At 45.6% G+C, this 135,332-nt stretch overlaps 4 protein-coding genes across 6 annotated transcripts; all 4 read left to right on the forward strand.

Moving 5' to 3' along the window:
• Positions 1-7,637: 7,637 nt before the first annotated feature.
• On the forward strand, positions 7,638-16,094 carry CFAP97D2 (CFAP97 domain containing 2). Its single transcript, XM_012765533.3, has 4 exons — positions 7,638-7,774; positions 9,803-9,883; positions 11,175-11,293; positions 15,533-16,094. Exons 1-4 carry the CDS (start codon positions 7,685-7,687, stop codon positions 15,543-15,545), a joined length of 303 nt encoding a protein of 100 aa, XP_012620987.2. The 5' UTR covers positions 7,638-7,684; the 3' UTR covers positions 15,546-16,094.
• Positions 16,095-33,075: 16,981 nt separating this feature from the next.
• CDC16 (cell division cycle 16) lies at positions 33,076-63,097 on the forward strand. The gene is made up of 18 exons (XM_076009621.1): positions 33,076-33,314; positions 34,861-34,915; positions 35,013-35,110; positions 36,042-36,080; positions 36,404-36,544; positions 38,001-38,160; positions 39,818-39,909; positions 40,396-40,529; positions 41,432-41,511; positions 42,085-42,134; positions 42,480-42,553; positions 44,114-44,239; positions 51,783-51,935; positions 53,453-53,516; positions 56,654-56,715; positions 57,635-57,770; positions 59,636-59,726; positions 62,592-63,097. Exons 1-18 carry the CDS (start codon positions 33,267-33,269, stop codon positions 62,849-62,851), a joined length of 1,863 nt encoding a protein of 620 aa, XP_075865736.1. The 5' UTR covers positions 33,076-33,266; the 3' UTR covers positions 62,852-63,097.
• A 2,746-nt stretch (positions 63,098-65,843) lies between these two features.
• On the forward strand, positions 65,844-84,275 carry UPF3A (UPF3A regulator of nonsense mediated mRNA decay). 2 transcript variants are annotated; one of them, XM_076009623.1, is made up of 10 exons: positions 65,844-66,283; positions 66,589-66,695; positions 68,336-68,442; positions 71,068-71,166; positions 71,271-71,381; positions 73,423-73,478; positions 73,569-73,727; positions 78,671-78,822; positions 80,381-80,629; positions 83,301-84,275. In XM_076009623.1, the coding sequence occupies exons 1-10, from the start codon at positions 66,080-66,082 to the stop codon at positions 83,449-83,451; spliced, it is 1,395 nt and encodes a 464-aa protein (XP_075865738.1). In that variant the 5' UTR covers positions 65,844-66,079; the 3' UTR covers positions 83,452-84,275. The 2 variants fall into 2 exon arrangements, with proteins under 2 accessions (XP_075865738.1, XP_075865737.1); XM_076009622.1 differs by having other exon boundaries at positions 65,845-66,283; positions 80,381-80,675.
• Positions 84,276-87,002: 2,727 nt separating this feature from the next.
• CHAMP1 (chromosome alignment maintaining phosphoprotein 1) lies at positions 87,003-111,114 on the forward strand. 2 transcript variants are annotated; one of them, XM_076009624.1, is made up of 5 exons: positions 87,003-87,165; positions 92,173-92,295; positions 106,701-106,740; positions 107,674-107,734; positions 108,010-111,114. In XM_076009624.1, exon 5 carries the CDS (start codon positions 108,035-108,037, stop codon positions 111,041-111,043), a length of 3,009 nt encoding a protein of 1,002 aa, XP_075865739.1. In that variant the 5' UTR covers positions 87,003-87,165; positions 92,173-92,295; positions 106,701-106,740; positions 107,674-107,734; positions 108,010-108,034; the 3' UTR covers positions 111,044-111,114. The 2 variants fall into 2 exon arrangements, with proteins under 2 accessions (XP_075865739.1, XP_012620981.1); XM_012765527.3 differs by lacking the exons at positions 106,701-106,740; positions 107,674-107,734; positions 108,010-111,114 and adding an exon at positions 96,436-99,968.
• Positions 111,115-135,332: the final 24,218 nt, after the last annotated feature.

Genomic DNA, 135,332 nt, shown 5'->3' on the forward strand with positions numbered 1-135,332 from the left:
AATTAGCCGGGCATGGTGGCGCATGCCTGTAGTCCCAGCTACTCGGGAGGCTGAGGCAGGAGGATCGCTTGAGCCCAGGAGTGTGAGGTTGCTATGAGCAAGGCTGACGCCACGGCACTCATTCTAGCCTGGGCAGCAAAGCGAGACTCTGGAGCAAAAAAAAAAATATAATAATGCAAGAGGGTTTGGGCCTGGGTGGGGTGGCTTGTCGCACGGAGACCAAATTTTGACACAAGGAGGGTTGCCAAAGAAGGCACTTTTAATACAACAGACGTCTCATCTCGAATCCAGCTCTCCTCGCTAACGAAGATGCCGGGCTCTCACAGGGCTGTGCCTGGGCTGCTCGTGTGCAGCTGACAGAGGCGGCCGTGGGCGGTGGGAGTCTCTGCCCAGGGCCCTCAGAATCCCAGCTCTTTGGTCTTGCAGAGAACCCACCATTTCTGGGAAACAGCTCAAAAGGTCACGTAGGGGCCGGGCGAGGTGGCTCACACCTGTAATCCTAGAACTCTGAGAGGCCAAGGTGGGCGGATTGCTCGAGGTCAGGAGTTCGAAACCAGCCTGAGTAAGAGTGAGACCCCCGTCTCTACTATAAATAGAAAGAAATTAATTGGCCAACTAATATATATAGAAAAAATTAGCCGGGCATGGTGGTGCATGCCTGTAGTCCCAGCTACTCGGGAGGCTTAGGCAGGAGGATCACTTGAGCCCAGGAGTTTGAGGTTGCTGTGAGCTAGGCTGACGCCATGACACTGTAGCCCGGGCAATAGAGTGAGTAAAGGTCAAGTAGTTAGTGAAGGGAGGAGATTATTAAAGCAACACACAGGGGTCATTGAAATCTGTTCTTGGGCGGTGACAGCTGCCCAGCCACAGACATGTGGGAGCCGAGGGGCTGCTCTGACTCAGGGTTGGAGGGCCCTGCTGAGACTCTGTCTTGGGAAGGGGGGCGGTTTACAGCGTTCGCTGAATTGTCCAACTCGGTGCTTGGCAGAAGGGCCAGGGGGGAGGCGGCGGGCTGTAAATGGTGTGATCCGGGCCCAATTTGCGCATCAGATAGATTCTCTTAAATTAACCACACAGATATGATGAAACGTGTTTAAGGTTACTTCCTTCCCGCCAGTAGCAATGAACTTTCCCAGGGTGTCTTCTAGGCTCTGGTCCTCACCTGCAGGAGGGTCTGTGCCTGCCCTACTGGGCTTGTCATCCCTGGCTGCAGCTAGGCCCTGGTCCTCACCTGCAGGAGGGTTTGTGCCTGCCTTACTGGGCTTGTCATCCCCGGCTGCAGCTAGGCTCTGGTCCTCACCTGCAGGAGGGGTCTGTGCCTGCCCTACTGGGCTTGTCATCCCCGGCTGCGGCTAGGCTCTGGTCCTCACCTGCAGGAGGGTGGTCTGTGCCTGCCCTACTGGGCTTGTCATCCCCGGCTGCAGCTAGGCTCTGGTCCTCACCTGCAGGAGGGGTTTGTGCCTACCCTACTGGGCTTGTTATCCCCGGCTGCGGCTAGGCCCTGGTCTTCACCTGCAGGAAGGGTTTGTGCCTGCCCTACTGGGCTTGTCATCCCCAGCTGTGGCTAGGCTCTGGTCCTCACCTGCAGGAGGGTCTGTGCCTGCCTTACTGGGCTTGTCATCCCCGGCTGTGGCTAGGCTCTGGTCCTCACCTGCAGGAGGGTCTGTGCCTGCCCTACTGGGCTTGTTATCCCCGGCTGCAGCTAGGCTCTGGTCCTCACCTGCAGGAGGGGGGTTTGTGCCTGCCCTACTGGGCTTGTCCTCCCCGGCTGTGGCTAGGCTCTGGTCCTCACCTGCAGGAGGGTCTGTGCCTGCCCTACTGGGCTTGTTATCCCCGGCTGCAGCTAGGCTCTGGTCCTCACCTGCAGGAGGGTTTGTGCCTGCCCTACTGGGCTTGTCATCCCCGGCTGTGGCTAGGCTCTGGTCCTCACCTGCAGGAAGGGTTTGTGCCTGCCCTACTGGGCTTGTCATCCCCAGCTGTGGCTAGGCTCTGGTCCTCACCTGCAGGAGGGGGGTTTGTGCCTGCCCTACTGGGCTTGTCATCCCCGGCTGTGGCTAGGCTCTGGTCCTCACCTGCAGGAGGGTCTGTGCCTGCCCTACTGGGCTTGTTATCCCCGGCTGCAGCTAGGCTCTGGTCCTCACCTGCAGGAGGGTTTGTGCCTGCCCTACTGGGCTTGTCATCCCCGGCTGTGGCTAGGCTCTGGTCCTCACCTGCAGGAAGGGTTTGTGCCTGCCCTACTGGGCTTGTCATCCCCAGCTGTGGCTAGGCTCTGGTCCTCACCTGCAGGAGGGTTTGTGCCTGCCCTACTGGGCTTGTCATCCCCTGCTGTGGCTAGGCTCTGGTCCTCACCTGAAGGAGGGTCTGTGCCTGCCCTACTGGGCTTGTCATCCTCGGCTGCAGCTAGGCTCTGGTCCTCACCTGCAGGGGGGTTTGTGCCTGCCCTACTGGGCTTGTCATCCCCGGCTGCGGCTAGGCTCTTGTCCTTACCTGCAGGAGGGTGGTCTGTGCCTGCCCTACTGGGCTTGTCCTCCCCGGCTGTGGCTAGGCTCTGGTCCTCACCTGCAGGAGGGTGGTCTGTGCCTGCCCTACTGGGCTTGTCCTCCCCGGCTGTGGCTAGGCTCTGGTCCTCACCTGCAGGAGGGTGGTCTGTGCCTGCCCTACTGGGCTTGTCCTCCCCGGCTGTGGCTAGGCTCTGGTCCTCACCTGCAGGAGAGTTTGTGCCTGCCTTACTGGGCTTGTCCTCCCCGGCTGTGGCTAGGCTCTGGTCCTCACCTGCAGGAGGGTGGTCTGTGCCTGCCCTACTGGGCTTGTCCTCCCCGGCTGTGGCTAGGCTCTGGTCCTCACCTGCAGGAGGGTTTGTGCCTGCCCTACTGGGCTTGTCATCCCCGGCTGCGGCTAGGCTCTGGTCCTCACCTGCAGCAGGAGGGGTTTGTGCCTGCCCTACTGGGCTTGTCATCCCGAGCTGTGGCTAGGCTCTGGTCCTCACCTGCAGGAGGGGTTTGTGCCTGCCATACTGGGCTTGTCATCCCCGGCTGCGGCTAGGCTCTGGTCCTCACCTGCAGGAGGGGTTTGTGCCTGCCATACTGGGCTTGTCATCCCCGGCTGCAGCTAGGCTCTGGTCCTCACCTGCAGGAGGGTTTGTGCCTGCCCTACTGGGCTTGTCATCCCCGGCTGCAGCTAGGCTCTGGTCCTCACCTGCAGGAGGGTTTGTGCCTGCCCTACTGGGCTTGTCATCCCCGGCTGCAGCTAGGCTCTGGTCCTCACCTGCAGGAGGGTTTGTGCCTGCCCTACTGGGCTTGTCATCCCCGGCTGCAGCTAGGCTCTGGTCCTCACCTGCAGGAGGGTTTGTGCCTGCCCTACTGGGCTTGTCATCCCCGGCTGCAGCTAGGCTCTGGTCCTCACCTGCAGGAGGGTTTGTGCCTGCCCTACTGGGCTTGTCATCCCCGGCTGCAGCTAGGCTCTGGTCCTCACCTGCAGGAGGGTTTGTGCCTGCCCTACTGGGCTTGTCATCCCCGGCTGTGGCTAGGCTCTGGTCCTCACCTGCAGGAGGGTTTGTGCCTGCCCTACTGGGCTTGTCATCCCCGGCTGTGGCTAGGCTCTGGTCCTCACCTGCAGGAGGGTTTGTGCCTGCCCTACTGGGCTTGTCATCCCCGGCTGCGGCTAGGCTCTGGTCCTCACCTGCAGGAGGGTCTGTGCCTGCCCTACTGGGCTTGTCATCCCCAGCTGTGGCCAGGCTCTGATCCTCACCTGCAGGAGGGTTTGTGCCTGCCCTACTGGGCTTGTCATCCCCAGCTGCAGCTAGGCTCTGGTCCTCACCTGCAGGAGGGTGGTTTGTGCCTGCCCTACTGGGCTTGTCACCCCCGGCTGCTGCAGAGCGGCTGTGCTCTGCCTGTCACATCTCACGCTGGCCCGGCCAGGCCCCCGCGGTGGTATGAGTTTCTCCACCAGCAGTGAAACAAACCACTCGGCCACGCGTCTCTCTGTGCACACGGCTTCTCCACTCTGGGGGCGGTTACTGGAGAATATTCCCGGAGCAAGACGACAGGCCTAAGAGCGTCTCCCCAGGACTGGTGTTCCGCAGATGCTAGCTGCATAGCCAAGGCCACAATTAACACTCATCACCACTAATTACTGCCAAGTAGAATTCCTCGTGTTCTGTGAAAGCTGCTGGCACCAAAATAGATCACTGTGTCAACCCCAGCAGAGGGTGCCAGGAGGCCGTCGCGAGGGGGGGGGGTTGCTCACACACGTCTGTAGCAGGCGTTATCGCCAGACACACCTGCACCCGCGCACGCTTGCAGCAGGCCCTGTCAGGACTGCAGGGTCCCAGCAAGGACCCCTGCCCCGAAACGGCTGTCTCCTGCACCAAGCTCTTGCAGCCAGTGATCTTTGTCATAAAACAGTAACTTCTTCTGTCTTTAAAGGTCTCTCTTCTGCCCCCGAATCCCCTCAGAGATACCTGGGACCGTGCAGAGCTGCAGTTCCCTGCTCTTCCAGGTGAACCCTTCTCTCCGTCTCTCTGGTTTTCTGGTTGACAGTTCAAAACACCTGACAAATGTACCCGATTAACCCCAAAAGCAACTGTTGAATAGCAGAAGGCCACAGTGACATCCCTGTCTCGCTCCTGGCCATGGAATTGCTTTGCTTACTTTCCAAGCATCTGAGAGCTCCTAGTTGTCTTTGTTATTGATCCCAGCTCTCTCCCGCTGTGAGCATCACCTGTGTGCTGTCAGCCCTTTGAGACGTGGGAAGGCTTTTTCCCAGCTTTGCAGCAGAGGGTCAAATTTTAGGGTTTATTTTGTGGGTAGGTCTTATTTTCAGGGAAACACGGTAGTAAGTGCAGTTGTCCTGGAAACGGTGTCTCGTGACTTCAATGCCCCTGTCTCTGGGTCTGTCTCTGCCGGCTCTGTCGTGGCGTCCCTGTGTGATTGATTCACCTTGCGAGATGTTCCACGTCACTGAGGCCTGGGAGAGCTGGAGGCCTTCGGAGGAAGGGCTGTTGCTTTTCTCAGCAATGTGGGATGTCCCCAACCCAGGGCCACTTTAACCCAGTTTCATTTTTTGGCTGCGTCATTGGCAGTGTGAGTGTGGCTGCAGGAACCTCTGCCCTTCTTGTCCCTGCCCTGCGTGACTTGGCAGTTGTCTGGGGGTGAGGGCTCACCTCCGCCTCCGTCCCCACCTGCCTTCTCACCAGCAGGGACCCTCGACTCCCCGGAACCTCGAGAGCTCCCAGGAGGAAGTGTAAAAAAGCATTTACACTTAAAAAATGGGATGAGGTGGGATTCCCTACTTCTTAAAAACGTTTCTAGAGCTACTAAAAAGCTTGCATTTACGGGGGAGGGGGGAAATGGGCATTTATTAAAACCTTAAAATCTGTACCCCCATAATATGCTGAAAAAAAAAAAGCTTGCATTTACAAAATAGTTGATAAAAATATTCCTCTGCATTGTACAAGAGGGGAGACGGGGCCCCGATAAGACCTGGCGTATGACATTAATCAGACTTGGCTTCTTTCTCTCCTGCTTCACCAGACGCCGGACTCTCCTCAGTTTTAGTTTCTCCATTTTCTGCAGGTAAATCTTCTTTAGTTTCTTGGTTAGCCACTTCGGCCTGTTTTTCCTTTGCTCCTTTTTTCCCTTTTGGTTGCACTTTTTTGTCTGAAGATTTATCCTTTGCTGTGGCCTTTCTGGGCTTCGTTTCCACTCTCGCAGGAGCAGGTTTAGCTGACAGTTGCGCAGATCTCCCCTTGGGCTCTTCCTTCTTCACCGCAGCCGAGCTGACCTTCCTCTTGGGCATCTGGGCGGCAGGGAGGGTGCGTGGCCGGCAGAGCCTTCCCGAAACTGGGCTGTCTGGCGGCTGCCATCGCTCTGGCCACTGGAGCTGCTGAGATCCCTGGTGGGGGCGGTGGGAGAACCGGATGGAACCGGATTGGGAGCCTGCCTCCTACTCCCCCCCCCACAGATTTCTGACCACCACCTCCAAATGGACCACTGCTGACAGTTCAGCTCTTCGCTGTATTTGAGGCAGTTTCCAGGGTTTGTTGTCCTCAGGGGCAGGGCTGGCCCTACTAGCCCAGCCACCAAACCTGGCAACAGGCAGCTACACGAAACAGGATGCTGGCGACACTCATTTTTCCTGGAAATCAGCATTCGTGTGCGCCTCTGCCCTCCAAAAGTTGAATAAACTTGAAGCAATTTGAGAACGATGCTCTTCTGCAGAATAAGACTGAAGTCGGCACTTGATGTTGATGCTCACTGCTGTTTCGGGAGGGCAGGGTGGGAGGGCAGAGGACAGACAGACCCAGGCTGGGACTAGGGTCACAGTTGAGGACACAGGGACAGAACTGTGAGTCTGCGGCCACACCACCCTGAACACGCCTGGTCCCGTCTGATGATCTTGGCAGCTAAGCAGGGTCAGGCCAGTTAGTACTTGGATGGTAGAAACAGAATTATGAATGTTAAGGACATAACTGATATGTGTTATAAACCGAATACTCTAATCATACACCTACATGCTGCTATTCTAGGGTCAGGGCATCAGCTGGTCACATTTCAAGGTGTTTCTAACAAGCACAATATTAAAGTTCATATTGGGCCGAAACATTGATTAAGGCTGGAGTTGATCATACAGGTATTATCTGGATAATCAAAGCCCAAAATAGGCTTTGGTATTTATTTTCTGTGGAGTATAAGTAGAAGCTATATAATAGCAAAATCCAAGCATAGCCTAACTTAAAAAGAAAAAACTCCACTTAATATAAAATTCACAAAATGCAACATGGTACCACGGATAGGGTCCTGGAGCAGAAGTGAATTCGTGGAAGCCAGTACTGGTGTTTACAGTTAACCCAATCTTCACAATGTCCCACTTTTACTCACGATTCTTTGCTGTGTGTCAATCCTTGTCAGTGTTCCAGATTACATCCTCAGGCAGACTCCAAGGGCTGCTGGTGAACTGACCTTTCTGCTCGTGTCTTAAGAACCAGAACTGAGGCCGGGCGCGGTGGCTCACGCCTGTAACCCTAGCACTCTGGGAGGCCGAGGCGGGCGGATCACTCAAGGTCAGGAGTTCAAAACCAGCTGGAGCAAGAGAGAGACCCCATCTCTACTAAAAATAGAAAGAAATTAATTGGCCAACTAAAAATATATAGAAAAAACTAGCCGGGCATGGTGGCGCATGCCTGTAGTCCCAGCTACTCGGGAGGCTGAGGCAGGAGGATTGCTTGAGCCCAGGAGTCTGAGGTTGCTGTGAGCTAGGCTGACTCCACGGCACTCTAGCCCGGGCAACAGAGTGAGACTCTGTCTCAAAAAAAAAAAAAAAAGAACCAGAACTGAAGCTGAGTCTGGTGGGTGCCCTGGACGTGTAGCTGAGGGTGGTCCTTCTGCTTCTTCAGCAGTTTGTCTGATTTTCCCAGACCCCCCACCCCAGGGCCCCACCTGAGGAGTGGCTGTCACAACGCAACGCTAGCTGCTCAGGAGACCCTGAGGAAACACCCACTGCAGCAGAAGAGTCTCTCGTCCGGTCACTCTTGTTGTTGGAGGCGCCCACAGGCCGTCTCCTGGGCGCTTTTCTCCTGCCTTGGCTTGGATGACATGACAACGGCCACGTGATCCACAAACACAGCGCTCTCGGGGCCAGCCCAGCCTCCTCTCTGTGGAAGGAGCCGGAGGCTTGTGCTGCTGAGATGAGTGGGGCCCCCCGGCCCCCGTTCCCCCGTGGCTGTGGGCTCCTGCAGCGCGCCTGGGAGAAAGCCTATCGGGACCACAGGAGAAAGGTAGGAAGTCCGATGGCGGGCAGGCCACGGCGCAGGGCCACGAATGCCGGCACTTTCCCTGGGGACCCAAAGGCGACCTTCTTTTCAGAGGTAGGATGGCTGGAGTGACATCTCCTAACAAAGGTTGCCACATGTGTTGCCATAAACAAAACCCCACTAAATAGATCGCGGTTGGTGTGTGCTGCGTTTTGGGGCCACACCATGCCTGATTGCAGCGTGTTTACTCGGTGCTTAATTTCTCCAAATGACTTGGAAGCATCTTAATACAATGAGACCTGAGTCTCCTTTCATAAAACACACATTAACAAATTTAACAGAATAGAAATAACACAATGTCTACTCTTAGACCACAATGGAATTAAACTAGAGGTTAATACAGAAACAGAATTGGAAAAATCCTAAAACATGCAGATATTAAACAATATACTCCTAGGCCGGGCGCGGTGGCTCACGCCTGTAATCCTAGCACTCTGGGAGGCCGAGGCGGGAGGATCACTCAAGGTCAGGAGTTCGAGACCAGCCTGAGCAAGGGCGAGACCCCAGTAATGAATTGCAAATGTTTGTCTGGAGCCTGAACAAACTTGCTTCTAGAAAGCTCTGCGCGGGCCCCTTATACCAAACATGCCCAACTTAGAACTCGCTGATCGTGCCCCGACCCTGCTCACTGCCTGAACTCTGTCTTGGGGTCACCAGGCACAAACACCAAAAGGGGGCGATCTTCCCCCTCCCGGCCTTCCCCGCATCCACAGACACACCTCGGGTGGCCGGACTCCTGCCCGTGCTGCCTCCCGGGGGCCCTGGCTCTGGTCTCCTTCATGGATGGCCACGCAGCCTGGGGCCAGGTCTCCCTGCTCTGGCCCGTCTCCCTCCCCTACGGTGAGGGGAGCCTCTTAAAGGTGTGAGTGCCCCGTCACCGCCCTGCCTCTATTTCTCAGTGGCCCCCTTCCCCTCACGGCCGGGGCCAGCTCCCGAGCGTCTCTGTCTCAGCCCGGCCACGGCTCCTGACACCTGGCTGCACATCACATCCCCCACTGTGGACACCGGCGGGTGGGTGATTCCCCAGCCTGGCCGTCACTTCAACCTGCTCTGGGTTTGCTCCTCAGCTGGTCGGCTCCCCAAACCGTCACCTCCAGATCACCAGATAATGGGTCCCAGGAGTTCACGATCTGGACGCAAGTATCCGAATACAAGGGGGTTCTTTTTATGGCGAGCAGCAATACATACAGACCTCACGCATTTAATCTATCACGCTTTATAATTTTCCCCTTATCTGTACATTTTCTAACAGAAAACTCAGCAGGGATTGTTTTGCAGTTAACTAATGTTTGAGGCATTCACCCTTCAAAACACGGCTGGGCCCTCTGGGAGGCCGAGGCAGGCGGATCGCTCAAGGTCAGGAGTTCAAAACCAGCCTGAGCAAGAGCGAGACCCCGTCTCTACTATAAATAGAAAGAAATTAATTGGCCAACTAATATATATAGAAAAAATTAGCCGGGCACGGTGGCGCATGCCTGTAGTCCCAGCTACTTGGGAGGCTGAGGCAGAAGGATCACTTGAGCCCAGGAGTTTGAGTTTGCTGTGAGCTAGGCTGACGCCACGGCACTCACTCTAGCCTGGGCAACAAAGTGAGACTCTGTCTCAAAAAAAAAAAAAAAAAAAACACAGCTGGAGGGCTCAGACGTTATAGTGAGGTGGAGACCAGCATGCAGTTCTCTGTGTAAAAGGCCTCGTGGCGCTTAAGCACAGAGTGGAGACGTCACCTGCGGGTGGCGCCTAAGGAATTCTCACCTGTGCCCACTCAACTCTCTACTCTGAGAGGATGACGGGGCTCATTTCTGAGGACGCTCCGATTCTCAGTCGGACCGTGAGCACCATCCAGGACTTCCTGCTGCAGGCTGGTCTGCAGCCTTTGGTGCCATGAGCGGCGGGCAACAAGTGTCCCGAGAGCTGGTGACCCAGCAGCGCCACCTAAGCTCACACCGACCATGTACCAGGCCGCCTGGTCACACGGCCCGCTCTGTGCCACAGGTCCAGGACGCCCGGCCGCTCGTGGACACCTGCGCCCCCCCGACTTTTCCCCACCTCCACCTGAGACTCAAGAGGCTGAAGGTACTCGTTCTGCTCCATCTCTTAGTTAATGGACTAGCTCACCAGAACACAACCCAGGGCGGCAGAACAGGCAGGCTCAGGAAGAAACAAATGAGTCTCTTGTCGCAGACGAAACGCAGTCTGGGCGACCGGTCAGCCCGTCCTGCCTGCGTGGAGCCGGGGTGGTCGCAGCAGAACCCCTCTCCCTCTCAGATCGGGCGGTGGCATGGCGGGGAGGCACAGCGGCAGTTTGTACAGTGCAGCTCTGGAATAGTCAATCAGCATCATCCCTTAAACTGTACCGCTTTTTGACAACCTCAGAATGTTTAATCCTCAAAGTTTAAGTCATGCGGAGTGAGCATTTCGTGGTTGTAGTATATGCTCTGAGAATTTCATGGCAATGCCTCCAAAACAAGATGCTGTGTGCCATTCACGTGCTCATTAAGCAACGAATAAAAAACTAAGCAACCAGTCTTGAGCATAGCAGGAGATCTATCAATTTAAAAACCTAAAACGAGAGGCATATTCTTTTCCTCTGGGCTTAAATACTCTGTACAAAATCTCTCTTTTATCTCTCTTAAAATGCAAAACGACTTCCTCATGTCACTGCTACATGTCAGTTTTAGAGGGCAAACTGACTTTACAAGACACTGTCTCTCTTTGCGGTTACTTTGCTGCCATGTTTCCCCGAAAATAAGACCTACCCATAAAATAAGCCCTAGCAGGGTTTCTAAGCATTTCCGCAATAGAAGCCCTACCCCGAAAATAAGCCCGAGTGGTGGGCGTGGCTACACAGCGCATCTGCACAACCCGTGCATTTTGTGGTGGAGCGGAAAAGAAGACGAGCAGCCCTTCTCATCTGCCCCGTGAGAGCTCTATTGCTCGACATGAGAGATCGGGGCCGATGGTTCTAAAGTAAATAGAGTCGCAAGAGATTCAGGATGGAATTCGGGGTTTGGAGAGTGATGATGATGCTCCAGAAGAAGACGACTTAACTCTATTTGAATCAGTGTAGATTGTTGTACCGCACTTAAAACAAATAACACATCTGCTGAAAACAAGCCCTAGGGTGTCTTCTTGAGGAAAAACAAACATAACCCCTGTCCTATTTTCGGGGAAACACGGCACTTTGCTACTTTGCTACCCCGCCCTAACGAGTCCCAGCCCCACGGTCACAGTCAGGCGCTGCAGCGCCCGCTGACAGTCCCGATATTCCAGGCGTGACGCGAAGCTCCCGGGCGTCCGGCGCGGGGTGGGGTGGGGCTCCCCCTGCACAGCTGCAGCCGCCCCGCCGGGTCCCCTCTGTCCACAGCTGGAGCAGGAGTGGCTCTCCGCCATCGAGAGGGACAACCGCCTGCTGCTGGAGAGGGTGGCCCGTGTCATGAGGACCCGGGGACAGACGGGCAGCAGAGCCGGCCCCATGCGCAGGAGGTACTGGGCCGGCACGGGCGGGCGGGGCTGGGCAGAAGGGCCGCCGAGGGCTGGAGCGCGGCCTTTCCACCTCGCCCGCGAGAGCCTGCACCTTCTCCTCGGTGGTTTGTGGACCCGAGTCCTACCTGACCCTCGGGCTGTTCCCTGACTCACAGCAGAAAGGGGCACGGAGAGGCAGGTGGCGTGGCCGTGTGCTTGCCGTGGCCGTGTGCTTGCCGTGGCCGGGCACTGCTCTGGGCCCGTAGAGCCGGTTAACTCCCAAATCTAACAGCGACGCAGTGAGGCAGGGGCTACAGATGGGGAGACTGAGGCACGGTGAGCGACAGGGCTTGGCGCAGGTTGGGCTGGGAAGTGGCGGAGCACAGCTGTGCCAGGGCCACACTCAAAGGCGGTTCTCAAAGGTGTCGGTCTGAGTTCAGGGAAACTGTGGCTGCTCCAGAACACCCTGTCCTCGTGGGCGCCGACGGCGTCACCGCGGTGAGGGGCTGGCCAGCCTGTGGCAGCCACCGAGAGGAGCCGTGGCTCTGCCCAGCAGCTCGACTTTCCCTGCTGAGTAAACCTCTCCCGTCTTTACTGGGAGAGATCCGTGCACGGCAAACACACACTTGAAGTGCGCAGTGGGACGGGCTTGTCACCCGACACTCTGGACCCTCCTGGAGTTGAGATGACCAACGTTCGTCACTCCCCAGGGTCCCTGCACTGCCACCCTCTGCTGTGTCAGGACACACTCGCACTTCCCGGGTGGCGGCAACAGTCGCTGGTGGCAACAGTCGCTGGGCGTCTGCGTCTGTTCCGACTTGCGCCCAGCACGCCGCCGCTGAGCACGTGACAGATCGCCATCGTTGGTGACTACGATCCCGGCTTGCTCATCTGAGCCCCTGTCGATGAGCTCTCGGGCGGTTTCCAGCTTCCAGCTATCAGAAGTCAGACTGCTGAGGCTCAGAGTCCCGAACCCCAAACGTGGAGCTTTGCACGCACTGATGGAATAAAAGCGGCAAGACGTCTCCGAGCTCCCCGGCCGCTGGCTTTCCCAAAGCACGGGGTGACGGCTGAAGTTCGCTCATCTGCCTCCAGCCCAGATGCAGCAGAGAACTACGGCCTCCGCTCCTTCCTGGAGTCCTCATTGCTGAGCCCACATCGCGGGAAGGAAGACGGAAGTCTCCCGACAGACCTGGCAGACTCTGTCCCAACCCTTGTCGGCTCTGTGGGCCCAGCACACTCCGCCTCAGACCCCTGCGTGTTCCTCAAGCCCCTGGTTCTCCCCGTGACGACTTCTTGCCCCTCGACAGAATCCCCCTCTCCCCCCAACAGCCTGTTCCCGCCCGCGCCCTGTCCTCCGTGACCTCAGATGGCACCTGAGCTTCTGCACCCCGGGGGCGAGTGTCTTTATGCTGAAGGCTCCCGAGATCATGCAACACTGCAGCCACACACGCCGGCAGGACTTTTCTCCAGTTAATCTGGCTTCTGTGAATTCATGCTTCAGCGAACCTTCAGAGGGATAAGGGAGAGTTTTCCCTTCACCATTATAGCTGCAATGAGCATTCATGTAAAAAGGAAAGCAGGCACTTTGGGAGGCCAAGGCAGGAGGATCGCTTGAGGCCAGGAGTTCGAGACCAGCCTGTGCAATACAGCCAGACCTGTGTCTACAAAAAGTAAAGAACAAAAACTAAGCCAGGTGTGGTGTGCGCCTGGGTTTCCAGCTCCCTGGGAGGCTGAGGCAGGAGGGTAGCCTGGAGTCCAGGAGTTTTTGTTCTTTTGTTTTTCTCAGTGTTTTTCTTTGTATTGTTATGTGAACTAAAATAAAATGTTAAGCCCCCAGCTGCCCGAACGGACCCTCTCTTGGCCCAGGGACCCCAGAAAAGCCTTGAAGCTGAGCTTCTGCCATGAGAAGGGAGGTCGGACCTGCCTGGTCACACCCCCCCCCTTTCTAGCAGGCCTGTGGCTGTTACAAGGCAAAGCTTGAGCCGCACCTGCAGGCCACGAGTCACTCAACAGAGCACCTGAGTTTCAGGTGTGATTAGCAGACTGTGATTAGCAGACATCCTTATCTTAAGTCACAACTCTCCAAGCCTTTGGACAAAGTCCATTTCTTTAACCAATTACAAATCAAAGACTCTTTACACCACCCGTAACCCGAGAGCCCCTTCCTCGAGACGTCCTGCCTTTTGGGGCCAAACCAACATTCGCCTTCCGCACGCTGACTCAGTTCCCCCGAGTAGTCCCGACTCTGAGAACACATAAAACCAGACTGTCACCGGCCACCGAGGCGTGTTTTCTCGAGACCCCTCAAGGGACCCCTCCAGGCTGGTCACACACATCCGGCTAAGAAATAAACCTCCTTAAATTATTTCACAGAGTTTGGGTTTTTTCTATCACGGTTACCTCTGCTGTCCTCCGTCCAGTGTGTTTATTGACATCGTTCGGTTTTAGTTTTGTGCCATTTTGTTTAGGTTGTTTCATGAACAGAACAGCGCAGTTTCTTTTTTTAACCTAGTCCCGGAGGCTCCCACGCCCAGCTTTCTCCCCTGATGTTGGCCGACGGGAGCATGTGTTTGTTCCCATTCTGGTTCTGTTCTGTTGCTTTCGCTTCCTTGCTTTTCCCCCTTTTATATGATTGGGTTTTCCCTTAGCAGATGTCAAGAAAATGCCCGGTGCCTCCGTGTCCAGTCCCCCCACCGGTCCCCTTGGTCACCCTGCTCCTCCCCGTCACAGAAGGGAGCCAGCCCAGGCCGGGAGCAGGGCTCCTGCAGGTAGAGCCAACGGCAGGAGAACAGCGGCCCTGGAAACAGCCCCTGTGTCCACAGCCCGACGCCGCGCTTGCCTGTCCCGCCCGCTGTGCAACCGGTCAGTGTGGACACAGCCCTGGGAGCCTGTCCCTGTCCCTGTCCCTGGGGAGGGGCCGGCTCAGGTGGTGTCTCCTGCCCCCGCCTGTGAAGTCACCGGCCACTCTGAGCCTGGACAGACATGGGAGGTGCCGGAGCGACTGCCGACTCATGGCTGTGGCCCTCCCGTGGGAACGGTGGTCCCCGAGTCCCCAGTCAGACCACGGCTGCGTCACCGACACTCACAGCCGCGCTCCAAGGGGCCGGGGAGCAGGACACACTTTCGGGCAGCTCTTCTCCTTTTGGAAGAAAAACAAAATCAAGCTATTCGACAGCTGCAGGTTTAGGAAAGAGAAAACCCTCAGTTTTATGAGGCCACAAACCTGGAAAACAGCCCTAAGAAGCCCTCCCCTCCCCCCGCCAGCCAGGGCCAGCGACGTCCCTCGAAATTCCCAGAACCTCTCTCTGCCGTGCTGCGGCCCTCCCGACACCCGGCTTCAGCATTAACTCGCAAAATGTCACAGACAGTCGGAAGGAAGGATTTCAATGTTCCACCCTCTTCACTCTTTCACATCCTCCCTCATTCCCTCCTAACTCCAAAGTGGGGAAATGCTAATTTTGTGGCTGTTGCTACTGAAAGAGGGTAAGGTTACCCAGCTAAACCCACTCGCCCTCCTGGAACTTACTGGAACACTCAACTAACTGCAAGCAGGTCTTGCTCCGAGTTGTTGCCCCGACCCCAAGAACCTACCCACATACATGAGAAAGAAACAAACAAAACAGACTCACATGGTCTCTAAAAGCAAAACTAAATGTTTACACAATATGCTGGCTCAGTGCAGGGCGGGGGACACAGTGGACAGAGGGAGCCCCGGCTCCCCCGGCCTCCTCCCTTGTCTTGGACAAAAGCTCAGCCCCCCCCACCCCGTTTTCTCATGTGGAAGAAGGTTTAGGAACCGTGTCCTAGAACTCGTGTCAGGGCTAAGCGAGCACAAAGACGGCCGTGGAGGTGCCGGGCGCTGACTTGGCAAACAGGGGATGTGAGTTTCTTTCCTTTTTCATCCTGAAGGCCTGGTACCATCTGGCACCAACACGCCAGCACAGCTCAGTTTACTGATTCAGCACAAAGTGCTCTGATGCTGTTTAGAAAGATACTCAGCATGGCCAGGCACAGCGGCTCCCGCCAGTAATCCCAGCACTTTGGGAGGCTGAGGCAGGAGGATCGCTTGAGCCCAGGAGTCGGAGGCTGCAGTGGGCTGTGACCGTGCCACTGCACTCCAGCCTGGGTGACAGAGCAAGACCCTGTCTCAAAAACAAGTCAATGAATTGAATACTCAATTTCCCATGCTTCTAGTAAGTTGATATATTTTTGTTCGTACGGAACGTTTGTTTCAAATGTGTATTTTTGGTCCGACAGGAACCGAAACTGAAATTCACCCAGGGCACCGCCAAGCCTGGCCCTGAAAGAGAAGTGGGGCTGGCTCAGAACACGAACCAGGAAAGCAGGCCCCCGGGAAGTGGTGACGGAGAAAACCTGGGGGCCACCAAGGAGCCCCCCCATCCGATGCTGACCAGCGGCCTGGCGCCCCCCTTCCTCACTTTGCAGTTATCACCCCAGAGCAGCCGCTTGGCGCCCCGGTCCGACCCGCGTGTGTGGGCAATGTTCTCCACCACATGATGCGGCACAGTTATTTTCTGTGCTGCTTAGGCTGATAACTGAAAACAAATTATGCAGAGTAATATTCAGAGTTGAAGGATTTTGCATTTGATCTTTTTCCTCTGGCTATTAATACCCAGTATCTGTCACCATATTTGGAGCTAGGGTGGCTTTGCATAATTACTTTAAAACCCTCTGTTACTGTAACAAAAATTTCAATGAATCAGATCAAAACTTTCCGACCCGATGAAACGATGACCCGACTCTCACTGCGACATGACCTAACGTATAAAAAGGACCCAGTGAGTCCGGGGGAGGGAAATCAAGGGCCCATCAGGTAAGATCACGTTTCGACTACTGTTCTACAGCAGTGAACATCTAACCTGCAGTTAATGCCTCCAAAAAACGAGTTAGGAGGCTTCTGCACACCTTCACTCACTCATCCAGCGAAACCCGCGGATGTGTCGGACTCGAGGCCGGGGCCGGTGCACGGCGTCTCGGCCTCACGGAGCTGGCAGCCAGCGCTCCAGGCGCCACGCGTCCGGCTGCTCTCTGCCGTGGGTAGCCCTCCCTATCCATTCAGGGTGAACTTAAAAAAAAAGCACCAGCAGCAATCCGAGGTCCTTCAAGTGGTGTTAGGGTTAGGGTGTAGGAGGCAGACAGGCTGGGACGTGAGCCGTGGCTGCTCTGCCCGTGTGGCCACAGGACCGTGAGCAGCTACTCAGGGCCCTCCCTGCACGGCAGCTGGTGCCGGAGCCTCATCCTGGCAGGAGGCGGGAGCTCCTCAGCTCCTCAGCCGGCCCAGCCCTTCACAGCGCGCTCCCGGGATCCAAGCTCCCCTGGGCACAGCGCATTTACGGACAGTCTGCATCTGTGGTGGAGACAGGATAGAAGGGTGATCTCTCAGTGGAGACTATGTCCTTGGTTTGCAAACTTCACCTTCACACCTCCCTCTTTAGGTGGCTGTGTAGGTGACAGCAGCAGTGTCTCCTGAGGGGAGGGAGAGGGGGAGGAGGAGGAAGGAGAAGGGGAGGAGGGAGGAGGAGGGGAAGGAGGGAGAAGGGGAAGAGGAGGGAGGGGAGGAGGAGGTAGAAGTGGAAGAAGGAGAATGGGAGGAGGAGGGGGAGGAGGGAGAAGGGGAGGAGGAGGGAGGGGAGGAGGAGGTGGAGGAGGGAGAAGTGGAAGGAGAAGGGGAGGAGGAGGGGGAGGAGGGAGAAGGGGAAGAGGAGGGAGGGGAGGAGGAGGTGGAGGAGGGAGAAGTGGAAGAAGGAGAAGGGGAGGAGGAGGGGGAGGAGGGAGAAGGGGAGGAGGAGGGAGGAGGAGGAGGGGGAGAAGGGAGAAGTGGAGGAAGAAGGGGAGAAGGGAGGAGGAGAGGGAGGAGGGAGAAGGGGAGGCGGAGGGAGGGGGAAGATGAGGTGGAGGAGGGAGAAGGGGAGGAGGGAAGGGAGGAGGGAGGGGGAGGAGGAGGAGGGAGGAGGAGGAGGGAGGGAGAGGAGAGAGGGGGAGGAGGAGGAGGAGAGGGAGGAGGAGGAGAAGGAGGGGGAGGATGATGGGGAGAGGGAGGAGGGGGAGGAGGAGGAGGAGGAGAAGGAGGAGAGGGAGGAGGGGGCAGGAGGAGGAGGAGAAGGGGGAGAGGGAGGAGGGGGGAGGAGGAGGAGGGAGGGGGAGGAGAGGGGGAGGGGGAGGAGGAGGAGAAGGAGGGGAGGATGATGGGGAGAGGGAGGAGGGGGAAGAGGGGGGAGGAGGAGGAGGGGGAGGAGGGGGGAAGAGGAGGAGGAGAAGGGGGAGGGAGGAGGGGGAGGAGGAGAAGGGGGAGAGGGAGGAGGGGGAAGGAGGAGGAGGAGAAGGAGGAGAGGGAGGAGGGGGAGGGGGGAGGAGGGGGAGGGGGAGGCAGGAGAGAACACGCAGGCAGGTGTCCGTGCAGGCTGCTGTCCCCTGGCTGGGGAAAGGGACCCTGCAGCAGAACAGGGAGGAGCTGCCATGGCTGTGCAGGGCTGGTTCTGCCCGGAGCCTGGGTGACCTTCCGTCCTTGAGGCCTGGGCCCTCCTCTGCCTCTCCCGCCACCACCCTGCAGTGGTAAGGCCAATGTCAATCAAATAGTGGCCACTGTCCGTTTTCTCAAGGACAGCAAGACATGAGCCTCACAGGAATCTGTGCTTTTTGGAGCAGTTTTGTCCAGTTTTACATCCCCACCCTCTTGCTTGCTGCTAAATCAAAGATGCCCGAAAGGATGTCATAAGGCCACTCCCGGGACTCCTGGCCCCCAGGGAAGGGTGAGGTCCCTACAGAAGGGAGATTTCCTGTCTTTTGGCCTTAGAGTGTATGTAGGCCCCTCTGTTGCCAAGTGGATAGAGTTTTAAATGTGAGGGAATATTCTGGAAACGCAGGTGTGGTCAGCTGGGTGGCGTGTCCAGGCCCTCCCAGAGCCAAAGTTAATTTTCACTTCCAGGAGCGGTCGTCAAGCCTGGAGGTTAGACTCGCTTAGCAGAGAAAGCAAACTCCTGTGAGCAAGGTTGGGCTCAGTAGACTGGGGCTGGCAGAAGAACACAAAATGAAACATAACTGAAACTAGGAACTGTGTGACTCGGGCTTAACAGCAGGAAGCAAGAGCGGCAACTCTGAAGATAGCAGACGTGTCTGTCCCTGTTGCTCTGTGTCTTCGGGTCCAGAGACGTGTGTGGCCTCATCACGCGGGCTTGAGCACTTGGTGAGCCTGCGATCACGTAACTGCCGTGGCTCCAGGGTCTTTTACCAACTAGGGTTTCTCTTGTATGGGTATTTGTTTAATTACCTTCTCTTCTTGATAGTAACTATGATGTCACGAAACACCGTAGACAGTAAGTACTTCTTTAAGGACCAAGTTAGTTTTCATATAACCCACCAGCAGATGACAAGAAAACACAAGTGGTACTGACCCTCAAAATAGTGGCTAAAGTGGAAAGAACGTTACGGAGGGAAGCAAAGCCCTCGTTGGCTCTCAGTCTGTGATCTGGCCACAACCTTCCCCAGCCTGCAGGGATCACGTCTGGTCAGGGACTTCCAGGCAAATGAAATGCCCTAGGCCACGGCATCCTAGACCCTGGAGGGGAGCCCAGGACCCGTGGAGAAACAGTGCCCACTAGCGAGTGACGTTCTCCAGAACTGCCACCCGCAACTCCCTCCTGTAAAGACGCCACGGCGGAGCCAGGGACCTCCACAGAAGAGGCGTGGCCCAGCGGGCCATCGTCAAAGACCTGAGGGAAGGGCTGTGGACACATGGAGAGATATCACCCACCCCTCGAAACAAGGAGCCCAGGTAATTAACCAGACGCTTGAAGATTCTTTCTGAAAGTTTGAGGAGAAATGTTAAGGAGCCCACAATGCCAACTTCCTTAACTTGCACTCTTGTTTCCCGATTATTTTCATCAAATCATAACTTGTAGCAAAATAATCATTCTCAGCAAATCTGTACTGAGTAACCCAGAACACTGAGGGCTGATCAGGAGGAATGTATCCCATCACTAGGAAAGCTCTCCAAAGAGAACCGTGGAGGAAAGAAACTTAATTCCAGGGAATAGCTCACAGACCGGCCCCGTGTAAGAAGAAAGTGCTCAGAGCAAGAGCTGGGGGTGTTACAGCCCCAGTTCCCACCTAGGTTCCCAATCAGGTCCACCTATGCAAATGAAGGCTTGAAACGTGCCCAGTTCTGATTGGTGGCTGCAGCTGGGCCTTGATTGGTCCACTCAGTCCCAAAGTTAAAAAGATGTGGGTTTGCGGGAACTCAGAGTACCTCTGTGGGCTCCGGTCAGGAAATGCCCAGGTGGCTCTAGTCTAAATTTAGGCCCAGTGAGCCAGGTGGGATCCCCTTGATGGACTGGCTCCTTCAGAGTCACGTTTGCTCACACCTGACATCAGCAGTTCTTAACCACAGTGGTACCGGGGCTGTTGTCTTATAAGATTCTCCAAGTTACGACATTCGGTTTGGGAAATTATTAGATTTCTCAAGAATCTTAGCAGAATCATGTTTAGGAAGCAGTGTAGTGCGATCCTCACCTAAAACCCAAGCAAAACAGCATCTCCACGTCAGCCACGGCTCACAGCAGTGCTGCCGGTTAGAAGAGGGTTCCAACAGGGGAGAACAAGCCAGTAAATTGTGTCTCCTCCTCCCCTGTTCTGCGCTTACATGGTAATCTGCACCCCTGGCTCGATGAATTTCGTCCATATTCAAGGTCAGGGTTCTACTGGCTGCAGAAGCTGCTGGCGGCCCTGCCCACCGTCTGGGGCGACTCCACCACTCAGAGCGTCTGGGCTTCCCTTCCCCGCAGAGGGCCCAGCCTGCCACCCTCACCTGGGCGTCCTGCTCTGCCCCAGGCCGTGCCCCCACCTGTGCACACACTCGCCCGCGGCTCCCTCCCCGCGCAGCTCACACCGCAGGCACGCGGAAGGAACACCCCGAGGGTGCCCGCCCTCCGAGGTCTCCGTCCTCCCACTTCTCACTTCGCGTTCCAGCTGCCTCTTCCCTTCTCTTCCTTCTTTTCCTAGATGGCTCAGATTCCCTTCTACGTCCCTGGGCAGTCCCACCCTGCTCTCCGTGCGCACCTGCTCTCAGCAAAACCCAAGTCTGACCACACAGCTGAACCCACTGCCCGGCCTTTTGTTTTCCCAAACAGGACCTGAGAGGCCAGTTGTGGTGGTGGAGAAGTCCTGCTGCTAACGAGCTAGATTTTCTCCATGTCGTCGTGTCCCAAGTGACTCAGTGTACATAGATTTTGCCAGGTTTTATTTAACTTCTGAGATATGATCTTACCCATATAGGTATGTGTGTGTGGGGGGGGTATATGTGTTGTGTGGGGTGTGTGGTGTTTGTGGTATGTGTGGGGTGTATATGGTGTGGGGGGTGGTGTTTGGAGTGGGTGTGGTGTTTGTGGTGTGTGGTGTTTGGAGTTGTGTGTATAGTGTGTGGTGTTTGTGGTGGGTGTGATGGGTGAGGTGTGTGGTGTGGGTATGTAGGTGTGTGTGATGTTTGGTGTTTGTGATGAGTGTGTGATGTGGGGTGTGTAGGTGTGTGGTATGTGTGTTGTGTGTACTACAGGGTGTGTATGGTGTGTGTGTGGTGTGTGGGTGTGGTGTGGGTGTGTAGATGTGTGTGTTGTGTGTGTTGTGTGTGGTGGGTATGGTGGGTACGGTGAGCGATGTGTGTGTGGTGTGTGTTATGTGTGATATGTGCTGTGTGTGGTGTGTGTGGTATGTGCTGTTTGTGTGGTGTGTGTGGTGTGTGTTATGTGTGATACGTGCTGTGTGTGGTGTGTGTGGTATGTGCTGTTTGTGTAGTGTGTGTGGTGTGTGTGGTGTATGTTATGTGTGATATGTGCTGTGTGTGTTGGTGTGTGTGGTGTGTGTTGTGTGTGTGTTGTGTGTTGTGTGTGGTATGTGCTATGTGTGGTGTGGGGTGTATGCTGTGTATGGTTTGTGTTGCGTGTGGTATGTGATGTGAGGTGTGCATGTGGTGTGTGGTGTGTGCTGTGTGTGGTATGTGGTATGTGTGTTGTGTGCTGTGTGTTGTGTGCGCTGTGTGTGTTGTGTGTGGTGTGGGGTGTGTATGGCGTGTGTGTTGTATGTGCTGTGTGTGTGTGCTGTGTGGTGTGTCTAGTGTGTGGTGTTTGTGGTGGATGTGGTGTGGGGGTTTGTGGTGTGTGCTGTCTGTGTGGTGTGTGGTATGTGTGTGGTGTGTGGTGTGTGTGGTGGATGTGGTGTGGGTTTGTAGATGTGTGTGTGTGGTGTGTGTGTGTGGTGTGTGCTGTGTGTGCTGTGTGGTGTGTGTGTGGTGTGTGCTGTGCGGTGTGTGTAGTGGATGTGGTGTGTGTGGTGTGTGGTGCGTGTGCTGTGTGGTGTGTGTGGTGTTTGTGCTGTGTATGGTGTGTATGATGTGTGTGGTGTGTGTGGTGTGTGTGTGTGGTGTGTGTGGTGTGTGTGGTGTGTGTGTGTGGTGTGTGTGGTGTGTGGTGTGTGTGTGGTGTGTGTGTGGTGTATGTGGTGTGTGGTGTGTGTGGTGTGTGGTGCGTGTGCTGTGTGGTGTGTGTGGTGTGTGGTGTGTATGGTGTGTGGTGTGTGGTGTGTGTGTGGTGTGTGTGTGGTGTGTGTGTGTGGTGTGTGTGTGTGGTGTGTGTGGTGTGTGGTGTGTGTGGTGTGTGTGTGTGGTGTGTGTGGTGTGTGGTGTGTGTGGTGTGTGTGTGGTATGTGTGTGTGTGGTGTGTGTGGTGTGTGGTGTGTGTGGTGTGTGGTGTGTGTGTGGTGTGTGTGTGTGGTGTGTGTGTGTGGTGTGTGTGGTGTGTGGTGCGTGTGCTGTGTGGTGTGTGTGGTGTGTGTATCTTCTGGTCTGAACGCCCCTGAGCCCTTTGCGGTGGCCGCGGCTGCAGTGCTACGGAGCCAGAGCATCACAGCACCAGCGTCCAGCAGTGACAAGACCCAGCTGCGCGTGGACGGGCCCCCCTCAGCCCCGCGCGTGGACGGGCCCCCCTCAGCCCCGCGCGTGGACGGGCCCCCCTCAGCCCCGCGCGTGGACGGGCCCCCCTCAGCCCCCTCGCGTGGACGGCCCCCCTCAGCCCCGCGCGTGGACGGGCCCCCTCAGCCCCGCGCGTGGACGGGCCCCCTCAGCCCCGCGCGTGGACGGGCCCCCCTCAGCCCCTCGCGTGGACGGGCCCCCCTCAGCCCCCTCGCGTGGATGGCCCCCCCAGCCCCGCGCGTGGACGGGCCCCCTCAGCCCCGCGCGTGGACGGGCCCCCTCAGCCCCGCGCGTGGACGGGCCCCCCTCAGCCCCTCGCGTGGACGGCCCCCCTCAGCCCCGCGCGTGGACGGGCCAAGTGGCATGTGACTGCACTTCTCCTTCTTCCCGCGGGCCCTCCTCGCTCCCTTCTGCCAGAGGTTCCCTTCCACCCGGGCATGCTGGGCTTTCTCTGGCCGCCTGTTTCCCGTTTGGCCACCCTGCGCTGACCGCCGCTCTGGCCTGCCCTGCGCTGACCGCCGCTCTGGCCTGCCCTGCGCTGACCGCCGCTCTGGCCTGCCCTGCGCTGACCGCCGCTCTGGCCTGCCCTGCGCTGACCGCCGCTCTGACCTGCCCTGGGCCTCCGCGAGGCCCTGGCTCCGCCCCGAGGGCTGCAGCCTCCGGCTCTTCCTGTCGTTCTCCTGCACAACACTGCGCCGGACTGGCACCGTGAAGGAATGAATGAGAAGGAAGGTGCTTTCCTGGATCTGACATCAGGGCCGAGACCAGCGACCACTTTCTTGGCTGACGGACGAGGAGGCTGACACAAAACCGAGGCGCGATTCAGCTGATCTGAGACAGCAGCTAACCAAGGAACCACCTGGAGAACACGCTTCTGGATCGGCGTCTACACCTGCGCAAACCTCCAGGGCCTGTGCCGCAGACCGGCGGTCGTGGCGAGGCCGCGTGGGAGCTGTGTGCAAGGACTGGGCGTCGCCGCGTCCTGCAGACGGTGCGGCAAGATGCCTGGTTGCCGGGAAGAAAATGTGCCCAGAACCAGGCGCTTTGCCCAGACGGCTTGGCTACAGGCAGCTCCGCCGCCGTACTGGTGCTGCTCGGTCAGGAGTGACGGCTGGGCGTCCGCGGCCTGGCAACCCTCGGCAGGCGTCCCTGGACGCAGAACGTCCCCTGCACAGGCAGGATGCAGTCACCCTGAGGGCATCGTCCCTGCAGAAGCGGGGCAGTGGATGAGCTGCCCATTCCAGAGCAGACCCAGCTGGCGCCCGTCCCCTGGGCTCCCCACGGCGCGAGAATGACTCGCGTGACACGGTGCTGGTGTCAAGCCTCACACCCAGCGCCCCACAGGGCAGCGCCAAGCACACTACATGGGCAGCTGCCCATGTTTGTGCAAAGCCCTGATGCCCGTTGCCACAGAAACGGGGCGTGCCCCGAATCACAGGCCCTAACTCTCACCAACAGAAATGGGTCAAATCAATAAATAAACTAATAGTATCCCATAAAGGAAATACACTGGGAATAATATACCTCTCTCGATTGGGAGAGGTCCAGCCAAAGAAAGCCACCAACGTCCCAGAGAGCAGATGGTCCCGGAAGGAAGGAAAGCAGCGGTGACAGCGGGGAGTCTGAGATAGTTGTTTGCCCGGAATGTTTACCCCAGAGCCTGCTTGGCCTTAACCCCACAGCCCTCGTCACTAGTGGTCTGACAACCACGAGGCCATTGTCGTTCAATGTCTTGGTTTCAGCTGCGGCTTTGTGTCCTTGCTAGGTAAGTTACCCTGACCGGGGCTCATTTTCCGTATCAGTAAGTGCAACAAAGCTTAACATTTTTAGACCAACAGAAAGCCTCAATTTTGATTAACAAACATTTATCAGGCTTTTTTTTTTTTTTGGGTAGAGGTTAGTTGAAAGCAAAGATATTAACCTAGAAGATGTTGTTTTTCCTTGAAGAGCTGTCATCCCTGAGTTAACAAGCAGAGCCTTCTGTGGGCTAGCATCCGGGCCGTGGGAGGGCTTGCTGCACGCTGAGGGCCTCACAGCGCCAGGAACCCCAGGGGCCGGCGTCCATGATGGAGCTGGAGCAGCCCCGCAGTGCTCTGCCTTGCAGCAGCGCATGGAGACACGACAGACAGAAGTAAACAGGGATCTGGGGTTTGGACTGAGGTCAATCCCAGACTCATGGAACCGTCATCATAAAGTGACAAGGAGATATTTACAAATCATGCACTTCTTAATAATTGTTTTTGTCCTTTCAAAGGCTCAATATTTTACCAATTTCAGCCAATGGGATCCTCTTACTTCTTGGATTGCTGTCCTGTGGTGACTATGCCACACTGCTCTCGATCCAGTGAGAAGGATTATTGTTCTCTTTTCATTTCAGAGTCATTGACATTCTCGAGAAACAACCTGGGGTGTTTAATATTCTAGTCATACTGAAAATCCTGCCTGGTTTGCCCGACTGTATTTCACAGACCAGTGTAAGGAAGGAATTATTTTAAAAAACAGCAAAACAGAGATTTTTACACACTCAAATTCATACAATGTAGTGTTTCCCAGCATTTGGCTGACTTCAGACTACTTACGCTAGGAAAATCATGGGTCAGGTCAGAGATTTGGAAACGCTTTGATGATAATTTATTATTGTCCAATATAATTCATGACTTGATTGCTGATATCAGTGTTTTCTTTCTTTTATTTCAAAGTATTACAGGGGTACAAATATTTTTGGTTACATGGATTGCCTTTATAATGCTTGAGTCATGATTATAATTGTACCCATCACCCAGGTAGTGATCACTGTACCTGTTAGGTAGGTTTTTACCCATCACCTCCTCCCCACGCCTCCCTGCTTGATTTCCTATGAGTTTTACTTCCCTCTATGCATGTGTGCTCATCGGTTAGTTTCAATTTAATAGTGAGTACATGTGGTGTTTGTTTTTCCATTCTTTACATACTTCACTTAGGATAATGGTCTCCAGTTCCATCCATATTGTTGCAAAAAGTACTAAGTCATCCTTATTCATGGCTAAGTAGTATTCCATGGTATGCATATATCACATTTTGTTAATCTACTCATGAATTGATGGGCACTTGGGTTGATTCCACATCTTTGTAATTGTGAATTGTGCTATAATTAGCATTCAAGTGCAGATGTCTTTTTGATAAAATGATTTATTTTCCTTTGGGTAAATACCCAGTAATGGGATTGCTAGATCAAATGGTAGATCTACTTTTAGTTCTTTGAGGTATCTCCATACTGTTTTCCAAAGAGGTTGTACTAATTTACAGTCCCGCCAATAGTGTATAAGCATTCCTTTCTCTCTGCATTCACACCAGAATCTATTGCTTTTGGATTTTTCAACAGCCATTCGAACAAGGGTAAAGCGATATCTCATTGTGGTTTTAGTTTGCATTTCCCTGACGATTAGTGATGTTGAGCATTTTTTCATATGTTTATTGGCCATTTGTCTACCTTCCTTTGAAAACTTTCTGTTCATGTCTCTTGCCCACTTTTTGATGGAGTTGATTTTTTTCTTGCTGATTTGCTTGAGTTCTTTGTCGATTCTGGTTCTTAGCTCTTTATTGGATGTATAATGTGTAAATATTTTCTCCCATTCTGTAGGCTGTCTATTTGCTCTGTTGATTATTTCCTTGGCTGTGCAGACGTTTTTAATTTAATCAAGTATAATTTACTTATTTTTGTTGTTGCTGTGATTGCCATTGGGGTCTTCATAAATTCTTTGCCTAGGCTGATATCTAGATGAGTTTTTCCAATATTTTCTTCTAGAATTCTTAATGTTTCATTTCTTACATTTATGTCTTTTATACATCTTGAATTAATTTTTGTGAGTGGTGATACATATGGATCCTGTTTCATTCTTCTGCAATTTTCCCAGCACCATTTATTGAATAGGGATTCTTTTTTCCAGTGTATATCATCGTCTGCTTTGTCAAAGATCAGTTGGCATCAGTATGTGGATGGTTTTATATCTGAGTTTTCTGTTCTGTTCCATTGGTCTATATCTCTATTTTTGTGCCAATACCATGATGTTTTGGTTACTACAGCCTTGCAATATAGTTTGGAGTGTGGTAATGTGATGCCTCCAGATTTGTTCCTTTTGCTTAAGATTGGTTTGGCTATTCGGGCTCTTTTCTGGTTCTGAACAAAGCATAGAATTATTTTTTCTAGATTTGTGAAACACGAAGTTGGTATTTTGATTGCATTGAATCTACAAATCATTTTGGGTAGTGTGAACATTTTAACAATGTTGATTCTACCAATCCATAAACATGTTTTTCCATTTGTATCATCTATGATTTCTTTCCTCAGTGTTTTGTAATTCTTTGTCGAGACTTTTTATGTCCTAGATTAAGTATATTCCTAGGTATTTTATTTTCTTTGTAGCTATTGTGAATTGAATCTTTGATTTGATTCTCAGCTTGACTATTATTGGTGTACAGGAATGCTACTGATTTGTGTACATTGATTTTGGAACCTGAGACTTTGCTGAATTTATTTAACAATTCCAGGAGTCTCTTGGTGGAAACTTTGAGGGTTTCTAGATATAAGATCATATAATCCACCAAAAGCAATAGTTTAAGCTTCTCTTTCCCAATTTGGATACACTTAATTTATTTCTCTTGCCTGATTGCTCTGGCTAGAACTTCCAGTACTATGTTGAATACAAGTGGTGACAACTGGCATCTTTGTCTTGTTCTAGTTCTTAGTGGGAATGTTTTTAACTTTTCCCCATTCAGTATGCTGTTGGCTATGGGGTTGTCACATGTAGCTTTTATACTTTTGAGATATGTTCCTTCTATGCCTAGTTTGTTGAGGGTTTTTTTTATCATGAAAGGGTCCTGAATTTTGTTGAATGCTTTTTCTGCATCTATTGAGATGATCGCGTGATCTTTGTTTTTGCTTCTATTTATATGTTGAATCACATTTATCAATTTACATATGTTGAAATTAAAGAAGCAGCACAAATTTCTATTTTATTAAGAGTTTTATTTGGTAAAAGAGCCACAGTTACATTTTTAAAGGAAAGGATAAAATTTTCATATTAAAAAAATTAAACTGCCTTTTTAAAGGGTTATTTTTCATGGGTTTTATTTAACTTTTATTATGTTATGCAATAACATAATATAGTACAGTAAATCATAACCATCTATAAAATATTTTCTCCACACTGTCATGAGAAAGAGGGGAATAACAAAACAAAAGCATTATCATAAATAATTTAGTGAAATGCTTTAATAGTATGGCCTGGGGTCCACATATGTTTCATTCAACTTGTACTTTTCCCCTTCAACACCTATTATAACCTACAGCCACATCAGCTTCACTGATCTTAGAGTGATGCTCCTTAGGCTTGTCAACATTAATAATGAGATTCAGAAAATGTGTTTAATTATAGAGTTTATTTAAGCTCAAAGGTTAAGGATGGCCACATTGTAGGACAGATTTGAGTTGCTCTAAATATACACTCCAATTAGCAGCAGTCACAAGTGGGATTTTAAGTAAAAAGGTAGAGGCAGTTCCTAAACTGTTTACCAAGAATATACATTAAAATAACATAAGCTATTGATTGTCTATACAATGTTCTTATATCACAAATTCCAGGAACATGACAATAATGTGTGAAGCAACTAGTCCGGAACAAAATACCTTTGACAATTGCCCCCCCACCGGGGGCAGGGGGGATGACTGAGGTCCCATACTCATATCTCTCCCTATTTCTCTTTTCTCATTTCTCCCCTTTTCATCAAGAACTTTCAAGGTACACTGTGGATGAACTCAAGCAGTTTTGGTTCCTTTTGTGCACAGGAGTTAGTCCCCCCACATTGCTAGGAAGGCCATTCCTGGATGCCCCTGTCCCATCCCGGCCTTGAATCATTTCTAATCTTCAGAATACCATGAGTTAAGTTTATTCAGAAAAAGTAAAACAATGAAATAAAACAATGAAATATGATACAAGGATTAAAATTTTAAAAAACTATAGGCCAGGATGAAAACACCCCTATCCCACTGGTGAGTTAGTTAAAAACATCATGAAGGAAATTAAAATCTGGTTCTTCTTTGGAGATTTGTAGCCAGGAAATAATTCAGAATTTAGTCCAAATCGTAGGAGAATGATAAAAACTCAAAAACAATGTCCAGGCCAGGCATGGTGGCTCATGCCTGTAATCCTAGCACTCTGGGAGGCCAAGGTGGGTGGATTGCTCGAGGTCAGGAGTTTGAAATCATCCTGAGCAAGAGCGAGACCCCATCTCTACTACAAATAGAAAGAAATTAATTGGCCAACAAATATATATAGAAAAAATGAGCTAGGCATGGTGGTACACGCCTGTAGTCCCAGCTACTCGGGAGGCTGAGGCAGTAGGATCGCTTGAGCCCAGGAGTATGAGGTTGCTGTGAGGTAGGCTGATGCCATGGTACTCACTCTAGCCTGGGCAACAAAGTAAGACTCTGTCTCAAAAACAAAAAAACAAAACAATGTCCAGGGCTGGAAACTAATACCAGGTGTGCTACAGTTTTCTTCTGAAACATAGTTATTCTCCCTCCAGTTCCCCTTTTCTAGCAAAGATAAATCTTAGTAGGACCAATTTACTTGCAAAATAACTTTTAGTATTATACTTGGCCTGATTATTTGCATAAAGTGCAACAAGAATAATGAATGGCCACATAGGCCCTTTTAAGTTAGGTTTTCTGGAAGCTTTTTATAAGGAATCATATATTAGACTTGTAAAACCCTCTCCAGGGTAGGAAGCCAAGATGAGGATTCACTGTCAGACTGTAATACGTGTACGACTTGGGTGAAGGCCTCTCTTCTCAAGGTTCCAAAATATCTAGAGGTTCCTGGGCCTGTCAGAAAGTGGCATTCCTTACTTACCACAGGGTCAGGAACCTTGAAAGGGAGATGTGTATTAGGCCTGTCTTTCCAAGGGGCTTTTTATCAGTTCTATAAAGTCAACCTCAATTCCTCAAAGTAGTCTGGTCATATCTGAGACTATGCCATTCCTGTCAAAGCTTTAGTAAAATTACCAGTGTCTCCAATGTACCTATGACAAAAGAAAACATACTCTTATTGAAGTCATACTAATAGTTATATTGCCATAAAATAAGAATACTCACACATAATTTCCAAATTCTGGAGAAATCAGGTAGAGAGAAAGGTAAATGTTATTAAACTGGCCTTTTACCTTCCTGTGGGGATCTAGCTGCTGCATGGTGTTAGTAGCAGCTGTTCATGTGGAAGAGGGTGTGATAGGACTCAGCCTCCAGTCTGGACCTTCCCTTTTGCATAAGGAGTTGGGGCAGGGGGAGTCCTGAGATTTTTATTTCCCTTTCCATTTGATAAAAAAAGACAAAACATAAAGATGTAATATATAAATGATTACAGTATATAGAATGTTATTAAATGAAAGAAGCAATTAGAAATTTGGCTTAAAACATACCTTGCCATATTATACCTGCCCCAAGTTAATGAGCACAGAGCCGATTACCACCTGTTTGCATAGAAGGAGTGGAGAGGGAGTGGAAGGAAAGGGAAACATACAGGATAATTTTAAAATATAATTTCAAAATATTACATATATATATGCATACATAGAAAAGAACATAGCAGACCACTCGCAGAAGTGGTAAAAGAAGAAATTTTGAGAAGGTGGGATTCCTTAGGGGAAGTTTTACGTTCTTTTGGCTCATAAAAAGAAAATCAAAGTCTCAGGGCCACCCCTCAACTCCTTATGCAAAAGAGAAGGTAGGCCGGGCGCTGTGGCTCACGCCTGTAATCCTAGCTCTTGGGAGGCCGAGGCGGGCGGATTGCTCAAGGTCAGGAGTTCAAAACCAGCCTGAGCAAGAGCGAGACCCCGTCTCTACTATAAATAGAAAGAAATTAATTGGCCAACTGATATATATATAAAAAATTAGCCGGGCATGGTGGCGCATGCCTGTAGTCCCAGCTACTCGGGAGGCTGAGGCAGAAGGATCACTCAAGCCCAGGAGTTTGAGGTTGCTGTGAGCTAGGCTGACGCCACGGCACTCACTCTAGCCTGGACAACAAAGCGAGACTCTGTCTCAAAAAAAAAAAAAAAAAAAAAAGAGAAGGTAAAAGCCTCAAATACCTGTAACAGAGGTAAAGGTCTGAAAAAGGGGAAAGAAATGTTTCATATATTGTCTCTTTAAAACTCCCTACCCTTTTGGGGAATTAAAACCTGCATTCCTTCCTGAGACCAGTAACCAAAGGGGCAGAAAAATGTTCTTTGCGGTTTGTTTTCTATAATAGTGCCTTAAACCACAGGAGATGGCTTAACAGAATTGTCACAAGATTACAGTCAACAGAGATAAAGTCAATGGAAACCACCAATTATAGTTAAACAGTAGTCCAAAGTTTGACACTGGTCATGCAGTCCTGAGCCCAACTGCAAAAATCCCCCTTTAAAAAGCCCTGCTTTTCTGCTTAAAGAAAGGATGGTGGTCTTTTGAGCTGCTAGTTTGCTGCCCTCCTCATTTTGCCGGAAAATTAATAAAAAATTCTCTTTCATTTTCCTTCTTTCCACTTGTCCTCCGTCTTCATTCTCACTGATTCAGCCTCAGGGACAAATACCAAATTTCTTCGGTAACACAACTGTGGAAGAACTGTCCCCACAGATCATTCAGGACATTCCTTGCTAACCTCCCATAAGCAAGGACATGCAAACTGTATGTAAGTCTAGCAGCTAAAACTAAAGCTGATTCCACACTAACAATGAATTACAAGTTCATCTTATAGTTAGCAGAACTGGAGACAAGACAGAATCAGACATTCTTCCACCTATCCAGGGACATCTGCACAATTGATGCTTCCTTCACTCCCTTTTCCCCTTATTTTTTTTTGTAAAATGTAGATTTCTTGGGTCTCACAAGAATGCAACCACTTTGCCTCATTGGTCACCACCCCCCCCCACCTTTTTCCTTCTGTCTGTATGTCTTTAAAATGCTGAAGGTTCCCACTTCCCCTTCAGAAAAACAGCCACAGCTTGTCTGTGGTTCCTGTTTTTCCTGGTGATTTTTTTCCTCAAAAATCTTGGCTTAATAAGCCTCCATTGACGGAGATTTTTGACACAGTCATTTATTTGAATGACAGCCTACTCTGTATTTTCTTTCTTACATTTTTATGTTTATAAAAGTTACATTTACTTTTAAAAGTGTCAACTTGAAATAATGAGACAGGAAAACACGATTAAGTACAGAGTTTCTTTGAGTGAGAGGCTTGAAGACAGCCACCGGAGGAAGCACTAACTTCAAACAAATGGAGTCAACGCTCCAAAGCAGGGAAGTTAAGGTTTCACTCACGTGGGCAGAGACAGGGGATTGCATTTTCCATATAAGACCAAGTGTACATGCCATGGCTATTTGATTGGATACAGACTGCTACATTGCAAGAAAGATTACTTCACTACTCCTTGAGGAGGGGTAGTAATCTGAGGGGGTTTTGTCTCAGGTGCACTTTGGTCCTAATTATTTACAGGAAAATGAAGAAAAGGCAGAAGTTGCAGCTGCATGCTGTGTGGCCCATGGCTCAGGATAAGTTAAAGTTCTAACAGCTTTAAGTTTGATTTAAGTTTTAATTATTTAATTTCACAAAAGGTAATACATGTGTTCATGGATTGAAATTCAAAAAGCAGAAAACATCATTCAGGGAAGCATTTCTCTGACTTCTATCTCTTATTTCCCAGTACTCTTCCCAGAAGGCACTGCACCATGTCAGTTTTCTCATCCGTCTTTCTAGGGATAGGTAAGGATCCTTCTACCCAATCTTTTGTTAATTTTCTAGCTCACCCACATGGAAGCATATGATAAACACTGTCTTATACTTGCTTTTTCCCACTTACTGTATCTAGGATTGTTCCATATCCATACAAGAGCTGCCTTGTTCTTTTAAACAGCCACCTAGTATTTATTCCATTATATGAGTATACCACGACTTAGTTAATCAGTTCCTTACTTGCTGGGTCTTTAAATTGCCTGTAACCTTTTGCTATTAATATTACAAATGGTGCTTCAATGACTGTCCTTATATGCAGGTCATTTTGCACACATGCATATCTATAGCATATTTCCCAAAATTCGAATCATCAGAGTATGAAAATTTTTTGTTTTGAAAGGTAACTTGTTCATCACAGAGAGTATACCGATACCACTCACAAAAACAACGGGTGTGCCGGTTTCCCCAGTCTTGCTAACAAAGGGTCATCAACCTTTTGATCTTTACTGATACATGAAAAATGGTACCTTACTCTATTTTAATTTTTCTTATTATGAATTAAGTTGGGCCTTCTTTCATATGTTAAAATCCATTTCTTTCCCTGTGGAGTGTCTTTTAAGGTCTTTTGCCAATAGCTTGACCCACTGGTCTCTTCATATCGCCATATTACCTAAAGGAAATATTGGCTCTACATCTAAAAACTATTGCAATTTTGTGGTAGGTTTCAAAATTTTCCCTAGCTTATCTCTGACTTCATTGGCTGTTCGTGTACACTAATTTTTTTGTAATGAGAATGCGTTACTTTTATTAACAAATTTTAAGTTTATCATGGGAAAGAAAGGTTCAGCTCCTGTCACCTCCGTGTCCGTTGCTTACATGTCACCCGATTTTTCACCGGAGGAGTCCCGTCCGTTCCTTTGTTGGTTCCTACACCGCAGCGCCTCGCGTCACTGCACCCGCGCCGTCCCAGTTTCCGGCTCCTCCAGCACGACGAGCTCCGCGCCGAGACAGCGCACCGGAACCAGCGGCGCGGCGTGCGTTTCCCTCGCGAGGGGGGACGCGTTTACTGCGGCCTTCCGGGGTGGGGCGCGTCTGGACCGGAAGGGCCCGGGCGGCGCGGGGCCTCCAGCCGGTCTGGGCTGAGACGGGATCGTGGGGCGAGAGGCGACAGCGGGGACCTGGGGGCAGCGGGCGCTACGCGCGCGCCCGGCGGCGAGTGCGGCGGCTGGAGACGTGAGGCGGGCTCCCGCCCACGGCCCGCGCGGCCATGAACCTGGAGCAGCTGCGGAAGCGAGTCCGGCAGTACCTCGACCAGGTGGGCGGCGCCGGCCGGGGAGCGCGGGGCCCCCGGCTGCTGCGGCCAGGCCGCCCGCGTCCGTCTCCGTGGGGCTCGGGTCCTGCCGAGGCTGGATCGCGCCGGCCATGGGCCTTTGTCTGGGGCGCCTCTTTTCTCCGCCTCGCCCCGAAGCGGGGGGTCCCGGTCCCGCGCGGTCTGTGCAGCCTGGAGGGTGAGGACCGCGAGGGTCAGGGGTGAGGCTCTCCCCCGGTCTGAGCTGCAGCCGGCCCAGCACCGGGCACAGAGCAGGTGCTCAGTAGACAGTGCAACGTGGAAGCTGAAGGATTATTTTTAGAGGGAAGCTGCAGGGTGGCCTTAGAATTTGGCAGGCTAATAGAAGATTTTCGAGAGGTTTCGTCGTAATTCTTATTAGGCTTAATTTAAGGGAATGTAGTTTTAAGTTGTCTCAAGTCAGTACTTTAAAAATTCTTATTAACTACATCTGCACCTTCTGCACTACCCTTGAGTGAATAGCAAAGAGTGTGTAAAGAAAGACGTGACTTCCACGGTCAGTGTCAGTTTCTTGTATGGTGTCGTTTAGTTTTTATTAAACTACTTGCTCTCCCAGTAAGTTGGAAAGGCAGAAGTGAGGGAAAAGCCATGTTTAATGCAAAGTATTCTGAATTGGGTGCTGAGTGATGTGGCCAAATGTTTGCAGTACCTTGGAGCGCTGTATTTTTGTTTACTGTAAGTCAGCTGGATTAAATGTTTTCTGATTACTTTTTCTTTGGCACTGGGATATAGTGAGAAATATGACAGGCCTGGTTTCCACCCTCCAGGAGCCTATATCAAGCAAATTTGTTAACCATCCTGTAAGCATTCCTCCTGCCCCTGGCAGTAGTGTTCCTGGTTTGCATTCAGGGGAACTGAGGCAGAGATTGTGGAAGGACTGAGAACTAGAACAGGGACTACAGCTAGCCAGCTGTGGTAAACTTGTGAGTGGCTTTCTATTGTCATCTGCTTTATTTTTGTGTGAATTGGCTAGAGGAGGTGAGTTTTTCCCCATGGTTAATGAAGCTTAGTTAATATATCTATATGTGTGTGTGTGTGTGTGTTTTTAAAATTTGAGTGTTAAAATTACAACTGTATTATATGAAGTGTTTGAATAGAGTGTTTTATTTACTCAGTTACACTTTGGGATTCATTAACAGTTCACTGAAAGTGTCTATAAATATCAGCACAAAGAGTATTAATGACTAGATATTGCAAAGTAAATCATTTGAATTACCTACTGTTTTAGATACTTGCTGATACAGTTGTGCAGTATATGAGTTTTTTAAAAACTACCTTCATGAATTGTATATACAAAGATCTTATAATAATGTTTTTATTGTACCATTAAACTAAAATTCACCCTAGCTAAGATATAAGATAGATGCTTGATAGGCCCTATTATGTGTAAAAAATTACTGTATTGAGACATTGATTTATTATCTAGCATTCTAATTATATCAGATGTCTATTTAAAACTATGGAAATAAGAGAGCAATTAACCACTTTTCTTTTTTCTCTTTTTTTTGCATAGCAACAGTATCAAAGTGCTCTATTTTGGGCAGATAAAGTAGCTTCACTGTCTCATGGTAAGTGGCAAAATGCTGATTTTATTTTCTGATTAATCTTTAGAAATTTTTCTATTTCAACTTGTGCCTCTGACCATCTATGTAATTTTCCCTCCAGAGGAGCCCCAGGATGTGTATTGGTTGGCTCAGTGCCTGTACCTGACAGCTCAGTACCATAGAGCAGCCCATGCACTGCGGTCACGGAAGCTGGACAAAGTAAGTAATTGCATGGATTTCAGAGCTCTTTGATGCTGTAAAAAAAAAAATTCACTGAATTATTATTTTAGGTGTATGTTTTATTCATGTCAAAATTATTTAAAAGGATTACATTTTTCTTATTGAGTGTGAAGATAAAATGTCTTATACCTAATCTCAGTCACCTTCTTTTTCCTTTCCTCTCCCATTCCACATCTAGTCACTAAGTTAGTCTCAAAATTCTATTTTCCAAATAGCTCTGAAATCATGGCTATTCCTTTCTTTTTCCTTGCCACTCATATGTATCAGGCCTTTCATTTCTTGTCTATTCTGTTATAGCCTCTCTTTCTGTCTCTTTTCTCCAGTAACAGTTTCTCCCTTCCCAAAACACAGATCTGATTATATCACCCACAGAATCACTCAGTGATTTTTCCATTACCTGCAGGATAAAGTCAGATGCAGTAGTAGGTACCTGGGGCTCTGCTAGATTTCTCTCCAGTCTGCGTTTAACCCACCACCGTGCACACATGCAGCGTATGCTCCAGTCATGATGAGCAGTCAGTTCCTCAACATGCAAGAGTTACTCACGCTTAGTGCTGGGAGGGTTGGCCAGCACTCTCCTCCCCTGCCTGGGCCCTTCCGCTCCCCTGCAGATATTTTCCTCTTCAACTGACTGGTGCTTTTTACACCCTTTTGTAGTGCTCACTGCGCTGTGCTGTCTTTATGTCTCCCCTACTATCACCTCCTGAGGCAGGTCCTTCCTCCGTTCTGAGTCCTTGGTGCCTAATAAATGATAGTTTCATGATGAAGGTGGGTTAAAAAGACTGGATTTTTTTTTTTAACTGCAAGAGTAAAAGGAGAAATTACGAAAATAACTCCATTGCAGTTTTCTTTAAAAGTGAAGATAAATATTATTTTGGCCACTTTTAAAATATATTAATTTCCTTTCTAGTTATATGAAGCATGTCGTTACCTTGCAGCTAGATGCCATGTGAGTATGCTCTCAGTTTCATTTTTATTTGGTGAAAGTTCGATTGTGTGAATGTTATGCATCCCTCATCTATGTGTGAGGATTTTGGTGATGCAGTGTGGCAGGTTAGTAAAGTATTTCATGATGAAATGTTCTCTTCTTTAGCATTGTTATATTGATTCTGCCTTTCTTAAAAGTAGGCACACATAAAGAAAATTCTAACTTAGACGTTTTAAAATTTAACTAATGGGTAAAATATTTATTACCCTTTAAAAATCTGGAGTATGTGTTTGTTAAGTGTTGGAAGTTATGGGTGATGAGCGGTTTTTCTGATTTCCACGCAGTATGCTGCGAAAGAGCACCAGCAGGCCCTCGATATTCTCGACATGGAGGAGCCCATCAACAAAAGACTATTTGAAAAAAACGTAAAGGATGAAAGTGGCTTGAAAGACTCCTCCAATGACTGGGAAGTGTCAGAGTCCTCAGTAAGTAGCACTGTTAGCATGCTTCAGTAACAGCAGTGATCATTGCCCACATGACATGACAAAAACAAATTGCCTCTTTTACTTGAATGTTACCATATTAATTATGTTGCCAACTTTAATTTGCCCACCAAAAACCAAAAGGTGACAGAAGAAGACTGTCGCAAAAAAAAAAAAAAAATTTTTTTCTTGCATAAATGCATTTATGAGTGTTTGGTATTATCATTATTATTTTAGGACCTCTTATCCATTAACTTATCTGCTAAGAACATGATTTATTTCTAATGTATTATTATTTATTTTATGAAATTGTTTTTTAAAACAATTTATAGGACACTGCTTAGATATAAGATTCTCTCATAATGCTCACTGTTTTTTAAATTTTGATTTATCAATCTCCTTCATTTTCTTAATGATTTTGGCTGCCCATCTCTGGATCATCTTTAGGCTCAGTTATGTGTTCCTTGAGGTTCGGGGTCTGGCACAGGAGTCAGGCTTCCACATCCTCTCGTTAATGGCAGCATGAGATGTCTGTCTTTGAGCACCTTACCATGTGCTAGCACCATAGAGAGATTGGCATCTCTAGTCCACACAGAGCTCTCTAAGCTGGATAGTATTTTCCCCTTTTAACAGATGAGGAAAGGAAACTGAGGCCGAGAGAGGTTCAGTCACTTGTCCAAGGTTACAAGTAAGTGGCAGAGCTGGGATATGAACTCAGGTCTGTCTGGCTCTAGTGAGCCGTGCTCCTGAGCACTGTGACTGCTGTGCTACGTTGCTGGCAATTCCTAACGTCACTAAGGCCTTTCATGGGGGTCTGCCTGTCCAACCTTCTATCTTAAAGTCTGATTTATGCACACTTCTTTTGCTGTCTCTAAATCATTGCACTATTTCGGCCAAAGCAAATGATGAACTAGTAGTTGTGCATGTGTGTTAGTTCTAAAGATCTGCTGGAGTCCATGGAAGATAGACTGGAGAAGCTTTTATGTTTCTGTTAATTTACATCTTGACAGTTGGGATGAACCAAATCCCTTTAGATGTAAGAAAAACTTTTCAGTATTTTAATACATAATTTTTGATCAAAAATTAAGTTTAGGCTGGGCGCAGTGGCTCATGCCTGTAATCCTAGCACTCTGGGAGGCCGAGGTGGGTAGATGGCTCGAGGTCAGGAGTTCGAAACCAGCCTGAGCAAGAGGAAGACCCCGTCTCTACTATAAATACAAAGAAATTAATTGGCCAACTAATATACATAGAAAAAATTAGCCGGGCATGGTGGCACATGCCTGTAGTCCCAGCTACTCGGGAGGCTGAGGCAGTAGGATTGTTTGAGCCCAGGAGTTTGAGGTTGCTGTGAGCTAGGCTGACGCCACGGCACGCACTCTAGCCGGGGCTTGTCTTAAAAAAAAAAAAAAAAAAATTAAGTTTAAAAGTATTAGTGTATGATTCATCATTTTTTCAACAGATAAAGAGTTCTATTTGTCTTCTACGGGGAAAAATCTATGATGCGCTAGATAATCGAACTCTAGCGACCTACAGCTATAAAGAAGCTTTGAAGCTCGATGTCTACTGTTTTGAAGCATTTGATCTTTTAACATCACACCACATGTTGACAGCACAAGAAGGTTTGGAAACTCAGGTGTTTTATGTTTAGCAAAATTAATACTGTTTGGATTTCTTTCCTCTGAAATCTATATAATAAGAGCAGGCTATGTACAGGTTTAAATAGACCTAGTAACTTTTAATGTCTTCAAAAATATGAAGCACATTGCAAAATGCAGTGTTGTGCAGTGCCTTTTTCTATCCAAATCTTTAGGAATTGGGATGTGATGCAGCCATCCTTTTGGGATGTGACTGAGGTAGTATAAACCAAGATTTGAATATCTGATTCAGTGATTCTCAACCTGGCTGCACTTTAAATCCCTGAGGAGCTGTGGTTCACAGCTGTAATCCTAGCATTCTGGGAGGCTGAGGCAGGAGGATTGCTTGAGGCCAGAAGTTGGAGACCAGCCTGAGCAACAGGGAGACAAAAAAAGAAAGGAAGAAAAATTAGCTGGGCATGGTGGCAGATACCTGTAGTCAGTCCCAGATACTCGGGAGGCTGAGGCAGGATTGCTTGAGCCTAGGAGTTTGAGGTTGCAGTGAGCTGTGATGATGCCACTGCACTCTGGACTGGGCAACAGAGCAAGACCCTGTCTCAAACCCCTCCCCCCCCCCCAAAAAAAAAAAAAAAGTCAGTGTCAAACCAGTTCAGTCAGAACCTTCAGGGTGGGGCCCTGTCATCAGATGATTTAAAACTCCCTGGTGGTCCTAACATACAACAGGGACTGAGAACCATTGTCCAAATGTGTTGGCATCCATGGTCGTGTGAGGTGAGTAAAGAAGAGAACCAGAAAACTGTGGTTGAATTAAAAACTGTGAGAACCAGAAAACTGTGGTTGAATCAAACATATTTTATTTTATTTATTTTTTTGAGATAGAGTCTAGCTCTGTTGCCCAGGTTAGAGTGCAGTGGCTTCATCATAGTTCACTGCAACCTCAGACTCCTGGGCTCAAGTGATCCTCCCACCTCAGTATCCTGAATAGCTGGGACTATAAATGCACACCACCATGCCCGGCTAATTTTTCTTTTTTGTTTTTATTTATTTGTTTTTTTGTAGAGACAGGGCCTCACTCTCTTGCTTAGCTGGTCTGGAACACCTAGGCTCAAGCAGTCTTCCCACCTTGACTTCCCAAAGTGCCAGGATCACATGTGTGACCACTGCGCCCAACCCTCCTCTAACATATTTCAGCCTAGTGCAGTGGTTCTCAACCAGGGTGATTTGGCCCCTGGAGGGACATTTGGGAATGTCTGGAGACATTTTTCGATGTCACAACTTGGGGGCAGATTGGCAGGTTGGGAGGTTGTGTTGGTGTCTGGTGGGTAGAGGCCAGAGATCCTGCTCAGCATTCTGTCATGCACAGGACATCACAACAGAGAGTGGTCCGTGCAGGGTGTCAGTTGTGCTGGGGTTGTGGCTCCATATGGCTGATGACAAGAACCGTCTGGAAGCCTCCTGGCCTCAGCCGTGGAAGAGCTGCCTCTGCCCTCTGGATAATTCTCTCCTGGGCTTGGAGACCATGGTGTCAGCTTTTGTAGTACCTTCTGATTTTGTTATTTTCTCTTTTGAGTTTGATTTACTTAGAGCAAGAACTATAGGGGAATATTTTTAGTTGCTGATTTTTTTCCCCCTGTAAATATTATGAGAACATTCATTTATTTGTTTTCTCAACATTTTTAAGAAAAAGAACTTCTTGAATCGCTGCCTCTTAGCAAGCTCTGTATTGAAGAACAGGAATTGCTACGTTTTCTGTTTGAGAACAAATTAAAAAAGGTAAGTAAAAACACAAAGATGCCATTTGCTTTATGTAAATATCTTATTTCTTCCCATAAATTTGGCTTCTATTTTTTATTAAATTTTTAAAAATAATGTTATTAATTTAGTACATTTGCAAGACTAGAATTAGATTATGTAAAATACATGTGCTTCCTAAAAAAGCTTCCAGAAATATCTTCCTCCCAAGAACTCCTTATACTAAAAGACTGAATAATCAAATAAATGGAATGGTATTGCATTTTCTTATGCTACCAGAACTTCTACTTTGGGAAATGCTTCCTACTATAGAATTCTGTGATAAAATTGAGAACAAAATTAAACTTATTGAGGAGTACTGATAAAATATGAAGTTAAAAAGATTTTCAGAGGCTCACATATGTCCAGTGTAAATATTTTTAACTACTTGGGTCAAACATAAATTGAGTCTGCCTTTTGTCTTATTATTGTTCATTGAGTTTATGTTTAAATTTCTCTGTGTTTCAGTATAATAAGCCTAGTGAAACTGTCATCCCTGAGTCAGTAGATGGCTTGCAAGAGAATCTGGATGTGGTAGTGTCTTTAGCTGAGAGACATTATTATAACTGTGATTTCAAAATGTGCTACAAGCTTACTTCTGTGTAAGTATATCTACCCAGTTTTGTGTGGTAACATGAAGTTCAATCCTTTTTACCTAAGCAATTCACGGACATGCTGTCTGCGTAATCTTGAACTGGATGATTTCCTTTTGCCGTTTGCAGAGTACTGAGCAGGGTGCTGTCTTGAAAGAGCAGTTTACAGACACGGGCATGTATATTTATAGGTTTACTACATTCTATATGTGATTCCTAAAACTTCCAGAAATATCTTCCTACAAAGAACTCCTTAAAAAATTGAATAATCAAATAAATGGAATAGGGTTGCATTAACCTTGGGAGGGATATACATGTTCCTCTTCCCAATCGTGATAATTTGCAAGTTTGAAAATAGCATTTTGGCACATAGTTTTATAAAATCCCTTCTTTAGTAGAGCCTAATACAGTCCTGCAGATACTGCTCAGTCTGCCACACTCACTAGCTAAGCCATATCCCCACATGCCAATTTTCCAGTGTACATCATTTCAATTTGTCCTTTAGCTAAATTACATCCACTATTTTTTTGTGGATCTTTCGAGTTGTTTAAAATCCTTGAAATCACAGAAATTTTAATTGGGAAATATTAGTGATCTATTTAATATTTCATATTGTTTTTGATCCTTTAATTGGATTACTTATTTTATGTATTACAGTTCTCTTGATTTAAAGTAAATGTGTGTTGCAATGTTTATTTTTATCCTTACAAATAAACTAGAATTTTTCTTTTCATTTATAACCTAATCATTGCCTAACTGAACCAACCTGAAGATGGTGGAGTGAGGGAGGTAGAAAGTGTCACAACCCACAGTGCCGTACAAGATGCACAATGACTGTTCAGATGTAGCTAATGGTAGAGAGCGCTGTCGTGGCCTGTTTCTGGGTGGTGATGTGTGGCTTTAACTTTCAGAGTAACGGAAAAAGATCCTTTCCATGCAAACTGTTTACCTGTGCACATAGGGACACTTGTGGAGCTGAATAAAGCAAATGGTAAGAATTTTTTTTAATTGAAACAATTTCTAAGACAAAAGCAAATTTTTGTAACGCTTGAAATTTTGTCTCATAAATCCTAGCTAGTTGAGATTGCGGGTAACAATATAGTAAGTTCCACAATAAAGGTAACAACTGGGGAAGAAATGTTTATCTAAGTGACCAATGGTCTATTCTGTTTTCCCAACAGAACAATTTATTTCTTTATCCTTGCTTTTCTCAAATGTAATTTATGCTTCAAGGTAGGTTAGCTTTAAATTGGTGGGAGTTAGCGGCAGGGGAGTGCTTTGCTGGTTGTGTCTGCTCCCACCGCGCCTACTGCGTGTGTGTCTCCCATCCTCCTTTCCAGTCACTCAGCAAGTGCCGCTGTGGGCCTGGCACTGGGTCTGTCTGCCCGGTGGAGTTTTTATACCTTATTAGGTAAATGGATTTTGTATCTCGAAGGAAATACAAGTATGCAGTCATTTTTGGGAGAACAGAATTTGTATGATTGTGAACAGTTGTAACTAAGTCATATTTTAAATTACATTTCACATGAATAATTGTGTTGTTTTTTTCCTTTCCCTAATGTAGAACTTTTCTATCTTTCTCACAAACTGGTGGATTTATATCCTAGTAATCCCGTAAGTAATATACATCTCTTTTATTCTTACAGTGTTTTTTACTTAGCTAAGCCTTAAGAAAATATTTAGTATTTGGACAGTAGCTTATTTTTAAGTTCAAGCAGACAATGTTTTGTTTTGAAGTGTTAGAGCAGAATCTCCTAGTGCTTAAGATGCTTAGCAGCACTAACTTTCAATCCATTAGACTGAAGCAATAGCTTATAACAGAAACCTTTTCTTATTTTCTCTGAATTAGAAATATGTGATACAGGAACATCTAGTCTATCCTTTTTCTAGCCTAATTTGTTAGAGATTCCAATTCAAGGTTAAGCAATCTTTGGTCATGGTAAATTTTGAACTTTTTAGGTCTCTTGGTTTGCGGTGGGATGTTACTATCTCATGGTTGGTCATAAGAATGAACATGCTAGAAGATACCTCAGGTATGGACTTATTTCCTTCCTCCCTCTGTAGGGAACCTGCAGGAGGTGACTTCATGCTCATATGCTTTAGTGCAGAAATTAGTAGGTACTCTGAGGCAGTGTGGAAGAATAAATATTTTCTTCAACAGATTCAATTCAGTTGTATCCATTACTTACCTTGCTCTTTATAAGATACCATGAGGGGAGGTTTAAAAACCAGTGGTTTAGACCTTGTTCTCAGGGAGCTCATATGTTTTTAATTTCATTGATAAATGAGAAAAATATGAAACAAAAGAGAATAATGTAGTATGAAAGGCTTTTTTTAAAATTTATTCTGTTAACCTTTTACTTTTAGACTTCTTTTGTTAATAGTTGTGAAATGATGTGAAAGTACGTGAGATTGGGGTCCCTAAATGTGACTATAAAACAGCATTGCTGGCAGAGTGAATTGGCTCACATGAGGGTGCGCCATGGTTTTGGCTTACGGACAGTCATTGCAGCCCAATCAAGCATTTAACCAGTATTGTTCAAGTCTAGGAAAATGTCTAATATGTGACGAATTACATAAACACTTTAAATATAATTCCCGTGCTTCCCTCTATGCAAACAAAATATTAGTAGAAAGTGTCTCTGAGGGAAAGAGGATAAACTTTGGAATCAGACCTGAATTCTAGTGTAGGTTTTGTGACTTACCTGCTGGAACTCCTTAGAAGGTTAGTTTCCCTGACTCTCTTCTCCAAAAAGGGGGATGATGCAATATTTATGTCTTAGCATCACTAGGGAAATTGATAAAATGACCTGAAAGGGCCTTGCACTAGGAAGAGATAGAAGAGGCTCTCTGGTTGGTTGTGTGCTCAGTATTTTAGAAAAACTCTTGAGTAGGAAGTTGATTTGTTTTGTAAAAGTTCTTTTGAACTATGCTTCCTTGATTTACTGTGTGATTCAGTAATGGACTCTACACAAAATGGGGACCATTTGGGAGAAAGAAAACTTAGAAAATAAAATGCTAGGAAGTAGAATATCATCCTTTATGTTTTCCATGTTTTCTGATACATTCCCTTTATTCCTTGCTGTGGGTTAGTCCTGACAAGGTGTTCGCTGGCTGGAGACTGTTCATGCATAGTCCAGTCCAGTCACCAGGGCGAATCTCTTACCACCATCAGCAGGCTATCACTTAAACTCTCAAGCCTTGCTATACTTGTCTTTATCAATTAGTTTATCTGGCAAGTTGCCAGGATGAAGGCATGCATCTGAGGCATCTAACAGGATTCCTGGCCTTTTTATCTACCTGGTGACAAAAGGGAGCTCCTGGACTAAGGAGTGTTTGTAAATTCTCTACAGAATGCAAGTGGATTCAGCTACAGTACCTAAAAGGTTGGGGACCTCCCCTAAAATTTCTTGAAATTTTGCTTATACTATGAAATATTGTTTTAGTTCAAATGAACACAAACATTACCTCAGTGTTCAATATGTTAACTCATTTATCAAATGAATGTTAGTGTCTTTGAGGCAATCTGCTTGTATAGAATTAACAATTTAAGAAAAAATATCATCCTACTTGAATGACTTCTTTTGTTTCAGCAAAGCTACGACGCTGGAGAAGACCTACGGGCCTGCGTGGATAGCCTATGGGCACTCGTTTGCGGTGGAGAGTGAGCACGACCAAGCCATGGCTGCCTACTTCACGGCAGCGCAGCTAATGAAGGGGTACGGCAGAGCCAGCTGAGCAAACTCCGTGAAAAGAGTTTTTGCTGACAAAAAGAAATGAAATTTCTATTGTTGATAGTATTGCCATTTGATTGTTAAACTAAAAAACGTTTTACTTATCTAGTAGCTTGTGATTGTAAAATAACTATGGACATAGGGGAGGAAAGAAGCTGGCATAGTGAATTTGCCTAGCAATTTATTTCAACCAGTGCAAGAAGAAACTAGGAAGTGAGGCCAAGGGAAGTACGGAAGCTCTTCACCTGCTCATGCAAAAATAAAAGTTACTGTATCTTATCTATCACCAAAAGGTATTAGATGTGGCTTAGTGGTAGTGCAGGACTGCATTTGCCAATATGCTAGATTTATATCAATGCCAATTATGTTGATATTGAAACTATTAATTAAGAGTATGTTACTTTGAGGACCAGAGTGTTGCTGTTATCCCTACTGACTCTTTGGTCTCACCGTTGGTCAGACCTTGCAGAGCTCTTTCACGTGGATCACTTCTGCTGGCGACGACTCCATCTGTGTGGAGAGGCCATGTGAGTGCGTGGTCCACGCGGCTGGTCTGGAGCCATACTGCCTGGACTCAGTCCCCGGCTCTTCCACTTACAGCTACCTGATCTTGGGCAAATTACTCAGCCTCTGAAAAAGAATAACAGCAAACTTACTCACTGGCTTACTGAAGCACTCAAAGTTAGCTACTGTTGTTTATTCATAGTGTTCAGTGGTGGGATTGTATGTTTATCTATGTTGAACTTAATCTTGTTAGATTTGATCTGCCTTTTCAAACTATTCAAACTCTTTTTGACACTCAGTTCTGCATCCAAATCACTTATCAACCCCAGCTTTTTATGCTCATATTAAACTTGATAAGTATGGCTTTTACATCTAATCATCCACGTAAATATTGTGAAGGATATAACTCCCTAGCTGTATTAGTCGGTAGGGCTGCCATAACAAAATACCACAGACTGTGCGGCTTGAAGGATAGATTTTGTTTTCTCGTAATTCTGGAGAACGGGACACGGGAGACCAGGTGCTGGCTGGTGCGGTTCCTGGTGAGGGCTCTCCTCCTGGTTGCGGACGTGGCCGCCTTGCTGTGTCCTCCATGGCAGTGAGCAGCTCTGGTATCTCTGCTCTTCCTGTAAGGGCACCTTACTGTTGGATGATCTTACGATCATTTAATGTTTGTTACCTTCTCACGGGCCCTATCTCCAAATACAGGCACAGTGGGGTTAGGGCTTTAATGTTCGAATTTGTGGGGAGGACACAGCCAGTCCACAGCACTAACACGTGATTAGAAGTAGCCCTCCAGGTAACAGTTGTTCAGCCGGTCATCAGTCTGCCTCAGTGGTCCTTGTACTGAGTCCAGATCTCTCCTTCCTTCCACTAAGGTGTGTGAGACCCTTTCTGGTGCTTTTCTGGAACTCAGCTCCAGTTATCTGCACATTTCTCTTAAACTATCTGATAATTTGTTAAGGAAAAAAAATAACTTCCTATGAGTTGTTTCTTATGAACATATACCAGAGTCTGGTAATTTTTGTTGGATATTCTGGGTGCTCACAAACAGAATAGTTACTAGTTCCTAGCTAAGAATAAAAATCGGAGATAATGGCTAGGCGTGGGTGCTCACATTTATAATCCTTGCACTTTGGGAGGCCAAGAGGCTGGAGGATCGCTTGAGCCCAAGAGTTCAAGACCAGCCTGGGCAACGTGTTGAGATCCTGTTTCTACAAAAAAAAAAAAAAAAAAATTGAGCCAGGTGTAGTGGTATATGCTGTAATCCCAGCTACTCAGGAGGCTCATTGGAGCCTGGGAGTTGGCAGTTGCAATGAGCTGTGATCATACCACCGTACGTGATAGAGTGAGACCCTGTTCTCGCAGGGGAAAAAAAATGATAATAATACAATTAATTAGGCCAAGTGTGGTGGCTCACGCCTGTAATCCTAGCACTCTGGGAGGCCAAGGCGGGAGGATTGCTCAAGGTCAAGAGTTTGAGACAGCCTGAGCAAGAGTGAGACCCCCATCTCTACTAAAAATAGAAAGAAATTAGCTAGACAACTAAATATATATAGAAAAAATTAGCCAGGTATGGTGGCACATGCCTGTAGTCCCAGCTACTTGGGAGGCTGAGGCAGGAGGATTGCTTGAGCCCAGGAGTTTGAGGTTGCTGTGAGCTAGGCTGACACTATGGCACTCTAGCCTGTGCAACAGAGTGAAACTCCATCTCAAAAAAAAAAAATTAAACACCTTTAGTGTTTCCTAGTCTAACAAACTTTATATCATTAAATTCTCACATCAGCTCATCAGGATAAGTATTATTTTCTCTCAGTTTTACATCCCCATCAGAACAGCTTTGCATTCTCTTAACCTGCCTGTGTTTGCATAAATGTTTGAAATTGGATAAATATTTTTAAGTTTCCTTTGTGATTTCTTTTTTGAGTCATTAGTTATTTAAGAGTATGTTAATTTTAATTTCCACATATTTGTGAATTTCCCAAATTTCCTTGTTGATTTCTAACTTAATTCTGTTGTAGTGGAGAACATACTTTGCATGATGTCAGACTCTTAAATTTATTGAGGCTTGTTTCATGAGTGAACGTAGGATTTGTTGTAGAGATTGTTCCAGATTCACTTGAGAATTGTGCTCCTTTTGTGTGGAGTGTTCCATTGATACCTTTTTTTTTTTTTTTAATTTCAGCATATGATGGGGGTACAGATTTTAAGGTTTCAATAAATGCCCTTTCCCCCCTCCCCCCATTGATACCTTTTAGGTCTAATTTTTATAGTGTTATTGAAGTCTTCTATTTCCCTGTTGATCTTCTACCTGGTTATTCTATCCATTATTGCAGGTATGGTATTGACGTCTCCAACTCTTACTGTTCAGTTGTCTGTTTCTCAGTTTTTGACTCAGGTATTCACAGTGTCCCTTGTTAGGTGCATGTATGTTTACAATTGTTTTATTTTCTTGATGGATTGAACGTTTATCATTATAAAATGTCCTTCATTGTCTCTAGTAACAATTTTTGTCTTAATGTCTATTTTATCTTATATTAGTGTAGTCACACCAGCTCTGCTTTGTTACTGTTTGCATGGTATGTCTTTTTCCATCCTCTTCTAAATTGTTTGTATCTTTGGAAATAAAGTGTATATCTCTTATAGACAACATATATAGTTAGGTCATTGTTTATTCTACCAGTTGCTGCCTTTTGATTGGAGTGTTTATTCCATTTATGTTTAATGTAATTACTGATAAAGTAGGATTTATGTATGCCATTTTGTTCTTTGTTTTCTACATATGTCTTTTTGTTCCTGTATTTCTCATTACTGCCTTCTTTTGTCTTGAATAGATATTTTATAGTGTCCCATTTTAATCCCCTGTTTGGGTCTTATACTGTATTTTTTGAGTTATTTTCTTAGTGGTTATCTTAAGGATTATATTTAATAACTTAAAACAATCTGGTATGGATTAATGCCAATTTAATTTCAATAGTATACCAAAACTTTACTTGAATAGAGCTCTGTTCCCTTCCACCTCCTTATGCTATTATTGTCACACAAATTACATCTTGTATATTATAAGCCCATCAACACAGACTTAAAATTATTGGTTTATTCAGTTATCTTTTAAATCAAATACGAAAGAGTTGCAAACAGAAATATATTTATATCATGTCATTTTTACCAACATAGTTTTAGTTTTATCAGCCTCTTATTTCTTCATGTGGATTCAAGTTACTGTCTAGTATCCTTTTATTTTAGTCTAAAGGACTCTCAGTATTTCTTGTTAGGCAGATCTGCTAATGACAGATTTTCTCAGTTATACATTGTTATGATTATTACTTTATGTAATTTTGTTTTTTAAAGCTGTGAGAAGAAATGAAAGCAAGTATATACTTATATCATTTGTTATATTAACCCTATTTATCATTTTTCATTTTCTTTATTTGTCCCTATGGGTTTGAGGTACCCTCTGATGTCACTTTCTTTCATTCTTTTTTTTTTTAATTTTTTTAATCAGATGAGATCTTGCTGTGCCGCCCTGCCTGGAGTCCACTGGCACAATCATGGCTCATTGCAGCCTCTAATTCCTGGGCTCAAGTGGTCCTCCTGCCTCACTCTCCCAAGAAGCTGGGACTATAGGTGTGCACCACCACACCCAGCTTGGTGTCCCTTTCTTGCTCTAATGCAGCTTTGCTTTCACCTACTCCCTATTTTATTATTGGTAAACATTACATTTCTATATATGATAGGCCCAAAAATGAAATTACAAGTGAGTTTGCCTAATCCAAAAATTTGAAATATGAAAGTTTTTGACCACTGTCATGACACTCAAAGGAAATGCTCATTGGAGCAGTTCAGATTTTGGATTTTCAGACTAGGATGCTCACCAGTAAGTATAATGCAAATATTCCAAAATCAAAAAAAAGTCTGAAATCCAAAACATTTCTGGTCCCAAGCATTTCAGAGCAGTTAGGAGAAAAAAGAAGACATACATTTATACTACCTTTTATAATTATATAATTATCTTTACCAGTACTCTGTTTTTTTCTTATGGATTTGCATTACTCTTTGGGGTACTTTGCTTTCAGCCTGTAGAACTTCTTTAGTATTTCTAATAAGGTGTGTCTGCAATAAATGTTCTCAGTTTTTTCCCCCTAAGAGTATCTTAATTTCACCTTCATTTTCAAAGAATAATTTTTCTGGGTGTGGATTCTTGGTTGACCCCTTTAGCACTTTGTAACCCAGCTGCTTTCTGGCCTCTGTGGTAGTTAATGAGAAGTCAGCTGCTAATCTTACTGAAGGTCCCTTGTGTGTTATTATTTGCTTTTCTGTCACTGCTTTAAAGATTTTTTTTTTTTTTGTCTTTTTCAGTGGTTTGACCATGATTTGCCTGGGTCTGGATTTCTTTGAGTTTGTTCTTGGAGTTCTTTGAGATTTTTGGAAAGCTTTTGGCTGTTATTTCTTCAAATATTCTTTCTGCCTCTTCCTTCCCCTTCTGGAACTCCTACTGTGCATGTACTGGTGTGTTCGAGGGCGGCTCTGCTCACTTTTCTTCTTTTTGTTTCTCAGGCTGGATAATCTCGTTGACGTATCTTCAAGTTCAATGATGCTTTCTTCTGTCTGTTTTTTATTTCAGTTATTATACCTTTCAACTCAAGAATTGCTATTTGGTTGTTTTTTTTGTAATTTATATCTCTTTATTGTTATTCTCTGGTGAGACACTATTCTCATACTTTATTTTTGTAGACATAATTTCCTTTGGTTCTTTGAATATTTAAAATAGTTTATTTAAGGTATTTGTCTTATAAATCTAACATCTGAGCTTTTCCCAGAACAGTTTCTATTAACTGCTTTATTTCCTGTGTATGGGCTATACTTTTCTGTTTCTTTGTGTGTCTATTTTTTGTTGAAAGTAGACATTTGAAGTAATACAATGGGGAAATCCTGGAAATCAGATTTTCCATCCCAGGGTTTGTTGTTGTTCCTGTTTGTTTAGTGACTTTCCATAACTAGTTCTGTGGTCTGTGTGAAGTGTCAGCGATGCCACGGAAGCCTCTGCTCTCTTCTCTGGTGTGGCGTCTCTCAAACCAGTAAGTCCCACACCTTTGGCGAAGGACCTGTTCCTGGCCTGGGGCGCGCCTTCGACACGGGGTGCCATCTCCGCCTTAGCCTTTGCTTCCGCTTGCACGGAGCCTCAAGGTCGACAGAGCTGAGAGTGTGGGGCCTTCTCAGGTGTGTCCTGGGCGTGCATGTGGCCCTACACGTGTGGATGGCCCGATGCCCAGGAATGTGTCGGAGCTCTTCCACAGGCCCTGTGGACATCTTCCCCAGATTTCCTTTTAAGTTTTGGCCGGTCTCTTGTTTGCCTCAACTGATGATGGCTGCCTGTGGCAGCTGCCAGCTGTTTTCAACAAATACCCTGGGGAAGGAGCTTCTCTCAGGAGTGAGCTCTGAGGTCGGATCAAGACAAGCCATGAGACAGGCCAAATAGTGGCAGCTCTCTGTGGGTGTTGTGAGAACTCCGCACTCACCCTCTGCCTCCGGTGGCCACTAGGCTGTTTTACAAGGACTGTGATTGTGAGGCTGGTGGTTTCCAAGGCTGGTGCAACCCTGGGGAAGAGAGGTGGGAGTAGGGCAAGCTAAAGCACCACAGAGTTTGCTGCTCTTACTGGGACTTGGCTGTGTCTCTTGAATATATATATATACTCCTCAAATTGTTGTAAGCCCTTGCTTAACTTCCAAGGTTCTGAAAAAGTTGATTTTCAACAATTTTTGCCAATGTTCTTGTTGCTTCTATGGACGAATAGAGTTTTGAAGGTCCTTACTCTGCCATTTCAAAAGAACTTCTTCCAGATACTTTCAAATGATTCTTCATGACCTGTCTGTAGATGATAGAATCTTTTTTTAATTGTCCCCCCAAAATCCATGTTGAAAAGAATCTTAGTTTGAGTCATGATTCTAAATTAAAACCAAGGTCATGCCAAGCAATCAATCATTATTTATTGATGTCTTAGATCATCTTTAAAGGATCATCTTATTACATTTGCTTTAATGCGATCATTGATGCAATAGTGTGAACAGATAGATTAAAATTTAATTAAAAATCAGTTAACATTTGTAACCCCATAATATGCTGAAATAAAAAAAAAGTGGTAGGCCGGGCGCGGTGGCTCACGCCTGTAATCCTAGCACTCTGGGAGGCTGAGGCGGGCGGATTGCTCAAGGTCAGGAGTTCAAAAGCAGCCTGAGCGAGACCCCGTCTCTACCATAAAAATAGAAAGAAATTAATTGGCCAACTAATATATATAATATAAAAATCAGCCGGGCATGGTGGCTCGTGCTTGTAGTCCCAGCTACGCGGGAGGCTGAGGCAGCAGGATCGCTTGAGCCCAGGAGTTTGAGGTTGCTGTGAGCTAGGCTGACACCACGGCACTCACTCTAGCCTAGGCAAGAAAGCGAGACTCTGTCTCAAAAAAAAAAAAAAAAAAGTGGTTAGTGCTGACTGTGTGCCTAGAACTATCTCAGGATGAGAAAATAGGATAATACACGTGACATTATTTAGAACTCTTCTGTGTGGAACTGATAATAACTGATTTTAATGGGAATTCACAGAAAGAGTTTTTAGGTTCAAAAAGTCAGAGTTAGCTTCCTAAAGGGAAGTGGAACTTGAACACAGTCTTGAAGATGAGCAGGGCTGGAAGTGAGGAGAAGGGAGGCGGGCGAGGCTGGGACCTGCGTCAGCATCACAGGGCAGGCGCTGTTCCACTCTGGAGGGTTTTGGGGTTTTTGACTGTGGAATAATGAAAATTAAAGATAAATAAGTTGCTGATTGATTCTAAAAGGGGCAGCCAATTAGCCTAAACGCCTATTAAGCATTCATTAAATATTAGTAAATTAAGAGTTAGAAACAAGTAAATGTTGTGTTTTGCCTACGTTTAAATTATTTTGCCAGGTAAGTTTTGAAGTTGACAAATTAGTTTCTGCTGAATTACAAAGTTTTGGGTATTGAATGTGTGACATTTTCCAATGTGTTTAGGTGTCATTTGCCAATGCTATATATCGGATTAGAATACGGTTTGACCAATAACTCAAAACTTGCTGAAAGATTCTTCGGCCAAGCTCTGAGCATCGCACCCGAAGACCCGTTTGTGATGCACGAGGTTGGAGTGGTTGCCTTTCAGAACGGAGAGTGAGTATGAGAGACCACAGGTCCTTCTGTTCACTCTGCAGACAGTGAAACCTCAGTCACTAGGGCATAGCTGATCAGAGCGACTCCTCAGCAGGTTTTTATTTTTAAATGTACTATTTTAGGAGGAGACAGTTAAAAGGGGAAAGAAACTGTTATCTTGGATTGCCTTAAAAATTCTAAACCCAGATCCTGATTGTCCTTCGATCTGAGCTGCCATAAGTTTCCTCGCGTGGGTAGACAGCTCAGACCCCCGACACCCACGCTGTGGCCTGAGGCACGGCAGCACCCTTCATCATCTCTGGGTGGATTAGGGATTGGATTCATGTATTTGAGAAAAATTTTCTACAGTTTTTGAAACAAAAAAGTTTTCTATTTAGTTACTAGTAAATCAGAAAATTAAACTAATTAGAATGACCCAATCTCTGAGTTTCCTGGTCAGTTGAAGCTTTAATGTAACCTTGATTATTTATGGAATAAGTGGTTCAGTGTCATACTCAAGAGAGAAAAATATCAATATAATCCTTTGCATTTCAATTATACATAAATTTTAAAACAGTAAATTAGTACTACTGTGTTGTTTGTGGTGTGTGTGTGTGTGTCTGTGTGTGTGTGTTAAAAATTGAGTTATCTAGGTATATAAAAAATTTGAAGCTTTAAAAAAATACATAGTAATGACATATTAATAGAGTCAATCCTCAGTATTTACAAATTCTGTATTTATGAATTATCTATTCACTAAAATTCATCTGTAGCTCCAAAATCAGAACTGGAGCTGCTTTCACAGTTGCTGGCAGACGCAGGCAGGGAGACGTCTGAGTCTTGTGAAGCCCACGTCCCTGGCAGAAGTCACACGAGGCGATGCTCTGCCTGTTTGTCTTACTCATGCTCTAAACCACTATCCTTTTTGTGGTCTGTTTAGCACCACATTTTTCATCTTTTTGTGCTTTGCACTGTGTAATCTGCAAGCTTAGTGCCGAAGTGCTGTCTGGTGCTCTCCAAGCACAGGAGGCTGCGCTGTGCCTCACGGAGGAAGCGTGTGTGTTGGAAACGCTCCGTTCAGGGTTCAGCACGTGTTACGGTGCTGTCGGCCACGAGCTTGGTGTCAGCGAATCCACAGTACGTGTCAAGTTAGATGTCTTTGCATAGAAATACACATACAACAGGGTATGCACTGACCAGTTAATGAAAATGTTGTGACCAGAGGTTTGCAGGGAACCTGACGGTATTTCCCCTGGGAGTGGTGGTTCAGTATTTGCAAAACCAGCGTTTGCAGTGACTATAGAACATAAGCACTGCAAATAATGAGAATCTACTGTTATCTGCTAGTCTTGAACTCGTATGATGTTAATGCCGTAAAATGAATCATTTATCCGAGTTAACTTTGAATTTTAACAGTTACTTCCAGTAGTTTAACCATTTCATTTTAGTACTGCTAGAAAGGAGACATTCAAATTTTTCTTAAATGTTTATACTTGCTAATTTTGAATAATCTGCAACTTCATTTTCTTTTATTTTAGATGGAAAACAGCAGAAAAATGGTTTCTTGATGCTTTGGAAAAAATTAAAGCCATTGGGAATGAGGTATTCTATGTAATATCTGCAAATATGCATACACACCACTGAGTGTGTTTACTGTTGAATGAGGAAAATAATGTAGACAGTCTCTCTTGCCTAGAATATAGTAACCGAATATTTATCCTAGCAAATGGCTTATTAATGTTAGCATTGTCAGTTAACTGTTTTACTACATAGTAAAAAATGAGTTTGTTTCTAATTAAGATGGCAGGTGTCACTTGGCTCTAGATTTGAAATGTGGAAATAATCAGAATGTATTGGATGATTATTTGAAACTGGGAATATTAACTGGTGGGCACTGTAGTGTCTGACTTAATACTCCTCCAGAACTTCAGAGAGCCTCGTCTTTGACTAATGAGTAAATACAGGGTAGCAGCTGATCTCACTTCTGCAGGGGCAGGGATGGGGACAGGCATCTTTCAAATTCAGACCTTTTGTCGCCGTTCCTTACTGTGAACTGAGTATATAAATAGACTCTCACTGTTTGGGATATTTGACTAGGTTCTATTGTATGAAAGATGTACCCATGAATTGGTGCTCATGAGTCAACCTTCCAACTAGCAAGGATATGTGTATGCTGGTATTATTTAAAAATAGTTAAAATTGGCCAGGCCTGCTAGCTCACACCCATAATCCTAGCACTTTGGGAGGCCAAGGTGGGAGGATCACTTGAGGCCTGTAGTTCAAGACCAGCCTGGGCAATAGAGCACTTTTGTAGAGACCCTGTCTCTACAAAAAGTAAAAAAAAAAAAAAGCTAGGCATGGTGGCATGCACATATAGTCCCAGCTTCTTGGGAGGCTGAGGCAAGAGGATTGCTTGAAGCCTAGGAGTTTTCGGCTGCAGTGAGATAGGATTGTGCCACTGTATTCTAGCCAGGGCAGCACAGCGAGACCTTATCTCAAAACAAACAAAAAAAGAAGCTGGGCACAGTGGCTCATACCTGTAATCCTAGCACTCTGGGAGGCTGAGACAGGAGGATCTCTTGAGGTCAGGAGTTAGAGACCAGCCTGAACAAGAGCGAGACCCTGTCTCTACCAAAAATAGAAACAATTAGCTGGGCATGGTGGCATCTGTAGTTCCAGCTACTTGAGAGGCTGAGGCAGGAGGATCACTGGAGCCCAGGAGCTTGAGGTTGTAGTTAAGTTACAATGATGCCACTGCACTCTAGCTGGGGTGACAGAGCAAGACTGTGTCTCCCAAAAATTAAAATAAAAGAAAAAAGTTAACACTTTCAGAGACCATAAACTTCTGTAGACAAGGGACTTACATGTTTCTACTCTTTTAATTCCTGATTCTTTTTCTTCATACCTGTTTTGCTTTATTCTATTCCGAGTTTCACTTCTCAGTTTCATTCTGTTCCTGTTCATGCATACTTGCCCGCAGCTCCCTTCTTCCTGTGCTGTTAGCTCCTCTCTACTCTTATAGACACAGCTCTGCCAGCCAGGCGGCCACCTGCCTGTCCCCAGCTTTGTTTATTTTAGTCTCTTATTATTTGTCTTCTCAGCTTACAAACGCTGTATTTCTGTGTGTCTGCACATGTATGTATTTAAAGCAGGTTCCCCCTCAGCTGAGTGTTGGGTGGCTGAGGTAGATAATGCAAGTGCTTGTGTTACTCTTGACATGAGGTTGCCACTTGCCATCCTGTCAGTTTTCTACGTGTTGAATTCCTTGCTACTCAGCCTATCCCAGCAGCATCCACGTCACGGGAAGCTTGGTAGAAGTGCAGAATCTCAGGTCTACTAAATCAAAGTCTGCAGTTTTAGCAAGATCCCCAGGTGATTCTCATGCACAGAAAAGTTTAAGAAGCACTTTCTTAAACTACACTTAAAGTTTAAACTATAGGCTTTGATGATTCAGAGGCACTTTGCAGTCCTGACGAAATTTGAAGTAGTAATCTTAAGTATGAAAGTGCAATACTATTTAAGTATCAAAATACCCAATAAAAAGTTATATGAAGCAGGGAAGATACTGTGGGAGACTTTAGTTATAAACTGCAGCAAATGTCAAAGTAGTCAAAGAGAAGCAGTCATGCCTAAGAATCATTAAATGATTTGTTTTTCCTTCACATGGGCTGTACCTCTTAGATCCGGTTTTGGTAGAGTGAGAGAATATGGCTCAGGTCTGTTCATTCATTTGGTTGACATATATTTTACTGGGTTGATGATTTCCTACACTCTGAGGTAGGCATTGGGATGCACCAGGGAACTAGTTTGCCATTTCCTGGCCTCAGATCTTCTTGGCAATGTCAGTAACTAAATTGGCAGTAAAAACACAGTGCAACCGAGGAAATAAAGGAGCTCACAGGGAAGGCCCGTTCACCCAGATGTGTGGGTGCCCAGGAAGGCTTTTGATCACAGTACACACCTCAGTCCTGAAGGTGATCAGACACTAGCCAGGCAAAAGTGAAGGGAGGGTATTTCAGGTGTACAGAATGTTGTGTGCAAAGACTGGGGCTAATTCAGTATGGCTTGGATTTTGAGTTTACAGAACGCATCGAGAAAGGGGGCAGGAGGATGAAATGTGGGTCACTAAGGGCCTGAAAATGATGTAAGAGAGTTTGCACCTTATCCCAAGGAGAGTGAGAAAAGAAAAGGGACAAAACAGGCAGAGGCTGTGACTGGGGAGGGTGAAGACTAAATGTGTGGGAGTTGTGCCTGGGAGGTAAAAGGAACAAGCCCAGGTGTTTCTTGGAAGGGTCGGGGTCTTGGGGTGCCGTTTACTGACTGGTAAGGCACTCACAAGGGCCAAGATCAGGGAGCTGAAATGGCAGGAGAGAGATGAGTTTGGTGTGTGGCATACTGAATCTAAAGTACTTGTAACATTTCTAGGGAGAGATATTTATAGGCAGATGGATATGAAGATCTGGTGTTTCAGGGAAGGCTCTGAGCTTCAGGCACAACATTTGAACTTCTCCAGCATGGATGGGCTCTTTGACAAAATTGTGCTAATGGCAACAGAGTCCTCAGGAAGTCTCCTCTAGTAGGAAGACAGATGGATAAACCAGCGAGTGCTCTTGCCTCGGGCTGTGGTGCAGACATGCCAGGAGAGAGCCCCTTGCAGAGAAAGGAAGTGATTGAGTGCGAACAAACCAGGCTGAACAGTGACCTGAGTAACTCGTGGGCTTGATGTTGCTGTGTTTTAGGTGACAGTTGACAAATGGGAACCCTTGTTGAACAACTTGGGGCATGTCTGCAGAAAACTTAAGTAAGTGAAGCAGAGCATTTTCAGAAATGTACTTTGTGACTAAAAGTTTAATTTTAATTAGCCTTTTCCATGTTTTCATTTCATGAGATCCTCCAGTTTTCTTCCATGTGGCTGCGCAGATATAATAAGCACCAAAATCATTGTTTTTATTATTTATTTCTATTGGTATAATTTTAATTTAGAAACATTGAGAATTATAGTAACTCTTTTTAGATTAAGATTTTAGTGTTCAGAATTATTAATAATTTAGAAGAATTGGGACAGTAGGAGCTAATTAAAACCATATCCATATTCTAACTCTGTTTTCTGCTAGAGGTTTTGTGGTGTGATAAACAGATGACAGTTGAAAGTGGGTTCTTTGGTTAAAGATTTCTTTCAGTCATTACTGTGCATTAGGAGCTGTAGCATTTCCCAAACTTTGAGCATAAAACCTTTTTTTTTTTTTTTTTTTTACAAAAGACTTTACAGGGCAAGTATTCCAGAGAACTTTGAGGAACACTTCTAAGTAACTTTTTGGGACCTTAAAGCCAAATTCCTTGGCTGCTTTTAGATTCCTGGTGTGGGAAGTTCAGCATCTCATAAAACAGCGGTGTGATGAGGGCGCAGGCCGGATGTGGTTGCAGCGCCCCGCTGAGTGCGGCTGGAACGCCGCAGGTCTGTCTGAGAGGAGTGCCCTGCCCTGAGGGCACTGCTGGAAAGGTGGACCTTGAGGAGGTGTTCAGACAGTGAAGATGGGGGTGGAGGCCCGTTACCAGTCTAGACTCACTGTTCTAACGTAGGACAGGGTTTCTCACGTGTTCACATAGACAAATGCTCACCTTGTACTTGGGAATTCAGTGCTTTTACTGTACCCAGTAATCGTTCTCTCTTTTTCCCCCTTCTGTGCCTTTCCCCTGCCCCTCCCTGTCTCCCCTCACAGAAAGTATGATGAGGCCTTGGATTACCACCGTCAGGCCTTGGTGTTAATTCCTCAGAACGCGTCCACCTACTCTGCCATAGGCTACATCCACAGTCTGATGGGCAACTTTGAAAACGCCGTGGACTATTTCCACACGGTACGTCCTCTGTATCTAACTTTAAATCTGGTTAACATTGACCACTTCTTTTTTTTAAAATATCTTTTCTAGGCAATGTTTATTTCTTTACTGTTTTAAAATTCTTTAGGCAACATCATGTTTTATTTTCTTTGCAGAGAAACGTGTATGTTGTGTGGTAGTCATCAAATTAGAGACAGGCGTGGGGCGTGTCCTCAGGGTCTGCAGCGAGGCCTGCAGGTGCCAGCGGGCTCGGCGGTGGCCAGTCTGGGTGCTGGGTCCAGGCAGGGAGCACAGAAGCGTCTGCTCACAGCAAGCCCTTCGGCAGCTCCCAGTCTTTAATTCCCTTAGATAACCGTAGTAATGAACAGAACAGTCCGGGTTCATCACAAGGAAAAGTCTTGCCTTAATCCATATACCATGTTTCGTCAAACCTGAGATACCGTTAGTAGGCAAGATAATCACAAAGAAGAAAAGTGCTGACAGTGAACTTTAACATAATTTTTTCCTGTCACTTCATTTTTTTGTACTTAGAGAAAGTACTCTTGAACATATGTGGACATAGATTTATATCACTCTAAACATACACAATAAAGAATACATGAGTGAAATAAATGGCTGTGCTATTCAGCTCAGGGTGTCAGTGTCCCTGTTTTCCAAAAAAGTAACCTGGTCCAGCTCACACACCTAGTTGTTGACTCTGGATTTCCTCTAAGCCACAGACACCTGCTTTGCAAATCTCTCTCAGTATGGGAAAGTCAACAAGATTTTTACACAACCACAGTTCACTGTCTTCTTTAAATGTTCCTCTCGTGGTTTGTCGTCCTGTCTGTGCAGCCAGCATAGCCACCAGGTCTGCACGGCACAGGTGTGACGTCCGTGTTGCAGCTGTGGCCACTGTGACACAGCACAGTGAGACATCAGCTGGCGCAACAGGAGGGAGGAACAGGAGCTGCCAGATATCCCCGTTTCAGAACGTTAGAATTTGAGAAAATGTGGGTCTTAGAATTGATGAACTAATGGTTTTGGAGAAAGAGATGAAATATGAGGAAATGTAATATTTCAAAGATAAATTCATGAGTGATCGGTTCCTAACTGATTTTCAAAGGTTAATTAGAGATTCTCAGACTAGATGAATTCCTGAAGGTGTCACTGTGGTAACCAGAGTACTGAGCTAGTCAGAAGTTTGAACTAAGCAAATTTTCTAGTCTTGCATGATCTTTTAAATATGTATATTTGGATATTGTGTAACTCTCTTCTGTGATCTAATTAATACAGAAGGCTCATCTCTGAATGAGATACCGGTTTGTAATCTTCTGTGGAGGTAGATTTTAAGCATAAGAAAACAGTGTGACACACCTCCATGGCCGTCACCTGATTTCAGTCATCAGCTTGTGGCCAGTCTTGTAGCTATAGCCCTACTTACCCTGGGCACCCTGGAATGTTTTGAAATGAATCAATGTGAGAATGTTTTTTTTTTGTTTTTTTTTTTTTTTTGAGACAGAGTCTCACTTTGTTGTCCAGGCTAGAGTGAGTGCCGTGGCGTCAGCCTAGCTCACAGCAACCTCAAACTCCTGGGCTTGAGTGATCCTTCTGCCTCAGCCTCCCGAGTAGCTGGGACTACAGGCATGCGCCACCATGCCCGGCTAATTTTTTATATATATATCAGTTGGCCAATTAATTTCTTTCTATTTATAGTAGAGACGGGGTCTCGCTCTTGCTCAGGCTGGTTTTGAACTCCTGACCTTGAGCAATCCGCCCGCCTCGGCCTCCCAAGAGCTAGGATTACAGGCGTGAGCCACAGCGCCCGGCCTGAGAATGTTTTTAAATGAAAGAGAAGGAAATAACATTTTCTTTTAATAACCATGCTCAATCTTTTTTGGCAGGCCCTTGGTCTTAGGCGAGATGATACATTTTCTGTTACAATGCTTGGTCATTGCATCGAAATGTACATTGGTGATTCTGAAGCTTATATTGGTGAGATTATAATTATTGGCATTGTATTCAGTTTTTAGATTGTATATTTCTGTTTAGGTCTCTCAAATTCTCATCTAAGATTCTGAGTTTATCTTTCTAACCATTCCAACTACATTAATATCAAGGAACTACATTTTGGTAGAATAATGCTGTGGGAATTAGTAAGTCGTCAAGTATCCATTTGGTTTAAAGTAGAGTTCTTGGTAGGTACAAGATACTGTTACAGAATATGTGTAAAGCACTGTAGTTATAGAAGAATCACTCTAATTGTATAATCGAAAAAGAAATCTTAGCAACGCTTTTTCAATTGAAGGGGCTCTGGCCTTATTTCATAATGCAGGGTATAACATGATACTAACCTTTACATTTCAGTGGAGTATTAAGATGCCTTACATTCACATAGTAGTAATAGGTAATTGTGAAATTTTTAAATAAGTAATAGGATAAGTTTGCATGGAATTGCTATTCTTGGACATTCATTCAGTTACAAGCAAGCAATGAGGCAGATAGACTGAGGTTAAATCTTGAGGTCTGGACCTTGGGGTCGGCAAAGACTTCCTTAACAGGCTGTGAACCCCACAAGAGGACAAAAATGATAAATTGGACTTCAGTAATACTAAGAACTTCTGTTTATCAAAAACACTATTAAGAGGGTGAAGGGCATGCCATAGAATGGGAGGTGACTTAGGATTTTTAGACTTGTCCGAGAACTCCTAGGTAGAATATAAAAAATCCTGTAAGTCGGTAAGAAAATGGGCAAAATACTTGAGGAGCTTCACCAAAGAGGATATCCAGGTAGTTATGAGCCAAATAAATGTGTTCAACTTCATTTCTTATAAGGGAAATGAAATTACAACCATAGTGAGATACCACTGCACACCTGTAAGAATGGCTAAGAATTAAAAATACTAACAGTATCTGGTGTCGGTGATGATGTGGAACAACTGGAAGCCCCGTATATTATTGATGATTGGTGGTATTATAGGAGTGTTAAACCTCTTTGGAAAACTGTTTAACGTACCTCCTAAAGTTAAATAAGCCTATGGTATTATCCGTTATTGTCTGTTACTGCCCAATAAACCACTCCAAAGTCTCTGTGGTCAACCGGCAGCTACTGTACCAGTCTTGCCGGGTTTACCCACCTGACTGTGGTCAGCAGATGCCTCGCTCGCAGGCAGGGAGGCCCAGCTGGGATCTGGGCCTTTCTGTGAGGCTTTTGTCTTAGGCTGCTTCATAGCATGGTGGTCTCAGGGTTCTAAAGGACAAGAACCAAAGCTAATTTTTCTATTTTTAGTAGAGTCAGGGTCTCACTCTTGCTCGGGCTAGTCTCAAACTCCTGACGTCGAGTCATCCTCCCACCTCGGCCTCCCAGAATGTTAGGATTACAGGTGTGAGCCACCGAGTCCGGCCAAATTTTAGAAAATTTTGACAAAGAGTTTGTACTGATTACTTCTATTTTTAGGAAGATTGGTAATCAGCAAAACTAACTGGTGGTGATAGAAAATTCAGACCAGTGACTACTTCAGCATTGGGAGAGCCAGGAGCATTGGCCGGGAAGGAACACGGGGCAGTTGTTAGGGGCTGTGCATGTTCTGTGTCTCTGCCTGGCCGTGGTCATGTGAGTGCACATGTGTGTAGGAATCTGTCCTGCAGTGCACCTAGGGAGGAAGCACACTGTGCTCCTTATCTGTTGTAATTCAGTTAAAACAAACAAACAAACAAAAATTGAGCTCTGGCACTCTGAAGACCCCGTTGACCCCTCAGCTCTGCTTTGCAGCGGCCTCTGTAACTTAGGGCAAGTCCAGGCCTCAGTTTCCTCACTTGTTCTAGGAGAAGTTGTAAGGCTTAAATGGGAAGTTTATATACAGCTAAGTAAGGGGTGGAGATGCAGTAATGAGTGAGACAGACATTTTCCCTGTCCTTGCAGAGGTACTGGTCCTAGGGAGACTTCCAAATTTGCCATTCATTGTTTTTTATTTTTAGGAGGTTTGCATGTCATTATCTGCCAAAATACCTATTACTGAAAGCTGTTAATTTGAACTGTGTAAAATTGTCACTTTGCTTATGTCAGAAACGATTGAACCTAATACATCTGTTCAGATCTGTTCAAATATACATTCTTGAGGTTGTAATATGTGGGAAATGTATTTCTTTTCATTATGGTTTCTTTATGCATAAAGATCAGTGGCTATACCTGAGAGTCACACCACAGATACTTCTTGTGTGCCACAGCTGAGAGAAATGTTCTCCCTGGGCCTCACCAGTGCTGAGAGGGCTTGGGGAGCAGGGTGACCCTGGAACTGCAACTTGGGGAGCAGGGTGACCCTGGAACTGCAGCTTGGGGAGCAGGGTGACCCTGGAACTGCAGCTCGGGGAGCAGGGTGACCCTGGAACTGCAGCTGGGGGAGCAGGGTGACCCTGGGACTGCAGCTGGGGGAGCAGAGTGACAGTGGAACTGCAGCTGGGGGAGCAGGGTGACTGTGAAACTGCAGCTTGGGGAGCAGGGTGACCGTGGGACTGCAGCTCGGGGAGCAGGGTGACCGTGGAACTGCAGCTCGGGGAGCAGGGTGACCCTGGGACTGCAGCTCGGGGAGCAGGGTGACCCTGGGACTGCAGCTCGGGGAGCAGGGTGACCCTGGGACTGCAGCTGGGGGAGCTGCACAGAGCTGCAGCCACACGTGCCTCTGACAGTCTGGGTGCCTCCTTTGACAATGGTGGAGAAGAAGATTGGAACATTGTTTCCCTTCTGATCTCTGCTTAAAAATACAGTTTGACTGAAATGTTAGAGACTGTTATGTAATGATGGAAATGACAGATAAACAATGGAATGGCTTATTTTATTCTAATTATGGTGTTTCTTTTTAGGAGCAGACATTAAAGACAAATTAAAATGTTATGACTTTGATGTGCATACAATGAAGACACTAAAAAACATTATTTCACCTCCCTGGGATTTCAGGGAATTTGAAGTAGAAAAACAGACTGCAGAAGAAACGGGGCTTACGCCATTGGAAACCTCAAGCAAAACTCCAGATTCCAGACCTTCCTTGGAAGAAACCTTTGAAATCGAAATGAATGAAAGTGACATGATGTTAGAGACATCCATGTCAGACCACAGCACATGACTGCAGACAGTGGTCCTGTCCCCTCTGTCCCAGTGTGGGTCAGTACTCCCTCCCCTCCTTGCCAGGGCTCGGGAGTTTCTTGCTCCCTGACAGGAACCCAAACCACATCCCTACATTTAGGAACAGAGACCTGCCTTAAGAGACTGGATCACACGCCTTTGCAACAGACACATTCTGATTCCCTGAACCTACAGAATAATTGTATGTAGTGGAATAAAGAAAGTAAACCATCTCATGTCTTTTTTATTTTTCAGTAGTTTTTATTTTGGACTAATTTTAGATTTACAGAAAAACTGCAGAGACAGCACAAAGAGCTGTGTGCCTCTCACCCAGCTCCCCCACTGCTGACGGCATGCATTACCATGGACCGTGTGCCACGAGCGGGAAACCAACATTGGTAGTTACTGCTGCCTAAATGCCACGCTCTATTTGGATTTCACCAATTTTCCCAATTGATACCCTCTTTTTGTCCCAGGATCCATCCAGGTACGTGCTGCATTTAGTCATCACTTTTCCTTTGTGTTTTCTCATTGGTGACAGTTTCGCACACTTCCCTTGGTTTTCACTACCTTGACAGTTTTGAGGAGTATTGGTTGGGTAGTCTGTAGAATGCCCCTCAATTTGAGTTTGTTTGGTGCATTCCTCATGATTGAACTGGGAATATGGATTTTGGAATAAAATACCACAGAAGTGAAGCACGTTTCTCATCACATACGGGCTTTCTTATTTGTTATTCCATTCATAGAGCACACACAGAGTAGATAGCATAATTCTGGAGGGTCCTGGGATTTTGAGAATGGTCAGTGAGCACTGGCTTCGACTTAAGGTCACCAGCTGCGCTAGCCCCTAAAGAGAGTCACCCTTCCCTGTGAAGCTTTGCAGCCAGGCATTGACTTCTGTAGCTGTGAATGTCCCAGACAGCATCGTCTTCCACTAGAAGGCTGTTTCATCTACATTGAAAATCTGTGGTTAGTGTAGCCGTCTTCGTCAATGATCGTAGCCTGATCTTCTAGATCAGTGTTCCCCCGGCCTTTTGGCACCCTGAACTGGTTTCACAGAAGATAATTTTTCCATGGATGAGGGGAGGTGGAGCTCAGGCGGTGATGTGAGTGATGGGGAGTGGCTGTGAAGCTTAGCTCCTTGCTCACCCACCACTCACCTCCTGCTGCACGGCCCAGCTCCCAGGATTTATAGAAGATAATTTTTCCATGGATGAGGGGAGGTGGAGCTCAGGCGGTGATGTGAGTGATGGGGAGCGGCTATGAAGCTTAGCTCCTTGCTCACCCACCACTCACCTCCTGCTGCACGGCCCAGCTCCCAGGTTTTATAGAAGATAATTTTTCCATGGCCAGCATGTGGGGTGGGGGCCTGTGGAGTGGTGGTCCGCAGCCCAGGTCTTGGGGACTGCAGTTCTGGATAATTTGCTACAGCTTCCAAATCAGCACTTGCTGCTTTACCTTCACTTTTATGTCATGGAAAACGGCTTCTTTCCTTAAACTTCATGAGCCAACCTCTGCTGGCTTCCTCACCTTTTCTCTGCAGCTTCCTAACCTCTCTCAGCCTTAAGAGAATTGAAGAGAGTTAAGACCTTGCTCTGGATTAGGCTTTGGCTTAAGGGAATGCTGTGACTGGTTGATCTTCACTCAAACTTTCTTCCTATCAGCAATAGGCTGTTTTGCTTCCATATCCTCTGTGTGTTTACTGGAAAGAAAGCACTTTTAATTTCCTTCAAGAACTTTTCCTTTGCATTCACAGCTCGGCTAACCCAGCAAGAGGCCTAGGGTTCTGCCCATCTTGGCTTTCAACCTGCTGTCCTCACTTTGGGGCCATTATTTCTTCAAATATTTTTTCTGCTCCTCTCTTTCTCCTCCTCTTGGGATTCCTGTGTGTGTCTGTTGTGTTTGGTGGTGCCCCACAGGTCCCATAGTTCGGTTCATTTTTCTTTATTTGTGCTTAGACCTAATGATGTCAGTTGCCTGTCTTCAAGTCTGCTGGTCTTTGTCCTGCCTCAAATCTGCTGCTGATACCTTCCAGTGAAATTTTTAATTTCAGCTGTTGTATTTTTCAGTTTTACAATTTCTATCTCTGTATCGATGTCTATTCATACACCACTTGCCTGGTTCCTTTAGTCCTTTGTTAGCCCTTTCAGAATATTTAATATAATCAATTCACATCTTTGACTAGGCATTCCAATATCTGGGCTTCCTCAGTGACAGTTTCAGTCCAATTCTTTTTTCCTGTGATTTATCCATATTTTCTAGTTTGTGTGCTTTGTAATTTCGTATTGAGGACTGTACATTTTGAGTATTGTAATGTGGTAGCTCTGGAAATCAGATTCTCCCTCAAGGATTGGTTGTTACTTGTTGAGGGCTATGGTTGTCCATTTGTATAGTGAATTTTCTTAATTTATTTTTGCAAAGTCTGTATTCCTTTTTGTGTTGTAATTGAAGTTCCTGTTCTGCTGTCTCCTTGGTCAGCCTGTGACCTGACAGAGATGTCCTTAAATGTCTGGATCAGAGAGAATAAAGAAAAGGTTATCTGATTCTCTAGTTTCTTTCGTGTTTGAAGTTCTTGGGGGAAAGGTGCTATACATGAAAGCACACGCAACATGAATAAAGTACAGGAGAAAATGGGGAGGGAAGTGGCATTCAAAAACAACTTCCCTATAAACTGTTCTCATTGGAAGCGTTACTGCTACGTTTGTGGAAGAAAAACACAAACGTGAACCGGGTTTTGATGCCGCCCCAGCAAACGAGGCCCTTGCAGACTGGCTAAGAATGACACAGCTGACCCTCGGACAGCACTCCAGGGTCTTTCATACGCGGATTCTTCAACCAGCGCGGACAGGAAAGGGCATTCGCCCGCTACGAGCCCCGAGGCGCGGATCCCACGGGGTCCCGCCCGCCGCCGGCTCTCGCGTGACTCTGCTCCGGGAAAAGTCTACGTCCAGCTGCACCGAGCATCGGTGCGGCCGTCCCGCGCTCCCGGGGTCTGGCCTGCCCCTGGCGGCCTCCGCACGTCGCCCCGTCTGAGCGGCCCTGGGAGCCCTGGGCTCGAGGTCACGACCCGAGCCCTGCCACGCGCCCCGGCTAGTAGGGCGCCAGAGTCCAGCCCTACGGAGCTAGGAGGCCGCCGGCGTCTGAACGGGCGGGGGAGGAGCATCAGCCGCCGAGTGCTCGCGAGGTTTCAGCTACGCGCGGGCGGCGACGGCTCTGCGGCGGACGCGGGATGCGGTCTCAGGAGGGCGTTGGAAGCCCGGGGACTGCCGTTGCTGCTCGGGGCCCGAGCGGGAGGGAAAAGCTGTCGGCCCTAGAGGGCCCATTCCGCCATGAGTTGCCGCGGCAAGAGCCTGAGACCCCGCCAGCCTCATCTTCGGGCTGCGGGGGTGGCGTGGGAAAACATCACGAGGAGAAGACGACGGCCCTGAGCAAGGTGGGGCGGTGCGGGAAACATCGCGAGGAGAAGAGTACGGGCTGGAGCGAGGCGGGGCGGGGCGGCTAGGCGAGTAAATGGGCGGGACGAATACGAGGCTTAAGGAGGGGAGAGAAGAACGGGCAGCGAAGGGGCGGGGCCTGGGCGGGATGGCGCGGCAGGAGGCCGTCTGCGCCGGCGTGGAGAGGCGGGGCATCGGGCGGGGCGGGCCGTGCCCGCGTGGAGGGGCGGGGCGGGCCGTGCCCGCGTGGAGGGGAGGGGCGGGGGCGGGGCGAGCGCGGACGCGGCAGCCTGGCTCTCCCCAGGTGGTCGTCCGGCGGCTGCCCCCCAGTCTCACCCAGGAGCAGCTGGAGGAGGAGCTGCGCCCGCTACCCGCGCACGACTACTTCGAGTTCTTCGCGGCCGACCTCAGGTGCGCGGCGGGGGGTGCGGGCGGGAGTCTGCAGGTGGCCCTGAGCGGCGGGCGCCGCACTCCGCGGAGCGAGGGTGCCTGGGCCGGGCGGACCGCACGGGCCGTCCTGGGATGCTGGGGCTTGCAGTTGATGGAATGCCGCGTGAGGGCAGCGGAGTCGCAGAGGGGTCCCCTGGCGAGCATCTGCAGCCCCTGGCCCCGGGGCGGGACCTTTCCATGGCTGGTGACGAAGTGACTGAGGACGCGCTCCTCACTGACCGGTCCCCCAGCTCAGCCTGTCGCAGGGGCCGTCCCACTGCGTTTGTTTGTATTATCTTCGTTGTCATTTGTTTTCCTTGTCTTTGGTGTCATGATGTCTCATTCATGGTGGTTGTATACACGTTCTGGTTTTTTATTTCATTGTTTTTATTTTAATTCCTTAAATTCTTTAAATAGAGATGGGGTCTCGCTCTTGCTCAGGCTGGTCTTGAACTCCTAAGCTGGAGCGGTCCTCCTGCCTCGGCCTCCCAGAGTGCTGGGCCACAGTGCCCAAACGTTCTTTTAGAATAAATACCTTCCAACAAAAATGTCAGTCCATGCAAAGTAAAATATCACTAATTAGTAAATATAGATATGGTTATAAAAAAAACCTTACAGATGATTTTCAAATGACTGGAGTTTAGAAAAACAGGTATAGAGTGACTTGTGTTGGAATTCCAGTCGCACCTCTTTACTGACTGCACCCTCCGCAAGTGCCTGATTTCTCTGAGCCTCAGTGCTCTCATCTGTGAAATGGGATTGAAAGTTCCTGTCTATGAAGGAAATTGGTGGCTGTGAGGGGAAGAAGGCCTAGGTGTCTCTGTACAGACTCCTCAACCTGTGCCACAATAAATACTGCTTTAAAATACCTAAAAGTGTTCTCTAGATCAATAAACAATCTCTTTTACAGTATAGCATTTTCTTCTATGAACAAGTCATGGCTAGCATTGTATTCCCGTCACCATGCATTAGCAATGATCCTTGAATAACCTTCCTATGAGTTTGCAGTTTCTGAGGACTGTACTTGCACCCTGGCTCTGTGCAGAGAAGCTAAACCTAAATTATTTCTCTCAAGTAATTAAAAAGATCTCAGTTAAAGGTGGGTTTGTTTTTTTGCTAAAGAATATCCAAAGTGTTATAATTAACTAAGAGATGATTCTTTTTTTTTTTTTTTTTGAGACAGAGTCTCGCTTTGTAGTCCAGGCTAGAGTGAGTGCCGTGGCGTCAGCCTAGCTCACAGCAACCTCAAACTCCTGGGCTTGAGTGATCCTTCTGCCTCAGCCTCCCGAGTAGCTGGGACTACAGGCATGCGCCACCATGCCCGGCTAATTTTTTATATATATATCAGTTGGCCAATTAATTTCTTTCTATTTATAGTAGAGACGGGGTCTCGCTCTTGCTCAGGCTGGTTTTGAACTCCTGACCTTGAGCAATCCGCCCGCCTCGGCCTCCCAAGAGCTAGGATTACAGGTGTGAGCCACAGCGCCCGGCCCATAAGAGATGATTCTTTAGTATAAACGTTTTACCTGAAGTAGCTTGTTGTATCCAGAAAAGAAAAAAAAAGGCCAAATTAAAGGAGTGTTGTATCTCGTACTAACCATCACTGTTCTCTCTTATTTTAGTCTTCATCCTCATCTCTACTCAAGAGCATACATTAATTTTAGAAACCCTGAAGACATCCTTCTTTTTAGAGATCGTTTTGATGGATATATCTTCATTGACAGTAAAGGTTGGATCCTTTGTTTTTTTAAACTCTTTATTATAATCTGTGAGTTTATTAATGAAGTTTTGATGGAATATTTGTGAGTTTTAATTAAGTTCTCAAAGACTAAAACAAGATCATAAATTTTGATTGTGTTGCTGTAATTATGTGCTGATATTAAAATTTAAATTATATATAAACCAAAAAATTCCAGAAATCCTATATAATAGTGGCAACCTATTGATGTATTATCATTTATATTTTCATATAAATGAGTTTTCTAAATATGACCTTTATCTTTTTATGTTCCAAAACTAAGTTATTTTACCCGTATGTGATAGGAATTCTCTAAAATGCGTTGTACACTTACATCTGTGTCTTCATGATTGTACCATTTCTTGGTAACGTGAAGAAGAGGATGTGATAGTGACCCTCGGTCACTGGCAGCGACATTTACCTCTGCTCTGTGTGTTTCCAAGTCCCTGTGCTTCTGGGGTTCTGCTTTTGATAGTTTTCCTGTCTCCTCTTCACCACCGTTTCCGCTGCTGTCAAGTCTGTGTACCTCTCACAGCAAACTGTTTTCTGCCCTTCTCTCCTTTGCCAGCCAACCTCTTCCCGCCCCTGGCACTGAAGTGTTTTCTTCTCCTCCACTGAGGGATAACAAACTAGAAAAGACTGTAAAACAGTGACTAAGTTGAGGGCCAAGACATTTCCTGTGAGTAAAATCAGGTTCAGTGCTTAAACTATTTGACATTTCTGTTGATTGCTTATTTATTCAGTAATGTATTCAGTTGCCTTTTTTTTTACTTTTAAAAATATTGGCAAACAACATTTGCCAACATTTGCATTACAACATTTATTGCCACACTGTTTTCCACAGCAGCTGCACCATTTTCTGTTCCCACCAAAGTACACAAGGGTTCAAGTCACTCCATATCCTCGCCAACACTTATTTTTAACATTAGCCAGCATCATGGATTGGAGGTGATATCTCATTGTGATTTCCATTTACATTCTCTATCCATTATTGTTGTGGAGCATTTTTTCATGTGCTTGTTGGCCATTTGCATATAATCTTTGGAGAAATATCCATTCAAGTCCTTTGCCTATTTTTTAATTGGGTTGTTTGGTTGTCGTTGAATTGTAGGAGTTCTCTGTACATTCTGAATATTAACCCCTTATCAGATGTATGATTTGCAGATATTTCCACCCATTCCATAGGTTGCCTTTTCACTCTGTTGATTGTGTCTTTTGATGCCCAGCAGCTTTTAATTTTGATGTAGTTCAATTTATTATTATTACTTTAGTTGCCTGTGCTTTTGGTGTCATATCAGAACTCATTATCAAACCTAATATTATGGAGATTTTCTTCCATGTTTTTTTCTAAGCGTTTTATAGTTTTAAGTGTTACATTCAGGTTTAGTTCATTTTGAATTAATTTTTGTATGTGATATTAGGTAAAGGTCCAAATTCATTTTTTTGCATGTGGATATCTAGTTTTCCCAATACCGGTTTGTAAAAAGACTGTCCTTTCCACCATTGAATGATCCTGGGACCCTTGTTGAAATCATTTGACCATGTAAACAAGGGTTTTTCTGGGTTCTCTATTCTGTCCCACTGATGTATGTGTCTGGTCTTTATGCCAGTACCACACTGTTTAATTACTGTAGCTTTGTAGGAAGTTTGAAATCAGGCAGTGTGCTGACTGCCATTCAGTGTCTGTTACATGCTGGGTGGGCATTGTGGACACAGCAGTGAGTGGACGCTTTTCTTCGGTCCAGTGCCCTGCGTTCCTCCTGATTCTTGATTTGTTCTGGATGGTTGAGGCTGACACAAAAATGTCTTCCAGACAAATGGGAGTTACAGTGTCATAGTCATCTGACCCTAACTGACGAGTTTAATAATGGTTACTTAGTGGGTTCAGTACTGAGGTAGAAATGTTCCATTTGTTGATTAAGCATATAGCAGATTCTTTTAGTGAACATTTCTCTTGTGTTTGTTTCCCCACCACATAATGACAAAATCAGTTTCTAGTGACTTCCATTCTCAACTTTTACACTGGAAACTAATTTTACCTGGAATATTATATATACTCTTTGAAGCCCCTCCTTTAGCCATGGGTCTCTTCTGAGCAAAGTAATTTCCTTAACTTATGTAATAGATTGATAACCTCTTAGAAAGTTTAAGATGTTCATCAGGACATATATGGTGAGGAAAAAAAAATGAAAAGAAAAAAAAGAAAGTTTAAGATGTAAACTAAGAAACCTGATTATTTAAAGGTAATCTAATGATAAATTATTTGGTGTAGTGGGTAGAGAGGTCAGGTTTATTGATGTATAAGTTACATATGGTAAAAATCACTCTTTTAAAGTGAAAAATTTGATGGATTTTGAGTGTATTCAGTTATATCACCACCACCAGCACGTGATGAATCGTTTCATTTAATAAATAATTGCTCCTCCTACCACCAGTTCATACTTGGTTTACATCTGGAGTTTGACAGGTTGAGGTTGCAGGTGCTTGAAAACATGATTAAATTGTAATGTAAGCAGTAGCAAAGCATGTCATCATTATACCTAACCCTGGATCATAATTTGCTGAAATGAATGTAATAGAATTTCAGAATGGTTTGGAATATGTTTCCTGTTACAGGCCTAGAATATCCTGCGGTGGTGGAGTTTGCTCCGTTCCAGAAGATAGCCAAGAAGAAGCTAAAGAGAAGAGATGCCAAGACCGGAAGCATCGAAGATGGTGAGTCCTTGCAAGTGCCAGGTTAAGTGCACTGATCCAGCATAATTCCCTGCTGTAGTTGGGGAAGGTCATGCTTATTTTCTTTTCTCTTTTTAAATTTATAGATCCAGAGTATAAGAAGTTCTTAGAAACTTACTGTGTGGAGGAGGAGAAGGCCAGTGCCAACCCCGAAACTCTGCTAGGAGAGATAGAGGCAAAGACGCGGGAACTCGTTGGTCTGTGTGCTCATTTCTTATCTTTTCCTTACTGAGATGTTTGTTTATAGAGTATGTGTTTATTTCTTTTTCATGATTATGGCAAAAATTGAAACTTGTTATGGGCTTAGCAGAAATGTATTTTCCAGTTTTGACAAAAGAATGGCAAGACAGCAGTTTGGGGAAGTATTTCTGAGCCTTCGTTGCGGGAGAGCACCTGATTTTTTTGTTAGGGTCGTTTTGTTTTAAGCAACAGTGCTTCTGAATGAGTAGGGCAAGGACAGGTGAGCACTCTGTACCTGCTGTGTCGGGGAAGGAGCATTGTGCCACAAAGTCACAGTCAGTGTCTTTGCGAAGAGCAGTGTCCAGGATGCCTGGAGAGCCCAGAAGAGTGAGACTCTGCTTATGAATGAGGTCACCCTGCTGCTGTTCAAAAAAATTTCCGGACCCCCTGAGCAAGCCAAACAAACTCAGGGAGTTTGTAAAGCCAGCCAGAGCACAGAACCTGGTCTGAATCCAGCCTTCAGCCCTGCATCTGCAAGTGATATATTTTAGAAATGGTTATCTCCTCGTAGCAGTGCCCCCAAAACTGAAGCATAAACATGAAACTCCACTGTCCGTCAACAGGCAGCCTGCTGTGGTTTCGTCCCAAGCACATCTGGTAGTGTCTCTCCTCTCTGTCGGTCTCTGCTCACCCATCAAGGCTCACTGACGTGACAGTCACACCATTTATAATTTATCTTCTTATTTGTTGATCTCCCTCTATATAAACTCCTCTCTCGCTTCATCGCTCCACCTCCCCAGGGGAACTATGTTTCCTTCTTTGTAGTTGTAGCACAGAGGAGTTTAGGAATGAGTAAATGTTTGTTGAATAAATTGATAAGAAAAGTTAATGTTATTGAAATAGTTCACTAATATTCTTCTTTAGTCTAGTAATGAAGTTTTTATGTTTTATAACAGCTGATTTAATATGTGGCTCAAAGGGTTTTTAATCACTGAGGTAAATACTGAGCTTGTCCTCCTGTCTGTGGTCCTGGGTCCCTCGGAGGTGGCACCGTAGGGCCTGTGGCTCGAGGGGCACCTCGTGTCCAGGCCAGGTCAGAGGTTGGAGCACGAAAGGTGAGGGTCAAGTTAGAGTCTGTGGAAGTGTTGATTCCTTGGTGGTGGTGCCTGTTTGATGAGCAGGACCAACAGTGCCATGCAGGTCACTTTCCAAACCATAGTCTAGAGTTTTCGTGTCACCCTGATTTTTATGGAGTGTATATTATAAGAAATTATAGGAATCCAAGTTGCTAAAAACCATTGTCTGGAAAGTAGGAAAGGAAAAAATAGAATATGTATTGAATCAAAGTGAACATATAAATATGTTATTTAATGATTTAAGTAAAGTATCTTAAAAACTGTGAAGAAGACATAATCATAACATTGGGAAGTTTAATGCATTGCACCCATTTTACTTTTTTTTTTTTGAGACAAAGTCTCACTCTGTTACCTGGGCTAGAGTGCCGTGGCTTCAGCCTAGCTCACAGCAATCTCAAACTCCTGGGCTTGAGCAATCCTCTTACCTCAGCCTCCCAAGTAGCTGGGACTACAGGCATGCGCCACCATGCTCAGCTAATTTTTTCTGTATATTTTTAGTTGGCCAATTAATATCTTTCTATTTTTAGTAGAGACAAGGTCTTGCTCTTGCTTAGGCTGGCCTCAAACTCCTGACCTTGAGTAATCCTCCTGCCTCAGCCTCCCAGAGTGCTGGGATTACAGGCATGAGGCACCATGCCCAGCCTCATTTTTACTTTTATACACTCTTTGTAAGTAATACTTTAAGACTCCTTAAAGAATCAGGAATGACATGTCTACTATGTAAAATTGCTGGTACCTTGAAATTGCTTAACTTTATAGTAGTGAAGTAAAAACTTCCCTGGATACAGTGTTGCTTGTGTAAGTTTAAACAATAATAATATTGTTTTCCTAATTTTTTTAAGGATTAAATTGAAAACAAGTATTTAAAGAAAATAAATCTTATTTTAGAAGTTAATACTACAATACCATTTTTGTGTTTTAGCTAGAAGAACCACACCTCTTTTGGAATATATTAAAAATAGAAAATTAGAAAAGCAGGTAGGTCTGGCGTTTTTCCTGACGAACACCCTTTCTGCTTCTGCCATGTCCACCCAAGCAGTTCATACACGTACTTTTCCATGTCCATAGAGAATTCGAGAAGAGAAGCGAGAAGAGCGGAGGAGGAGGGAGCTAGAGAAGAAACGCTTGCGAGAAGAAGAAAAAAGAAAAAGAAGAGAAGAAGAAAGATGTAAAAGGAAAGATGCAGATAAACAGAAGAAGACTACTGAGAAAGAAATAAGGATTAAGGTAATTTAGAGGAAACATTTCATTTATTTTTTCCAAAAATAGTTCTGCTATACTAATTATACCTGTTAGATATTTTAGCTCTTTAAAATTTTAAAAACATTTTCAATTAATCTAATCCCTTGTTATTATGGTTCCTTTTTTTCCACACTACCATGGCAGTTTTCAGATTGTGTTCCCTGAGCCTAGGAGTTGCCCGGATGTGCTGCTAAGAAGGCCAGGGTGGGGTGCGGGGTCTCCCGCAGGGTAGGAGCAGGGAGCAGGCAGCACCACCATCCCCCACTGCTGTTTGCTGGGCTTCTGCTTACATTTTCCTAACTAAAATATGTACATTCAAAACCCACTGGTTCAGCCTTTCCATTTGAAGACTGGCTCAAAAAACTGGGTTGTGTCATTTATTTTTTGGCAGCAGCAATGGGGTTCTATACCTCTTGCCCACTTGCTCCTGTGACTGATGCATTTATTTATGAGGACAGTTTGAAGTGTAGAGGGAAGTTTGCTCTGTATAAAAGGTACTGGCCAGAATTGGAATCAACCAATCGATTGGAGAAAAACAGATTAGAAATGGGAAGGGTGGGAGAGAGATCATCGAACTGTAGCTTTGTTTTTGATGTTCTAGGCAGTCAGACATGGAAAAGTTGATCAGAAACATAATTTGCTTTACCCACAAAGAGAAAACATATTAGTTTTTCAAGGAAAACAAAGATTTTTCTAGGAGTTTGCTCTAAAATAATTTTTCCCATGTGGTTCACTAGCAGGCTGCATGTGGTGGCTCACACCTTAATCCTAGCAGTCTGGGAGGCCAAGGTGGGAGGATAGCTTGAGCTCAGGAGTTCAAGACCAGCCTGGGCCAGAGCAAGACCCCATCTCCCCTAAAAACAGAAGAATTAGTTGGGCACAGTGGTACACGCCTGTAGTCCCAGCTACTTGGGAAGCTGAGGCAGGAGAATCACTTGAGCCCAGGAGTTTGAGGCTGCAGTGAGCTACTATGACGCCACAGCACTGTAGCCCAGGCAACAAATGAGACTCTGTCAAAAAAACACACACATAAAACCAAAAAACACACAACCTACAAAACACACAACAGTAACCCTAACAGTAACATATGCTGCAGTAACAAATAGTCTCGAAATTTCATTGGTTTAGCTTAACTGAAGCTCATTTCCTGTTCATGTTGTGTGTCCGCTGTGCACTTGCGGAGATGGTAGGGCCTGGGGCAGTCATTCCGTGGCCTGAGCTGACAGAGGCTGTGTCTTGGCATTTGCTCCTGCAGTCTTACGACAGTGGGAAGGGGCGTGTGGCCTGGTAGATTGCACATAGGTGCTTATGTTTCCGTGTGGAAGTGATGTGGCCACTTCTGCTGTGTTCCATCGGCCAGAACAAGTCTGGGCCCCTGCTTCCTTTCAAACGGGAAGGAATGTGCCCTGAAGAAGGAAAGCCTGCAATATCTGATGACCACGGTAATGAGCAACATGATTTCCGGAGACTATTTCTTGAAGTGTCTCTTTTTAAAGTATAAAGATGTTCTTTTGAAATACAACTTCATAAAAGGTGTGGGACAGGAACCAGGTAATGTTCATCAAGCACATGTGCTTCATAGATAAAAAATAGGTGTCCAAGATGAATAGGTAAATGTTTTGTCCCAAAAATAGTCATCCAAAGTGGTTTCTTTTAAGCTGGCTTTGATAAGAATTGCCTATAGGTCTATATAGTTTTAAAATCGCATACTCTGATAACATTGATGAAATCGAGGAACCCAGCCAGGACTGCTAAGTACAGATGCCCCACCCTCCCTCTGCAGCGGTAGGTGCCCAGCAGCATATCCAGCTTTCCCCAGGAAGCCACTCTGAGAACAGGGTTTTCTGTCTGTCCATGCTTGTTTACATGTACAACACATCTCTTCATAACAAAGTTGTGGCACATATATTCCATATAATGAAATGAAGATTAATAAAGTAAAGCCTTAATATTATAGGGCAGGTTTTTGTCATTGTAGAAATTAATCTTTGTCATGTCATGACCAGGGACAAAATAGGTGTACATTTTGTTACCTTTTGTAGTCATGAGAGTGCAGATGTTGTCGGAACTTCTCAGTTACCTTTTTAAACAAAGAGTAATTCCTGGTGCTTACATTCTCAGAATCCCTTTTGTCGGCTGCTTTTTAAACAGAATTTTTCAGAAAGAACCATTGAAACTTGTTGACAATAATTTTTAGTAGTACATAAAGTCTTTGGAACATAGCATTTTCTTTTTATACTTTTGAGTATACAATTAGAATCCACAATAAGCCCAAGAAATAAAACAAATTTCAGTCAGTAAAAGTAAGTTTGGGATCCTTTATATATAAAAAAAAGAAATCAGAACATAAACATGCAATAAGAGAAGCGTTAATCTTGTCAAAATTGGTAAAACAAACTCTTGGTGGCAGATTGAATGCAGTGACAAGTGACCACAGCTTCCATCCTGAGGAGGGGCTGGGATTGTGCCTGACAGTGCAGGTGAGATTTACCTGTACTGTCACCCAGTGCCAGGTGCTTACTATAGGGATCTCTGACTTCTAAATCATTTGGAGAATTGAAATGTTTTTTTAAAAACCTGAAAAATAAAATTTGTGGAGAAATGCCAAAAGGAGTTACATCAACTGCCTAAGGTAGAAAGGCAGAGAAACACCCTCATTGTTAATAAAGAGTACTACAACACTTGCTCCGCAACTAAGCAGTGAGCCCAAGTTGAAATAAGTTAGGATACCAAAGTTACAAATAAAATTTCTATATATATAAATTGTAGGCTGCAGATATTATCTAGGAACATTGTGTGACCTTCCACATAAAGCTTTTTTAAAAAGTGTGTGTGTGTCCCCAGGTTACATGTGTGTGGTATGAGCACAGACAAGGGTGTGTGTGTGACTGGGTTGCGTGAGTGAGCACACGCAGCTGGTGGCCGACTGCATGGTCTGCAGCTGCCGGGCTGGCTTCCCTCCTCCTGAACGCCGAGCCTGAGTCTGCCTCCGGCCTCTGTCCCATTTTCCTCCACGGGAAGCTTTCCCCAGACACAGCGTGGCTCCTCACATCTGGCCTCAGCCCCTGTCTTGCCTCCGCAAAGAGCCCTCCCAGACCCTTCCTCTTCCTCTCGACCCACATCTCTGTGCCCCGTGGCCCAGTTTTAGCATGTGTTTATAGCTTTCAGTACGACCTGAGGTTATCTTCTTCCTTTGTTTCCTTTTCAATAATTTTTTCACTGTATACACCATCCCCTTCCCACATGACCACTGCTGCCTCAGCTGGAAGTTCAGTTCTGACTTCCTTCAGTGCAGGGTGTGTCTGTGTATTCCCCGCGCCTCATGCAGGGTCTCAGGCCCTGGTTCCTGGCTCACAGCTCCTCCGACCTTTGGAGTCTGCAGAGTGATGAGTGTGTTGTATGCCAGTGAGATAACGGGGCTGGGGGTCCCTGGACAGCTTCAGGCTGGGGCTGGTCGCCAGAAAGACCAAGGTAGGACTGGAGGGTTGGAACTTGCAGTCCCACCCCAGCCTCCAAGAGGAGAGGTGGGCTGGAGATCAGGCCCATCACCAGTGGCCGGTGATTTAATTAATCATGCCACATAATGACATCTCCGTGAAAACGGCAGAGACATGGGGCTCCTAGGTTGGTGAGCGCACCAAGGTGCTGAGGGTTTCGGCTTGGAGTCTCTGAGTACCCCCATGCCGCCCACCCTACCCTGTGCTTCTCTTCCATGTGGCTGTTCAGGAGTTACATCCTTTATAATAAACTGGTAATAAGTAAAGTGCCTCCCTGAGTTCTGTGAGCCATTCTAGCAAGTTATCAAACCAGAGAGGCGGGAGGTCATGGGAGATGGTTGTTCAGAAGTACCAGTGACACCCTGGACTTGAAACTGTCATCTGAAGTGGGGGCTGTCGTGTGGGACTGAGCCCTTACTTGTGGGATCTGATGCTAACTCAGGTAGATGTGTCAGAACTGGAGTGAAGGTGAGACACCCAGCTGGTGTCAGAGTTGCAGGAGTGTCAGAAAAGGCACTGCACGTTTGGTGTCAGAAGTGTGAGTGAAAACACTGCATAGGTGCACAAGATTGTTTGTTAAATGAATGGCCATATAGAGACTTGTACTTCCCTAAGGCTTGCATTTAATACAGCTATTACTGCTGTAAAAAAAAAAAAAAAAAGAAAGAAAGATGGACATTATCTGAAAGGACATGTTCAGTTCCCAGAGTCCACGTGGGCGAAACAGAAGGTGGAGCCTGGGCTGAGAGCGCATGTGCTTGATGAGAAAGCCTGCAGCGTCTGCCCGCGTGGGCTCCGTCCCTAAGGGGCTCACTGGGTCTGCTGTGTCTGTGTGCAGTTTGCTGCACTGTCCTTAAAACGTCCACTTTCATGAGTGAGAACAGAATTCTCAGAAGTACTCCTTCCCCTTTGAAAACTATAAACTATTCTAAAAGTCATCAGTATAAAGCAACCTTTTTTAAAAAAAAATGTTTATTGTTTCCTTATTGCAAAAGCAATACTTGCTTATTTTAGAAAAACTAGACCCCGAAGTTGAAAGGAAACGAGGCACCCTGGCTCTGCACCTGGAAATCATCGCAGCAGGTGCAGCTGCAGGAGCCCCCCGGGCGGTGTTCTGCATGTGGGGACGCAGGAGCAGAGGCGGACTCACCGCGCATGTCCCATTTTGTGACGTGCTTTGGTGCATTGGTATATAGCATCTTTTCATCACGTTAGCCGTCCTAGGTGGTTTTCTGTGACGACAAAACGTTTTCTTGACTGGATGTTCTACTGTGTATTAAACCAAAACCCTGGGCTTTGGACCTTTAGCTTACATTCTTTTGCTCTTCAAACATTTTGGCTCAATATTGGGTTGTATGTTTAACTATTTATTCAACAACTTCTTTTATAATATGCTCAAGATACTATTTTACTAACATTATCATTTCTCAGCTTCTGAAGAAACCGGAAAAGGGAGAGGAGCCAACCACAGAGAAACCAAAGGAAAGAGGAGAGGAAGTTGATTTTGGAGAAGGACGACGGGAAACCTGCACGTTGGCAAGAGCCAGATCCTCGGAGAGCTGGCTGGAGGATCTCAGGGCGAAGTGAGTGTTTGTGCTTGTGCCTGTGGTAGCGGCAAGTCATAGTGAGGTGTCCTTTGTCAGCGTGAGTGTGTGCATCTCGTGTTTTTCTAGAATCTGAGAGTTTGGACAGGAACTGGGTGAACCTCTTTCGTCTGCAGTTTCAAGTCTTCAAATCAGGGGAATTTCCTTCTGTTGTTTGCATAGCTGTTACCCTTTCAACCTCGTCCTTTCTCCTGGACCCTGTTACTGCTGTTAGGTTCTTGGGGTCTGTCTGCCCAGGCTGTCTTGTTTGTGATTTTCACCGACTGGGCAGTTTTCCCTGTGTTTTGCTTGCCTGTTTGCTCTTCCAGTGTCCTTCAGTGTGTCTACAGAGAATCCTGTCTTTTAAGGCTTGCAAATCTTTTGTGATAGAGAATTTTGAGTTTTAGGCGCTGACATTCTTTTGTTCACGTTGTGCACACACACGGCACACGCTGACCAGCTGTGTTGGTCCCGTGTCCCTTTGGGTCCCCCTCCCTCTTTGCTGCCCATGGACAGTCTCTGTGGAGGGAGCTCACCCCTGAGACCGGCAGACCCCGCAGGATGGGCCTGTGGGGCCGTCAGTGCTGGCCTCCGACCTGGGCTCCTGCCCACTTGCTGGCTGGACACCCTCGTGTCCCGGTACCTGGGGCTGCGTTGCTCACGGGGTGGTGGAAGTGGGTTTTAGTTGGGAGGGCAGGTGGTGAGGTCATGGGGTCAGGCTGCCAGAATCACAGTGACCTGAACAATTGCTTAGTTGTTGAGAAAGTATTTTTCCCTCTTTTGGGGGGTTTTGGTTTATTCGGTTTCTTTGTAAAATTAATTTACATCTGATTATCAAATCCATGACCTTTCAGCACTGTGTTTATGTTATAGGTGTTTTTATTGTTATGACACAGCAGGGCCTGCAGCCGTGTTTCTGGCACGACCCCACTTTGCCCAGCTGCTCCTGCAGGCGGGTGCATCACGCACCAGGTGGGACTTTGACCTGCAGTTTGTGGAGGGAAAGACTCTAAGAACCAGATGAGCTGAACAGCCGTTTATTTATTTACTATTCATGTAATATCTTAGTGTATGCATGAACATAATTAATCTAGCATTATTCAGTTAATTTTAGCCATGCTTAGAGTGGACAATTAAGCTGTCAATACTAGGGACATGTCATAGTGAATGGACCTGGGCTCCCAGGACAGTCACTTAGCCCCATCACTTAGTCTCATTTACTTTATCTGTCAAAAAAAGTGGGGAGGGTGGATTGTATTTACTTTGGAGGATTTTTGAGAATTAGAAAAATAAGTATATAAAGTACCTTAGCAGTACAGCTCAGCTGTCACTCAAGGACAGTGGCAAACGCTGCTGTTGCCATCACCGTCCACGTAGTCGTCTTGTCAGCATTTTCTATCTGATGCCTGCCATGCGCCGTCACTGCGCAGGCCCAGGACTGCAGCACTGAGCATGGCTCACACCTTCCCTGCCTTTGGGGAGCTGACAGTCCAGAAAGGAAGACCGGTATCGGTAAGCAGCTTACCTACGGTCTCTGATCATTTGTGTTGAATCACAGGTCGCAAAATGACATTGACAGAGAGCACAGGGACACGGAGAGAAGACCTCGAGAAAAAGAACCTGAAGCACAGAGATGCCACACAGATGACAGAAAGCACAGAGCCCACTGTGAGCCAGGCAGGCTTCCCCGGAGGACCGAAGCTGAGCTGAGATGGGGGCGAGGGCCGGCCCCGGATGGCGGGAAGAAGGGCGGCCAGGACAGCGGCGCACCCGGGGAGGCCGAGGCGAGGACGGGAAGAGGGCAGAGGTGTGAGGACAGTCCGGCACCCCGCAAGGAGCAGCTGGGAAATAAGGTTTTTATTAACCCAAAAGGAAACTCTGTCCCGGCGTTGTGTTGGGAATTGTACCTCACGGTGTGAGGGGGACCCTGCTGCTGTGAGGGTCAGTATTTAAGATCCTAAAATGAAACCAGCCATCATGTTTTCCCAGAGAATCAGTTATTTTTCACCAGGAAAAGGAAGTTTTTATTTAATATAAAACTAGCACATTTATACCATTTGCCCGAGAATAATGTAAGTTCACACTCACCCTTAAGACATTAAGGAAAATACTAACGAGCTTTCTTTTACATTATTAATAGCATTCTGATTATTAATGAATAATCAAATGGCTCATGAACACCCATAAGTTAGTTCTGCACAGACAGTGAACCCACTTAGCCCATAAAACTGCTTTCTTTAACCACTTTGGTACGAGCGTCAACTATAGTCAACAGCCACAGATGAATGCACACAGCCGAGCATTGACTGTAGTCAATAGCCACAGATGAACGTGCACAGCCGTGATATGAAGGCGTACAACTGAGTGTCGACTTTAGCCGACAGCCGTGATAGGACTTTTCTAATTTTTCATTTATCAAAATAAAATTGTGAACATTTAAAAATAACGTAATGATAAAATATATGTATATGTTACCTGTTCTGATTTACATTACAAGTAAAGCTGCCTGTAAAGTTAAACAAGCTTTGAGTGCTTTAAAGCTTTCCTCATCATACAAGAGCAAAACAGATTTGTCGTCAGTGCACAGCACAAACTATGTGTGGACTATGAGTGCTGGCTGTGGGCAAGGTTTCGCGGCCGGTGAGCACCATACTGAAGTGGTTAAGAAGCTTGAACTTAGTTTTGTTGGGATCACACTTTGCCAAAGCAGCCTGTAGATGGTATCACCTCCCGCCAGGGTCAGGCCCCGACCAGGCCTCCTGCGCCCCGGATGGCTGCCCAGGGCTCAGCTCCCACTCCCCTCCCCATCCCTGGCCCTGGCGGCCACTGGCCACTCTAGAGACCTCTGTGGTTTTGTCGTTCCAAGAATGCTTTCTAAGTGAACTTAACCATTGTTAGTGTTAGTGATGAGCAGTTTCCATGTGGATTATTCCTGTCTCCATCTCACAGTGGGGAACTGTGAACTGTCTTCCTTTTAGAAAACACTAACCGCGCTTTTATTAGCTCCTAGAGGTACAGGAATAAAAACGAAGACTGAATAAAGTACACAAAGAGAGTGGCTTTGGGGCCTGAGGACTTCGTCAGTGACTGTTGAAGTTGGCCTTCCTCATCAGCCTCATGTATCAGTAATGTTCATGTTTAAGACGTTGCGGTGAAGGTGAGGCAGAAAGGCAGAAACGGCCTTCTCATCCTCATCCTTGACTCCTCTCCCCTGCAGCACCCCAGAGATTTCCTAGTTGCTAATACCACAACCTCAGGGTCCACGCGCTACAGCATGGGTCTTCTGGGTGGGAAGATTGTTCACAGGAGCACTTGTTTTTTCAGTTGTCTTTTTGTTTTCTCAACTGTGAATAATTTGGGTGTTTGCACAGCTTTAGGTGGGGGAATGCAAAGTGACTCGCCTCTCTCTCAGTTAAATCTGACAGCATTGTGGTGGCAATGAGGCGCTCTGTGTGCGATAGCTCCTCTCCGAGACCTGGCAGGGTGCGATGTACTTGTGGGATCAGAATTCATGCTCCTCCTGTACACATAGGTGTGCGTTGCTTGCTGAGGAGCCAAGCTGTGTGGTTGGCTGCAGGTGGCCTGCACCTTTGCCCGCCCAGAAGAGTTCAGATGCCTGGGGCTGCTGAGCCCTTCCCCTACTCTTCCCATTTTAAGGAAAAGAAGATTAAGTTAAACCCTCTGGCAATGACCTGCTGGGGCTTCCACACTCAGTCCAGGAGTCAGGAGTAGGTGAGCAGGAGTTCAGGACTCAGGTGAGCAGGTGGGACGTGCCCACATCAGTCGTCCTTGCCGCCCACACCTGGGCTCCCTGGGGTGGCCTTTGGAGGCCAAGGCTGCTGCTCCACGGGTGGAGGGCCTGGGATTTGCCCTTGCTGGCCCATTTGGTGCTGGGTGGAGCTGTCCTCAGCCTTCCTGTTGACTCTGATCTTCCAGGATCACTGTCTGCTCCCCTGCCTGTTGCTCCTCATTTTCAGAGTCCAATCAAAGGGCAGGTTAGTGTTTTCTAAAAAAAAAAAAGGACAGCTGGTAGCTCCATACTGTTAGATGGGGGCAGGAATGGTCCACATGGAAATCGCTACCACTAATGCTAATGGTTCAGCCCACAGATCTAAACAGCTGAGTTCCACGCCTCATTTTCAGACTCAAGGACTGAGATGAGCACGTCTGAGTCTTCATCTCTCCAGCTGGGAGGATAGGACCGTGGTTATACTAATTAAACAGAGCTCTTGATTTGGGCAATAGCAGTGTCCCAGAAAACCAACAAGTTCTTTTAAATATTAGCTTTCTTTTCATGGCTCTTTTCCCCCCTCACAATGCCTGGTTTCTGAGATAGTGCTGTGGAAAGGGCTGATTTTTAGCTGCAAATTTGATGTTCTTTAGACCCTCGTATCATCGGGCTAGAAGTACAGAGAGGTGTCGCCCCCCAGCCCTGCCCACCCTGGGGAGAGTAACCCGCCTTCTGTCTACTCCCACAGGACCGGCCGGCCGTGCAACCGCACCAGCCAGGAGCTGGCCCCCGAGCCCCCTCAGAGGGACGTGGCGGAAAGACGGAGGTGGAAGACTCAGCGGGGGCTGGTCCTGCGCAGGGGGAGGAGGCAGAGTGAGCTGTGTGCGCCTCCCTGGTGACGTGGGTGAGCGATGAGAAAGGCGTTCCAGATGTGTGTCAGTTACCCTGGAGCGTATCCTGGAAGGTCAATTTACTCCTTAGAAGGAAACTAAGACCCAGAAATATAGAGGGTGACATAGAAATTTCTAGAAACTATTCTTAAAAGAGAAGTCATCTTTTTTAAATTGAGCAGAATTTTCATAGATTTTGTCATTTCTCATATAAACTAGTATTTATGATTTAGCTAAAACAGAAAGTGATTTCCATTGGAAAGTAGGAAAATATGGAAATAAAACATAGAAGAAAATTAATATTAGTGTGAAAGCACTTCAGTGTGTTGTGAGAATAGCATCCATTTTGGTTTTTGCAACATATTTGAGCAGACGATCTGTCAGAATCTGCATTTCGTCATGAGCCACAGTGTCAAGGAAAGAGCAGGTCTTGTTCGGTCACAGCCTTTGTGACTTGGCCACATCTGCAGAGCCTGTTGCAGGCCATTCCCCCGGCAGGAGCCTCTGCGCCATGAGCCTCGCAGCCTGGCCACGAGGTTTCTCCGTCCCTTGGTGGACGTGCTCCTCATTCATAACTGTTGTGGTTTGAGGGTTTGCTGAAATAACAGGAGTTGCCTTTATTTGGGAAAGAAATACCCAAGGTGCAGCATCTAGAGCCTGTTTTTGAGCTGTAGGCACTTTATTTTTAAATAATTTAAAGTAGCTTTCTGAAACTATGCATTGTGTAGTATGGGGTATTACACATATTCTTTGCAGTGAAATTTTTAAATGTTACTGTATTTTTGGCACTGCGCTTTCAACTGTTTATTAAATAAAAATTTTGTTGCTATGAATTTTAAGTCCTAAAGTTATGGTACTTTTCCTATATAGGACTTCACATAAAACAATAATTGCTTTTTAAAATGTGGCTTCAATTACCTGAATATTTTGCTGTTTACATCCATTCCTTGTTAGTGTGAAGTGTTTGTATTTATCAAAACCCTAAGAATTCATCACTTGTCATTAAAAAGCCTGTGACTGCTGGAGGTAGAGAGTCAATCTGTGGCACAGCTGTGCTGTCACTCTTGACTCCCTGGCCCCAAATCTCGAGGGGAGTGGGAGAGAAGGCCTTGTCGGGGGTTGAGCAACGCCCGTGCCACCAGTGGGGCTAACTGAAAGCTGGATGGAAAGTATCTGGGGCTTTGCGGGCCACGTGGACCTTGCCACAACTCTCGCCTCCACCGTGGCAGTGAGGAGGCATCTTTGACAACACATGGGCAGTGGGTGAGACTATTCCAGTAAGACTGTGTCCAGCAGAGACACGCAGGCCAGGCCTGCAGACTCCTGCCCAGGGAGCGGGCCAGGCCAGCTCTCTCAAGTTGTGGCCCCTGGGGTCCTCCCTGCACGTTTGCCTTCGATCCTGAAGACTCGCAGACCCAGAACCCAGGGCTGAGTGTGTCTTTGGGCGGGGGCTTGTGGGCTCGTTTGTCTCCGGTGCCTCATGTCCCCTGGAGTTCTGCCTGGAGAAATGCCAGTTTAAAACAGTGATTATGCCTTTTGGTCTCAAGATCCCTTTTCATTCTTAAAAATTATTGACAACCCCAAAGAGCATATTTTTAATCAGCCAGGTTACATTTGTTGATATTTCCTGTATTTGAAATGAAAGTAAATGCTTAAAATACAGTATACAAACACACTTTCCATTTAGCTGTCAAAAGTTTGTTACCACACATCATGGGGCCTCTGGAAATGCCACCGCGCCCGGCCCATGTCCTAGTCTTAAAAGTAGTTTTGAGGCCAGGCACAGTGGCTCACTCCTATAATCCCAGCACTCTGGGAGGCTGAGGCAGGAGGATCACTCAAGGTCAGGAGTTCAAAACCAGCCTGAGCAAGACCAAGACCCCGTCTCTACTAAAAATAGAAAGAAATTAATTGAACAACTAAATATAAATAGAAAAATTAAGCCGGCCACACATGGTGGCACATGCCTGTAGTCCTAGCTACTCAGGAGGGAAAGCTATTAAATCAAATTTAATGAATCACTTTTGCTGCAAAAACAAAAATGAGAAAAGAACCTAAAATGTCTAATCTTAATATTGAATCCTAGAACTCGGAATTACTTCAGAAATTAAAGAATGCAGGATCCTAAATTTGGCATGAAAGGGAAGATAGAACAAAAACAGTAGAAAACAGACTGGAAATGCCTGCACTGAGTTTGAGAAGATGCTGTTTGCTCTCACAGGTGAACATGATGATTAAGTGCCCTCTGCTCACACAGGTGAGCACCTAGGTAAACCTGGTGGACAAGAGCCGTCTGCTCATCCAGGTGAACCTGCTCAGATGGAGTGGAGCAGGATCATAGGGTAAAGATCTGTTTGTTCTATGGTAGCAGGGCCTACCTGGCATTCTGGCATACAGAGAATCTGAAAGACAGACTCTCCTCCTTGTGCAGCACCACCTCAGTGCCAGGCACTGATGTGTCTCTTCATTTCAACAAAAGAGAGAAAGAAATTGAAGAGCAGGAAGGAGGATTCTGGGAAGATGGCAAAGTAGAAATCTGTCTGACGTAAATATTTTAGAACTCTGGAGTCTCCCTGTTGCCTTTAAAATACCGAAGGTGCCAACTTCCCCTTGGTAAAACAGCCACAGCTTTTCTGGGGTTCTGTTTTTTCCTGGCATGTCCTCAGAATCTTGGCTTAGTTAGTAAACTTTCATTGATTGAGATTTTTGCCTCAGTCATTTATTTGGGTCACAATGAGTACAGAATTTCAGTTTTACAAGATAAAAAGTTACAGAAATGGGTGCTGGTGATTGTTACACATCACTGAACTGTACACTTAAAAACGGTTAAGATGGCAAACTTTATGGTATGTATATTTTACAACAAATAAATTGAAAAACTTTTTATTAACATGAGAAGCAAAACTTTAGAGTATGCAGATGTAGAAAGTTGTGTAAGTAAACCAGATTCACAATCTTTCAAAGTATACAGACGGATAACATCAAAATTAGTCGTGTACGCGTTTTAATTAGAATTGTGGTAACATTCATAGGAACTGTTAATAAAAACAAAAAACGAAGGAGATAACTTCTGAGACTGGGACTTGTAGTGGAGGACGGGTGATTAGAAATATTTATGTCACCGAATACCAGTATTTGTCTCATACTTTCGTCGTGGGCACTAATGCCAGTGTTAACCCTCAGAATGTATGGGGCAGAGTCCCACCATTTTTATTTTTCTAATAAATTCATTCATATAACAACAAAGACAAAAAAGCAAGAAAACGAAGACAGATGAACCGGGAAGCCGCAGGCCCGAACGAGCACCGCCCACCCCGCGCCCGCCAGCAAGCACTTCGGGACCCTTCCGGTGCTCGCTGCGCAGGCGCGCAGTGGCGGCGGAGGCGGGGCGGGCGCACACCGGACTTCCGGGGCGGGGAGGGTGCGCAGTACTTCCGGCCCCAGCGGCTCGTCGCCCCTGTGTACACTCGGCGCAGCCGCGCCGTGTGATCGACGATCTGATTGGTCCGCGCGGGAGGGCGCGCGGCGCCAAACTCGCTTCCCGTCAACCCCCCGTCTGCCTCGCGGGCGCGCGCACGTTCGCGCGTCCGGATCCCGGCTGCTGCGTCCAGTCGCCATTCGGAAGGCCGCCGCGTCGCAGGGTTCCGCGGACCCGCCCGCGACCCTCAGCCGGGCCTTCCCCACGGTCCTTCGCTTACCTTGACGCCGCCGCGGCCGGGACCGGTGAGGAGCGGGAGGGGCCGGGGAGGGGTGCGGTCGGTGCGGCAGACCACAGGCCGGTGTCCAGCCGCCGACCCGGCCGGGCTTGGTCCCGGGAGGAGGCCGTGGGTTCGAGGACAGAGGGGCCTGCGCCCGGCCGCTGGCGTCCCCCCGCCCGCGGAAGGACCAGCTCCCGGAGGCCGGGCGGGAGGGCGCGGGAGTGCCCCTTTGTGCTGGGCGAGTCGCGGCGGAGGCCCGCTGTCTGTCAGTCGCGGGGAGGCGTGGAACATTCTGTTTAAAGCCCACTGGGAAGTTGGGACAGCACAGCAAGGAAGGCGCTCTTTCTGTTTTATCCTGGATGCAATTTCCCTGGTCTGCGTCCTCTTCTGCCATTATTACTGTTTAAAAATCCGGTAGGCAGCCTACAGAATGGGACAAAACATTTGTAAATCTTAAGACTGATAAAGGGTTAATATTTACAGTATTTAAAGAACTGCAACTCAACAACAAAAAGCAACCCAGTTAAAAAATGGGCAAAGGATTTGAATAGATTTTTCTCTAAAGTTATACAAATGGCCAGTAAGTGCGTAAAAAGATGCTAAGCATCATTAGCCATTAGGAAGCTGCAAATGAAAACCGCAATGAGGTACCACCCGACACCTATTAAGGTGGCTATTAACGAAGAAACTTGGAAATAGTAAGTGTTGGGGATGTGGAGAAATTAGAACTCTGGTGCTTTGCTAGTGGGAATGTAAAGTGGTGCAGTAGTTACGGAAAACAGTTTGATGGGTCCTCACTGCCACTTCTAGGATCAAACATACTTGTTCACAAATGTTTATAGCAGCGTTATTCACAATTCAAATATCTGACAACAGATGAATGGAAGACAAGTTGTGGTACATACATACAATGGAATATTATTCGTCCTTAAAAGGAATGAAATTCTTATACATGCTGCAACATAGAGGAACCTTGAAAACATTATATTAAGTGAAATAAGACACAAAAGGACAAATACTGTATGATTCCACTCAGACACAGAAAGTAGAATAGAGATTACCAGCTGGTGGAAGAGTGGAATGGGTACAGTTTCTGTTTGTGGTGATGAAAAGCTCTAGAACTTGGTAGTGGTAATGGTTGCACAACATTTTGAGTGTACTTACAGTGTCACTAAACTGTGCTTTTAAAAATGGTTAAGTGGACTAGCCTGAGCAAAAATGAGACCCAGTCTCTATAAAAAAATAGGAGAAAAATTAGCCAACTAGGAGAGGCCAAGGCAGGAAGACTGCTTGAGCTTAGGAGTTTGAGGTTACAGTGAGCGATGGTGAGGCCACTGCATTCTAGCCTGGGCAACAGAGTGAGACTCTTTGTCTTAGAAAAAAACAAAATATGGAAATGCAAAACCACAGTAAAGAATTAGTAGTGGTTGTGAGGAGCCCAGGGAAATTATAGGGCAGTGAAATTATTCTGTGCCACACTGTAATGGTGGATACATGGCATACATTGTAAAAATCCGTAAAACTACAACGTGAATAATGACTCCTCATGTAAACTTGGAGTTAATAATAATAAATGAATATTCATAATTTGTAACAGATATCTCACACTAATGCAAGATGTTAATACAGGTTGAGTATACTTTATCTGGAATGCTTGGGACCAAAAGTATCTTGTATTTTGAATTTTTCCCAGATTTTGGAATATGTGCATTATACTTACTGGTTGAGCATTCCTAATCTAAAAAACCGAATTGCTCCAGTGAAAGTCATGTCAGCACTGGAAAAGTTTCAGATCTTGGAGCATTTTGGATTTTGGATTTTTGGATTAGGGATTCTTGATCTGTAATAGGAAAAACTCTTCGAGAGGATGGAAGGAGATATATAGGAATTCTTGTATACTGTCTGTTCAGTTTTTCTTTAAAACTACTTAAAAATAAGTGTATTTTTTTAAAAATCAGTGAAAAACAATGCTAGTGTGTATATAGACTAATAGAACCTATTTAGCTTTAAACATGCTCTATGTATTGAATTTTAATCTAAAAATCTACATCACTGTACATCACATGTATTTTAAAGGACAGTCAATGGTGTTAGACTTCAAGGACAAAAATGGAATGGAAAATAGGTGTAATAAACCATGTGACATAGCATTTGAGTTGGAGCGTACTGGGTGATGGGCTGGCAGAGCACAAGTGGTCAGAACTTAAATTTTTTAGAAAAAACATGCAGTCTGTGAAGCAAAAAAGAGAATGAGGATTTTTTATTGATCTGAACAATTTAGAGTTACTTTTATAGTTAAGGTAGGAGCTCTGAAATTTATGGAAAAAGTGTACTAGAATCTAAAAAGCTGAAAGGTGTCTCAGCTGTCTAGGTTCTGCCTAGAAGCTAAAATCTGGAACTCACTTCTGTAACATCCCTGTAGATCATTCCACTGCTGTGGGAAAGAGAGCACTGTATTACAACAGAGATCCAGAAACAGGAAAATGAGGTCTTTTGTTGCTTCCTCCGGCCTTGTTGTGTTCTTTGACAGGTCACATCTGTCCCTCTGCAACAGTTTTCTCAGTTGTAAAGTGAAGAGGTTTGATTCAAGTCCTCTGAGAATCCTTCTAGTCCTATACTGATTATCAGCTTCTAATTATGGCTTGCTCCTACCTGACAAAGTGTCTTGTTCAAGTTCGTGATGGAGCAGTTTATAAAACTGTGTTGAGCTGAAATCTGTTTTGCTGCTTAGACAGCTTACATGTTATCCATAATCTTCCCCTTGTGAAGTTAAGTGTCCGTATTCATAAATGGCATGTTTTTAAAGGCTGCCTGCCATCCTGCTTGCTTTCTTTTGTATATTCTCTGGTTGGTTAGAGACTCTGATCTTAATGTGGCCTTCTTGCCCAGAGCTGGAATAGTGATCACTTGAATTACTCTGCCCAGTGCAGAGTATGAGATACAGTTCTGTGTAGTCCTGTGTTTATCCAAGTAGTGTGTGGTTTCTAAATGATTCAGTTTCACTTGTTGATTTCAAGTTATTATACAGACTTTTAAAGATCTCACTAAATTCCACTGTATTAGTTTAATCATATTTAGAAAGAACCTGGGCACATAGGTAGAACTTTTTCTGTCATCAGAAGCTGATCATTTGCTTGATCTTTGCCAAATTATTTAATGTCAGGCTTGAGTTTCTTCAAGTATAAATAGAAGTTTTAAAGTAGATCGTCCTTGAGCTCTTCTTATGCCCCCAAATCCTATGACTCTGAGATAGATGGTAGCTCAGGTCTCCTCTGGTTTTTTTATTTTTTTTGAGACAGTCTCGCTTTGTTGCCCAGGCTAGAGTGAGTGCCATGGCGTCAGCCTAGCTCACAGCAACCTCAAACTCTTGGGCTCAAGCAATCCTGGTGCCTCAGCATCCCGAGTAGCTGGGACTACAGGCATGCACCACCATGCCCAGCTTATTTTTTCTATATATATTAGTTAGCCAATTAATTCCTGTCTATTTATAGTAGAGACGGGGTCTTGCTCTTGCTCAGGCTAGTTTCGAACTCCTGACCTTGAGCATTCCGCCCGCTTCAGCCTCCCAGAGTGCTAGGATTACAGGCGTGAGGCACCGCGCCCGGCCCCCTCCTCTGGTTTTAAAGTCCTGTGAATCTAAGGTTGGGGCTTCAGTCTTAGTGAGAGAATGTTAGAATTGACAGATACTCTGAGCACGTACTGTGCCAGGGCTGTGCAAGGGTCACAGGGGTGAATAAATGGATAGTCCCCCTCCTCTGAAAGCACACGGTCTGCTGTGGAGTCAGGCTGTGGTGCCAAAGCGGTTACTGCTAAACCAGAAGTGTGCATACAGCTGGGGGTCCCAGGGAGAGTGGGAGGGAGCCAGGAATTGACCAGTACACACAAGTTTGAACTATGCGGGTCCACCCAAGGAATAATACGCCATTCACAGGACTTGAGACCTGCATATGCGGAGGCTGACATTGTATATTCTGGCTCCACAGGACAGACTGTGGAACTTGAGTATGCCCAGACTTTGGTATACTTGGGTGGTCCTGGAACCAACCCTGCAGGTACCAAAGGACAACTGTACTTAAAAAGATGTCCTGCCTGAAGGATGGAATTTGCCTCATAGCTGAGTGGTGAGACAGGTAGCGTAAAGGAGAGGAAATACCTTGTGCAAAGGCCCAGAAACTTGAAGAATCAGGGAATTAACATGTGGGTCAGTATTTCGAGAACGCAGTCTGGCTGTGGGCCAGACTGTGAAGAGCTTTATATGCCATGTGTGTATTTTGAGGAATTGTGAGCAGGCAAGTTGAATTAGGCGTTTACATTTGGAAGATGACATTGGTAGCAGTGTGAAAAACGGGTTGGAAGGAAGGGAAATCGGCAAGGAGATCATATGTCAGAATTAAAGCAGTGACAAGTTGTAGGGAATAGAGCGGGAGGGGTAGAGAGTGTGCTGAAGCTTATCAGAAGTATATCGTGCTGTTGTCTAGCTTGTGCATGGCCAGTTCATCCCATTCTGCTCTTGTCAGCAAACTTACCCAGGCCATGGTGCTTCGCTTTTACATGCATGCAGGAAGATAAGAGCCCAAGCAGTCATTAAAGTAGATCTCTCCATTCTTCCTTAGTGTCAGGACATCATCATCCTCTTCCTCCCATAGTCCTTTTTTTTTTGCACCTTGTTAATTTGCTACTCTGCTGTGTAATATTGATAATTGACAGAAGTCAGCTGTTGTTACAGTCTGTACCCACACCAGTAGTCTCAGTGCTCATCAGAGAAGTAAAAATGTGGGTCCTGAGACTGTGTAAGCTGGGGTTGGTTATGTACATGGGCATTATTCTATATGGATTATTAAAGCGACGTTAGACACAGCTGGTATCTATTGCAGTCTTTGGTGTCATTTCATTAAAGCAAGCATCCAGGCTTATATTAGAACGCTCTCACTGTTGGAGGGGTGGGATGGTGAGAGAAATACGCAGAATTCTATTATAGGGGCACAAATTATCAGAGGTGTAGTTTTGTTTATCTTCTCTTTGTTCTTTTCAGGTTCAACTTCTCATCTTTGTTGTTCTTCATATACTGTAGACTGTTTTCTGTGGCTTAGTCAAAAAGCCATGTAGACTGCCTGCCCTTTGAAGACCTCTTCTAAGGTGTCTAGTAAGACAACTGGTAAGTCTAGTAGGGAAAGTTGGTCTTTGTTTCTTCCCCACTTTAAAAGCATTAGTCCTGGACTTAAAGTGTTATTCCACTAGCATTTCTTTGCATGTATTTTTTGTTTGCTTGTAATATGTCTCATTTTCTAATGCTTAGGAGAGTATAGTGAGAACATTTTTGAAAAATGCTTTGAGTTCTTAAAGAAAACATCTCTGTAAAAGCATACATGCCTATATATAGTAACACATCAATGTGTGCTAGATGTACATATCTGTGATAGATTTGGGATATAAGAAGTCAATTCTGTAGCGTGCTTTTTAGATGAGATTTTAGTATGAGATTGGCCTGAAGAATTGGTGGTAGGTAGACGACAGTGGGAGGGGTAGGGAATAATACATACCCTGAATGCCTGAGCTCTTAATCTCTGTTCTAATGCCTATATAATATATAACAGTGCCTCTTTAGTGTGAGCTTGGCTATTCATTATTGCCACCTAATGGAGTTATTGTGACACATTTTCCATTTTCCTTTAAAGTCTTCTAGTATTGAATATTGGGCTCTGAGATGGATGGTTAATCCATTATTTCTGCATGTATTCCTCATTATGTAAGTTAAAGATTGGTTTTAGAGATTTTTCTTCAGTACTAAAATACTTATTTTTCTTTTGTTATATTCCGTGTAGTCTTCAAAACAATATTCTAAAAGACAGGATAACTACTGGCTAACACAGGAGTTAATACTTTCTGAAGAAAAGCATTTGTTTCTTCAACTGTTTATTACCTTTTTAAGCTTTAGAGCAAATAAAGGGGGTTGGGGCAAATGATGTAACACTTATACAGGTGACAAGAGACAATATTGTCAGTAATAACATCTTTAAAAACAAGTTGGCAAAATTAGAAATGTTATTAAGTTATTTTAATTAATGTTTTTGTAATTAATAAAGGAAGATCATTTAAGTGTATTTCTGATCTGTGCTGTTCTTTGAGGTGCAGTAAAGAAAATGTCATTACTCAAGTTATTGTTAGCACAGACCACATTGCATGCTCTCAGAAGTGGTTGGTACTTTAGGTAAATGGAGTGTAATTTAATGAGAATTTGTGATCCACTTGGTGAGTAAATTCAATATGTATATTAGTTACAGAATCTGTTTTAGCATTTGTTGGACCTCAGGCTGAGAATAGCATGCCTGAAATGTGAGATGGAAGAAGGGGAAGTTGGTGGGAAATAGAAACGGAAATGTCGAAGAATAGAGGAGAGTCCAGAGTAGAGTCCATGTGTGTGAAATTTATTTTATTTTATTTATTTATTTATTTTGAGGCAGAGTCTCGCTTTGTTGCCCAGGCTAGAGTGAGTGCCGTGGCGTCAGCCTAGCTCACAGCAACCTCAAACTCCTGGGCTCAAGCAATCCTACGGCCTTAGCCTCCCGAGTAGCTGGGACTACAGGCATGCACCACCATGTCCGGCTAATTTTTCTATGTATATTAGTTGGCCAATTAATTTCTTCTCTATTTTTATAGTAGAGACGGGGTCTTGCTCTTGCTCAGGCTGGTTTTGAACTCCTGACCTCGAGCAATCCGCCTGCCTCGAGCAATCCGCCTGCCTCAGCCTCCCAGAGTGCTAGGATTATAGGTGTGAGCCGGTTTAGTAAGTGCTAAAGGGAACATTTCACAGCAGTGAAGAAAAGGGTTGTGTTGTCAGTGTTGTTGAGACAACTGATTAGGGATGAAAAAATAGGCTGGATTCCTACCTCACTCCTACCACATGGATTAAAGTTACAAATATTAAAAAAAGAATGAAATTATCAAAATCAGGAAAAACTGCTAAGTGATTAAAAAAATAATGAAGTAGGGAAGCATGATTTAAAACCCAGAGTCATAAGGGAAAACAGTTTTAAGGTTTTAATTTTTATATAAACCAATTGAATATGGTTTAAAACAAAAAACCCACCCCTCCCCCTGCCAAAAGGAACTACCATAAACAAAGTTGAGACAAATGATAAACTAGGAAAATATTTTTAATAAAAGAGCTGATTTCTTTTATATACAAAGACTGTTTACAAATCATTAATAAAAATGGATAAAGAAAATGAACCCGCACTTTATAGGAAAAGAGGCACAGGGCTAATAAGGGAAAGTGTTCAGTCTTTCTCATTAAGGAAAAGCACATTAAAACAATAGTGAGATAATGTCTTTCACCCAAGTAGTAGCAAGCATTAGGAGTTAGTTATATTCAGTGTTGGTGAGGGAGTTAGGGAATTGTCCCTTGTTACTACAACTTCTTGAGAATTTAGTAAAATGTTTCTGTGTTAAATGCAAATGGCCTTTGAGCCAGGTAATCCACTTCTAGGAATTTTTCCCTGCAGAAATACCCTCACCCGCAAAGATGGGTGTAAGGAAATGTAGTGCATACTCCTTATGTAAAAATATCCCAGATACATTTTTAAATGAAAGCAAGTTGCCAAGTAATATGTTTAATATCCCATTTGTATGAAGTGTGTGTGTGGATTTGTATATGCCTAGAACATTTCTTTAATAACAGATAAGTATAGTGGCTACCACTGGAGACTGATACTATGTGAGTATCTGGTACTGTGTGAATGAGTGTATTTTTTTTTTTTTTTGAGACAGAGTCTCACTTTGTTGCCCAGGCTAGAGTGAGTGCCGTGGCATCAGCCTAGCTCACAGCAACCTCAAACTCCTGGGCTCAAGCAATCCTTCTGCCTCAGCCTCCCAGGTAGCTGGGACTACAGGCATGCGCCACCATGCCCGGCTAATTTTTTCTCTATATATTAGTTGGCCAGTTAATTTCTTTCTATTTATAGTAGAGACGGGGTCTGGCTCTTCCTGAGGCTGATTTCGAACTCCTGACCTTAAGCAATCCGCCTGCCTCGGCCTCCCAGAGTGCTAGGATTATAGGCGTGAGCCACCGCGCCCGGCCTGAATGAGTGTATTTTTAACTATGAGCTTCTATTACTTTTGCCATAAGAAGACTGACTTAAAATTTTAAAAATCATCTTTTCTGGCAACTAAGTTCCAGCTTCAAGGGTGTCCCTGTTTTTTTTTGAGATAGAGTCTCGCTTTGTTGCCCAGGCTAGAGTGAGTGCCGTGGCATCAGCCTAGCTCACAGCAACCTCAAACTCCTAGGCTCAAGCAATCCTGCTGCCTCAGCCTCCCGAGTAGCTGGGACTACAGGCGTGCACCACCATGCCCGGCTAATTTTTTCTATATATATTAGTTGTCCAATTAATTTCTTTCTGTTTATAGTAGAGACAGGGTTTCACTCTTGCTCAGGCTGGTTTTGAACTCCTGGCTTTGAGCAGTCCGCCCGCCTCGGCCTCCCAGAGTGCTAGGATTATAGGCCCACGCGCCTGGCCAAGGGTGTCCCCTCTGAATTGCCCTTTGCTGGGTCTATTCTTTCACATTGTTCAGGATCTGTGCTGGAGTATCCTATTCAGAGAGGGCTTTTCTGATAGCTTCTCTGTGTGGCTCTTCATACTCTTGCCTTCCCAACCCATACAAACACCACATCGCAGGGCACTGCTTTAAACCTAAGTACCTGAAACAGGACACAAAACTATTTATTAAATGAATGAATAAAATAGTTTATATTGGGATGGATAAAACATTATAAGAACATATTGGCATTAAGTCAAGCCAGCATCATGTTAAGAAAAAAGTCATCTTTTCATAGCTAGATTTAGTTTATTAAGCACTTTCTTAGAAGTATTTAGTTTCTTTCTCTGCTTTCTATAGCTGAGATTTAATTTTGATAATTACTCATCTTTGTGTGCTGATGACTTGTGGATTCAGGGTTTAAGAGTCAAAGTATAAAGCACTCACGAGAGAGAATTCTGGAATCGGCCTTGAGCCACTAGTAGTCCTATAACCTGAACCATAGAAGTTGCTTCACTTCTCTGGACCTCAGTTCCTTCATCTGCAAATGAAAATAATACTTGAGTCATAGTGCCAGGAAGATATATATAAAACTCTTAGCAGTGCACCTGGGACTCAGTTAAAAATTAGTTCCATATCGTCGTTCTGTTCATACCTTTTATAAATAAGAGACATTTTCTAATAAGACACCATCCTAGAGTTAAAAGTTGCAGAATAGACTGACAGCATTTTATTAAAATAATGTATTTCTACTTTATTGCAGCAATATTGAAAGTTTTAGAGACTATAAGTGTGTTGTAGTAGAAGGAAGAATGGACGTATTCCAGGAACTTCGTAAACCACCAGCACGACTGGAGTGTGACCACTGTGGTTTCAGAGGCACAGATTATGAAAATGTGCAAATCCACATGGGCACCATCCACCCGGAATTCTGTGATGAAATGGATGCTGGTGGGTTAGGTAAAATGATATTTTACCAGAAAAGTGCAAAGTTATTTCACTGCCATAAATGTTTCTTCACCAGCAAGATGTACTCTAATGTATATTACCACATCACGTCCAAACATTCATCCACAGACAAATGGAATGATAAACCAAAAAATCAGTTGAACAAAGAAACAGATCCTGTGAAAAGCCCTCCTTTTCCTGAACACCAGAAAATGCCCTCTAATTCAGCAGAACTCCTGAAACCCATACCTGCCCTTTCCATAGAAACACAGAAACTTGGCCCAGTTTTGTCTCCAGAGTCACCTAAACCTACTCCTCTTAGTCCCCTGGAGCCTCAGAAACCTGGCCCTGTTGTTTCTCCTGAGCTACAGACACCTTCTCTTCCTTCTCCTGAGCCTTCAAAACCTGCCCCTATTTCTTCTCCTGAACTTCCAAAACCAGTCCCTGTTTCTGACTCGCAGAAGGCTGCTCCTGTTCCTTCTCCAGAACCACAGAAACCTGCCCCTGTATCTCCTGAGCCAGTAAAATCTACTCATACTAATCCCAAATCCCAGAAACACTCTCATTTTCCAGAAATATTGGGGCCACCTTCAGCCTCATCTCCCGAGTCACCAGTTCTGGCTGCTTCTCCTGAACCTTGGGGACCATCCCCAACGGCATCTCCAGAATCTCGAAAGTCAGCCCGGACTACCTCCCCTGAGCCAAGAAAGCCGTCCCCATCAGAGTCTCCCGAACCTTGGAAGCCATTCCCTGCTGTGTCCCCAGAGCCCAGGAGACCAGCCCCAGCAGTGTCACCAGGTTCTTGGAAGCCAGGGCCACCTGGGTCCCCTCGGCCATGGAAGTCCAGTCCTGCAGCATCATCAGGACCTTGGAAGCCAGCTAAACCTGCTCCATCAGTGTCTCCTGGGCCTTGGAAGCCAATTCCTTCTATATCCCCTGGACCTTGGAAACCCACTCCATCTGTGTCCCCTGCATCCTGGAAGTCTTCATCAGTCTCACCTGGCTCCTGGAAATCTCCTCCTGCATCTCCCGAGTCTTGGAAGTCTGGCCCACCAGAACTGCGAAAGGCAGCACCCACATTGTCACCTGAACATTGGAAGGCAGTTCCTCCGGTGTCTCCTGAGCTTCGCAAACCAGGCCCACCACTGTCCCCAGAGGTCCGTAGTCCAGCAGGATCTCCAGAGCTCAGGAAACCCTCGGGGTCACCAGACCTTTGGAAGCTTTCTCCTGATCAGCGGAAAACTTCTCCTGCTTCACTTGATTTTCCTGAGTCCCAGAAAAGTTCCCGTGGTGGTTCTCCAGATCTCTGGAAGTCTTCCTTTTTCATTGAACCTCAGAAACCTACTGTCTTCCCTGAGACCCGAAAACCAGGTCCTTCTGGGCTGTCGGAGTCCCCCAAGGCAGCCTCAGATATCTGGAAGCCTGTTCTTTCTATCGATACTGAACCTAGGAAACCCGCTCTGTTTCCTGAGCCTACCAAAACAGCCCCGCCTGCTTCTCCTGAGCCACGAAAACGTGCTCTTTTTCCAGAGCCCCGGAAGCACGCCCTTTTCCCTGAACTTCCCAAATCTGCCGTATTCTCAGAATCTCAGAAGGCAGTTGAGCTTGGTGATGAACTACAAATAGATGCCGTAGATGATCAAAAGTGTGATATTTTGGTTCAGGAAGAACTAGCTACACCTAAGAAACTCTTAGAAGACACTTTATTTCCTTCCTCAAAGAAGCTTAAGAAAGACAACCAAGAGAACTCAGATGCTGAGCTTAGTAGTAGTGAGTATATAAAAACAGATTTGGATGCAGTAGATATTAAAGGCCAAGAATCGAGCAGTGATCAAGAGCAAGTTGATGTCGAATCCATTGATTTTAGCAAAGAGAACAAAGTGGATGTGACTAGTCCAGAGCAGTTCAAAAATGTACTACAATTTACTGAGGAAAAAGAAGCTTTTATCTCTGAAGAGGAGATTGCAAAATACATGAAGCGTGGGAAAGGAAAGTATTATTGCAAAATTTGTTGCTGTCGTGCTATGAAAAAAGGTGCTGTTTTGCATCACTTGGTTAATAAGCATAATGTTCATAGCCCTTACAAATGCACAATCTGTGGAAAGGCTTTTCTTTTGGAATCTCTCCTTAAAAATCATGTAGCAGCCCATGGGCAAAGTTTACTTAAATGTCCACGTTGTAATTTTGAGTCAAATTTCCCAAGGGGCTTTAAGAAACATTTAACTCATTGTCAAAGCCGGCATAATGAAGAGGCAAATAAAAAGCTAATGGAAGCTCTTGAACCACCACTGGAGGAGCAGCAAATTTGATTTTTAAACACGGTGTGAATATTTGCTATACAAAGTTGTTTGTGGAAACTATTCTTTGAAAGTATAGCTTATTAAGTAGCGTAGTTGGATCAGTAGATGTTGATGTGTATGATGTACTGTGTTTGTTTCAGTTGTGTTACAAAGAATGACCATTTGGTTATTTTTTTCATGGTCTCTTGTTTATGTGGTTATCTTGTAAATCAGTAAATTTCTACTGTATATTCCAGATGGATAAAACTTTTTTTAAGTATATTTGAATAATAATAATATGAAGGGGGGTAGGCATTCCATTTAATAATCAAGAGCAAGTTGTACTAAACACGTCCAGTTGAAATATCCCTGTGTGTGAAACTAATTACAGATAATAGAAATTATTAGTTGGAATATTTAAGAATTAGGCATGAAAAATAAATTTTGAGAAAAATTTTGTTCCCTTCCCATAAATGTATTTTTAAATCATAAGAGTTATTTTCTATTTGATCATGTAAAGTTAGTTCATAAATCTTAAACAGTTTTAGATGTTTATTAGCTGTTACGTCATGGAATGTTGGAGTCTCAGGGTTGCTGATTTTTGCTAATGAGGAAAATTGAGTAAGTCTTTAAAATAGTTTGGTTTGCAGCCTTCTCCTGTGGGAGACTAAGAGAATATGAGTGTGATTTTAGTTAGGTCTTTCTTGTCCTTTGTTGTTTTCCATGGAGTCTTCCATTCTGTATCTTACTTTAAGATCTGGCCAGCCATTCATTTCCCTGCCAGCTCACACTAATAGATGATCCTTAATTGCCAAATGTGTTAAAGCTTGTTTGTCCTCCTGGGCCTTACATGTCACCTGTTGGGGCTTTAGACCAGGGTGATGAGTAGGAACTGAAAGTCTTCCAGATTCACAGTAGAAAATTTTATAGTTATTTCTGTTTGAGAAATATATCAATTTTACGTTTTTCACAGCTCTGTTACTGTAAATATCTTGTACCTGTTTATGGATTATTTTATTCTAAAATATTTTGTCAAATGTGTATCAAATTAAAAACAAAGACTTTCATGTCAACAGCGCCTTCATGTGTTTTCTTCTGTGTAATTTTCATTATATAATATCCAAATTCTATTATTATTTCCTATTTCCACTTATTTTCAACATACTAGTTTTTATAGCTGGAACAGTGTTTTCTCTGAGTTCTGTGGTCAAGAAAGTTAGGGAAACATGGTATACTAGGCACTCCAAGTGGAAAATCTCACCCATGCACAATGGCATATTAAAGGTGGTTTAATTCCAGCCATTGAGATCATGCCTGCCTCTTTTAAAGACTTTTAGTGTCACAAGGATTCTGGTGTATAACCAGAATTGAAATACTGTTCTGGGTTTAATTTAGTTGTTTCCTGGCATTTTTGAACAGGAAGCAGGGTGGTTTTGGCATCCCTATTAAAATCAGTTGGAAACAGTTGATACTACTGGGTAAGGTGTTAGAAGCTTCGGGTCTGATTGGTGAGCACAGGCAGGAAAGCACTGTGAGTAGCTGCTGTCAGTTTACGTGGCACTTTGAGAAGGAGCTTCTCTTTCTAGGCCATGGTGCCATCAAGTAGGACAGGTAAGACCTCTTGGATCGATGGCTATCCTTTTCTCATCTATACCTACCGGAGTTGGTGGTGGAAAAACAAAAGGGCCTGCGTTACCCAGAAGCCCTTCTGAATCCTGCAGTCCGAAGTCAGTCCTGTCACAGATTCTTTTCCTTAGGACTTCACCCTTTTTGGTGCACAGCTGTCAGTTCATCCTAGACCTTTGCTTCAGATGGCAATATTGTGAAACGTTGCTCATAGTAGTCTCTAATGATCATTTGAATTTCTGCAGTATCAGTTGTAATGTCTCTTTTCATCTCTGATTTTATTTATTTATTATTCTCTCATCCTTAGTCTATTTTGTCTTTTCAAAACAACTTTTTGTTTTGTTGATCTTTTGTATTTTTTTGCTTCAGTGTCATTTATTTCTGCTCTGCTCTTTATTCTCTTCTGCAAATTTTGGATTTGTTTTGCTTTTGTTCTAGTTCTTCGAGATACATTGTTATGCTGTTTATTTGAAGTGTTTCTACTTTTTTAATGTAGGCACTTAACTTTCTATTTGTTTGAATGTTTTGAGACTTGTTTTGTGACCTAACATATGGTCTATCTTTGAGAATGATGATCCACAGGCTGAGGAGAAAAATGTGAATTCTGTGGCTGTTGGATGAAACATTCTGTAAATATCTGTTGTGTCCATTTGGTCTATAGTGCGGGTTAAGTCCAATGTTTCCTTGTTGATTTGCTGTCTGGATGATCTGTCCAAGGCTGAAAGTGGAGTGTTGAGATCTGCAACCATTATTGGAGTCTCTCTCTTTGGCTCTGGTAATATTTGCTTTATATATCTGGGTGCTCCAGTGTTGGGTGTATATGTATTTAGAATCATTATATCCTTTTGCTGAATTGATCCCTTTATCATTATATAATGACCTACCTCTTTGTCTCTTTTTACTGGTTTTATCTTGAAATCTATTTTATCTGATAGAAGTATAGCTACTCCTACTCTTTTTTGGTTTCCATTTGCATGGAATATCTTTTTCCGTCCCTTTATTTTCAGTCTGTGTATCTTTATAGGCGAAGTGTGTTTCCTGCAGACAACATATAATGGGTAGCTCGTGTTTTCTTTACCCATTCAGCCACTCTGTCTTTTGATTGGAGAGTTTACTCCACTCACAGTCAGTGTTGTTACTGATAGGTAAGGACATGCTACTGCCATATTGTTATTTAATTTCTGGTTGTTTCATGGTTTGTTCTTTCTTCCTTTCTTTACTTTTTTCCTGTCTTCCTTTGTTAAAAGTGTATTTCTCTGGCTGGGCGTGGTGGCTCACGCCTATAATCCTAGCACTTTGGGATGCCGAGGCGGGCGGATTGCTCAAGGTCAGGAGTTCGAAACCAGCCTGAGCGGGACCCCGTCTCTACCAAAAATAGAAATAAATTAATTGACCAACTAAAATATATATATATGTATGTATATATATATACATACATATATATATACAAAAAAATTAGCCGGGCATGGTGGTGCATGCCTGTAGTCCCAGCTACTCGGGAGGCTGAGGCAGTAGGATCGCTGAGCCCCGGAGATTGAGGTTGCTGTGAGCCAGGCTGACGCCACGGCACTCACTCTAGCCTGGGCAACAGAGTGAGATCTGTCTCAAAAAAAAAAAAAAAAGTGTATTTCTCTGGTAGTGTATTTTAATTTCTTTTTCATTTTTTATGTATCCCATTTTTTTTGATTTGAGGTTATTACCATGAGGCTTGCACAAAACCATTTATAGGCAAGTATTTTAAACATATGACAACTCTACTTACAAACAAGTAACTAAACAGAAATTTAACGGAAATTCTGCCTTTTTTTTTTTTTTATAGACCGTCTCGCTTTGTTGCCCAGGCTAGAGAGTGCCGTGGCGTCAGCCTAGCTCACAGCAACCTCAAACTCCTGGGCTCAAGTGTTCCTTCTGCCTCAGCATCCCGAGTAGCTGGGACTACAGGCATGCGCCACCATGCCTGACTAATTTTTTCTGTATATATTAGTTGGCCAATTAATTTCTTTCAATTTATAGTAGACATGGGGTCTCACTCTTGTTCAGGCTGCTCTCTAACTCCTGACCTTGAGCAATCTGCCCGCCTCGGCCTCCCAGAGTGCTAGGATTACAGGCGTGAGCCACCAAGCCGGGCAAGAAATTCTGCCCTTTAACTCCATTCCTTCCCCCTGCACTTTAACTTTTTGTTGTTTCCATCCTTATCTTTTTATACTGTCTCTCAAAAAGTTATTATAGCTGGGCGCGGTGGCTCACGCCTGTAATCCTAGCACTCTGGGAGGCTGAGGCGGGTGGATTGCTCGAGGTCAGGAGTTCGAAACCACCCTAAGCGAGACCCCATCTCTACTAAAAAATAGAAAGAAATTAATTGACCAACTAAAAATATATATGCAAAAAATTAGCCGGGCATGGTGGCACATGCCTGTAGTCCCAGCTACTCAGGAGGCTGAGGCAGGAGGATCACTTGAACCCAGGAGTTTGAGGTTGCTGTGAGCTAGGCTGACGCCACGGCACTCACTCTAGCCTAGGCAACAAAGTGAGACTCTGTCTCAAAAAAAAAAAAGTTGTTATTTTTGATAGATTTGTCTTTTAGTCTTCCTATTAAAGATATAAGTGGTTTATACACCACAATTATAGCAATAGAATATTCTGTATTTGAGTCCTTAATGTTACCAGTGACTTGTATACCTTCAGAAGATATCTTTTTTTTTTTTCTTTTTAGAGACAAAGTCTCACTCTGTCATCCTGGCTAGAGTGCAGTGACGTCATCATAGCTCACAGCAACCTCAAACTCCTGGGCTGAAGCAATTCTCCTACCTTAGCCTCCCAAGTAGCTAGGACTACAGGCACACAGCACCATACCTGTCTAATCTTTATATTTCTTCTAGAAATGGGTGTCTCACTCTTGCCCAGGCTGGTCTTGAACTCCTGAGCTCAAGCAATCCTCCCACCTACTCCTCAGAGTGCTAGGATTACAGGCGTGAGCCACCATACCTGGCCCTGCCCAAGATTTGTTATTGTTACTTAATGTCCTTTTCTTGCAGATTGCAGAACTACTTTTAGCATTTCTTATAGAACAGGGTGATGAAATCCCTCAGCTTTTGTGTTTCTGGGCAAGTATTTTGCCATATTCAAAGGATATTTTTGCAGAATATAATATTCTAGGTTCAAGGTTCTTTTCCTTCAGCACTTTGAATATGCCATGCCACTCCTGGCCTGTATGGTTTCCACTGAGAAGTCTGCTGCCAGATTGGAGCTCCTTTATATGTTTTTTTCTCTCTTTTCATGCTTCCCTTAGGATGTTTTCCTTATCCATGACCTTTGGGAATTGATTATTAAATGCCTTGAGATAGGCTTGTTTGAGTTAAATCTGCTTGGTGTTCTATGACCTTTTTGTACCTGAATATCGATATCTTTTTCTAGGTTTGGAAAGTTCCCTTTTATTATTTCTTTGAATAACCCAATCTCTACCTCCCTTTCTATCCCAGTCTCTACCTCCTCTTTAAGGCCGGTAACTCCTAGATTTGCTCTTTTGAGGCTATTTTATAGATCTTGTAGTTATGTGTCATTCTTTTTCTTTTTTCTCTTTGTATTTTCAAATAGCTTATCTTCAAGCTCACTAAGTCTCTCCTCTGGTCAATTCTGTTATTGAGAGACTCTGATGCTTTTCATAGTTTGTCAATTGAATTCTTAAGTCTAGAATTTCTTCTCTTTTTTTTTAAATTCAGCTCTTTGTTAATTTCTCTGACAGGCTTCTGAGTTCTTCTCTATGTTGTTGTGAAGTTCACTGAGCTTTTTCTGGACAGCTATTTTTGAATTCTTTATCTGAAAGATCTCCTATCTCCATCACTCCAGGATTAGTCACTGGTACCTTATTTAGTACATTTAGTGGAATCATGTTTTCCTGGATGTTCTTGATGCTTGTGGATGTTCATCAATGTCTAGGGATTGAAGAGTTAGGTATTTATCTTAATCTTTACAGTCTGGGCTTGTTGGAACCCGTTCTTGAGATAGCTTTCCAGATACTCAAGTGGAATTGAGTTTTGTGGTCTAAGTCTCTGGGCGCCGCAGCGGTATCAGCACTGGGTGGTGCCCCAAGCCGAGTAGTGCTGAGACTCCGGCAGACTCCTGATGGTGCTGCCTTGGTGAGCTTGGGTAAGATACAGGAGAATCCCCTGGGTTACCAGGCAAAGTCTCTGCCTCTCTTCCCTCACTCTCTGTGCTGGGCTGCTGGAGTTGGGGAGGAGTGATGTGCCACTCCCTCGTGGCCACCAGTGCCAGGTCACACCTGAACCCAGCCCAGTCTCACCCAGAGCCTGTGGTGGCTGCTGCCTGGCTGCCTCTGAAGTTTATTCAAAGCCCAAAGGCTCTTTAGCCAGCAGGTGGGGAATCCTGCCAGGGGACAGCGTGTTTCCTTATGCCTGGGGTGGGTCCAGAAATGTCCTCCAGAAACTAAAGCCTGGACCCAGGGGCTTCAGGAGTCTGCTTGGTACTCATGTGGCTGAGCTGGTACCTAAATTGTAAAACAAAGTCCTGAACTCTTCCCTTTCCTTTCCCCACATTGAAGAAGACTCTCCCTGAGCTGCACTGCCTGAAGTTGGGGGCAGGGGGACACAGGCACTGGCTTGGCTGCTATGGTTGGTGTCTCACTGGGTCATGTGTACCCCAAATTTAAGCTTTAGTAACTTCAGAAAAATAGGTGCTACAAATTTACCCCCAAGATTACTTGAAGTTTTAATTGTGTATGTTTATACTTACTTTAGTTTTGTGGATGTTGAATAATGAATTATTAGTTTTAATTATTTGAGTTAGCCCCTCTGATTCAAAACAGTAAAGGCTTACTGTAAAACAAAAAATGTACTATTCAGCATTCATGAAAATAAGTATAAAAAGACTTTAGGTTTTATATATGGGCTGGTGTGAGGCAAAACTGTTCTGTAGACAACATGGATTTGAGGGTATGTGTGACCCTGAGAGTACAAATGTCTGGGTACAAGCAGAAATTCCAGGTAGTTCAGACTTCTAAGGTGCTAGTCAAGGGCTCCACCCGGTAACAGGGGTCTGAGTAATATCTGGATTCTGAATGAAACAAACACAATTTCACAGAAGCAAATATGATAAAGGGTGGAGTTGGAAAATGGGATGGCAGGGGAGGGCAGAGGGGCTCCGGAGGTGGAGGGATCTGGTGGGTGGGGGAGGGGCAGTGGCCACACCCTCCTGTCGTCCCCTCCCCACCCTCAGAAACCCTCTGTGACTCTCCTGTGCTCTGTGATTCAGGCCTGGGACTATAGCCAGGTGCAGGCACCCTCAGAGCTCAGTTGCTTCAGGCAGCCATGCCATTCACACAATGGAGAACATTCTCTGTTTCCCAAGCTGCCACATAGAGCCATGGCTGAGCTTTGGCTCAACTGTTTTGGATACGGACCCCCAATTTGTCTTTCTGGGTGGATTGGGGTTACTGTTTCTATACCTGTTCTACCTGGTAATGAAATCATTTTTTTCAACCACCTTGGAAAATGAAGACATCACAAAGGTAAGAAACATCCAAAAGAGATTTTTTTTTTGCATTCCTGTTCCCACGTTTCTGAATGAGCCTGGGTGGCTTAGAAAGTGCTGGAACAAAGGAAGAAGCTGTGCAGGGTTTGGGGTTCAGGAGGACCAAGGTTTGCACCTCAGGCTCACAAGCTGCCGATGTGGGTGTGGTGGAGGGTTCCAGGATAAAACCCCGAACAGTAATGTCATGGTCCTCAGCATATTTAGAAAGTGTGGGTTCTCTGAAGGAGATCAGTCTCTCCAGACACTTGATCTCGAGCCACATTTCCAGGTCAGGTGTCACCACACCAAGCCCCTTCCTTCATGTTGGGCCGAGCAGGAGAGCAGTGTTGAGGGCCTGCGACCTCTGTCCTCAGGATACAGGGACCATCTGATTCTGTGTCCTCCTTGAGCACAGGACTTCTGCGTACATCAAGTGGGAATTTTACAAAAAAAAAATCCTTTGAATTTTTCAAAGAAGGAAAAATTGGAAATATTTTATCACTTGTAAAAATTGATAAGAAACACATTTCTGTTAATTAAAATAGATAATCATTATTCATGGATAATAAAAGTCTGAGCTTCCTAGAGAAGAGGAATGAGAGATGTGAGTCCCAGCCTTTTACTCTTTTCTTTCTGTTTTCAACATAAGGACAGAGCCAAGAGGAGAAGGAATGGTGGGACGTTGAAAGGTAAGGTTCTCTCTGTGTGACCTGAGCTCTCCAAGGGGGAGACTTTCTGTTCCTTCTGTGAGGTCCCAGGTCCGTGATCTCTGAGGATGTCACTTGCTGGAAAGTAGAGCCCTCAGAGGAGGGCTCACAGGAAGGCAACAGGACCTGAGGCCCTTCTCAGAGTCCCCGCTCTGCCCATCTGTGGGCAGGAAGCAGTGATGGGCCTAGACAAAGGTATTCCCCAAAAGGTGGCCATGTGAGGTGTCAAGGAAGACTAGCAGTTGATTTGGAGTCAGGACTTCTGTCTCCTGACTTTGTATATGCACTTTGACTTCCTGGGTGCGTGGGTTCCTCTTTGAGGTAACCACTGATGTATGTGCTTTGTGTGGTTTTCAGCATCGTGTTGGATAATGTATGGGAAAGTACTTTATAAATTAGGCCACATACACATGTGAACCTTGTTAATATTGTTAACCACTTGACCTTGTCTGCTGATTTTGGGGCTATCAGAGTTTAATATCCCAAGGGTCCCACAGCCAAATAAAACACAGAAATTTGGTATCATTGGTGGGTGGGAACCACCATCTGAATACCTCCCAGGAGGTTTGCTCCATTGGCTCCAGCCAGCAAGAGCTGTTGGAAGACCATATTAAAAGTTATTATATGAGGATGATATGGGGTCTTCCCCCCAAGGTCCTTGAATCCATGGAAATCTTTAACTCAAAGAAGGACTCATCCGAATCTTTACCTAACTTTGCCTCTTCAACCTACCTTATTTCTGGGGTGGATTCCAAAGATGGAGTTTCCAGGCCCTTTAGAAGAAGCTCTAAAGCTTTTCATGAAGAACAGGTGAGAACAACAAATTCAGTTCCCATCCTGGATCATAAAGGGACTCCTTGATGATTATTATGCTTCTGCCTTCCTTACATATGATTTAATCTCCTGGTTTCCCAGGTCAGAGAACTCACCAGTGCAAAGCAGAGGAGGAAAGGAAGCTGTTTTCTATTCTGATAAGGTGATTAATCTTTCCCCTTTCCTGGTCCCTTTTTAAAGTGTGGTCAGTGCATTTCAGGGATTCAGTGCACGCTGCCATAGTCATGGGAGGGGCTAGCTATGGGAATGGGTTTGCGAATGAAGTCCTTGGGGAGAGGCCAGAGAGTATATTGTGAAGTCATGGGTAAGGGGTGAGGGGGTAGCAGGCTTCAGCTGGCCCCACTCCAGCTAGGCTAGCAAGCACCCCTTTCCTTGTTCTGGTTCTGGCTGCAGCTTTGTACCTCCTGTCTTCTACAGCCCCTGGGTTGACAATCATGATACCATGAGCTTTCGTCAGCTGTTATGTCCAGACCCACTCTGTGATGTGTGCAACAGCACAACTGCTGAGATCATGAAAGTGCTGCTCCGACAGTCCCTGGAAGATGCTGCTCCCTCTGTGTCACTTTTAGGTTATCCAGTTTCTGTGACAGAGTCATCACATACTTTCTCCTCCACCCTGTCAGTAAGCCCCCCAGGAGAATTAATACCAGCCCCTCTGCCTGAGCCTTCTCCACCTCCCGCCTCCTTTCTCTCACCTGACCTGATGACCCCCTTACCTGACTTACCTTCACCTTCACCACCGGATGACCCTCTGCCACCAGAGCCCATTTCTCCCTCAAATTCCAAACCCCTAGTGGACCCTTCTCCACCCCAGCCACTTGCCTTTCCCCCTCTCCCCCCACATCACACTCAGGGAGCAGACCCTGTTCTCCAACCAGAGGCCACTTTGTCTGTAAAGACCATCTTTGCATTTGACCCCATCCTCTCCCAAGACATCAGCCCCTTACAAAATTCATCCCTGGCAATAGATCCCACTGATACCCATGCTTGTCATCATGCACCGCCAACCCCATCTGCTTCACCACTGCCAGATGGCACCTTAACTGTGACTCAATCCAAATCAACTTCCAGCGTGTCAAAGCCTGTTCTGGAAGTGTCATCTCCAGCTAGCACTGATGAACTGTCCACTTACGTCCCAACAATCAGAGGCATTGACCCTTCAAGTTTTGCAATTTTAGAATTCTCCTGGTGGCAGCCTCATGCCCAGGACTTGTTCCCCTCCAACTTGGCACCATGTGACTTCAAGCAAGAGCTTTCTGCCCTCCATTCTTCTGAGGCTTCTTTTGTGGGAGACTCTGCAGCCATCCTTATTGAACCTGGGAAACTCTCTTTTTTCAACCCTGATATTCTGGCACTGTTGGAGAGACAAGTTAAAAAGAGGAGTGATTTCCTGATGTGGAAGGAAAAGGGAAAGAAAATGGGATCTTTTCCGAAGCAACTTAAGTCAGACTACCGACTAAATTCTTCAGCCCAACTGTTAGTGTCAACTGCTGATAAACATGGCTCAGCAGTTTCTCTTCCTTTGTGGACCAGCACAGATAAACCAGAAGAGTTGCATGCGCATCCACAGCATATATATTCTAAGACCTTTGAGGACAATTTAAAGCAAAAATATATACAGCTCTTCTGTGGTCTCCCATCTCTGCACAGTGAGTCCCTGCAGTCTACTGTCCTCATCCTGGGTGGTTCTTCCTCAACCTTTGTGCTCTTCAATGGAATCTCAAATGCCTCCGTAGCCCAAGAATCCCCAGTACTTCCTCTTCCCCAACCTCTGTCCTTGCCTGAGGCCCAATCTCAACTTTTGCCTCAAATCCTGCCTCCATCTCAGCCCCTAGCCCTCACTCAAGTCCAATCCCAGGCCCAACTTCAATCCCCATTCCCAATCCTATCATCTGATTCTCTATCCCAGATTAGGATCTGTGGAGTATGTTTTCATAAACCCCAGAAGGAGGCACAGAGTCTTATGCCATCTGAAATTCATCACCTAGAATGGAATGTGTTGCAGAAAGAACAGGAAATTATGTGGGGTTTACCCTCTGTGGTCAAGAAATCTCAGAAAGACTTTTGTCCTCCATCTCCCAACCTTACACTGGTCAGCCACTCCTTCAAGGCTCATGTTCCAATCTCTATCCTTCCTGGAGATTTTCCTCTCAGCAGTGAGCTTCGGAAGAAACTAGAGCACCACCTTCGAAAGAGGCTCATCCAACACCGGTGGGGCCTGCCCCGCAGGATCTATGAGTCTTTGTCACTGCTGAATCCTCAGAGAAAAATTCCTGAGACATCTGAGTCAAAGTGCCATTATGGACTCTCATGGATCTCTTTCTTTAAAAGTCAAGGCAGTAAAGATCTAGAGAATTCTGGATTGAGTCAATCTGGAAGCCTCCATGAGAGATGCTCAGAAATGCTTTCACTAAAGAAGAATGTGAGGAAGGATCAGGGACATAGCCTAGAGAATGGCCCGAAAGATCATCTGTTGAATAACCCAGAGAGGTCTTCAGATAAGGGTCTAGGGTCTCACTCTGTGAAAGACGTAGAACATCACATGGTGAGTCTTCCAGGGAATAATTCAAGGGCCTCAAGTATGAGCCTGGGTCCAGAACAACTTGAAAATGCCCTGACAGCACACTTGAGCAAGAAATTTGAGAAAATCAGTGAGAGTCAGATTTCTAGGACTATGCATAATTCATGTCATTCTATCAAGCAAACAGTGCCTCTTCCTAAGAAATCCCACAGCCAAATAAAACACAGAAATTTGGTATCATTGGTGGGTGGGAACCACAACCTGAATACCTCCCAGGAGGTTTTCTCTGTTGGCTCCAGCCAGCAAGAGCTGTTGGAAGACCATATTAAAAGTTATTATATGAGGATGATATGGGGTCTTCCCCCCAAGGTCCTTGAATCCATGGAAATCTTTAACTCAAAGAAGGACTCATCCGAATCTTTACCTAACTTTGCCTCTTCAACCTACCTTATTTCTGGGGTGGATTCTAAAGATGGAGTTTCCAGGCCCCTTAGAAGAAGCTCTAAAGCTTTTCATGAAGAACAGGTGAGAACAACAAATTCAGTTCCCATCCTGGATCATGTCTTCCCTGTCCCCTCACCTGTGGGCAAAGGAGGACAGGGAACCTTAAGACAATCACCATCTGATACCAACCATGAGCTTACAGAGAACCTCCAGACAATTGAGGATGGCAAACAGACTTTTCTGGCCCCCCCTCATAGCAGCATAAACAAAGCAAGTCAGAAGCCCTCTATACTAACCAACAGATACAGGCCAAAGCTGCCCACAAGGCAAGCTGGGGCTGGACATAAGCCAGTGGATGTGAAAATGAGTTCCAATGATGGAGCAGCAAGGCTTCAGGGCAAAAGGATAAAGAATTTGGAACATTTTCCCAAACTCAACAGGTCCAGGGAGATATTCAAGGCACAGGAGCTTTATGCTCTTCAATAACAATCCAGTAATGACTTGACAACTCGTCAGTTGGAAAGCTCCCCAGTGATAAACATGTTCCATTTCATTTATTTCTGCTTTGACTTTTGTTATTTGTTTTCTTCTGCTAGCTTTTTGGGTTGGTTTGCTCCTCCTCTTCTAGTTCCTTGAGATATAATATTAAGTTGTTCATTTGTGGTCTTTCAGACTTTTGGATGTGGGCACTTAAGACCATGAATTTTCCCCTTAGGGATGCTTTTGCTGAATCCTGTAGATTTTTTTTTCTTTTTAAAATATTTTTATTTTATAAAATTTTTTACATTTTCTTTTTTATTTCTCTGGAAATGAGATGTAAATTCCTGTAGATTTTGATAGTTTGTGTCCCCTTTGTCATTCATGTGATGGCATCTTTTTATTTCCATCTTAATTTCATGGATCAGTGATTATTGACGATCATTCAGCAGCAGGTTGTTTCCATGACTTTGTGTAGAATTGAGTGTTTCTCTTGAAGTTGATTTCTAGTTTTAGTCCACTATGGTCCTGAGAAGATACATAGTATGATTTTAATTTTAAAAAATTTGTGGCCGGGAGCGGTGGCTCACGCCTATAATCCTAGCACTCTGGGAGGCTGAGGCGGGCAGATTGCTCGAGGTCAGGAGTTCGAAACCAGCCTGAGCAAGAGTGAGACCCCGTCTCTACTATAAATAGAAAGAAATTAATTGGCCAACTAATATAGAAAAAATTAGCTGGGCATGGTGGCACATGCCTGTAGTCCCAGCTACTTGGGAGGCTGAGGCAGGAGGATTGCTTGAGCCCAGGCGTTTGAGGTTGCTGTGAGCTACGCTGATGCCACGGCACTCACTCTAGCCTGGGCAACAAAGTGAGACTCTGTCTCAAAAAAAAAATTTGTTTTGTCTTGTTTTGTGGCCTAAGATATGATCAATCTTGGAGAATGTCCTATGTGCTGATGGGAAGAATGTATATTCAGTAGTTTGGGGGTAGAATGTACTGTAAATGTCTGTTAGGTCAATTTGTTTTGTTTTGTCTTGTTGAATTGTTCCCTTTACCATTATATAGTGACTATCTTTGTCTTTCTTTACCACTGTTGATTTTAAGTGAATTTTGTCCGATGTGTGAATGGCTATACTTATTCTCCTTTGGTTCCCATTGTGTGGAATTTATTTTTCCATCCTTTCACGTTGGTCTGAGTCCTTATGGTGTAGATGTATTGTGTTTTTGCATAAATTCAGCCAGCCTATTTATTTTTAGTGATGCATTTAAACGATTCATGTTGAGAGATAGAATTGATATGTGGGATGATGTTCTGTTCATCATGTTAGGTAATACCTTATTGCTTTGTTTTCCCTCTTGTGCTATTGTTTTATAAAAGTTGTGAGCTTTAGCTTTTTTGGGTGATTTAAAACTGGTGGGTATCTATTATGCTGATTCATGTATAATGCAGTTCTGAGTATTTGCTGCAGGGCAGGTCTGGCCATGACAAATTCTCTCAGTCTTTGCTTGTTTGGAAAGATTTAATTTCTACATCAGCTATGAAACTTAAGTTTTGCAGGATTCAAAATTCTAGGCTGGCAGTTACTCTGTTTAAGATCAAAGATGGGTCTTCACTCCCTTCTGGCTTGTAAGATTTCCACTAAGAACTCTACTGTTAGCCTGATGGATTTTCCTTTATAGGTCAGTTGCTTATGTCTAGCTGCTTGTAGAATTTGCTACTTCATTTTGACTTTGACCAGGTTGATCACTATGTGTCTTGAAGATGTCCTATTTGCTACTAATCTTCTGGTGCTCAATGACTATCTTGTATTTGGATGTCTGGATCTCTGGTGATACCAGGGAAGATTTCTTCAATAATTCCCTCAAATAGATTTTCCATGCTTTTAGCTCTTTCTTCTCCTTAAGGGATACCTATAATCAATATGTTAGTTCATTTTGTATAGTCCCATATCTCTCTAAGTGATTGCTTAGCCTTTTTTGTTCTCTGCCTTTTTAAATGACAGTTAGCTCAAGAGCCTTGTCTTCAAGCTCTGAGATTCTTTCTTCTTGGTTAGTCTATTGAAGTTTTCTGCAGTGTTTTTGAAATTCCCTAGATGACTCTTCCATTTCTTTAAGTTCTATCATACCCTTTCTTATGTTGTCTATCTCATTAGTGACTTTTTCATTAGTTTCCCTGAAATTTATTTTTTTGGCTTCTTCTTGTTGATTCTCAACTTTTTCTTCAATTCCATTCATCTTATTTGCCATCCAGATTTTGAATTCCATTTCTGTCATTTTTGCAATTTCCTTGTTGTTGGAGTCCACCACTGTAGCTACATTGTGATCCCTTGAGGGTGTTGAACTGTTTTGTTTTTTCATGTTGCTGGGTTCTTTTGATGGTTTCTTGTCATCTGAAACCCTGTTTCTTTACTCAGGGCTAGTAGGTTTGCAGGGCACCTGTTTTTTTGCTGAGAACTCTCCTGCTTAATTAGAAAAAGGGGAGCTTCCTGTATGGTGCTTTTTTCCCTGTTCCAGAATGTTGACATGGCAGGGGAGGGCATGAGCACCACAAGCCTGTAATGCAGCTGTTCTGATTTTCCTGTTCACAAGTGGTTGCACTGCTCAAGCCTGTGCTGGATTATCTTTGTGCTGGCTATTGGGTTGTCTCCCAGATAGTTGTAAGACATTTGAGTTGTGAGCGTGCTGCCACCCTCTCCAAAGAGGCTGGCATTGTGGAGAGTTGCTCTGTCCGGGGTCTCCCCACAGAGGTGACAATGGCAGCTGGGTGAGGCTATCTAGGTAGTGGTCATGGGTTCCCAGGCTGTGGGCATTTGCTCAAACTAGATCTCGGTATAATGGCGGCTTGAAGTTAGGAGGATCCTGGCTGGCCGCTGGGCCTGGGAGCAGTTCCACCGGTCCTGCAGCAGTGGCGGAGACTCAGGGGTGGTGTCTTAGGGTCTAGGCGTGGTGCTGGAATGTCGGAGGTGGCGTCTCTGGCCTGGCAGGAGCCCGGGACACTCAGGGGTGGTGACGTGGGGTCCAGGCGCGGTGCTGGAATGTCGGAGGTGGAGTCCTCGCCCTGACAGGAGCCCGGGACACTCAGGGGTGGTGTCGTGGGGTCCAGGCGCGGTGCTGGAATGTCGGAGGTGGAGTCCTCGCCCTGTCAGGAGCCCGGGAGACTCAGGGGTGGTGACGTGGGGTCCAGGCGCGGTGCTGGAACGTCGGAGGTGGCGTCCTCGCCCTGTCAGGAGCCCGGGACACTCAGGGGTGGTGTCGTGGGGTCCAGGCGCGGTGCTGGAATGTCGGAGGTGGAGTCCCCGGCCTGGCAGGAGCCCGGGACACTCAGGGGTGGTGACGTGGGGTCCAGGCGCGGTGCTGGAACGTCGGAGGTGGCGTCCTCGCCCTGACAGGAGCCCGGGACACTCAGGGGTGGTGTCGTGGGGTCCAGGCGTGGTGCTAGAATGTCGGAGGTGGAGTCCTCGCCCTGACAGGAGCCCGGGACACTCAGGGGTGGTGAGTGGGGTCCAGGTGCGGTGCTGGAATGTCGGAGGTGGCGTCCTCGCCCTGACAGGAGCCCGGGACACTCAGGGGTGGTGTCGTGGGGTCCAGGTGCGGTGCTGGAATGTCGGAGGTGGCGTCCTCGCCCTGACAGGAGCCCGGGACACTCAGGGGTGGTGTCGTGGGGTCCAGGCGCGGTGCTGGAATGTCGGAGGTGGCGTCCTCGCCCTGACAGGAACCCGGGACACTCAGGGGTGGTGAGTGGGGTCCAGGCGCGGTGCTGGAATGTCGGAGGTGGCGTCCTCGCCCTGACAGGAGCCCGGGACACTCAGGGGTGGTGTCGTGGGGTCCAGGTGCGGTGCTGGAATGTCGGAGGTGGCGTCCTCGCCCTGACAGGAGCCCGGGACACTCAGGGGTGGTGTCGTGGGGTCCAGGTGCGGTGCTGGAACGTCGGAGGTGGCGTCCTCGCCCTGACAGGAGCCCGGGACACTCAGGGGTGGTGTCGTGGGGTCCAGGTGCGGTGCTGGAACGTCGGAGGTGGCGTCCTCGCCCTGACAGGAGCCCGGGACACTCAGGGGTGGTGTCGTGGGGTCCAGGCGCGGTGCTGGAACGTCGGAGGTGGCGTCCTCGCCCTGACAGGAGCCCGGGACACTCAGGGGTGGTGTCGTGGGGTCCAGGCGTGGTGCTGGAATGTCGGAGGTGGAGTCCTCGCCCTGACAGGAGCCCGGGAGACTCAGGGGTGGTGTCGTGGGGTCCAGGCGCGGTGCTGGAACGTCGGAGGTGGCGTCCTCGCCCTGACAGGAGCCCGGGACACTCAGGGGTGGTGTCGTGGGGTCCAGGCGCGGTGCTGGAATGTCGGAGGTGGAGTCCTCGCCCTGACAGGAGCCCGGGAGACTCAGGGGTGGTGTCGTGGGGTCCAGGCGCGGTGCTGGAACGTCGGAGGTGGCGTCCTCGCCCTGACAGGAGCCCGGGACACTCAGGGGTGGTGTCGTGGGGTCCAGGCGCGGTGCTGGAACGTCGGAGGTGGCGTCCTCGCCCTGACAGGAGCCCGGGACACTCAGGGGTGGTGACGTGGGGTCCAGGCGCGGTGCTGGAACGTCGGAGGTGGCGTCCTCGCCCTGACAGGAGCCCGGGACACTCAGGGGTGGTGTCGTGGGGTCCAGGCGCGGTGCTGGAATGTCGGAGGTGGCGTCCTCGCCCTGACAGGAGCCCGGGACACTCAGGGGTGGTGTCGTGGGGTCCAGGTGCGGTGCTGGAATGTCGGAGGTGGCGTCCTCGCCCTGACAGGAGCCCGGGAGACTGGGTGGAGCTGGAAGCAGGCCTCCTGGGCGGGGCCTCAGCCGGAAGCAGGCCTCCTGGGCGGGGCCTCAGCCGGAAGCAGGTCTTCTGGGCGGGGCCTCAGCCGGAAGCAGGCTGTGCCGCGGTGCGCTGTGCCCCCTGGAGGCAGAGGCAGAGGCAGACGGAGCAGGCGGGAGGCTGTGGAGACCTGGAGGACGGACGGAGCCAGGGCCGAGGAGGGGTGGGCTCTGTCACAGGCTTGGGGGTCACACTGCGGAGTCCCCCCCCCACGGGCGCTGCTGCAAAGCTGAGTCCTGTGCCGGCCCGGCGCCGTGCACCTGAGAGCACAGGACGGCATCAGCTGCAGAAGCCCGGGACTGCCGCCGCCAGATCCTCCCTGTGCCTGTCGTCAGGTGCGCTGACTCTGCAGGACGTAGGCAGGTCCCCAGTCCGTCCTGCGGGGAGCTGGGCCGCGGTGCCTGCGGGTGAGTGCAGCACCCGGCGCTCTCTCCTGTTCTTCCCACATGTGGACGCCTCCCTGCGATCACTTGATCAGGTAGAGTGTGTCGTCCCCTCACCTTTTTCACTGAGTAGTCTGCATTGCTCCCCTGTGATCTCGTGATGTCCCTTCCGAGAAGAGCTATCCGTAGGCAGGCATCTGCCTGCAGTTTTCACTCCCCGAGAGCGGCACGCTGGGGGCTGCTCCTGGCTCACCACCTTCCCAGGTCCCCAGGGATAAATGTAAATACAGGTAAAGTAGAAACAACCGTGACCACTGAAAGTTCCCCACCAGGAATATCAGTTCCCCGAGATCCTAAATCATCAGACCTTAAAAATCAGCTATTGGGTGAATTAAAATTAAGTTGGAGAACAGGGAGCATAGCCAAGCTCAAAGCCATCCCACTGACATACCCCTTCCCTCAGATAACATGACTTCTGAGCCCTTACTGACTTATGCCTGGGCAGGAGCCTAGCAGCTCTCCAGGGGCAGTGTGGCTTCTTGGAGAACCGAGGGATCTGCATGGAGCAGAGGCAGGTCCCCTGGGTCCCTAAGCATGTCTTATGGAAGTGCCAGGGTGAGGATTTCCCACCAGCCGCAGAGAGAGTGAGCCCTGTGGGACTCAAAGCAGGAGATATTGGTGGAGGGGATGCAGGGTTAGGGACACCCTAAGTTTCTCTGGAGAAGGGCAGCTCTGTATCATCACCTGTGCAGAACAGAGACCTCGGTAAAAGTAGAGCTGCCTTTGCTGGGACTACAGAAGCTCAGAAAGTAATGACACACATTGGGAAGTTCCCAGAGGAGAAACTGGGGCATAGGCATGGAATAGATATTGATGGCCCCAAAGAGCCCCTTATGTCCCCAACTTATCACAAAACAGAACTGCAGGCTCAGGCAAAGCCCACCCACAGCCACCCCTGCAACAACATGGCACTCTTTGCTAAAGTGACACATACTAAGTCTGGTTGCCAAAAAGTTGCCTTTGCTGGCCAGAGGTTTTTTTGTTTTTTTTGAGACAGAGTCTCACTTTGTTGCCCAGGCTAGAGTGAGTGCCGTGGCATCAGCCTGGCTCACAGCAACCTCAATCTCCGAGGCTCAGCGATCCTACTGCCTCAGCCTCCCAAGTAGCTGGGACTACAGGCATGCGCCACCATGCCCGGCTAATTTTTTTGTATATATATTTTTAGTTGGTCAATTAATTTATTTCTATTTTTGGTAGAGACGAGGTCTTGCTCAGGCTGGTTTCGAACTCCTGACCTTGAGCAATCTGCCCGCCTCGGCCTCCCAAAGTGCTAGGATTACAGGCGTGAGCCACCACGCCCGGCCGGGAGAGGGTTTTTTTGTTGTTGTTGTTGTTTTACAGGGATTGGACAGATCAGAGACAAGGACAGACAGCCCCAGAAAGGTGTGGCATGGAAGTGCCAGCTACTACAGCAGGAGCATTCCCCACCCTGCCCCGCAGGGAGCCCGTGCCCCACGCAAACCCCACCTGCAGGCGTCAAGTTGGCCAAGTGCCTCCGGCTGCCCTTCCACTGCTGAACGGTCCATGTGCAGAGACTTGTCTTGAATCTCTAGACAGAAAATGCTTCCCACACATTTCCAGGGAAGAAAATTTGCCCCCAAAACAATAATTCATTCCTTGTTGAATAGGAGTGGTGTTTTCTGTGTGCTGTGTTGGGGACATGGGTTCGGGTAACCTAGAGCTTGCACTTAGGAAAAGTAGGAGTTACTTCCTCTCTTCCTGTTGCCTATTTTGGCTTCTAAAATATGACCAGTGCCCGGGAGCTCTCGTGGAGGAGTGGATATCATGTGCCCTCAAAAGCCCCTTCTGACCCTGATGAAGTTTGGGAATTTGGGTTCCTACCTCTTAGCTTGGCCTTGATGACATTGTCTTGCAGCCCACACCTCCCCTCACTGCCGGTTTCATGACCTTTGGAGCAGTAAGGAAGATAGACCTTCCATACCTGAAGAGAAGGTCAAACACAGGTATATTTTTCAGAAACTAGTGGCTTAATCATTTTTTAGAAGTTTTCAGCGACCAGAGGGTCACACAGGTGGGCAGGAGTGTTGGGGGTTATTGCTGCAGTGGGTACTGCGCTGGCTGGGGAAGGTCTTAGGAACAGGGCAGACGCTGCCTAAGATTCTGTCACGTGGGCATGCTGAGGTGTTGGGGAAGCACACTGGGACCTGATGTTGGTTTCCTCGCTGCCAAGTTACCTTGAGTGGGAAAGGAAGAAAATAAAATGAAGGTGGGAAAGAAGCCCTTGCTGGTGAACAAAGGTGTTCATGCCCCATTGTGCCCTGGTCATGCCCCTATCCTGCTCCCCACTTCCCAGTCTGACCAGGCACCACATCCTTGGCTCGCTGATGCCATTTGGCAGAAGCATACATGGTGCTGCTCTTCGGGCACCAAAGCAGCATCTGCAGGGCTATTGTCAGGCACTGCAGCTGCCTCTTCAGGGAAGGTGACCTCAGTGCCTTCCTTCCATCTATGCTGATGACAACATGCAAGGTCTCGCCCTCAGTGCGGACATTTCACCTGTCAGGATGGAGGCTACCTTTGTGCTCTTCATGGGCTTGGTGGAGCCACGCTAGATTTCCCCAGAACACCTGCAGCTCATGGTCCTCAGGTGAGTCCTGCACTGTGCACCAGGGTCACAGATATTTGGGGGCTCACCATGCACATTCACAGAATGCTCTCTTTGACCAAGACTGCACATATATCCACCCTTAAAATACAGGTCTGGAGAGAAGGCAGCTACATGTTTACAGACTGGGACTCAAAATGGGTGGCTTTCCTAGAGGGTACTTGAGATAGTTTTTCCAGAAAAATTTGTAAATGCAAGGTATCAAAACAGCAAACAACAAACAAATGTCCACTACAGCCCCTTACCCTGCTGTACTCCTGTTTTCTTGTCCAGAGTTATGCCATCGACCTGCAGTGTCAGAGCTTGGGGTTCCTGAAAGAATCCAGAGCCTGGGGAGGCCCTGGGAAGGACTGGGTGTGGGATGGGTCCCAGGGCGAGGAACGTGTAGAAGTGGAGAACCAGTGAAGGACCCCAACATCCTTGTGGATAGTTCAGCCAATAACCCGTCCTCTCAGTCCTGCCATCCTCCCACCCTAGGGTTCTTGCCTCCATTCCAGTGCAGTTACGACCCCACCTGGAACTTGTCGTCAGGTGCACCTCTGACATCTGCAGGAATGCAGCTTGATGTTCCACCCTTTGACCTCATCCCCCATTCTTCCAGCATGTGCCATCAATTTGTCGTTTTTTCAACTCCAGATCATTAATTTTTCTACTTACTCATCTATCTATGAAGTTCTTGTCCTCATTTCCTCCCTCATCAAGATGGACTTCAGGGTCTACTTGGTACCCAATATTTTAAAAGCTCCACTTCAAATAGGCCTCATCCAATTCCCTTTAATCCTTCCTATTTGGCAGAATCTCATCTCTGCCTTTTCCAAAAATGCCTTCCTAAAAGTAACTCTTGGATTAAATCTCACAAGTCTACTGGCACCATGATAAAATTTATGGTCAACCCCAGCTCTGTCTGGAAATATTTCACTCATTCATTCCAAAAATAATGGTCTAGTGCTTACTAACAGTAAAGAAAACAAATAGAACTTAGGTCACTTTATTTTTAGTCCACTCTCTACCATGCTAGTCAAATCTGTTTCAAACTTTCTGCACTTTGCTTAAACTTAGGCCATCTCCACTTGCTTAGCAGATGTGTTGAACTCACTATTCACAGAGGAACTAGAAGCCACTAGGAGGGAATTTTGCATCAAAAATCCTTTTAAATAAAAACCATATCCATTTCTCCTTTCCCTCTTTCTTTTTGTTGTATAGAAAGAGATTTCCTTCTAAGGTTTCTATCCTCAAAGGAATTACACTTTCTGAACTGTCTTTATACTAAGGAATAGTTAAAACATAGTCTTTTTGTTTGTTTGTTTGAGACAGGGTCTTGCTCTGTTGCCCAGGCTGGGGTACAGTGGTGTCATCATAGCTTACTGCAGCCTCCAACTCCTGGGCTCAGACATCTTCCTGCCTCAGCCTCCCCAGTAGCTGGGACTACAGGCATGAGCCACCATGCCTGGCCATAAAACCAAGTCTTGACGGACTGACTCACTTGTGCCAGCTATCTTTACTGCCCCCTCTCCTCTCCTCATGGCACTCAACATCTTTTATTTTTTTAAGCTTTTTATTACAAAAATGTTTAAACATACATAAGAGCAGATATAACAGTATAACTCCCCATGTACCCAGCACCCAACTTTCACAGTCACCATGCATGGTGCACCCCATCCTTTACACTACGACTAAGGTATAACAGGCCATTTGAACATCTTGCCATCTGTCTCTTAGCAGACATGCCCCGTGCCCCATGTCAGTGCTCTCCCATTCCTTGATATTTATCACATGGGGCTCACACTTAGCCACAACAGGGGTACACAGCATTGGCGACTGAAACACACTGAGCTTTTACTGGCTTTGGCAATCAGCTCTGCTCTGTCAACCCTGGGACATTGTTTGAATTCCTCCCCCCATCTCATACAAATAGTAATCTTTATAGAACAAATGCAGTGCATAATACTGCAATCCCTAATTACACAGTAAGTATAACATGAAAAAAGTACAGAAGTAGAAAATTTACATGTTGATAAGAATGAGATTGCTATGTAAATGTTTCAAAATATTTAGAAGAAAATTTTTTCCTGTCACACATTTAAAATTGTGTTTCCAGTTAAATACAGTAAATCAAATATACTTGTTTATCTCCTTTCCTTCCCCAAATGCCATTAAAAGGAAAGGATTATATGAAAAAATGCTCAACATCATTAATCATCAGGGAAATACAAATCAAAACCAGTATGAAATACCACTCCACACCCACTAGGATGGGCAGAATCAAAAAGACAGATAAGTGGGAGAATGTGGAGACGTTGGAAGCTTCATATACTGCTGGTGGGAATGTAAAATGCTGTGGCTGCATTGGAAACAGACTTCAGTGTAACATCCTCAGATATTAAACAGGGTTGGCGCATACCAACCCAGCAGTTCCTCTCCTCGCTATATGCCCAAGAGAAAGGAAAGCATATGTCCACACAAACCTGCCCACAGATGTTCAAAGGAGCATCATTCATAATAGTAAAAATGACCCAGATGTCCATCAACTGATGAATGGACAAACAAAATGTGCTATATCCATAAAATGGGATCTTATTCAGCCCTAGAATAATAAAGTATTAATACATGCCACAACATGGATGAACCTTGAAAACATGCTAAGTGAGAGAAGCCAGAAGCACATGACCACATATGATTCCATTCTTATGAAATGTTCAGAATGGGGAAATCGGCAGTGACAGAAAATAGATTAGTGGTTGCTCAGGGCTGGCGGAATGAGGGATGGAAGGGGTATTAGCTAAAGGGTATGGGTTTTTTTTTTTTTTAAGTCATGAAACTGTTATAAAATTGACTTTGGTGATGGATGTGCAACTCTGATATACTAAAAATCATTGAATTTTACACAGTGAAGTGTGTGGTATGTGAATAATATTTCAATAAAACTGTTTAAAAAGTAAGGGATTTAAAGAGAATAAGTGCTTGAGGATGACAAGGACAGGAGAGGGTACAACAGAGGAGGCCAACGCATTTTCGGAAGATGGAAACACAGGTAGCTGACTCAGCAAAGCAGATGAAGCACGTGTAACCCAGTTCACACTGTGAAACCCCAGAAGACAATGGCACGGTGGGTTACTTGTTATAAATATGGTTCTTTGAAATTTTGGTCCTTTACTCGTGGCCTTAGATGGCCTTTACTCCTGCCACTCGGCCTCCCAAAGTGCTAGGATTATAGGTGTGAGCTACTATACCTGGCCAGGGAATTTTATTTTTGAAAATATAAAATATGTAAAATATCTTGATTTCTAGGGGCTTTCCATGGAAATAAAAAATTTAGCCTGCTGTTTTCAAAACCAATTCATCATGATATTGAAGGTTGAAAATCTAAATGATGGTCAATGTTAGCCCCATAGTGACCAAACAAACAAACACAAAACAAAAAACTCAAAACACCAACCAAAACAAAACCAAAGCAAAAAACTAAATAAAGAAAAAATCCAATAACAAATAAGCAAACAAAATCCAGGCAGAAAGTAGATGGCTTGTTAAGGCCAAACTATAGGAACCCAAAAATCTTTGTGTAAGTGAAATAAATCCTGCACAAGGAGTTAGGGTACTTGGACTTGGATTCTGACTCTTACTAGAAGAGTGGTCCGAGGCCTACCTCCTTGCCTAAAGGTCTTTGAGGTGTATTGTGTACCATGAGGTTCCCTGTCTCCCTCAGAGCATTGTGTAAGGAGCAACAGAAGATGTTTATGTAAAAGCACTTTGAAAAGTATAAAGAACCAGTACCTATCTCATGGGTTTGTTGTGAAGGTTAAATGAATGAACATTTACCTGATACCTGACATATAGGAATTGCTCAATTTATGTTAATTATTACTGTTATAATTAAACCTTTAAACCTATAGTCATATTTTATACACCATCAAATGACATTTCACCTTGGAAAAACTAGAAGAGACATATATAGGAACATTAAATTCAACTTTACAAGTGGATACATTAAAAACCATTTGACATCTGCAAGTCACTTTCCCTCTAACTCATTTATTTCTTATACTTTGGCATAAAGTAATGCTATACTCAGAAACTATAAACATTTAGCATGGATTCTTATTAAAAGAGAAGCCTCTGGATTTTATTTGTACTTTGCTTGTTTCTATGACTAACAGTATTTTTATTAGCTGATTCTGAGTTCTGAGCAACATCTTCTCATGCGCTTCTCAGTATTTCCACAGGGGGGCAGAGCAACACCATTAAATTAACACTATGTAGTCTTACTGAGCTGTTGCGATGCTGAATCCACGGGCCTTTACCTTACTGGATTCTGCAGTCTAACGTGAAACTCTGTGAATGCTATTTTGGAAGTTGTGCTTATTAAATTTACAAGTCCTCTGAGCACTTTGTGTAGCAGTGTGTGTGTGTGTGTGTGTGTGTGTGTGTGTGTGTGTGTGTGTCTGTGTGTCTGTGTGTGTCTGTGTGTGTTTGACATAATCAGGACAACTTACTGTTCACCCTGTAAAACTGCCTTTCGTTTTGTCTGATGGATTCCTCTGAGGAAGGTGAGAGAACCCCAGCTTCATCCTTGAGACAGTCACTGGTCTTGCTGTTGTGACTCAGAGGTGTCCCTTGAGAAACCAACAGCTTGATTCTGCTGCTGGTCTTTGCACTCCTTAGGTATAGAAGTGAACTTCCAAAAGGATGTATACAAGGCTTGAACATTCTTGTCCCTTATACAGGGATCTAGACATCTTGTCAAAGGTATTGCTGCAACCTGACTTCTAGACTGGTCTATAGATATGCACTGGGAACCTAAAAAATAGCAAATATATATATATAGTAAATTAGGATACATAGGCAAAATGCCCAAATTACTATTGAGCAGTAAACCTGATCACAAACTACAAAATTTTTTTGAAAGATAGCATTTACCTTACTACCTTGTTCCATAAAGCCTAGGACCTTCACTGACACCAGTATTTTTTCTATGACTTGATTAATGCCAAAAACCAAGAAAGCCTTTCTGAGCCCTAAGAACAGCAATATACAGTTGTTGTTGTTGTTGTTGTTGTTGTTGTTGTTTTTGGTGTTTGCATGTTTAAGGTCTTGTTTGGCAGGCCTGCATACGAATCAACAAGTGTTTGTTGAATACTATGTATTAAACACTCTACCAACATGGAGTATTTCAAACTAGAAAGGAAGGTAGATTTTACAAATATACAGTTTGGTTGGGAGTTAAGATATAGGAGGTAAGTGTCGTGGCCCGTTTACAGGATGGAGGATGAACACAGAACACAAAACAAAAACACAGAACACAAAGAAAAACGAAGACACACATACAGATGGTTGACTCAAGTAGTAATACACTGGGTCAGTTTTATTTTTATACTCCAAAAAATTAAAGTTAGTTCCTTGTACATAACCACTCAGGCATTTCAGCAATGGCCATAAATTCCAGAATGTGTAGCCTTAGGGAAGCAGATATCCCCTGGCTCAGAATTTCCATTTGGTTGCTCTAGATGCCAGGCATAGATCACAGACTGAGATTAGCAAGGATGGGCAAGGCAAGCCACAAGGGGGCATTTCTCATCCCCAGCTTCTCTTAGGGTGACCCCCTAAGATCTTAGGTTGACCCCCGGCGTCTGTGCATGGCTTAGGTTGCCCCTACCTTGAGGGGTCTTACAACTAACCAGCCATCTTATGGGGGGCAAGCAGCAATCATAGGAACATTGTGTTTATTGTGTGGCCTCCAGACCCCCAGTGCCTGGGGCTGGGAAGCTCTTGCTTACTTGCAGCTCAGGTCCTTTGTTATGCCTCTAGGCAATATCCTTGTTTATCACAAGGACCTTGTTTGGAGCACATTGCTTTTAAACGCTCTGGGCAGAACACATACATTATTCACTAAATTTAATTCTTTTTTTTTTTTTTTTTTTTTTGAGACAGAGTCTTGCTTTGTTGCCCAGGCTAGAGTGAGTGCTGTGGCGTCAGCCTAGCTCACAGCAACCTCAATCTCCTGGGCTCAAACAATCCTCCTGCCTCAGCCTCCCAAGTAGCTTGGACTACAGGCATGCGCCACCATGCCTGGCTATAAATTTAATTCTTAAACTAGGAAAATACATGTCAATATCTATAGGTAAGACCTATAGATATTGAAGAACTATTAGCATCTTAAATTTTTACCACTGCCAATGGATAGGCACTAAGGTTTTCCAGTTTTAAAATTTTGATTCTATATTAGAGGATAAAGAAAAAGAATGAAAAACCAGATGCTATATTTTATGGCACAGCTCTAAGTACTACTTTGGAAGATTAAATATTGATATTTGGGTTCTAAAATAGTTACTAATGATTAATTAAAAGGAAGACTTTTAAAGGGAAGACTTTTAAAAATCTTTTGCCTTCCTTTTTGGAAAAAAACCCACAATCAGAGTTTTTCTACCTTCTTTGGGCTTTTTACTATTTTCTCAACAATAGTTACTTAGGATAAAAATTGAGCATTGTAAACTGTTCTTAATGCCTATTTTAGGTATGTTAATTATATTAAAATCCATCCTTCATTTGAATTCAATCAGCAAGTATCTTGGGAGCCACCTACCATGTGCAAAGCACAGGGAAAGCAAAGACAAATATGAATAAGCACTTAATGTTCTACATTATACATGCTGACTTTATTTGTGGAATATGCTCTGTCAGGGAATGATTTTCTTGTGTGTCCACATAAAAGAGCCACAATATCTGTGGCTTCTCAGAAGCCAGAGGCTGTTCATGGACCATAGCTTCAATATTGGCACCATCCTTCTCTACACAAATGGCTTCCAAATCCACAACACTAGCTTTGAACACTTCTGAATTTCAGTCATAAATCTCCAACCACTTGGTGGAAATGTGCTTGGATACTCTGTTCACCTCAGCTGAACTTACCCATAAACTGTCATCCTCATCCCCCCTCCTCTGCCAAAGGTGTTTGTAATGGTGAATACCTCCATTGTGGTCACCTAGGGCTGAGACTTTGGCGTTATTCTAGACTTTTCTCTTTCTTCTATATCATGATCAGTCACCAAAGTCTGTCAATTCACACTTTATAACATCTCTCATATTAGAATCTTCCTTTTGACTTCTGAAGTCATTATTCTAAGTCCTTATCATCTATCTCTTACTTCCTCACCTCCAGACTCCGTCCTATCCAGCCACCATTTCCATATTAGTCTTTGGAGAGTGCTACTTATATCTCTAAGGTCTTTTCCACTTCAAATATATTATTATTATTATTATTTGTGTTGCGCAATGCTAATTGATTTTTTAAAAAGATTTTTATTAAAATGAAAAATTGTATATGTTTATTACGTACAACATGCTGTTTTGAAATATGTATGTGTTATAGAATGGCTAACTTGAGCTAATTAATATGCATTTCCTCACATACTTATGATTTTTTTTGATGGTAGGAACATAAAATCTGCTCTCTTAACAATTTTCAAGACTACAATGAATTGCTATTAATTATAGTCACCAAGTTTTACAAGAGATGTCTTGAACTTATTCTTCCTATCCAACTGAAATTTTACATTTGTTTTTACCAACCTCTCCCCATCATTCTCTTTCCCCAGGCCTTGGTAACCATCATTTTACTTTCTGTTTTATGAGTTAAACTTTTTTAGATTCCACATATAAGTGAGATCACATGGTGTTGGTCTTTTTGTGCCTGGCTTATTTCACTTAGCATAATGTCCTCCAGGGTCTTCCATGTTGTCACAAATGAGAGGATTGCTTTCTTTTTAAAGGCTGAATAGTATTTCATTGCATATATTTACCACATTTTCTTTATCCATTCATCTTTTGATGGACATTTAGATTGATTCCATATCTTGGCTATTGTAAATAATGCTATAATAAACATGGGAGTGCAGATGTATCTCTTTAACATATTGATTTCATTTTCTTTGGATATATACCCAGAAATGGGATTGCTGGATCATATGATAGTTCTATTTTTACTTTTTACATTTTTGAGAAATCCCAGTTCAGAGATATAATGCCTTTTTTCTTCTACTCAAGAATATTAGAACTTCTCTGTTATTTAGAAGATTAAGTCCAAATTTGCATTCAACAGTCTGGTTATTGTAAGATACTGGGCTATAAGGACAATAGACACCTTCCAGCTTCTGTTTACTGCTTGTTTGCTGACTACAAGGCATTATGAGTATATTATGGGATGCAGAGGAAAAAGACAAAGAGAGCAGAAACCTGAGTCTCTCAGCTAGGACCCAGAACAGGTTAGGGCCTATCAGGGGCAGGCTGAAGTAAAAATCACTGTGGGGGCGGATGCAAGACCAGTGTGTAAACAACTAAGTTATAAAAGGGGACTAACACACAAAGGAGGGTCCCTGCCCGGAGAAGAGGCCACTGCACTGGCACTCTGGGGGCTCGGACCCTAGCTCGAGCTAGACAATAAAACTCCTTTTGATAATTACAGCTCGGTGACTCTGTCTCTCTGTCCTGCAGCCTTGTGAATCTTGAATATAACAGTTATAACATGCATATGCACTGCTGTCTTCTATTACACTTTTATGAGGACCTTCTGCAGCAGGTTTAGCAGTATATTCAGAGTTTACTACTCTTCCATACTTTGTTTACCTGCTCTGATTTCTTTCTTGTATCCATGTGTTTATCACCTTTTCAAGATAAGCCCTGGTTATCATTTTTTCTGCTCCATCTGCAGTGATCTCTCCATTGGCTGAATTAACAGCAATGTCTATGCTCGTATATGGCCTTGTTGCATGTGTGATATTTATAATTCTCCGTTAAATGGAGACTGCCTGTTATTCTCTATATCCCTTCCCTAATGCATATAAAACAGCTCTTGGTATTTATTTGTTGACCAGCCAACTGAATGAATGATTTAATAAATGAAGAATGAATGAAGAGCTGGGTCAAGCTGACTCGGACTTAAAGTTCTCCATATGATTTTGACCACTTAAAACTTCAAGAATGGAATTATATTCTTCTCAAATGCTTACATTAGACTGTAATCAAGTCGTGAAGAAGATATCATCCATCCCTCTGGAAGAAATTCTGGGCTTGGGAAGTCAGGAAATTTCTGCTGGAGGGCCAAAGGGCACCTGTAGTCCTAGATCCTTATGAATCTCAAGTCTCTGAATATTTTGTGAAGACTGTAGGACATTTACAGAGAGATAAGCATTCAGGATTTGCCTTTGTCTGGAAGAAATGTAAAATCAAAGGTTAAAGTCCTTGATCTTCTTCCCAGACTTTTGGGAAATGCCTCTACCTTGGCGATACTAAGCAATGCTTTGCGTCAGGTCAGGAGGCTTTGACAGATATCCACTGGCCTGCACTGGACCTGTGCCTTACAGCTGTCAGCTGCAGTGTGGGATGCCATGTTCTTAGAGGTGTTTAATGGCATGGCATGATTATTGTGGGTTTCAGAGCTAAGAGTTTATCTGTCCAGATTGGCACACAAACAAGTCTACAGAGTACTTAAAGGATCTATTGAGTAAGTTCCTATGGGCAATGAGACTGAGAAGAAAACTGATTAACTAACTCTATATGCTCTATACTGACAATATTATTCATCATTTATGTGTGTCCATATATATACTATATATATATATATATATTTATATATACACACATACATATATATGTGTGTGTATGTATATATGCATCCCCCCATGTCTTCTGTTTTCTCCCACAGATCCACCTTGTACTCTGTCTTAGGATATTTATCCATAGTATTGTTATCAAAAGTTTGTTACTTGTCTCCAAGGCCATATTAGAACAAGAACAAGTGGTTTGAGGAGAAGGAAAGGGAGGTTTATTAATTTGATGGCAAATGAGGAGGTTGGCAGACTCCTGTCTTAAAGTACCAACATCCTCTCTATGAGCTGAAATACAGAGATTTAAAATATCTGTATTTTAAGGAGGGTTTTCAGTTTTAGGTTATTGTGGCTTAGCCGTAGTTGGTGGTGCTGATCTATCTCATCTCTGGCAAAAATAATCTCATGACCTCCACCTGGACAATTCCACTGGGCTGTCTCTCGTGGCACATGAAAATAAAGAATACTAGCCTCTGGCAGGGATGTAGGCTTTAATTCACAAAGAGAGAGAGAGAGAGAGAGAGAGAGAGAGAGAGAGAGAGAGAGAGAGAGAGAGAGAGAGAGAGAGAGAGAGAGAGAGAGAGGGGCAGGGGGTGAGTGTTTTAAAGAGACAGCTTGTAAAACATTTTACCTTTTTTAGGCCTCTGTTATGGTATAACAGGGTTCCCAAGCCTTCTGGCTTCCAGTACGATTTGACCAACACCCAGCTGGGAATAAGAGAAAAAGGGTGAGGTTAGGCTGATTACTCTCCTGGTCTCTTCTCTGCAAGTGCTGTTTTCCTCAACTAATAACCTTGCTTATATGACTCTTTCTCTTTTTTAGGTTCTAGCACCCTTTCCCTCCCCCTTGTGTCTTTTAGCCAGGTTTGATAACAGCTTTGATACTTCTAGCCGGGGTTCCTGCAGTTCTTATTTCCCTATATTTGTATGTTTGCTTGAAGATAAACCTTGAAGCTCTATATCACCAGGATTGGACAGATTCTTTCAGCTAAATCACTGTCCATGATGCCTTCTTTTGCTTTGTGTAGAGCAGAACACCATGCACGGGTTACCAATGCCAGGGGAGGACACCAACTATGTGGAGGTTATCACAGTGCCGGCAACCAGAAATAGAAGTACAAACAATTCTGCCCACTGCAACTTGGTATTGGAGTCACCAAGGACAATACAACATAGTAAAACACTAGATGGAAAAACACTTTTATTCACATAAAGAATGGACAGAGCAAGACAACTCCAATAGTGTGTGTTGCAATTCTCAATTGCAAAGATGTGGAAACAACCCAAGTGCCCATCAATTCATCAGTGGATTAATAAAATGTACTGTATTTATATCATGGAATATTACTCAGCCATGAAAATGGTGAACTAATACCTTTCTAACAACCTGGATGGAACTGGAGATAATCCTTCTAAGTGAAGTATCACAAAAATGGAAAAACAAATACCACATGTACTCACTATTAAATTGGAACTAAATGATCAACATTCATGCGTACATATGGTAGTAAAATTCAATGGAAATTAAGCAGGTAGGAGCAGGGAGGAGGTAATGAGTAAATTCACACCTAATGGGTAGTGGGTGACAGACACACTTATAACTTTGATGCAAACTGTACAAAAGTAATTCATGTAACCAAAACGTTTGTAACCCAGTAATATTTTGGGAAAAAATTGTGCATTGGTTCCCATGACTACCAGGTTTCCCGGCAGCCAATGCAGGGCAACTGGCCTACAGGTGCCCCTCCTGTGCTGCAGTAGAAGGACCCCTCCCCCTCCCCCACGGACTCTGAAACACTGAAAGCTGGAGGTACGCCTGAGGGCCATTGACATACATGCTTAAGCAGAACGAGGGAGCATACATTGAACTTGAGACAGCAAAAGATATTCCCTCACAAAGCGATATGCCTGGCATAGGCTGTGTGGGCTCTGTCTCTTGGTGAGGAAGTGTCCCAGCCCAGGCACATTCTTATGTGGGTGAGTGGGGGGTGACACTTCCTTTACCAATACTTTATTTGTGGCTTCCATAGATTTCTTACTTTATTGTCACCTCAGTAACTAATTTAACGTGGTGATTGCTATGTATTATTTAGCTTTTATATTCAGTTCATTTGGGAGAGTTCTTAGGACACTAATCCACAAGCTTCATTCTTATAACTTACCCAGAACATCCTGCTCATGGGATGGGCACAAGACCCAGGCTGAGACTATCTTAGTATCTCATCCCTCTGGACCCAATGATTGGTCCAGACTGAGCATGAGCCCTGAGTGGGGGCAGTCAGAGTCTTTCCCCAGGATTCTTTTAACTGCAATCAACAGAAGAAGGGGATTTTTTCATCTCATTGGTTTTGAGCTGTGAGAATGTGATAACAGAATTTCTGGTATCTGTTTTATCCTCTCTGCTATGGGGCAAAATCCTGTTTGCTATGGGAGAGTTTGAAGCCAAGAAGAGATTAGTAAAAATGAGAGATAGGTTGAGAAAGAGAGAGACAGAGAGACAGAGAGAAAGTAGAAGTGAAGAGAAGAGAGGAGGGGAGAGCAGAGGAGATGAGAGGAGAGAAGAGAAAAGAGAAGAGGAGTACTTGGTGGCATCTAGTCTCCAGTTCCAATCTCTGAGACCCTGGAAGCTGCATGAGTTATTGTAGCTCCTTGATTCTGTGACAAAGCCAAATATCCTTCCTGTAAATTCTTTTTTATTCTTAATTTAGTGTAAGTGTTTAATGCTTAATTTAGTATAAGTTTTTATGCTTAATTTAGTATAATATAGCACTTGTAACCAAAGTGTGCTAATATACTCTCTCTTTTTCTTTTTCTCTGGATCTGTGTAATATTATAAACACTCAATGTTTTAATTAATATCAAGAATCCCTGTTTTTTTTTACATTACCATGCTTTAACAAGTATAATTAAATATTTTATTTATGTATGCATGGGAAATACCCAGGAAAAATGAGTAAATCTCCAAGAGGTGGCTTTGAGTTCAGGTTTACATACTATCTTCATGTGCAACAAAGAAAGAATTGGTGCTGCGGGGGGGTCAGTAGTGGGGAGATAACCAGGAAAATCAAGGTAAATGAGAGTGAGATTTGGTGTCCAGACTTAAGTGGTGCCTTGTCCATTGATAAGAATCTCTCGTGATATAGTCATCCTTGTCTTCCTGGTATGAGAGGAAGACAGCTTTACAAATGGAGGTAGGTTTCCTTTATAGATGTAAATTTCCCTTATGAAAAGGTAACTTCTACTCTGTTTTGAGAGCATCTCCTGTATCTGTAGTTTTTTACAATAATCAGCTCAAAATAATCCTTATGCTGGGTTGGGCATGGTGGCTTATGCCTGAAATCCCAACACTTTGGGAGGCTAAGGCAGTAGGCTCCCTTGAGGCCAGGAGTTCAAGACTAGCCTGCGCAATATAGCAAGAACTTGTCCATTCAATAAAAAAATTAGTTGGGTGTGGTGGTGCATGCCTGTAGTCCCAGCCACTTGGGAAGCTGAAGATTGCTCCAGCCTGGGAGTTCAAGGAGGCAGTGAGTTGCAATCATGTCACTGCACTCAGCCTGGGTGACTGTACAAGACCCTATCTCAAAAAAAAAAAGAAGTATATTTTGGGGTGGTCTATTGTGGTCTTCTACACTCATATTTTGGTGCGGCATATTTTTGTCTCCTACGTTGTGTTTGAAAGGGATTGTACCATTATGTACTCTACCAGCAATGAATGAGAGTTCCTGTGTTTGCCTCCAGCAATGATTTGTCATGTTTTTAGAGTTTAGCAATTTTAAAAGGTGTACTGTCATGGCCTGTTTGTAGGATGGAGGATAAACACAGAACACAAAAAGACACACAGACACACACAAAGACGGTTACAAGACTGCAGTCCAGAGCGCACCAGTCGTTTTATTTTTATACCCCCAAAATCAAAGTTAGTTCCTTATACATGCCAACCCAGGTGTGGCAGCGATAGCCATAAATTCTGGAACACGTAGCCTAAGGACACAGATGTCTCCTGACTCAAGGTTTCCAGGCAGTTGCTTGAGGTGCCAGGCATAGATCACAGACCGAGATTAGCAAGATTAGGCAAGGGAGCCACCGGGGGCATTTTTTGTCCCCAGTTCCTCTTAGGCCGATCCCCTGCGGCTGTGCTGACTTAGGTTGCCCCTCCCTTGAGTGGTCTTACCCATCATTGACTAACCAGCCATCTTATGGGGCTAAGCAGAAATCAAAAGAACAATGTGCTTATTGTGTGGCCTCCAGGCCTCCACTTATCGTGGGGCTGGGCAGCTCTTGCCTCAGTGCAGAAACCCAGGTCTATTGTTATGCCTGTAGGCAGCAACCGTGTTTGTCACAAGGACCCTGTCTGGAACACATTACTTTCAAATGCTCTGGGCAGAACACGTACATTACTCACTAAATTTAATTCTTAAACTAGGAAAATATATGTCAGTCCCCTACAGTGTACTGTGCTCATTGTTCTTGTAATGTGCTATTCCCTAATGATATATGATGTTGGAGATCTTTTTGTATGATCATTTGTCATCTGTGTATCTTTGTCGAGGTATCTGTTAAGATCTTTACTCATTTTTAATTGGTTTATTTCTCTTCGTATTGGTTTTCAAATGTTCTTAGTATATTTTTTATATAAATTCTTCTCTAGATATGTATTTTCCAAATATTTCCTATAATCCTGATGCTTGTGATTTTATTCTCTGAACATGGTCTTTCACAGAGTATACATTTTTAATGTTATAACATCCATGGAATTATTTTTTTTACTGTGGATCAGCTTTAGGTGTGTTAAAAGTCATCACCAAATCCAAGGTCACCTTGGATATTTTCTAGAATCTTTATAGTTTTGCATTTTAAGTCTGAGGATTATTTTGAGTGAATTTTTTGTGGCAGATGTAAAGTTTATGTCTACACTTATTTCCTCACATACAGTTTTCGCTTAATTCTTCCCTCCCTCACCCTTTTTCTAAAAGACACAGGGTGGCAAGTCCCATCGCGCTTTGAATTCCCAGACCCTGGCACTGAGTACTCTCACCTGGGAACCTGACTGGCTCCACAGCGTGGCCAGGAGGGGGCGCTCGCCGCGGCCTGTGAGCACAGGGCTGCGTGCCCCCACGGCAGGGGAGGAGCGGAGCGCCCGTCCCGCCCCCTGACGTGAGCCCTGCCAGGCAGGAGGCGTGGCCACCGCGCCCACGCACGACGGGGTAGGCAGGGCCGCCACGCGTGGAACTGGCTGGGGTCGACGCGTCCCTGCGTGAGGCGGGGCGCCGCTGCAGCGCAAGCGTGAGACGCCGGTACCGCTGCGCACGTGTGAGATGGGGCTCGGCTGCCCTGCGTGCGGCGGGAAGGGCGGGACTGCAGCGTGTGCATGAGGCAGGGCGTCGCTGCGACCTGCGTGAGAAGGCGCCATGCCGCCTTGGAAATGTGAAAATGGCGGCTGCCACCCCGAATGAGTGAAAATGGCCGCCACCACTGGCACGCATGCGCAAAACTGGCTACGACCGCCTCATGCTCATGCTCAAAAATGGCCGCCACCGCCACCACCACCAGGCATGCGCAAAATCGCCACTGCCAACGCACATGCGCAAAATGGCAACCACAACCAACACACATGCGCAAAATGGCCACTGCCACAAACACACATGCGCAGATTGGCCACCTCTATCAACTCACATGCGTAAAATGGCTACCACCACCAACGCCCATGTGCAAAATGGCCACTGTGACTACTGAGCATGTGAAAATGGCCGCCGCCACAACAGGACATGCGCAAAGGGCCGTCATCACCAATGTGCATGTCTAAAATGGCGACTACAACTACTGAGCATGTGCATAATGGCCCCCATCACAACGGGACATGCGCAAAATGGCCATCACCACCAACGCGCATGTGCAAAATGGCCACTGTGACTGCTGAGCATGTGCAAAATGGCCGCCGACACAACGGGACATGCGCAAAATGTCCGCCACCACCAATACACATGCGCAAAATGGCCGCCACCACAACAGGACATATGCAAAATGGCCATCGCCACCAACACGCATGTGCAAAATGGCCACTGCGACTACTGAGCATGCGCAAAATGGCCACTGCGACTACTGAGCATGCGCAAAATGGCCGCCAGCACAACAGGACATGCGCAAAATGGCCACTGTGACTGCTGAGCATGTGCAAATGGCCGCCGACACAACGGGACATGCGCAAAATGGCCGCCACTACCAATACGCATGCGCAAAATGGCCGCCACCACAACAGGATATATGCATAATGGCCATCGCCACCAACACGCATGTGCAAAATGGCCACTGCGACTACTGAGCATGCGCAAAATGGCCGCCAGCACAACAGGACATGCGCAAAATGGCCATCACCACCAACGCGCATGTGCAAAATGGCCACTGTGACTGCTGGGTATGTGCAAAATGGCCGCCAACACAACGGGACATGCGCAAAATGGCCGCCACCACCAATACGCATGCGCAAAATGGCCACCACCACAACAGGACATATGCATAATGGCCATCGCCACCAACACGCATGTGCAAAATGGCCACTGCGACTACTGAGCATGAGCAAAATGGCCGCTAGCACAACAGGACATGCGCAAGATGGCCACCACCAAAGCACATGAGCAAAATGGCTGCTACCACTAATGCGCATGTGCAAAATGTCCGCTGCAACAACTGGGCAGGCGCAAAATGGCCACCGCCACTGCAGCACATATGCGAAAATGGTCTCCGCCTCCATCATGCATGCGCAAAATGGCGACCACCACCAACAAGCATGTGCAAAATGGCTTC

This window comes from Microcebus murinus, chromosome 13, assembly GCF_040939455.1.
Source record: "Microcebus murinus isolate Inina chromosome 13, M.murinus_Inina_mat1.0, whole genome shotgun sequence".
Taxonomy (NCBI): domain Eukaryota; kingdom Metazoa; phylum Chordata; class Mammalia; order Primates; family Cheirogaleidae; genus Microcebus; species Microcebus murinus.

Bases quoted from the DNA above. Each gene is read 5' to 3' on its own strand.
- CHAMP1 (XM_076009624.1), top strand. From the start codon at position 108,035: ATGAGCTTTCGTCAGCTGTTATGTCCAGACCCACTCTGTGATGTGTGC.
- UPF3A (XM_076009622.1), top strand. From the start codon at position 66,080: ATGCGGTCTCAGGAGGGCGTTGGAAGCCCGGGGACTGCCGTTGCTGCT. The intron at 73,728-78,670 runs GTAATTTAGAGG...ATCATTTCTCAG, and splicing joins AGAAAGAAATAAGGATTAAG to CTTCTGAAGAAACCGGAAAA. The intron at 78,823-80,380 runs GTGAGTGTTTGT...GTTGAATCACAG, and splicing joins CTGGAGGATCTCAGGGCGAA to GTCGCAAAATGACATTGACA.
- CFAP97D2 (XM_012765533.3), top strand. From the start codon at position 7,685: ATGAGTGGGGCCCCCCGGCCCCCGTTCCCCCGTGGCTGTGGGCTCCTG. The intron at 7,775-9,802 runs GTAGGAAGTCCG...TCTGTGCCACAG, and splicing joins ATCGGGACCACAGGAGAAAG to GTCCAGGACGCCCGGCCGCT. The intron at 9,884-11,174 runs GTACTCGTTCTG...CTCTGTCCACAG, and splicing joins TGAGACTCAAGAGGCTGAAG to CTGGAGCAGGAGTGGCTCTC.
- CDC16 (XM_076009621.1), top strand. From the start codon at position 33,267: ATGAACCTGGAGCAGCTGCGGAAGCGAGTCCGGCAGTACCTCGACCAG. The intron at 44,240-51,782 runs GTACGGCAGAGC...CAATGTGTTTAG, and splicing joins GCAGCGCAGCTAATGAAGGG to GTGTCATTTGCCAATGCTAT. The intron at 57,771-59,635 runs GTACGTCCTCTG...CTTTTTTGGCAG, and splicing joins CCGTGGACTATTTCCACACG to GCCCTTGGTCTTAGGCGAGA.